The sequence below is a fragment of the Cryptomeria japonica genome, chromosome 6, assembly GCF_030272615.1.
Source record: "Cryptomeria japonica chromosome 6, Sugi_1.0, whole genome shotgun sequence".
In the NCBI taxonomy this organism is placed as follows: domain Eukaryota; kingdom Viridiplantae; phylum Streptophyta; class Pinopsida; order Cupressales; family Cupressaceae; genus Cryptomeria; species Cryptomeria japonica.
In genome coordinates this window covers 39754242-39898420 of record NC_081410.1, presented here as the reverse complement: position 1 = coordinate 39898420, position 144179 = coordinate 39754242, and the positions used below count along the sequence as shown (strand labels likewise).

The 144179-nt window shown below is 38.7% G+C and overlaps 1 protein-coding gene across 2 annotated transcripts; it reads left to right on the top strand.

Moving 5' to 3' along the window:
* The first annotated feature begins 33209 nt into the window (after positions 1 to 33209).
* Positions 33210 to 122561, top strand: LOC131072126 (uncharacterized). 2 transcript variants are annotated; one of them, XM_058008188.2, is made up of 8 exons: positions 33229 to 33368; positions 34358 to 34482; positions 118853 to 119281; positions 119447 to 119635; positions 119725 to 119955; positions 120173 to 120431; positions 121176 to 121359; positions 121467 to 122561. In XM_058008188.2, the coding sequence occupies exons 2-8, from the start codon at positions 34438 to 34440 to the stop codon at positions 121930 to 121932; spliced, it is 1803 nt and encodes a 600-aa protein (XP_057864171.1). In that variant the 5' UTR covers positions 33229 to 33368; positions 34358 to 34437; the 3' UTR covers positions 121933 to 122561. The 2 variants fall into 2 exon arrangements, with proteins under 2 accessions (XP_057864170.1, XP_057864171.1); XM_058008187.2 differs by lacking the exon at positions 34358 to 34482 and having other exon boundaries at positions 33210 to 33368.
* Positions 122562 to 144179: the final 21618 nt, after the last annotated feature.

Below are 144179 nucleotides of genomic sequence, written 5' to 3'. Positions count from 1 at the left end.
CACAACTAATCTAAAGCATCAACTAGGCATGTCAAATAGTGCATCATTTTTTATCTAGATGTTTACAATACCCTTTTGTAGCACATTCTATTTGATCCAATATTTTTTAGCACTGTTAGTAAGCTTGCACTAGGATATTACATCGTAAATAGTTGGTTAACAACTAATAATCTGCTACTGAATTTTTTTTGTGCATTCATATTGTGCTTTACATGCTTAAGTAGTAAATCAAATTTCTATCAAAATTTGTGACTTTCTAGATTTTTAATTCAAAAATTCTCTCAAAGATTTAATGGTTTTTTTCTTTTGCATTCATATTGTGCTTTGTCTTAACCAATAAATAATTTTTTTATCAAAATTTATCTTTCTAGATTTTTAATTCAAAATTTTGCTCAAAGATTTAATGTTTGTTTATGGTTAGTAAATGTGTGATTTTGGTTGTGTTTAATATGTAACTCTAGTTTGACTTCAAGTCTCATCTAATCTTAGAACATAGAATAGAAAAACCCCAAAGACAGTTCATTGGTATTAGAGCCACCTTTATTACCAGTTTATGGGATTGTATGTGATGTAGATTCATGCAAAAGAATTGAGTGAGAAATCACGTACCAACAAAGGGAAAATAAAAAGGAAGAATCCATTGTGATAGAAATGAGGAAATTAACATCCAAGAGGTTAATAGGAATGAAAACGAGTTGACCAAGAATTTTTAGTCCATCGTGAGAGAGTATATGGCAGAAAGTGTATGAACCTTCCAAGGACTAAATCAATAATGGAGTGTTAGAAGGTCTAATCCAAATGGCATGGAAGGAATTTACTCATCTCATGATGGAGTTTCAGTCAATCTCCCTACCATGACATTCAAAGCCAAGTTTTTGCAAAGAGAAGAAGAAGATCCATTTGGAAAGGAGCAACAAGTACCATCAATACCTAAGGATGAGATGGCAAGGTATCATACAAAGTATAGCGCTCCAAACCCCACCATCCATCATGGCACATCCTTCATGGAATATTATGATATAAAAACAAGGAATGAGCATAAGAGGGGAAGAAGATATCAAGATCAACCATACAGATTTATGGAATAGTAGTTGGGAGAGATCACTATAATCCACCTATGATGGATCCCATATTTGTATAGCTAGAGCATGGTTGCAAAAATTGGATACCTAATTGTTCAGTATGAGGATGAAGCGATCAAGCTTAGAACCCTTCACTTAGAGGGTGTGGCTCATGACTGGTGGCATCATGGCATGGTGACCAAAGGACATCACTACTTTAGACAAGTTAGCTTGAGTTTGATAGAGTGGTTTGACAAAAAGGATCCCAAGATTCCTTTTAAGGAGTTAGTACAAGTGAGGCAAGGAGGCACAATTGAGCATTTTGTGGCAGAACTTCTTAGGATATTAGTGATAGTTCTAGATGTGATAGAGATGAGTCTTGAAGTGCTATTTGTAGAGGGTTTAATTGAACCACTAAAGAGTTTGGTAAGGGCACTTGATCCAAGTTCTTTGCAAGAGGCCATTAGGAGAGCTTCAAATTTGTAGGATTCAATGACCAAAAATAAATTTTAGTATAGGAATGTACCACCAATTCAATATAAGAAGCTTCCTCATAAGAGTTTCCCTCAACCTAAGGCACTACACCCAAAATCAAACAGGTTTGAAGAATCCAAGAATGAACTTTGAAGGAAAAAACTATGCTTCACTTGTAGAGAGTCATGGCAGTTAGCTAATAGGTGCTTGGCAAATGAGTAGGTACACTATATAGAAGTGCTTTCTGATGAGGATTTTGAGGTAAGAGAGTCTGAACCCAAGGTTGTTGCAAATGAGGTTGAGCATGAGGATGAGGGAGAACATTCAGGTGGTACACTAGCAACACCTTCAGGAGCACCTAGGTATCACATTCTTCAAGAGGAGTCTTATAGAGACGTAGGGTGATAGTGGGGCCACTTGCAACTTCATTGATAAGGATTTGATGGCTAGGTTGCACTTACTTGGCGAGTAATCGCAAAACTATCAATTTTTGGAGTTGAATTTCAAATCTGATGGGAAGGGGGTTGTCCTTCAAGGCCTATCCAATTGGGATCCCAACATTGGTCCATATATGAGGATGGAATGGGTTTTTTGTAGCGATCAACTAGCTTGGGCAATATAGTATTTGATTACAAATATAGGTCCATCCAAACATGGAGATTTTGTCGTGTTGATATCCAATCCTTCTTGGATAGACATAATAATGTGTTCAATAAAATTTCTCTCAATTTACCATTGGATAGGGTTTTTCAACATATGATTGAACTAGGGGCAAGGGAAAATCTAATTATCAATATACCTTATCATAATCCTAGGAGGCACAAAGAGGAGATTGAGAAGGTAATTAAGGAGTTGTTGGACATGGGACATATACAACCTAGCTTTAGCCCATTTTCTTCTTCCATGATGTTGGTCAAGAAAAAAGGGTATTATGATGGCATGCATTTATTATAGAGACCTCAATAAGAAGATAATTGAGAATTGCTACCACATACCCATGAAAAATGACTTGATAGATGAGCTTCATGGTGCAATGTTCTTCTCCAAGGTTAATCTATGGTTAGGGTATCATCAATTAAGAGTCACATATGAGAATGTGCATAAAATGACTTTTAGGTGTAATTCTAGGTGTTATGATTTCTTAGCCATGCCATTTGGGTTGATTAATACACTTGCTACATTTCAATCATGCACGAATCGGATATTTATTTTACAATTGAGGAAATTTGTGTTATTTTTCTTTGACGAAATATTGATTAATAGTAATACATGAGAGGATCACTTGAGGCACATAGATGAGGTGCTTGGTATATTAGAGCAACATTCATTCTATTCCAAAGCATCCAAGTGTGATTTTTCTTTGACCAAGATATTATTTTTGGGGCATGAATTAGCACTCAAGGGGTTAGTGTGGATGAGGAGAAGATCAAGGCAATAAGGGATTGGCCTAGACCCAAGAATTTTTCATTTAAGAGGGTTTGTAGGACTTTGCAACTATTATATGATCTTTGTTATAAAAAAATCACTTGCAGCCCCATCGACCACAGAAGGGGGCCTTCTCTTGGAAAATTTTATAACAAAGAGCTTTTGACAAGCTCAAGGAGGTAATGAGTTCATGTCCTATCTTGACTCTTCCAAAATTTTCACTTCCTTTTGTTTTAGAGTGTGATGCTTTAGGAGAGGGTGACATAATTTTGATGGAAAATAGACACCCCATATAATTTGAGAGTAGGAAGATCAAGGATTCAGATATGAGATTATCTATTTATGATAAGGAGATGTTAGTCGTCATGCATGCATTGGTCAAGTTCAACCAATATTTAGTTTGTGGATGAAAAGATGATGGGTCCTAACAAACAAGGTCATATTAGATACCCATGTACAAGGAGTCCCCCCCAAAAAAAAAAAATAGAGAGAGAACCCCCATCTACTCCCCTCCAAAAGAGTGAGACTAAAGAGGACTATGAAGCTACCCCAAAAGTGGACACTTGTCGCACCCCTAACAAAGCTTGTAAATGAAGGAACTTGTTCTCAGTTAAGGGTTTGGTAAAGATAACTAGAATTTGATTTGATATTAGATAGTACTTGAGATCAATGATCTACTCATGAATCAACTCCTAAATGTAGTGCACATGGATCTCAAAGTATTTGGTCCTCTAATGATGGATTTGATTGTGAGAGTTATGTATGACACTTTGATTGTCACAAAATATGATTGTAGGCTTCCAAAAAGCAATATCAAATTCAATAAAAATGTTCGGAAGCTAAATAGACTTAGTAGCAACATTAACTTCTCAATAATTAGCCTCTATAGATGAAAGAGAAATTCTAGATTACTTCTTGCTCGACCAAAAAACTAGACTGGAACCAAGAGAGAAGCAATATCTTGGAGTAGATTTGCAATTCTAAGAATTGTCTGCCTAATCTGAATTTGTGTATTCCACCAATTCAAAATCCACTCTTTCTACATGGTGAATCCCATAACTATGAGTACCCTAAATGTAGTGAAGAATCCTCTTAGTTGCTTTCTAGTGCAACTCATGGGACTCATACATTAAATGAGAGACCATGCTTACAACATATGAAATGTCAGGTCTCGTAAGAGTCAAGTATATGAGACTACCAACAAGCTATCGATATAAAGTGCCATCCACCAGAGGCGAAGAACACTTAGCCTCAAGTTTCACCTTGGGCAAAATTGGATTCATTGCAGGCTTATATTCAACCATGCAAAATCCAGAGAGAATATTAAGAGCATACTTAGGTTATGCAAGGAATATCCCTAAATAAGACTAATTGATCTCAATCCCTAAAAAGTAATACAAAAGCCTAATTTTGACATCAAGAAACAATCATGAAGAGTAGTTTTTATTGATTGAATAGTAGATGAGTGACTCCCTGTGATCAATAAGTCATCAACATAAAGAACCAAAAAGGTGAGAGTATCAACCTGCTATAGAATGTAGACATTTGGATTAGAATAGAAATGAGTGAAACCAATTGTCTAGAAAAAGGAGTCCATCTTGGCATACCAAGCCCGAGGGTATGTTTGAGGCCATAAATAAACTTTTGAAGATGACAAACAAGTGAAGGATCCTAATTGAATTCTTATGTATGCTCCATGTGTATCTCCTCTCGAAGGTCACCATGAAGAAATGAACTCTTCACATATGTCTGATGATCTTCTAATCCAAGTTGTAGCAATATCAAAGACAAGTTGGATGGAATTCATTTTGGCGACTGGTGCAAAAGTCTTAAAGTAGTCAATCCTAGGAACCTGAGAGAATCTTTTGGCAATTAAGCAAGCCTTATGTTTATCAATTAACCCATCTAAAGAAAATTTTTCTGATAGATCCACTTGCATAGAACAAGTGTTCTTCCCTTAGTAAGTGAGACAAGATCCCAGGTGTGGTTCCTCCCAAGGAACTTAACTCTTCCTACATAGTTGCATCTCACTTGAGGATGCTTGCAGCTTTCCAAAAGGAATTTGGATAACAAGTTGGACCAATGAAGAGATGTGAAGCCTCCTAAAATTATGACCTTGTTCTTATAGCATTTGAAGGATCACCAACCCAATCACTTGCTGACTCTAGTGTCTAATGAGCCCAAAGAGGTCCTGAGATTGAATAATTTGAAGGAGAATCAACATCCTCTGAATGATGACTATGAGAGGAATGTGAATCCTTATCATCACTATAACCATCTAAAGTGGATAACAAGGACTACATCAAAAGTAAGAGGACGAAGATCCTTTGAAGAACTATCATCAGGATGTAATGTCTCCAATGTGATAGTGAATAGAGAAGTGCTAGAAGAAGAGTTTGCATGACTCCCCTCAAAACAAACACTCCTCTCAATGAAAAACTCGTGTGTGGTAAGATCAAGAAGCCTATAGCATTTGACATTGTTTGGGTATCCAACAAATTTGCAAGGCTTACTTTGTTGATCCATGGCCTTATATTTCTTTGCTAGAATATGGGCCCATGTATAAGAACCAAACACTTGAAAGTGCTTAACTGATGGTTTTGGACTAGCCGAAGATTCAAAGGGAGTTACTCCATTTACAACTTTGTGAGGGACTCGATTTTGGATATAACACACACATTGTTTTTGTGTGCGGGAAAAGTGGTGCAAGGAAACGGAAAATTCGGTTTCAAAAAGGTCCACACACCAATGGGACTCTTGGTGCAAGTTATGGAGCTATATTGAATAGCTCAACTCCCCGAGGAACGTTCCATTGTTCTCTATCTCACATGATCCCTCAAGTCAATGTCTTTGCTCTCAAATCATTGAGCAAAGCGACTTCAGGAATGACAACTCCAAGAATGAGGGATGCTTGATCAACTTAATATGAATGCATTCCTAGTTATGCATGATATTAAATCTAATATGATTTAAACCAGCATGGATATGATGATAAGATAAAAGATTAGTAAATCCTATCCTAACATGATATGTTAGTCTAATATGAGAGTGCTATGGTAATGGAAATGCTTCTTAAAATGCTTATTAAGATGATTTCTATTCAAAGAGAGGCTAAATGCTTGATTTAAAAATGATTATGGATTAGATGCATGAAACTTAGTTATACTTAGTAAAATGTCTATAAGTTTGATACTAAATACTTGGATATCAAAATGAGAGAATGAGAGCTCTATTTATAGGAAAAATAGGGCAATGGATGGTCAAGATTGGATAATCTTAACAAGGGCCAGGATTGAAAGTTATCAATCCATTTTTACAATTCTCACCAATGAAATGGTGACAATTGTCAACAAGAGACTGCTTGAGAGGAGATGTAAGAAGCATTAAATGCTCGAGAAGACATGATGGTTACCTTAGGAGGTAAAGGTTAAGGTTAGGTTAAGGTTATCCATTGGATAAAGCTTTTACCCAAAGGATAAACTCTTGTGCAAGGGTTAAAGGAATAACCATGGTCAAAGCAATAAATGCTTGATGAGACCCTTGGGTTAGATGAAGGTTGAGTTAGAGAGAAAGTCTCTAATCATGCAAGAAGGTTGAGTTAACCATTAATGGTTAGGAAGACTTTAAAGGTTAACTTGTTGAAGACATAAAGCCTTTAATGGTTTTCAAAGACTTTGAGGGTTTGAGAAGTGGCTTCCCTTTGCTTAGGGATGTGACAATATTTAGGAGATGGATTAGGCTAAATTAGAAGTGATTAGAAGAATCTAGAAGGGGGTTTAGAGAGGTAAGTGGGAGATGTAGGATTTTGCAAGTGGATGGAGGGGAATTTTAATTAAAATAAATTACTTTATTTCAACAAAAATAGATGCAACTTGCATAAATGCAAGTGGGGGATCTAAATAAATAAATTAGATTTATTTACTTGCAAGGATCAATTTAATTAAATGTAAATTTAATTAAAAGGGGAGAAAGGAGAATTAATTAAATAAAGTGATTTATTTAATTAAAGGCTATGAAAGGCTTAGGTGAACTTAATTAAATAAATTGAGTAATTCATTTAATCAAATAGATGAATATGAATAATTTAATTAAATAGAGGAATGAGGTTTAAATTAATATTAAATATTCACTTAGGAAAGTGGTCATTTTTATATGTCTACATTTTGCCCCTCTTTGAAGTGACGTGTGTGCACATGTTGATTCAAAGAAAATTTTGTCGGATATGATGTTTGTGTCAAAATGTCGGTATGATGCCCCAGATTTGATGAACAATATTGATGATGCCCCCTCGGGAGATGAATCAAAGATTTTGAAAATTTTGTTGATTTGATGAGCGTTTTTGAATTAATGGCATTTTGAAATTTGGACTGTGTTGAATACAGTATAATTGATTCATCTCTTGAAAAATGATGTTTGATAAGGTTATAAGCGAGAAAATGAACAAAATACATGCCTCACCTACTAACCCTTTTTGACTTTTACCCTATAAAAAGGTAAAAAGTGATTCTATTCTTGTCATTTGCACATTTGTCTCCTTGTGATTGTGACACCTTAGCGCTGACAAAAATGTTGGTTCCTTATGCTTCTCACTGATTCAAGCACATTCGACGATACTGGAGGCCCGCCGCGTATGGTCCACCTGTAAGTCACCTAAATTTTGCCGCATTTTTGATTAATTTTGTCGATTTTGATCACATTTTTCTTTTTTTGCTTTCAATTTCATCATTTTAGCGCATAGGAAGTCTAGAATAGCGCACACGATAAGCATCATAGTGCGTAGGGTAACCTAGCTAGGCTAGCGTCTTAGGTGTATTTTGCAGTGCGTCGCGGGTTTAGGATAGCGCATTTAGTCTTTTAGCGCACAGGGTTGACAGTTTAGCGCGTAGAAGGTATAGGATAGCGCGTAGTATGAACTAGCGCATAGGGTAAGCAGGTTAGCGTTATGGCGACCCCAATTAGTGCATAGGTTAGTTTAGCACATAGGTGAGGAAAGATAGTGCATAGTTAGTAGCTTAGCGCATGGAAGGGATGTTGTGGCGCGTGGGTAAGAAAAATGGGTAGAGAAGACTTGGAAGAATGCGTCGCGAGGGGAATAGATGAGGTGGATGACTTAGAAGTGGATAAGTGCCTGCTGAGTGCTTTGGGATGGGTTTTGAGCCAATATTTTGCCTATTGTGATGATGTCTGAGTCTTGATATGATGATTGAGAGTATGTTGAAATTGCTTTTGTTTATGAAGTGCCAAGCTAATTGATTGTTTGAATGGGGATCTTGATTTTCTGTTGATATGGATCTTTGATTTTTGCCTTGCAATGAATTTGATGTCCGATATGAGTTATGATTCTTGTTTTTCGATATGGTTCCTGATATGATGTTAGCGTTATGGATTTTGAGTTGCTTGTGTTATGGGTCTTTGATGTGATTTCTCGATATGATGCTTGCATTATGGATTTTGATTTTCGATATGGGTGTTTGATTTGATTTCTTGATATGATGCTTGCGTTATGGGTCTTTGATTTTAGATATGGGTCTTTAATTTGATTTCTTGATATGATGCTTGCATTATGGATTTTGAGTTGCTTGTGTTATGGGTCTTTGATGTGATTTCTCGATATGATGCTTGCATTATGGATTTGGATTTTCGATATGGGTCTTTGATTTGATTTCTCGATATGATGCTTGTGTTATGGGTCTTTGATTTGATTTCTCGATATGATTCTTGTGTTATGGATTTTGAGTTGCTTGCGTTATGGGTCTTTGATATGATTTCTCGATATGATGCTTGTGATTTTGAGTTGCTTGCGTTATGGGTCTTTGATGTGATTTCTCGATATGATGCTTGTGTTATGGATTTTGAGTTGCTTATGTTATGGGTCTTTGATGTGATTTCTCGATATGATGCTTGCATTATGGGTTTTGAGTTGCTTGCATTATGGCTTTTGATTTTCAATATGGGTCTTTGATATGATTCCTCGATATGATGCTTGGATTTTCGATATGGATTTTTTTATTGTCGATATGGTGCTTGATTTGGTGTTTCGTTGTTTCAAGTTGATTTTGTTTTGATTGGATATATCAAATAGATGTAGGAATTGATGATGGACATTTGTTGTTTTGCAAGCACAGCTTGGTGTACTTCAGTCACGAGAGCGATTTTCGTGACCGTGGTCATTGATTTCACGATTGTCACAGGCGGATAGAGATGTGATTGAGAGATGCGATTTGACTTCATTATTAGACACGCCTCAGTATATCATTAACCAGGGTTTTTTGACAGCTTTGGCAGAGAGGTGGCATAGTGATAGGAACACATTCCATTTGGCTACTAGCGAGATAGCAATCACACCTGTGGACTGTTATCGCATTCTGCAAATTCTGATTGTGGGGCCCTTGTTATCGTATGAGCAGACTAAGGAGGGTGGGATAGAGGCTCTGCGTCGCATCTTCCAAGATGATCATATTTGTGGATATGAGATCCCATGGCAGGAGTTTGTGGATCTGGATTATGCTCCTTTACCCTCTGTTCTAGGAGGTTTCATTGGTGGATTCTTGTGTCCCAACTGTAGGTCGAAGGGACTAGCTGTGGGATGGGGATTGGTGTTGGAGGACATGGATACACAGGGACGCGGGTTTGCATGGGGGTCTTGCATGTTAGCCCACCTTTACAGAGAGCTTCGCCAGGTGGTATATCTAGGATACAACAGTTTGTCAGCGAGGATGACATTATTACAGGTGTGTGCCTGGAGCACATTCTTGTGGTGAGACCACTTGCAGATAGGGATAGGCTAGTTGGGCGGGCATATGCGTATCGATATACAAGTATAGTTGTCCAGCGCAAGCTAGGCAAACTAGAGCACTGGCGGAGAGCATTGGATGATATTGATACGGTCATCTGGAGACCTATATGGATTGCAAGGTGTGGGCTGAGGACGAGCTAGAAATGCCATATGTTTATATGTCTAGATATTTGATCGAGCGAACGCCCTTTATTATCGACCGATTTTTGCATAGCCGTGTGCAGCGACGGTATGGGAGACAACAGGAGATGCCACAGGGAGCGTGTTTATGTGCTCGTCGGAGATAGGATGTGCCCGAGTGGGGGCCCATAGTGGATAGTGTAGCGATAGTAGATGATTACATGACATTAGCATGCCATATCTGGGATTATGGAACTGGGGTTGTTGATGCGAGGATGACAGAGGAGTTCTCGACCTACTTCGTGTCACATGCAATGGCACAGATATCGGATCCAGCAGAGATGTTACCTGCTTTTGATGATGAGGAGGATGAGAAGCCAGAGAAGTGAGGGGGAGTTAGACAGAGAGATGAGGAGGGAGAGGAGGTCAAAGAGGGAGGTGGGGATGATGGAGGAGGTGATGGAGGAGGAGGTGATAGAGGAGGTTTGGGGAGAGATAGAGGATGAGGAGGGGATGGAGGGAGAGATAGAGGACAAGATAGAGGATGAGGAGGGGATGGAGGGAGAGGAGGAGGACTTCTCCTTGGTGTTGGTGGTACTGATAGGGTAGGTGCAGTGTTAGCAGTTGTGGGGGGTATAGAGGATGATAGGCGACCCGCCCAAAGGAGGAGATCAGATGTTCTACCTCCATCGGCGCCTCAAACAAGGATAGGTATGGGTGAGACCACGACACAAGTACCCGTTTATATTAGGGTACCTATCCATCGATAGGACTCACAGATTAGATCCCTACAGGTCACAATGCAACGACTACAGGCACAGGTGCTAGCACAACAACGCCAGATTACACAGATTACGGCAGAGCGGGATACAAAGAGAGAGCGTCAGGGTCGGACAGAGGAGCTTACAGAGAGCGACAGGTGGTGTCGCGATGCGGGACACACTAAGGGAGATATGGTACACTACTATGGCGATCAAGTACTACGGGTGGTTATATGAGGATATAGCCCCTAGAGAGAAGAGAGCTCCTAGTTTTGCAACCAGTCGATCAACTCAGAGTCAGACGAGGATAGAGAGCAGAGGTGTTACGAGGCCTTCTCGACGTGATCCACCTGGGGGAGATCCAAGAGCTGGGACATCTGCTACGAGATCGTCAGCCTCAGGAGATAGTCATGCCTAAGAGTCTTGTCTTTGTTGTATTTTGACGGACATGATACCTCATTGTACATTTTGACCATTTTGAGATATATATATATATATATATATATATATATATATATATATATATAGCATTGATTTCTCTGATTCACATGTGATGTGTTATGGATGACGATTTATGATATGCATTGATATGATGTTGCGATGATGATGATGATGTAATGATTAGATAGTAATGCTTTTGATTTTGATTATGATGTATGAGTGATAATGATGAAAATATGATGATGCTTTGTTTATCTTGATTTCGTTGATGGATGATGTGAGATGTATCTTGAAAATGAGATGTATGATAATGGTAATGATGTGATGTGTATCTTGAAAACGAGATGTATGATAATGATGTGATATGAGATGTATCTTGAAAATGAGATGTATGATAATGATAATGATGAAATACCTGCAAGATTAAAATGTTATATGCAACTAAATGCAAGTGTAAAATGATATGCAACTAAATGATCACCCTCATTTTCTCGTTGTCATTCCTGTGTAGTCACATCTTTTTGCTTTGGTTTTGTTTGTCATCATTGAGCTTTCGATATGTTGGAAGTTTATACAAGCATAATGGTATAATTGAACCATAATAACCTGAGTAAAACGTACATGGATTTTGATATTGCAAGACGGCACAAGTGTCGAGGTATAATTAAACCAAGATGACCTAAGGGTTGTTTGCGTAAAACAGACAAGAATTAACTATTTGTATGTGTAAAGTGGAACAATGTCTTCAATGATATGTTTCCAATCATGTCTCAAGACAAATTTGCACCATACAAGTGATCGCCTCACAGACAAAAAATAAAAAAAATATCAGACTCCCCTGCTACTTTCTCTAGCTCGATGCATCGTTGAGAATTTTAGGAGATCCAATAATTCAAAAAAGTTGAAGTGCAAAATAGTCAAAACTTCATGCGAGATGTAAACAAATTATAATTTAGAAAATCATCCATCATGTGTGTTGAGGTTTGTTAATGGAATCAGTATCTTGTTTTCTCGGTTGCTGAGCTTTTGTTGACAAGGTTTCCTTAGCGTGTTGTGATTCTTATTTGCTTGTTGCTGGAATGCTTGAAGTCAGAGGAATGATGCCCCTAGTTCTATATACCTATCGATGTGGATATTCACAGTGATTACCAAGCCATGGTGGTATATGATGAACTGATCTTCAGATAAGCAAGGATAGTGACTGCGCTAAGTATGTCTAGGATAATGTTGCATAGAAAGTGTTGGGCGATGGCCATTAACTTTAACTTTGGATGTAAAAGATATGAGTAATGATAGATAGAGGAGTTGTTCCCTCACAAATAGTCCCTGTTGCCAATTTTTCACCATTTGTTTTTATTTCACCTTTTTGTTGTTTTTTCTGATTTTTTTGTATTTTTTTGTATTTTTTGTATTTTTCACTTTTTCTGTGCATTAGACCACTCAAGTGTAGAATTTCTTCAAATGGATGTTGTTGTTGGTTCGTCGAGCACATTGCCTTCTAAAGTTCTTAGTTGATAGGTGCTTGATCCATAGACTGATATGATGACATAGGGACCTAACTAGTTAGGTTCAAACTTCCCCTTCTTTTCTCGATCCTATTGAGTTTTGGGATTTTCTTTGAGTACAATATCACTGACTTTAAAAATCCTAGGGATGACTCTGTGGTTGTAGCTTCTGCACATGCACTATTGGTATGCTTTGAGATGATCATAGGCATGTTGTCGTTTTTCATCCAAAAGCTCTAGTTCTTGTAATTTGTTGACCCAATACTCTTCATCTGGTATGAGGCCTTTTAAAGATACTTTGAGTGATGGAATTTCTACTTCAAGGGGTAAAATTGCTTCTGATCCATACACCAATGAATATGGCGTAGCCCCTGTAGGTGTCCTGATGCTAGTCTTGTATGCCCAGAGTACCGGATTGAGTTGTAAATGCCAATCCTTTCCTGCATCATTTACTGTCTTCTTTAGGATTTTCAAGATTGTTTTATTTGATGTCTTTGCTTGACTATTCCCCTATGGAAAGTAAGGTGTAGAGAAACGATGTTGGATTTTGAATTGCTCACATAGTTTGCGCACATCCTGATTTTTGAAGGGACGCCCATTGTTTGTGATGATGGAACTGGGAATGTCGTATCTGCAAATTAGATAATTGAGAATAAATGAGGCAATCTGCTTTCTAGCTACTGTGGTCATTGGGACTGCTTCAATCCATTTTGTGAAATACTCTTTTGCAGTGATAATGAACTTGTGTCCATTTGAAGAGGAAGGATGTATTTTCCCTACTAAATCAAGTCCCCACTGACAAAAAGGCCAAGATGTCATAAATGGTTGCAACTCCTGTGCTGGTGCATGGATAAGATTGCCATGAATTTGGCATTTAGGACATTTCTTTGCAAATTGATAAGAGTCTTTTTCCATTGTCGGCCAGTAATATCCCATTCTCAGAAGATTTTTAGCGAGAGTAGGACCACTTGAATGCATGCCACACATACCCTCGTGAAGCTTGTGTAAAGAAGAGTCAGATTCATTACGATCAAGACAACGAAGAAGAGTACCATCTAGACCTCGACGATAAAGTGTATCAGCGGTTAAGGTATAATGGGTGGCTTGCTGGATAAAGTTGTATTTTTTTATTATGAGATAGGTCAATGGGTAGGGTATTGGTTTTAATATATTCATAGATTATCGCATATAAAGGAGAGTCTGAACCGGTTAAGGCATAAATGACGTGGGAAGCAGAATTGTCATAGGCTAGGGAAAACAATTACTCTACTAGGAACTCATAGTGACTCTGTTGCTCTGGAATTTGTAGAGTGGCCATTGCATCGACTGCTCTATTGTCCAACCTTGGTATTTGCTCGAAGGTGATGTGTACAAAGTATTGTTTGAATTCGTCTACCATTCTTTTGTATGGCAGCAACTTGTCATCCTTTGTTTGATATTCATTGTTGATATGATTTATAACCAGTTGGGAATCTCCATAGACTTTCAATTCTGTGATTCTCCATTCCACAATCATTTTGATTCCTGTGACCAAGGCTTCATACTCAGCGATGTTATTGGTGCATGGAAACACGAGTCTATACGATCTTGGAATGGTGTGTCCTTCAGGGGTGACGAACAAGATGCAGACACCTGAGCCATGTTTGGTGTAGGAACCGTCAAAGTATAGGGTCCATTGCTTGAGTGTAATAGTAAGGACATCCATGTCTGGAAATTCCACCTACATTGGTTGCTTATCTGGTAGTGGTGCTTCAGCTAATTGATTTGCAATTACTTGTCCCTTGATAGCCCGACGTTTTGTGTATGGGATATCAAACTCACTGAGAATCATGACCCATTTAGCTAGTCGGCCTGTAAGAGTTGTTTTGCTAAGTAAATACTTGAGAGGATCAATTTTTGCTACTAGCTTGATTGTGTGAGCTAGCATGTAATGGCAGAACTTTTGAGAGGCGTATACCACAGCGAAACAAGTCTTCTCAATGAATGTGTAATTGAGCTCATATCCGTTTAATGTTTGGTTGATGTAATATATAGCTCGTTCCTTGCCTTCTTGATCTTCTTGTGCTAACAGTGCCCCCAATGATACGTCTGTTGTTGATATGTAGAGAATGAGCGGCTTTCCTGGTATTGGTGGTACCAGAACTGGTGGATTCATTAGATATTGCTTGATTTGATAGAATGATTTCGCACACTTGGCTTCCCATATGAATAGTATGTTCTTATGTAGCAGATGATTGAATGGTAGACTTTTATCTGCTAGTTGGGATATGAATCCCTTGATTGAATGCAGTCGTCCCTGTAGAGATCTGAGTTGACTAATGTTCATGGGAGGTGGCATGTCCATGATTGCTTTAAAATTTGTCGGATCTACTTCAATGCCCTTTACTGACACAATGTAGCCTAATAATTTACCTCATGTCACCCCGAAGACACACTTCTTAGGGTTTAGCTTGACTTGGAATTTCTCCAATCTTTGAAAGATTTTATCTAATATGCCCAGATGTTCTGCCCAGGTGATTGACTTAGCCAGTAAATCATCCACATAGTCTTCCATGAAGGTATGCATCATATCATGAAAGATTGTCATCATTGCTCTTTGATAAGTTGCCCCAACATTCTTCAAACCAAAAGGCATGACATTTCAACAATATGCTCCCCAAGGATAGGTGAACGTTGTTTTATCTTGATCTTTTGGAGCTATCTTGTTTTGATTATAGCCAGAGAAACCATCCATTAATGATAACATTGCATGGCCCGCTGTGAGGTCTACAATTATGTCGATGTTGGGCAAAGGAAAGTCATCCTTTGGACAGGCTTTGTTGACATCTCTAAAATCTGTGCATATTCTGATGCTTCCATTTGGTTTTGAAACTGGTACAATGTTTGAAATCCATTCAGCATAGTCTATAGGATGAATGAATACGACGTCTAATAACTTCTTTAGTTCAGCTTTGACCATTAATGCTACATGCAGATTCATCTTTCTTAACTTTTGTTTGACTGACTTGGCTCCTAGAGCAATAGATAAATGATGCATGATTAAGTTTGGATCTATTCCGAGCATATCAACATAGGACCAAGCAAAATTGATTTTCTTTTCTATGAAGAATTTGATAAACTCTCACTTTTCTTCTTTGGTCAGTGATTCTGCTAGGTGTATGTTTTTAGCTATTGCTTATGTACTGATGTTTATTGATTGAGTTGGCAATCAATATGGGTGATCGCTCCTGATAGTGTTCAGGAAGAGTGTCAAGTCTCCCATCCGTAGGTGCCTTAAAAAGGTTTTCACCCTCAGATGCGTCCTTTATTTTGACTTTTTTGTGATCTAGTGCTACCATTGACTGGTTTTCAGCATCAGATCCTTTGTTTCTTTCATTTTTGTGACTGAGAGACTTGGCACCCTCCCGATTGCAAATATTGTTATTTTGTTCACTGGTAGAGCATGTTTCTGGGTTGAGTGTACATAGATAATGGATAATGGATTCATCATCTAGAAAAATAGGTATGTCATGGTGTTCAGGTTCGTCCTAGTCTATCAAATCAGGAAATACGAGCGATAGAGAGTCATGCGGTGGGTCGAGGTCGGTTGCGGTAAGTCTCATGATAGAGGTATCATTAAGGTTGTCTAGGATGTTGGTTAAGTTAATGATATTGTCAAGGTCTTCGATGGTATCATCTTCCATGTAGACTTGTTCATAGTGCCACTGCTCGCTTTGCTTAGCATCGTAGATATGTTGTGGACCAAATTCAAGTAATCGAGACTCTATGCCTTATCCCTTCTGAGAAAGGGGTGTGTGTGAATGTATAGCACCTTCAGGAACATCCTCAATAATATTTGAACAACTACCCCATTTGTAGTCATTAGAATCAGTTTCAGAAGTACTATCCCAGAGTCTTTCAGTGCTGCTGCTAGGTATGTTGTAGGGTGAGAAGAGATCTTTGATAATTGATACCAGTCTTGTAGGTTTTTTCGGATTCTGAATCAGAGCTTGCTTGTACCCTTTGCACTTGTTCATACATTGTTCCTCCTTGGGGAGTAGTGATTTCTTCAGGAGGTGACTTTGCCTTGTTTTGAATAGGTTCCTGAACATGATGCACTTTCTCATAAGATGCTTCTTCCCTTTGAATGATTAGTTCCTTTTGTCGTTTCTCTTTTTCCTGGTGTGCTTGCTCTTTCCTTGTTGTTTCTATTTCTTGGTGTAGTGCCTCTTGCCATGAGTCCTTGTTGTATTCCTTTTTTGCTTTCCACTGAGGTTTTTGATATTTAATTTGTTTTTGCCTTGGGGGTATGTTGTGTCCATATCCCAATCCTGTTTTGTCTTGAGAAAATTGTGAAGGAGGGTCTAGTAGTTATGTAATTCCTTCTTGATGCTTGTCTATAGGTCCTTTGCCGTTGCATCCCATCCATTGCACGATTAGGAATCCTTTTCCATACTGTTGTGTTGATATGGCTACCTCTAGAGTAGCAGCTCTGACTTCTCCATCATCCTTGTATATCCAACTAAGGATGTCTTTCTCTTTTGATTCATGTGCTAGTGTGCCCAATTGGATAAATTTGCCATCAAACTTGGTGATGGGTTGTGTTGTTGATGTGTCGATGCAGAAGGTTGCCCATGAGATTTTGGTGATGTTGGCAATTTGGATAGACACATGGGTTCGAAAGAGTATTCTCCCATGCCTTGCTCTTTGATTTTCATCCTTTGTTTGAAATCCATGGATAAAGATTTGAGCTTTTCTTGATGATGATCTAGTGTTGAGGAAGCTGGAGCTTCCCTGTTGTGTGGAACTAGGCTGTCTTGAGCTGCCCCCATAGCATTGCAATGTTGAAAGGGATTATTGTCAGCAGAGATGGAAATCTCTTATCCATTATATGGGAATTTGACACACTGATGGTAGGTTGACGTCACTGCTTGCATTTCATGTATCCAAGGATGACCCAATAAAATATTGTATGTTAAGTCTATGTCTAAGACTTGGCACATAGTGTCCCTTTGTATCCGTCCCGAATAGGTAGTATCACTGTTCCTTTGGATGATCTTTCTTCATCGTCATATGCCTCGATGGTGATCTTTTTGTGTGGATCAATAGACTGTTCAGAGAATCCTAATGCATGGATAAGTTTTAAGGTACAGATATTGAGACCAACTCCTCCATCTATTAATACTCTTTTTAACTCGATGTTTGTAGACTAGGACTTCAATATGAAGGGGAGTATTATGTGGATGGCTCAAAGAGATATTATGATGTTCAGAAAAGGTGAGATTATGAGCCCTATCATATGAGCCACCATGGCTTGAAATTTATCAATGTCCAGATCTTGAGGCACATTGGTTTCAACCAGTGCTTGTTCTAAGATGTCCTTATGTTTCAGGAAAAGTTTGAGTAACTCGAGTATGGATATCTGAATAGGAGTTCTCCGTAGTTGATTTACCAAATCATATTGAGTCTTGGGGATAGTGGTCAATGTTGATGTATGCCCTTTCAAGACATATTTTTGAGCTCTGGTTGTTACATTGATTGATGTGTGGTCTTGCTTGTCCTTGATCTTTACGACACTTATTTGGTTGTCATCTGTTGATATGTGATTGATGGTGTTGTTGTACAAATGATTTATGTGAGCTCCCGTGTATAGTTTGATGATGAAGCTCCTTCCTTGTTGTAATTTGGAAGTGGATTTTTAAAGGCATCATGATCACCATTTGTTTTGAGACCATCAACCGTTAAATCACCTCTATCGATCATATCTTGAACAATATTCTTAAGCCTCATGAAATAGTTTTGTGATGTCCTTTGTTTCGATGAAAATCACAAAAATGTGAGTCATTCCACCAAGGTGGTTTGATCTAAGGTTCAAAGTTGTTTATGGCTGGCAATGTGATAATCTTGTTTGCCAGGAGTACTCAAAATGTTGATTCTAAGGATTTCCCCAATGGTGTGTAGATGCGTCTATTTGGGAAAGTGTTGGTGTTACTTCTTTGATTTTTATTATTCCCTCGGTTAGTGTTGTTGCCTTGGGTATTATTGTTGGTTTGGGTATTGTTGTTGGTGTTTGAATTTGAAGGTCCCTGATTTGTATTTTATGGATAAGTGTTAGTGCCTTGGTTAACACTTTTTTGACTTTTGTTAGATTGTGGATTACTTGATAAAGCCAATACTGGTTGTTTGGACTTCATATCATTAGCATCAGTTCCTCCCTCATTAACAACATTTTTGTTTCTGGTCCAGAATCTGGATTTGTCTAAATTGTTGTTGTTGTTGTTTTGGTTGTTGAAGGAGTCAGTGTTGGATGAATTAGTTCCTTCCTTAAATAACTTCAATGTTCCTTTCTTGATGGAGGCTTCTTCTACTTGGATTCTGTTTTTGATCAACTTAGCAAAAGATGGTATGTGCTGGAGTTTGAGTTGATAACTCATCTCACTATTTAGATTGTCGATGAAGATCTCCATCTTTTCCTTTTCAGGCACATCTTGACGATATCTTGAAACCATACGTCTCCAATGCTGAAGAAACACCATGAATGTTTCATTGTTTTTCTGTTTGGTATTGCATACATCCAACATGGTGATTGTGTGTTGAATATTATAAGAGTATTGTGTGATAAATTTGTTTACCAACTCATCAAAGGATCTGATGGGAGGTGTAAGTTTAGACAACCACTCCATTGTTTGCCATCCCAAACTTCTTGGGAATAGCCTCATTAAGTAAGTGTCATCATGAGCAAATTCTAGGCTTATGGTACAAAATTCCCGAACATGATCGCGGGGATCACTTTTACCATCGTATTTGTCATATTTTGGTATATCTGAATTCAGGGGAAAAGGTATCATGTTTAATCTCTTGTCAAAGGGGTAAGGACAAATTTCATCCAAGGAGTATCACACTGTAGTCCCCTGTTGCATGTCATGTATTTGTCTTTGCAACATTTGAATTTGTTGTGTAAGAGCGACCATGGGTGCATTTGTTCGTCGAGGGAAAGCTTCTTCCCTTTCATTATCCCTAGTTCGGGCATGATTGTGTTCAGGTATGTTATGTTGTTCAGGTATGTTATGTTGTTTAGGTTCATGTGTTTCTTCCTCTCTTTGTTGTTCTTGATAGGCATAATTTTGAGCCCTTGTCCTAAAAATTTGTTCGTCAACCTTCCTTAAATTTTTAGTATCGAAGTCTTCAGGAAGTCTAACTCCTTTTCTAGTTAGCATGAGCATATATTTTTCTTTGTCAGCTTCAATGAGTCTTTCCATGAGCTTTTGGAATGAGGGGTTTTCTTGACATTCTTGGAGAAGTTCCTCAGTGATCTCTGTATCTCCTAGATTAGTATAATCGAAAGTGTTGGATAATCTACGACCCATACTTGACTCTAGTTGTGGTTTGCTTTGCTTGTTTCTTTGAGAGCGAGTGACAATGGGCATCTAGTAAAAGCTTTATGTGACAAAGGGGATAAAATATTCTTCTTCTTGTTCAGGGTTGGTGGTTCGGGTCGAGCAACGTTATAAGTGATGTAGAATTGTGGGAATAAAGCGGGATTAATCTTTCCTCCACGATTTAAGCGTTGGTTGAATGCCTCTTTCTGAATGTAAGCTCTGCTTCTTAAGGGTTCTTTATCAAACTCGTTTGATTTACCTTGAAGATACAATCGCATATGACGCAAGAATGTGCAATGTGATTTAAAAAGTTGGCAATTGATATAGAGAAACTTATTCCGTTTTGCAAGTTTTTTAGAACTAGGTTGTCTCTTCTTCAACTTAGTTTTGTGATGAAGACTTGTTCTTCTCAAAATATGAGGAGTGGTCATACACGAATGATTAATGGTTTCCTTTGATGTTGGATTGAGATACTTCGTTTGAAAAACTCAAGCTTACTTCATCAAGTAGAGATTTAGATTCGCCCCCATGACAAAGTGTGTCAAATGATATGGATAAGAGTCTCCAGATATGGAAACTCATTTTGACAACTCAAGGTTTTAAACTCGGTATTTTTTATTTTTTTTTATAGAATCCGTTAGATGGCGGACCTTTTGATCAATGTGATGGTACTACCCGATTTTGATTGGATGAAGTTTTTATCTCTAACTAGTTTAAGATTCGACAAATTTGTTCTAAGAATGCCTTGTTGATTTGGAATTGTTTTCTCTGATGATCTGGTTCAGATTCTGACTGATGACTTTGATAAAAGGCCCAAAAGGGTGTTTAGGACTAGTGATAAAATTTTCCAAAAATGTCTGGTTTACTCTCTGTTTTTCTGTGTTTTTACCATGCGCTAAAATAGAGATTGGATGCGCTAGCTGATGATCTAGATGCGCCACAAGAAATTCCCGATGCGCTAAGCTGCCTATGTTACGCACTAACTCAGAGTTTGAAAATTGTTTCTGATTGGGAAGATTATGCGCTAATATGTCCTTATTAAGCGTTGTTGTTTGGATTGAAGGCGCTAAGTTAAGCCTCCTACACGCTATGCTGATGCTGAAAAGCACTAATATGGTCACACAAAGCGCTACTGAAATGTTTACTAGTTTGACAATTGCTTATGCGTTATTTTGATTGATGAAAGCGCTAAGTTTTGGTTTGTATGCGCTATAAAATGGTCGAGACACGCTAAGATGTTGCTCCCACGCACTAAACTGCCTTGATTGCTTTGTTGTTGGCTATTTTTAGAAATCTTTAACACTTGTTTGTTTTTTATGGATGATTTTCTGAAAGTAACTTGAAAACACGACATAAAAGAAATAACCAATTTTGCCTATGCTAAACAGATAGTGTATGTTCTACGAGGATGTGTTCAAATCCCCAATGTTTTCATAGGTTTGGATACAAGAAAGACAAATTATATAGACTCTTTATTCAAGGGTCATCAACAATACCATAGCCCACTAGTCTCAATACTCCGTTAGCTCAAACAGTCGTGTCACCCCCTAGGGGGCGCCCTTTTTTTGCCTTTTGCCAGAAATTAACTCAAAGTGAATTGCTTCACACTTGAGTAGTTATCTTGGGAGATATATGGTGAGTAATCTTGGGGGCATATTCTTCCCCACCCTTGCACTATGATATTGAAGATGTTTGGATATTGACTCGGCTCAAAGTTTCTATTTCTAAAGTTTTTAATCAGGCTTATGGTTCGGTCTTCAGTGATAAACTCCCTCGGGAGGCTTCCCAACTTTTAGAACAAAGGCTTTATGTATCGTAAAGATATTAGGGGAAGGCTAATCGCTGAGCGAAACCATTGAAGGGACTTTCGTCAACCTCCACTTTTGATTATAGTGGGTTGGAACACTTGGTGATAAAGTAGTTTCCCACTTAGGTCATTCCCCTCTCACCGACCATTTAAATGGCGCTCTAAGAGCAACTCGAGAGGGCAGGCCCACTAAAGGATGTAAATGCTTGAAATGAAGAAAGCATAAGAGTGGTTTGACATTTTGATCACCTAGTTAAGGGGAGAGCATATACCTTTCACTTTCGAGACAAGACAAACAATGGTTCTTTTTAACCTTTAAGTCAATGATTTGCTAATATCTATTTGGATATTTTGCTCCAAAAAACCATGGTGTTCTTTTTAACCTTTCATAGCAAATGTGTATTTCCAAAAACCTTTGAATAAATCTGGTCAACAAAGTAAATCATGATTTGGTCAACAAAATTTAAAGTCGATAGGGGAAAAATTTCCCTCTTTGCTTTGCATAAAATGAAGATGAGGTTCTTTTACCTTTGCACTAAAATGAAGTTGATCCTTTTAGACACCAAAGGAAGGTGAAGTTCATTTCAACCTTGCTGAAAGTAAATTTGTTTTGTTCTTTTTAGAGCCCCAAAATGAAGTGTTTTTCCTTTTCTAACTTGCAAGAAAACAAAAGTGAATTTTGTTGTTCTTTTTACCTTGCAATAAAGAAAGATGAATTTTCGTTTTAAACACCAAAAAGAAGTCCGAGGTTCATTTTAAGCATCCAAAATGAAAATATGAGGTTTATTTTAAGCTTGAACAAAAAGGGAGAGTGAATTCTTTTTAACTAACTTCTTTTGAAAGAAAGTAAGAAAAAAAGATAAAAACTTCTAAACTAACTCCTTCCCATGCACAAAAAGATTAGAACCTGCATGAAATCCGTCAGCAATCAAATGTTACTGTGGGCTTACACAAGCCTAAAATGTTTTTCCTCGGTAACAAATTTGTCTTCTCTGCAATCTCTATGCACTACACTATTGCACCAATGCACTACAGAAATGCACAAACGCGTTACAGAATAAGCCCTATGTGCAGGACTGATTACCAGATGTGCTAGACCGATTTCTTTAATGCGTTGTGATTTTACAGTTGACAATCAGAGTGTTATGCGCTAATGGTAGGGTCTAATGCGCTAAACAATGAGCGAGATGCGCTAGCAAACGGTTTCTAAGCACTAAAAGAAGGCTCCAACGCGCTAACTCAGCCTTTTCACGTACCTACAATATCACTCCTGCACAAAAAATGATATGTTTTACGAGGTTGAGCCCCACGGTGGGCGCTAGAAATGTGTGCGGGAAAAGTGGTGCAAGGAAACGTAAATTTTGGTTTCAAAACGATCCACACACCAATGGGACTCTTGGTGCAAGTTGTGGAGCTATATTGAATAGCTCAACTCCCCAAGGAACGTTCCATTGTTCTCTATCTCACAAGATCCCTCAAGTCAATGCCTTTGCTCTCAGATCACTGAGAAAAGTGACTTCAGGAATGACAACTCCAAGAATGAGGGATGCTTGATCAACTTAATATGAATGCATTCCTAGTTATGCATGATATTAAATCTAATATGATTTAAACTAGCATGGATACGATGACAAGATAAAAAATTAGTAAAACCTATCCTAACATGATATACTAGTCTAATATGAGAGTGCTATGATAATGGAAATGCTTCTTAAAATGCTTATTAAGATGATTTCTATTCAAAGAGAGGCTAAATGCTTGATTTAAAAATGATTATGGATTAGATGCATGAAACTTAGTTATACTTAGTAAAATGTCTATAAGTTTGATACTAAAGACTTGGATATCAAAATGAGAGAATGAAAGCTCTATTTATAGGAAAAATAGGGCAATGGATGGTCAAGATTGGATAATCTTAACAAGGGCCAGGATTGAAAGTTATCAATCCATGTTTAAAATTCTCACCAATGAAATGGTGACAATTGTCAACTAGAGACTGCTTGAGAGGAGATGTAAGAAGCATTAAATGCTCAAGAAGACATGATGGTTACCTTAGGAGGTAAAGGTTAAGGTTAGGTTAAGGTTATCCATTGGATAAAGCTTTTACCCAAAAAATAAACTCTTGTGCAAGGGTTAAAGGAATAACCATGGTCAAAGCAATGAATGCTTGATGAGACCCTTGGGTTAGATGAAGGTTGAGTTAGAGAGAAAGTCTCTAATCATGCAAGAAGGTTGAGTTAACCATTAATGGTTAGGAAGACTTTAAAGGTTAACTTGTTGAAGACATAAAGCCTTTAATGGTTTTCAAAGACTTTGAGGGTTTGAGAAGTGGCTTCCCTTTGCTTAGGGATGTGACAATATTTAGGAGATGGATTAGGCTAAATTAGAAGTGATTAGAAGAATCTAGAAGGGGGTTTAGAGAGGTAAGTGGGAGATGTAGGATTTTGCAAGTGGATGGAGGGGAATTTTAATTAAAATAAATTACTTTATTTCAACAAAAATAGATGCAACTTGCATAAATGCAAGTGGGGGATCTAAATAAATAAATTAGATTTATTTACTTGCAAGGATCAATTTAATTAAATGTAAATTTAATTAAAAGGGGAGAAAGGAGAATTAATTAAACAAAGTGATTTATTTAATTAAAGGCCATGAAAGGCTTAGGTGAACTTAATTAAATAAATTGAGTAATTCATTTAATCAAACAAATGAATATGAATAATTTAATTAAATAGAGGAATGGGGTTAAAATGAATATTAAATATTCACTTAGGAAAGTGGTCTTTTTATACGTCTATAGTTTTAACTTTGAATTTTAAAGTTCACTTGTAATTCATTTAAAAAATTTCACTTAAGTGATTTTAAGTTATGGTAGGGTTTTTTCGCCTCCATTACATGTTTTATAAAGTCACTTTAAGTTGCAATAGGAATTTTATTTCCCTATTACAAGTTTTATTTTTAAGTTATTTTTGTGACTTGTAAAATAAATTTTATTTTCCCTTTACTAGTTTTTTGTTGAGTTGTTTAAAACTTGTAAAGGGAGTTTTATTTCCCTTGTACATGTAATTTAAACTTGTAGTTTGCTCTCACAAACCTGATTTTGCCTTAATGAATGAAAAGTGACATTTTTAAACTTGCAAATGGGTTTTAGAAACCTGATTTCATATGTTCTTTGCAATTTTGAACTTGTTGCCCTTCCCCAAGAACCCGACCAACTATAGAAGTTAGATTTGTTGAAAGGTTCCATCAATTTTTGTGGAGAAATTCAAGGAGGAGGAAGGCGTTTTGATTTCATGCCTATTTTCATGCATCTTCAAATTCCTTTCATGCCATTTGGAGGACGTTTTGCTGGTTCAAAAGCATTCTAAAAACAAACATGTGTTTCATGAAATGCCACGATTCTCTTCTTGAAGTTCCATGAATCTTCTAGTTCTCCTAAGTCATTTTGGTTTCTTGCATCTAGATGTGGAGATTGAATGCATTATTTGACCGATTCTTCATGCATTTAGAAGGCGTTTTGCTCCATATGGTGTTTTTTGTAAAAATGTGGCTAGGGTTTGGTTTTTAGTTTGTTGTCTATTTAAGAGATTCCTCCTCTTCTTTCAAGGATTGATTCTTGTTCTTGGGAGGTTGTTTTGTTGATCAACGTATGCTTTATTTCCTTGTTCTTGTTTTCTTTTCTTATTTTAGTTTGTTTTGGTTTCCTTCATCAATTTGTATATATGTTAGTTTTGTTTTGTTCTTGCCTAAAATCGGTTTTGTGATAGATTTTCCCCTTTGTTCCAAGTTTGGAAAGCAATTCGTGAATTGCATTGTCTTTCCCCTTTTTCCCTATTTACTTGCATTCGGGATTTAAAAAACCGACTGCAAGTGAGATGCAAATAGTTGATCTACTCCTTTGGTTGAAAAACCTTAACCATCTTTTGTTGAAATCCCAAGTTTCGAAGTTGGAAAAATGCTCATCCTTTCAAAATCTTGTTTTTAAAACTCGATTACAAGTTGAAAGTTCTTCCCATTTTCATAAAGATGATCTTCCCCAAATCTTTTCATTTTCACTCATATTCATTTCCATCATCTGTACATACCATTCCCAACATTTCATCCACTCATTTCACACCTTCATTCATTTTTCCCATTTAAAGTCTACTTGTAGTCAGCCTTCCAAAACCCGAAATTGGTCCAAAATGCACTCAAAAAACACTTGAAAATGAGTCTTAAAGGTCCAATTACAAGTGAAAACTTGTGTTTTACCCATTACACATATGAAGATGAATGTTTGTTCTCCACAATTGCGAGTTAATGCTCTTGGTTTTCCCACACATGTAATGCAGCTTCTAGAACCCGAAATTCACTTGTGGGCCCATTTTTGCATCAGTTTATCCCTTCTCTTGTCACTTCGGTTTGCACACACGATCTATCAAATCAATGGATTAAGGCATGGGTCTTATTTTGCAAGCATATTTCAAGATTGGAGGATGATACAAAGAAGAGATACAACAACAATTCATGGTTGAAAGCATATAATGCTTTCAAGACATAGATGGTCATGACATTAAAAGAGGAAGGCAACCCTTTCCTTCCTGAAAAGCCAGTACTACCCCAAGAAAGAAAATAAGGTTGAAGTTCATTGGCCAAGGACACAAAGATCATTAAAGATGCAAATTCCCATTCTGGTTCAAGATGTCTTCACTGATCTAGAATACTTCAAGTTCTAGTATTTTGAAGCGACATGAAGATCATCATAGACAAAGGATGATGCAGTTAGAGTCGTGTCTTTGGACACATAGAATAGCTTTAATTGTGCATTTATGATTTTGTTTCGACAAGTTACATGTAAAAATAAAATAACTTTGTAATTGCAAGTTAAGTCATTACTTGCACTTTTGTAATTACATGTAAAACAACTACAAGTTGAGTTCAATTAGGACTATAGTTGGAATAATTCATGGTGGTTGAGAGAATTTCTCAAGTTAGTTGGGATCCTCCCACCTTTTTCTCAAGCCTCCTCTCCTATAAATACTTGAGGGGATCTATTATAATTGATATCTTTAGGCAATGCAACAAAATTCTGCCAGTTTGTATGTACACTGTAAGACTTTGAGCTTAGATGTAAATAAGATTGCTTTCAATTAAAGAGGAAAGTTGTGTTGATACTTTGTGCCAATTCAATTTGTAACGTGACGACATTTTCTAGGGTTGATAGTGATTTTTGTTCTATTGTTCAAGAGAGATTTTAATTCAATCTTGTAGACTTTGAGCTGCTAATTGTATTTAGAGTTATATGTTTGGTTTTCAGATTTGGTCTTGCAGACTTTGAGCTGCTTATCGTATTTGAAGCTAGTGTGGAAAGCTCAAGTGGGAAGATAACTTGTAGACTTTGTGCTGCTTCTATTTTTAAGACTTGTGCATGTAAGGTGCAGTGCATCATGTAGTTAGACTTTGAGCTGCTACATATTGTGCTTAGTTAGCAGAAAATCATCTAAACAGGTTGATAGGAGAATAGATAGTTGAAGACTTTGAGCTTTCTTTCCATTTTCCCGTCCCGGGGAAGTGATTGAGGTCTTTGTGCCTTCATGGAAACTTTTCTTCCCTTTATGTTCCAAAAATTCTACAAAAGGTTTCATTTTTGTATTTGTTGTTATTTATTTTCAATTGTTGTTGCTTTTTTGTGAAGAGAAAAGAGTATAGTTTTTCTTGAAATAAGAAGAAAGACTGTTGTCCCACCCATATTAGATTAGTTTCGTTTGTAGATAGCGGGAGCCTTCCCTAAAATAGGAGAGTATCATACTCACACATTATGGTTGAAACCACAATTTTGTATATTTGTCCAAGTGTACAAAATTTTCAACCAGCACACATTTAATGGTTTCTGCCCAATATGGTGATGTCAAAGATTTGGAGTGTGCCATACAATTGACCATTTAAGGGACCTATTTTTCATTCTACAACTCCATTCTGCCAAGGACTGTATGGAAATGTATGTTGCAAGTCAATGCCCTTAGAGACACAAAAATGCTCAAACCTATTGTTGGCACATCCCCCCATTATTTGTATGTCGAACTTTGATAGATTTCTCATATTCTCTACAAATGCTTTGAATTCCAAGAATGAATCAAAGAATTTAGACTTTTCTTTGAGAAAATATACAAAAGGTGTACTTGGAAAAATCATCAATAAATGTCAAAACATATTAGGCTCTACTAAAAGTTGGATGAGAAATGGTCCAACCAAATCATTATGTACCAACTCCAAGAGACACGAAGCTCTTCAAGCTTTGCCTTTGTCAAATTTCTCCTCTGGATGCTTGTTAAGAATACATCCTTGACAAATACCATTAAAAAAGAGAACCGAAGGAAATCTTGTAACCATGTCATGCTAATTGAGTTGTTGCAAGTAGCGGTTGTTTAAGCGGCCAAACAATTGATGCCAAAAGTTGCTCCATTAGAATGAGTGAGAAAAATGGATGAAGGAGGATCAAGAACAAAATGAGAAAATAGATAAAGTTGTGATTGATGATCTACTCTCCCAACTGGAACAATAGAATCATTATGAAACTCACGAATTACCATTGAATTAGGACAAAATTCAACTCACTTGTCTGAACCTGTGTGAGTGATCTAATATATTGATAAGAGATTAGTTGATGGTGAGGTCACACAAAGAACATCATGGAATGTGTCATCCGCCCACATCAACAAACCCTCTCCCACACACCTCAACAAGAGTGTCATCACTATCAAAATGGAAGGCATAAAACATGCCTCCAAAGATACAATTTCATCCTTTGATGAAGCCATGTGGTGCGAGGCACCTAAATCAAGAACCCAAATGGATGGTGGTGAAGCAAATGCTATAAGGGCCTTGCCCTTTCCTCCCCCCCCCCCCTTTTAGCCTTGTTGGTCCCCCCTCACTTGAACTCTATTTTACTGATTCACGGATACTAATATTATTCTTTTCAAGAATGTCTCTCAAGTAATCAATTTGTTTCTTCAAACATTTATGCTCATCATGACTAGCTCTTCTACAATAGGCACATTTGAACTTCTCTTTCTTAGGCTTGTCGTCATTGGAAGATTGGGTCTCATTAGCTACTTTCAAGGCAGCTTGTTTCTGATCCTTCTTCTCATTTCCATTCTTTTGTTTTTTATCCTTATTGTTACTACTTTGTCCTTCTGCTATTTTTTTTGCCTTGGCTAGAAACTAGATCATGTGACTTAGAGGATTTAAGAGTGACCATCTGGATTAGCTTATCTTGCTCCTATGCGAGAGAAATAGCAAAACCATCCAAGGATGGCATGATAAATTGAGTGCCAAGTGCACCCTTAGTAGCATATAAGGTAGAAACAAATATTGAATATTCACAACTTAACTTAGAGAGAATACTAAGAATTAATTGGTCATCTTTCTTTTCAATTCTACATTGATTTAATTGTAGCGTTATTGATTTCAATTTTGCGAAGAAATCTTGGATTGTGTTAAAATCGCCTGGACTTAAACTTATGAGTTCTTTTTTTAACATATGAACCCTCATTGAGTCTTAAGTTCAAAATAAAGTTTCTAATTTTTTCCAAATTTCATTAAGAGTATTCAATGATTCAGTATGAAAGAGTGAATTAGGAGAAACATACAAACACAAAGTTTAATATGCTTTATCTCATCTATTAAACCACTTATGCTTGTCTACATCTATATTAGGTTCAATTTTCAATCCCATTGGTATCCTATGCAAACCAAATTTACTTAAGAAGATTTTCATGTGTGATTTCCACTCAAAATAGTTGTAAGGAGTTAGAATGAGAACTATTATTTGATCCATGATGCATAAATGTTGAAAGAAGTGTTGAAAGAAACATAACACAAGAACACCAATGGACCCCCAACCTTTTCACGAGTATTAGAAAACATCCCCCCAAATATTACAACGTTGGCACTTTATAGTATAGTGTGATTACAAAGCTTTTTCCAAATTACAATAGAGTCAAGGCCCACAGTGACCAAAAGTATAACACAAAATCTAGAAAAGAATGAAAAAAAATTGATTAAGCCCAACATGGATATAAAACACTTATCTTTACCTTTCCAATGATATCTTGTTCATTGAAATCTGACACCCGAGGTAAAATTTATGAATTTTTGAAAATTTGATTTGTCCTATAGGAACGACTTTCTCATAAAAAGGTTTTACTTTTGATTTGATTTATGTAAAATCTTTCCATTGAATGAAAAAGATAACATACACCCAAAATATTTTTGAGCTACAAACAAAACCCCTTTTTTTTTTCAACTTCTAGCAAGCAAAATATAAAAAATGAATTAAATTCAACCTTCAGCTAGTCGAAAAATGATCATGCAATGCTTTTTGGACAACAATTTTTGCTAGATCTAAATGTTTATAAAATTTGACAAATACTAAAATAGTTTTTTTGGGGTGAGAATAAAACCCATCAACCGTTTTTTTGATTTGACAAGTAGAAAACACAAATTTGATGCAAAAATAAAAAATGTCTCCAATCTCTCTAATTTTTTGTGCTCTAATTTTAGTGAAATGAAAGCCAAATTTGACTTTCTTGAGCCTCTGGGATGCTATGAAACAATTGAAAAAACCATTAGGATTACATGCTATAAACACACATATTTTACATAATATTACATAAAAAACCATAAAGATTAAAATTTTTCCTCAAACTTTTTTGATTCTCAAGTGCATATGAAAATGCAAGAGAAGAGCATACTGGATTATTAGGTAACCTGCAAAAAACTTATTAGCCTCCCTGAACCTGTCAAAAAAGGAAAATAAAAACTATTCTTACACTAGAACAACTTTGATACCATATTATAATTTGAAAAATATGAATAACCCAAAATACCTTAGTGTAAATGAATATAAATAAAACTGTGAATGTAAATGATACAAGATCAAAATAACAACATAGAGTTAGTCTCTAAGAGATAAATGCAAATGATACAAAGGCAAAATATCATTAGGAGAATGCAAGGGTAAATAGCTGCAAAATGCAATTACAATGAAATAGAATGCAATACACAGACTAGCTAGGAGTGAGTATCTATAGAAAATGAGAGAGGGGAGAGGTGGCGAATACGACAAATGGGAAGTACCACCTCAGTAGCCTAAAAATAGCCAAGTGTAACTCCCATGGAAGATGTCGATACGTTGCACCCACTCACACTTATTCTCACTTTATTAATCCTATAGGAAAAATAAATAACCAACTAGGAAATAAAAACCTACACAAAGAATTTGGGTGTTGATTTTCTAACTAAGTATTTGGGTACCACATTTTTTGTTGGTTTTAGCTTATACTATATAATTACCATTTTGATGGTTTTGTGTATTATTTATATTTATTGGGTGCTTGCGATGAAAGTTTTGGTAGTAAGTTTTGTAAGTACTAAACTATGTTGTTAGAATCGCTTTAGATCTCTGATTGGTGATACTCTTGTAAGGCTTGTTCTTAAAATGTTTGTAATTGTGTTTAGATTACTGAATAATACATTGGATTGGTTAAGGTTTTCCTCATGTATACTTGTATTGTGGCATGATTTTTGTTCATGTTCTATATGTGTTTCACCTTTATGTAGTTGTAAAAATCTAAAATTTGCGCGATCCCCTCCTCCAAGATTAGTTTAGGAAGCATTTCCATGTACCTCACTTCCTTTCATTAATAAGAACAAATCTTCAAATGTAATGCTATGGGGAGGGGGGGGGGGAGGGGCTATCACATCTTTATTTATGAACATAATTAGGCAGGATCACACTTCATCCTAGTTAAGTTGGGCTAAATAATCAAACTAACCAATTAATGAAAATATAATTGCTAAGTGTGTTATAAGTTGACCAACACATGTCCAATATGTGCTTTAGGTTAGGAGTAACATTAATTGCAATTCTCTAATATGCCTTTTGTATAAAATCATGGGCTTATTAGGCCATATGCTCACTAAACCATGGCCACCACTATTATATACATTTTCAATGTCACACACAACAACCACCTAAATAAAATATTGTACCCTTAAAGTGCGACACCCCATTCTGAGATGGATCACAACATTAAAAACTATTAAATATTGTTACTATTCAATATTCTTAAAGGCGTAGTAAAGTGTAGAACACCTTTCTAATAATTTGCATGCTTGTAAATGTTGTCTTCGATCTTTCTTATTTCATTTATTTGACCACCAAGGGGTTTGATGTAGGATAACTCATTCACTTATTGAGATGACAAGTTTCTCAAAGGTGTTTGTAGAAACAACCTCTACGCATTCAAAAATCTTGAAGATGAAGACAAATAGATTCTGGAGGAGCATTTTTTGTCAGATCATTCCCACATGATTTAGATAGATTTTGTATGTTAGATTAGATTAGTTATAATTAAAATCAATCTTATAAAAAATGTAATCAATTTACAAATTTTTAATACTAATTCAAATTCTTTAAAATCTAAAATATTCGTTGAATAAAAATAATTAATTTATTGACACAGTGAACGAACATTCCCCTCATTAATTCTAAAGTTAGTATACATAAAACACTTACAATTCTTGCACTAAAGACGCATAACACTTACATATGGATGCAAAAAACTTCGTCAATAAAAACTACAAACATTTAATTTGACGTGTTTATCACACTTAAATGCATGAAAAACAAAAAAAAATCATTTTATTATTATTTTTATTACAAGATTAGTACATTAATATTCTTAATAAATATATTTAAAAAACAAAAAAATATTTCTACATTGTTATAAATATAGCCAAAAGTGTATTATATTCAAATATGGATGCAAAAATGTCTAGAATAAAAACTCGAAGCATTTAATCTGTCACTTAAATCCATAGAAAATAAAAATTCAATGTATTATTTTTTTATTTTCACTTCCACTCACTTTGAGTTTAACTAATCAACCAATTACGTGTATCTCCATCATACAATTAGTTAACTTCATAATTATCTCGATTAATTCATTTCAATGAATCTTCTTATTAGATCTCCACCATTGATTGAAAGTGTCCTACATAAAATCTATAATAGATTAGAAATAATATTATTAATTATGAGGGATTGAAACTATCATACATAAAATCTAATCTAATTTTTTCTTAATGATAAAGATAAGTATATAAATAAAAATAAAATGATATGATTATCTTTTTATCCTCACCATTTTTTTCCCTTTGTATTGTGGAAAAATTGAATCAAATGTTTTTTATATGATCTTTACTAATTGTGTTCAACCAATTAAACTATAATCCTTTAATAATACATATTTTAATCTTTCTTGATTTTCTTTTTTAAATAGCCAAGTGGCAAACAAGAATAATGCTTAAAATTTTAAAACAATAAAAAATCAAACCACAATCTTCTCGCCTGGATTTTAACCATAGTTCAGGAGTAATTTAACTAGAGTTTTTAAAATTTAAAGACAGACGTGGAACCAATAATTCTTTCATCTCGAAGCGCTTCACTGAAAATCTTAACCTCGTCTGTCTACATAAAATAAAGTTTACAGTTGAGAAAGTCTGCTAAAAGATTTTAGTAGATATGAGTACAGGTAAAGAGCAGTCCGAGATCAATCAAGATCCACAATCCAATCAGGTATTTTGCAAAATTACTATTTTATCTGTAAGTCGAGCAAGCGCGTTAATAGTTTAGCTAGCGTTTAGATTCTTCAAGATCCATAGGATTGGAATTCAGTTAAAAATTGAAGATGCCCGCTGTGATGATGACTTCGTGTTGTCGTAAATCCCATGCCTAGCAATTGTGGGCGGCACTCATTTCTGTAATCTAGATCCCTTTTCCTTGCTGGTTAGTTTTTGTATTTTAGGACTTTGGATGGATGCGTTATTGAATAGGGTTCCGGCTTTACAATGTTAAGCCATTTTGTGAATTATGATTTTTGGGTTATACTTTAGGTTTACTTGTAAAGTAAGCGATTGCTGCTGTTTTCCTGATTAGTGATTCATACCCACATGCTTAATCTTTACGCTCTCCGACTTTGGATGGATGCGTTATTGAATAGGGTTCCGGCTTTACAATGTTAAGCCATTTTGTGAATTATGATTTTTGGTTTATACTTTAGGTTTACTTGTAAAGTAAGCGATTGCTGCTGTTTTCCTGATTAGAGATTCATACCCACATGCTTAATCTTTACGCTCTCCGACTTTGGATGGATGCGTTATTGAATAGGGTTCCGGCTTTACAATGTTAAGCCATTTTGTGAATTATGATTTTTGGGTTATACTTTAGGTTTACTTGTAAAGTAAGCGATTGCTGCTGTTTTCCTGATTAGAGATTCATACCCACATGCTTAATCTTTACGCTCTCCGACTTTGGATGGATGCGTTATTGAATAGGGTTCCGGCTTTACAATGTTAAGCCATTTTGTGAATTATGATTTTTGGGTTATACTTGAGGTTTACTTGTAAAGTAAGCGATTGCTGCTGTTTTCCTGATTAGAGATTCTTACCCACATGCTTAATCTTTACGCTCTCCTACTGTGTACAATAAATTGTCTATTTTTTGGACTAGCTAGGACGTTCCATTATGTAGTATGCTGGGGCATCATAACACTGATTTCCACACAGGTGTGAGGGTAAAACGGCAAAAAATAGTAAGAGCAAAACCCAGGTTCAATTTCTTCCACTGCAATAAGTTTCCAGAGGACATGGATTGCTTCCGGGCACAACTCATGTTTACGAGTTTGCAGAAGGTTATCCAAGCTTATTCCATCCTTAATATTGATTAACTATAAAAAAAATCTCACACAAGAATTCTCAAGTTGAAGTGCAGGATTTTATATAAAGCTAGAATTTTGTTGAAAAGAACATTAACGTTTCCACAAGGCTTGAAATTTTGCCAAGAAAAAGAAAATTCAACTCTAGAAATTTAAGAGAATATTTATTCTTTAAAGTGAGTCAATTCTTCAGCAGTTCTCTGTGCTATGGTAAGTTTTGTGAATGTTACTGCATAACGAGTTAAGAGTCTCAGCTTCTTCAAACATCGTGTAGATTTAAGAAACAAGGAAGGAACTGATATATGACTCTTGTTTTTTTTCCTTATAGTATTCAAGGCTTTATGGGAGACGAATCACAGCAGAAATATAGTAGCTAAGGAACCCATTTATTCTGCGTCAATCCTTCATTGAACCCAGCAGAATGCTTGTCACGGAGACTTATTACTAAATTTGTTGAGCATATTTCTAATTTTCATAATATGTAAATCAAAATTAGAGTTTAATGCATATCATAGACCAAAAAAAAAGTTCAACTCTAAATGAGTTACAATGCTACTTGCATTAGCCATGTTATATGTAGAAGTTGCCCTATCTAATGATATTTTTGGCAAGTTGTGTAATAATAATGTCTAAGTAAGTGCATACTCAAGAGTTATATCCCAATTCCTCCTCACCCCCTCATTGTAATCAAGTTTCTTATTTGATAGATCCAATAACTAATGGGGATTTGGGAATGGAGAGCCCCAATGGGTTGAGGGGTAGTGGTCATGATGGGGGTTTGGGGCAATGCCCCCATTAGGGTCAAGGGGCAGCGCCCCTTGTGGGGGTTTGAGGGCAACGCCCCCAACAGGGTTGAGGGGCAGAACCCGTAGTGGGCTCCCTGTTGCGATACAGGGTGGGGTCGAGGGGCTCTGCCCCTACCACCAAGCCCAAATTAAGGCCTTTGAACCTTCATCACCAATGGAAATCTTTTTTTTTAACTACAAGCAAGAAAAACTACATTATATGAATTTGGTCAAGTTTTTGAAGGAAAAATTGTGAGTTTTTGCATTTACTTGCGAGTTTTTCAAGCAAAAATCGCTTCAAGTTTTACAAAAACTTGTTGGTGAGTTATTATTCCAATGACTCGCCTAGCAAATTGGCTCACGAGTACTTGGTGAGTTTTACAAGCTTGGTAGAATTTATATAGAAACTTGCAGTCTTTTCAAAAGAAATTAGGCACCTTAGTGTAAAATAGTTGGAGGATCCACTCAGGCACCCATAACTCAATTCCCCATAGCCCAACTAAATAATATATATTATTAATTTTGGCAAGGTCCTTCTCAAATGGCTTGCAGATTGTCTTAAAATCAATTTGTAACTTTTCATAAATGACCACTCCTTTATGGAAAAACCCCAACCCCTTATGCTGGGATTAAATATTATTTCATTATAATTTAGTGACTGTGGCATCTGACGTCCTGGATCATGGCCTCCATTAACATTTTCCTTTATTTTTCTCTATCCCTATCAGGGAAAATAAGGATTGGGCCCACACATGCCAATTTAACTAAATGGGGACATTAGTGTTACAATACAATCCTTATTGCCCTTTACATTCATTGAATGAAGCATAATGGTTTTATTCTTCCCAAGAACAGGATACCTTTTACAAAACTTGGCTGTGGGTGGCCTTGAGAGCTCTTATATTTGGTAATATCTGTATAAAATTTAAACCCATTTGGCCTTGAGTATTTCTTTGAGGCCCCTTTTTTCACTATAGAAGGTTAAACTCCAAGGAAGCTTGTTGCATAGAATTGGGAAAAGTAGGAGTGCACTGGGAACTGAATCTGAGCAACAATCATTAACTCCTATTGGTGTACTTTCGGCTCTTAGTCCAACTGACATTTGACTTTATGGAAAGATATCCTGTTGCCGAATCACCTTAATTTTCGTGTTTTTGGTGATAAGTTTAGGCCTTGGTATTTTTCAAGGTAGGTCCTATCTGTGTTGTTTTTTCTTTTAAATTTTTTCAGTTCATTGGCTGTGAGGCCTAATGTGGTCTGTAGTTGTATCTTAAGTCTTTATCATAAAGCAGATGATTATCCCAGATATACAGTCAGGGAATTTTTTTTGTTCGTAATCTTATAGATGCACTAACTGTTATAATCCCCCACTTAAATGGGGATAACTAGATAGAATGTCAACTAATGAAGCATAATATATATACAGCTCAACAGATGATTCGAATTATCCATATGCATGCTTAGAACATAAATTATCTAAACGTAAGACATAGCTGAAATGAATTGCAACTAATACTTATCATAACCATTCCGAAACACTGCTCCTACAAATACAAAAAAACATGCAGAATGAGACTTACAGATTGTACAGGGGGGGGTATCCTAGAAGATTGACAGAGGGTTTAAGTCATACTCCATCTTTGAATGACTCTGAAAAATGTATCAAGAAACATGCTGCTGTGGATAAGTGGGATCGACGGGTCCATGAGGCATTTCTTTATCATAATACCAAGATTACTTTGGATGATTACAATTGTGGTTTGGTTGATTCTAAGGAAAGGAATAAGGAAGCTGTTTATGCTCAAGAATACCTTAAGAAACTCATAATGTAGCTTTGTTGAAATGTCTTCTGGAACTTTGCTATAGTTTGTTATATATGTTTCTGATGTAAATGTTTTGCATTGTTTCAGTGCTCCCAGGTTTTGATCCTTGTTGGATTCTGGGATGATACTGTTATAACTTATGGTGTTAATGCTTTAATTTTTATCTGTTGGCTCATAAACTCTAGATTTTTGTTAACTATCTACAACATGAAAAAATATTAAAAACCCATGTAGAGGAGAAAAAATCCTTCAAAAAAAGGATCCATCAGAGAGTTAAGCTCAAAATTGGTGCTTGACTTGCAGATTATAGTCATCACTGGGATGAAGAAGAGCCATCACTGTCAATCACCTCGAAAGGCTAGTACAATATTTAATGAACTCAACAGGATACATTAAGGGGACTAGGTTATCTCATCTTAGATAGAGGTAGGTTACTTCTCGTAGAGCCTCTGCTAACATCCACGTTTGACAAGTTAATCAAAGTATAGAGGAAATTAGTTATGCAACGCATCCTTGATGCACATGCAATGGGTCAGAAGATTTAGAAGATCTTGTTTTTAAATCAAAGAGGGCATGACAATTGGTGTATGAGAGAGAGGATGATCAAACCCTGTTGCTGAATGCAGAGAAGGACTTGTCACCAATATGACCTTAACAAAGTGTTGATCTGTAGTATCCAAAGGACACTAGCACCTTGAATTTATAACGTATGTTAAATTTGGGAGTTAATCAACTTTGTATCTTGAGAACCTCTCTGCAATGCTCTTTGCTTGAAAGTAACAACTTGATGCGGGCAAAGGGTCATGTACCTCTAGTTGGGCTACTAAAAGAAAGGTGAAGCTCTTGAATATCTAGACAAGCAGTATTACCTTCCTCAGATCCCATAATAGATAATCCACTTATATATGAAATATTCAGTTCTACCTCTTGGAGGAAACAAAAATAGAATATTTTGCTCATGAAGAATATGGTGGTCAAATTCCAAACATAATTGATGGGAAGAAGCCTTTATTTTTCTCAAAGCGGAATTGCCACACATGCAACTTGATGGGAAGAAGTTCTCATCTAAACTGGATCAAAGGTCTTCTAACAAAACAATCAAATACTTTGAAACTTTTAAACTACAAGCTTCCTTAATAATAGTCCTGAAAGTAAAAATGTGATCAGTGGTCTATAGCACTCTCTTGAAACCAGCTTGTCTCTGTGTGCTGATATTGCCTCACTCCAAGGGCCCCAAGGGCCCCATAATACTTTGTGTTTACTATCATGGTATAAATCGTGGCAAATGAATGCCCACCCATCATGTTATTTTAATTTTTTGGATCTAAACTTTTCCTTGAGTTGGGAATGGGATGGATGATGTGTTAAGAACCAGAGAAGAATCTTAGGAAAAGTAGGTGAATGCACCCCATATTAGAGAGATTGGCTTGAAGTCCCTCACAATCCACTAACCTGCTAGTACAATCCAATGCTTCTTGAGCAAAACAAAATATAGGGGAAATGGGGAATGGGATATTTGGATCATCATTTTTATGTTGTTGCAGCAGAAACCCAAGTCAAGGATCTGTTAGTGTGAGAACAGGTTTTGTCTAACTAGTTAGCTTTTAGCCTACATAGTTGAGTCCTATTCACACTACACTTTAGCTCACTTGGAGGTTAGCTTAATTTTTGTCTCACCTCATGTAGACTCACCTTATTTTAATTTCTTGGATCTAAACTTTTGCTTGAGTTGGGAATGTGTTAAGAATAGAGAAGAATATTAGGAAAAGTAGGTGAATGCACCCCATAGTAAAGAGATTGGCTTGAAGTCCCTCACAATCCACTACCCTGCTAGTACAATTCAGTGCTTCTTGAGCAAAACAAAATATAGGGGAAATGGGGAATGGGATATTGGATCATCTTTAGTATGTTGTTACAGTAGAAACCCAAGTCAAGGATCTGTTAGTGTGAAAACAGATTTTGTATAACTAGTTAGCATTTTGCCTACATAGCTGAGTCCTATTCACACTACACTTGAGCTCACTTGGAGGTTTGCTATACTTTTGTCTCACCTCATGTAGACTTGACACTTGTCCATAGAGTCCTACACTTGTTTCATGCTTGGAGGGGTAGTTAGAGTTTCACTCCTACCTTATCACCTCTTTTTGCTTGCCTTTATAAAGAAGGCTCATTCGTACATTTTCAACTAGATGCTTATGATATTTCTCATTTTGCATATTTCTTGTTTGTGGAGAGTTTCATTTTTGGAAGTTGATCTTGGTTGTTCCAACATGGTATCGGAGTGGTTATTTAATTCTAGACAATAGTACAAATCAAAGTATTGTAGCTGTGACAGGTTGCCAATGGTATCAGGGAAGTTATTTAAGTGTTGATACACATTCATGTCACAGTTGCAGCACTTCAAAAGGTGTAAAAGGTTAAATAACCTCCAGGTACCATTGGCAATCTGTCATAGCTATAACATTTGGACTGGTACCATTGTCCATAATTAAGTAACCTTCTTGATGCCATTGGCAACCTATCACAGTTTCACCACTTGTATTTGGGATGCTGGAAAAGGTTAGATAACCTCTTGATACCATTGGCCATCTGTCATAGCTACAACTTTTGGACTGGTACTATTGTCTAGAATTAAATTACCTTCTTGATACCATTGGCAACCTGTCACGACTTCAACACTTGCAGCCAAGATCAACTTGCAAACATGAAACTCTCCACGAACAAGAAACATGCAAAATGAGAAATATAATAAGCATCTAGTTGAAAATGTACAAATCAGCCTTCTTTCTAAAGGCAAGCAAGAAGAGTTGAGAAGGTAGGAGTGAAACTCTTACCACCCCTCCAAGCATGAAACAAGTGTAGCACTCTATGAACAAGACTTGGGACACTTGGTGAGTCTACATGAGGTGAGACAAAAGTCTAGCTAACCTCCAAGTGAGCTTAAGTGTAATGTGAGTAGGACTCAACTATGTAGGCTAAAATCTAACTAGTTAGACAAAACTTGTTTTCTTTTTAAGTGATACTTAGTGTGATAAACCTCCCATACAAACACCTAGACCCGATCAGAGATGTGCCAACTATAAGACAAGAAGAATCTGATAACGTTAGTACCATGAGCATGATTAAGGAAGTAAACCAATTCATTAAGAATCACACCTAACATAATTGGTTAATATCTTTAGTGTGGTTATGACTAATAGTTGAACATGTCTCTATCCACCAATAGACACATCCAATCGATTGTGTAAATATATATTTGCAATCATTTCATTGAAGGAAGGATATCGATTATTTTTATATCTCATTTCTTATTCCAATTTGGAAGAGCTTGAGGAGAGCCAGGCCGAAGGCCCAATAATTGGGTGCACACACCAACCAAACGTATATCAGAGACGTCCCCATCATTATTGCAAGTACTCACTGCCAAAATCAGGAACATCATATCATATAACTGTTGCAGGCATATAACTTAACACCAGGAATAGCAACGTATCACAGCAAGGTGGTACCAGTATTTACATCTGTACATTCTCATTGGAATATCTGAGACAGCAGTTTATATAGCTTTACGACTATCTTCATAAGACGGATCATTGCATACACATCATCGAACATATCAGGAAAAGCAAAGATAACCCATCTATAGAAAACATAAGTGGCATTATACTTAGTGTACACATATATTGATCAAGATCATTTGCATACATCTAATTGTTAATCTAGAAATAGCAGTGAGATTGACTTCATATCAAGTGGAAATCATTGTGTATCAAGTCATTCTTATATTTATTATTATTATTTATTTTATTTAATAGTGAATTTGAGGAAAAAAGTCTCTTGCAATTGATTTTTATAAGTTGAATGTTCCTACTTCATAAATAATAACATAAGGGGACATTACAAGTGGTATCAGAGCAAGCATTCCTGTCAGCTTGTGTAAAGATTAAATGGGAGAACTCAATAAGAAAATAGATCATTTTGTGGAAGAACAGCATAGCACACAACAGCAACTGACACAATTAGTACAGAAATTAAATCAGACTAAGTTTGATACCAAGAATGAAGAAAGAGGAAATGGTGAGGAGAATTCAAACCTTCATCTCAGACCCACGATTCTTATTTTCACCATAGAAAAGGATCAGCAAAGGAATAATGAACCAGATCTAGTGCAATTACAAGAACAATTCCGCCAAGATTGGGTCAGTGGAGGTCTTCAAGCTGAAATAATGCTAAAAGACTACTTGGATCTAAGGATGACATACTTACCCAAGAAGGATTGACAGTCAAACCTAAAGAAGAAGATAGGGAAGATTAACTTACCATATTTCAATGGCTCAAACGAAATCTCAACTTATGCATGGGTGCAAAAGCTGGATACCCTCTTCCAACTTAACCCCATGAGGGAAGAAGAAGCAATTAAGTTCGCAGCCTTACAGTTGGATGGAATAGCACAAGAATGGTGGTACCATGCCATGACTACCATGAGACATGCAGAAATTACAACCTATATTTATAGAAAGATTGATTGAAAGATTTGACAAGAGGGACCCTAAACTACATTTTAAAGAGCTAGCATTATTAAGGCAAGAAGGGTCAATTGAAGAGTACATCACAAACTTTAAAAAACTCACAGTTTTGGTCACTGACCTTTCCATCAAGAGATTATGCGTACTATTCATTGATGGTCTGAAGGATCCCCTCAAAGGTTGGGTTAAGGCTTTTAGCCCAAACACCCTATAAGAAGCCACTAAAAAGGCTCGAAATATGGAAGCAAGTATACCTAAGAGTGAAGGAAGAACACAAACACTACATCAAAAAGAGACAACTAGAGGAAGTACAAAAAAGATAAGTAGGACAAACAAAGATAGGATTTGTTTTACGTGCAAGGCCCCATGGGAATCAAAACATAATTGCCAAGGGAAAGGAAAGACTTACTATATAGAGGTTAGACCCTATATCAAAGAAAAAGACCAAATTTTGAAATTTCTGATCAAATAAAGGAGGAATTGAGAAAAGAACGCCCTCAAAAGGACGAAAAGGAGGTAACAATAGTTGTCATATCCGGAACTCCCAAGTTCAATTCTTTCAAAGTACGGGGTATACTACAAGGGAAAAAATTACATTACAACGGTGCAACACATAACTTCATCGATTCATCATTAGTTAAAAAAGAAAGGCTACAAACAGAGGAACACAAAGGATTCAAAGTAATGGTGGCAGATGGCTACCAAATTATGTGTTAGAGACCACAATTGAAGACCATACAATCACCAATGACTTCTTCGTGGTGGGCTTAGGAGACGCTAATGCCATTCTAGGCATCCAATGGATGACCTCAATTGGAAAACACTCAAACTTTCAAACTATGAAGTTCAAATTTAATGACAATGGCAAGAAGATTGTATTTAATGGGCTAGCAAATGGGGGGCTCCGAGAGTAGTATAGATGGAAAGTATAAGAAGGCAAGGTGATGTTTCATGGGCAACACAATGCCTAATCTCTCCCAAGATAACCAACAACCAAAACAAGTACTACCTTGATGATAACTTACAAAACGTTTTGAACAAGCATAGCCTATTTTTTGTAGACATACCACCAAGGAAACCTCCATACGGAGGATTTGAACACACGATTGAGCTAGAAGAATGGACTAGGCCTGTCATTAACACTCCATATAGACATTTAAAGAAGTTTAAGGACGAAATTGAGAAGACAATCAAATAAATACTTGATAGGGGATGTATAAGGCCAAGTTCAAGCTCATTTGCCTCATTCGTAGTCTTGGTTAAAAAAAAGGACGAAACATTATGAATGTGCATTGATTATTGTCCTCTCAACAAAAAGGCCATTAAAAATAGATACCCTATACTCAAGATCGATGAATTATTGTACGAACTACATGGCACAGTTTATTTCTCCAATGTTGATCTTAGGTCCGGTTACCATCAAATAAGGGTAAGAGAAGAGGACATCCATAAGACTGCTTTTTGATGCCACTTTGGTCATTATGAATTTCTGGTTATGTCCTTCAAACTTACGAATGCACTAACAACCTTCCAATCTTGCATGAACCACATATTCAATAAACAATTGAGAAAGTTCTTATTAGTCTTTTTCGATGACATCGTCATATATAGAAAGACATGGGAAGATCACCTAAGACACATGGATGAAGTTTTGGGAATAATGGAAGCACAATCTTTGTATGCCAAAGAATCCAAATGCGAGTTTGGCATGACATAAATATTGTATTTAGGCCATGTTATTAGCAAAGGAGTAAAGGTACATCAAGAAAAGATACTAGCCATCCTGGATTGCCCCCCACCAAGAAATCTCACTGATCTATGAGGATTCTAGGGATTGTGTAGCTATTATCAACGATTCTTCAAGGGATTTGCACAACTTGGAGCACCCTTGACAGACCCAACAAAGAAAGAAGCCTTCAATTGATCAAACAAAGCACAAGAAGAATTCAACAGGTTCAAAGAAACCATGAGCAATTGTCCTATTTTGGCACTTCTTGATTTTAATCAACCTTTCATTTTGGAATGTGATGTCGTTGGAGAAGGGATTAGAGCCATTCTAATGCAAAGTGGACACCCCATAGCATTTGAAAGTACGAAGCTAAATGAGAACGAACGGTTATACTCTACATATGACAAAGAAATGTTGGCAATAATTCATGCATTGACCAAATTTCGGCAATACTTAGTCAACGCAAAATTTGTGGTAAGAACTGACCATAACAACCTCAAATACTTTTTGGAACAAAAGGATCTAAGTGAAAGACAACAAAAGTGGGTTAGTAAGGTTCAAGCCTATGACTTTGACATAGGATATGTCAAGGGAAAAAACAATGTAGCTGCGGATGCATTATCTAGAAAACCACCCATTTGTGCCCTATCTGTAATATCTAACGATTGGAAGGCCCACTTGCTAGCAGAATACTCAAACAATGCTTTCACCAACAATCTAATTGAAGGAATCACTCAAGAAGACCAATACACGGTAATCGATGTTATCATCTTCTATAATGAAAGAATCTACTTGATACCTGACTCCAAGCTTAAGGAAAAGATCCTGAAGGCCCTTCATGAAACACCCATCACAAGACTCCAAGAATATTTCAAAACATACAAACAAGAGAAAGGTTCTCATGGAAGGGATTGAAAGATGACGTTCTTAAATTTGTAAACGAATGCCCCACATGTCAACAAAATAAAGCCTAACACACTTTCCCATCGAGCTATTAGAACCTCTACCCATTCTAGAACAAAAATGGGAAAGTATATCAATGGACTTATCACCGGGTTACCTAGAGTTCAAGGCAAGGACTGCATTTTTGTGGTAGTTGATAGATTAACCAAATACACACATTTTTTTGCCGTCTCTTCAGAAATCAATTCGCCACAATTAGCAAAATTGTTCTTCAAAGAAGTATTTAGACTCCATGGCTTACCTAAGAACATAGTAAGCGATTGAGATAGTTGGTTCCTTAGCATAATTTGGATGGAATTATTCAAGTTAGCGAGTACCAATTTGACTCCAAGCACTAGCCATCACCCACAAACCAACAAACAAACCAAAATAGTAAACAAATAGATCGAAGGCTACCTACGCAATTATGTAGCAGGACAATAGAGAAAAAGATCAAATGGCTCCACTTGGAAGAATACCAATACAATACAATATATCACATGTCCATTGGGATGACACCTTTTAAAGCTTTGTATGGCTACGAGGCCTTATCATTTATAGAACTAGCATTTGGTGACAATTGAGCACCTATGTCAAAGGAATGGGTCCAAGAATGTCAAGACCTCCTCAAAGTGCTTAAAGATAATTTGCAAGCCCAAAACCAACAAAAGATATATGCAGATAAACATAGAACTAGAAGAAGTTTTGAAACATGGGATTTGGTATATCTACGATTGCAACCATACAGACAAACAACTCTAAAGAAAAGTGGTACAAAAAAATTGATGACGTGTTTCTACAGACCATATAAAGTAATTAGGCGCATAGGGGAGGTAGCATACGAGTTAGAATTACCAAAAGGTTGCAAGATCCACAATATATTGCATGTATCTTGCCTAAAGAAAGCTTTGGGAAAACAAGCCATAGTATCCAATAAACTACCACCCTTGAATGAGGATGGAAAGGTAGAACCGATTCCTAAGAAAATCATAGATACAAAGGAGAAAAGGTTATGAAACGGGGTTCTCAAGGAGTATCTCACTAAGTGGAAAAATCTTCCTATTGAAGATGCAACCTGGGAGAACGAGCAAATTCTCCAACATCCTAACATTAGATTGCATGAGGATAGGCAAACTTAAGAGGGGGCGACTATGAGAAATCTCCCATGCGAACACCTAGACTCGATCATAGATGTCCCAACTATAAGACAAGGAGAATCCGATAACATTAGTACCATCGAACTAGTGATCTCTTTACAATATCGATACACTAAAGATATTGAGCATGATTAAGGAAGTAAACCAATTCATTAAGAATCACATTAACTAACATAATCGTTTAATACCTTGAGGTAGTGCAATTATGACTAACAAATGAACATGTCTCTACCCACCAATAGACACAACCAAATGGCTGTGTAAATATATAGTTGCAATCATTTCATGGAAGGAAGGATATCGATTGTTTTTATATCTCGTTTCTTATTCCAGTTTGGAAGAGCTCGAGGAGAGCCAGGCCGAAAGCCCAATAATTGGGTGCATATACCAACCAGATGTATATCAGAGACAGCCCCATCATTATTGCAAGTATTCACTACCAAAATCAGGAACAACATATCATATAACTGTTCCAAGCATATAACTTGACACTAGGAACAGCAACGTATCACAGCAAGGTGGTACCAGTGTTTACATCTGTTCTCATTGGAATATCTAAGACAGCATTTTATATAGCTTTATGGCTATCTTCATAAGACGGATCATTGCATACACATCATCAATCATATCAGGAAAAACAGAGATAATCCATCTATAGATAACATAAGTGGCATTATGCTTAGTGCACACGTATATTGATCAAGATCATTTGCATACATCTAATTGTTAATCCAGAAATAGCAGTGAGATTGACTTCATATCAAGTGGAAATCATTGTGTATCAAGTCATTCTTGTATTTATTATTATTATTTATTTTATTTAATAGTGAAATTGAGGAAAGAAATCTCTTGCAATTGATTCTTATAAGTTGAATGTTCCTATTTCATAAATAATAACATAAGGGGACATTACACTTATGCAGTAAGCTAATCACTGAAAATATGAGTTTTAGATAGCATGGCTTGATAAGGTACTCATGTACAAATGAAGATCTTTCATAAACACAGAAAAGGAGAAGACCCTATGGGAACAAAACTCCCCTCTAAAAGAGAGAGAGAAGGATAAGATTTCTTGCAAAAATGCCCATATGTAGATGAACATGATGATGGACCTTTGAAGCATGTCAAAAACTACAAACTTTTCCGAAAGATGAACTGTTGTATGCTAGAATCAGTGAATCTCCAAAGATGTAGATCAAGAGATAGAACTATGATCAAAGAACATGATCAACACAGATCGAGTGACCTGTTTTACACTATTAAAAGTACTCGATGTTCTACATAGGTACTAGAATCTCACAAGTATGAACTGCTTAAATAACCCCCCATATGAGAGCGAAGAAGAGTAAAGCTATGTGACCTCCCTACAAATTTGTGAAGTCCATAAGGCTCCCCTAAGTTTCTTCCACTGCTCCATTGAAACAAGGAAGCATTAGCATAACCATGTCATCATTTACCCCTTAATGCTAATGAGGAAGTGACGATGGCAAACAAACTAAAATTGGGCACATAGATGTGAACAAGAATGAGACCCAACATTAGGTCAATATTCCCTCCCTAAGGAACACACATTTAGTTTTGTTGCGCTTTGTATGAGTGCATTTATAGAATTATTTGCTATGAACCGAGTTCTTACATGTTTTATGTCATGAGGTGGACTATTAAGACGTATATCAAGTTGTCTTTCAAACCTCAACAAGCTAACGAAAACGGAAAATCAAACCCCCATTATTCAAAACATGTAATGTCCCCTTCTCCTTAATGAATATAGCTGAGGATTAGCCTATCATGTGACCCTCGTAGGCTAAGGAGGATGGTTAGGGGGTCTTTTGAGGGTTGTGACTTCTCCAGTGCTCAGAGTATTGTGGATTTGGCCTTTGTTCGACTTCATTTGGACTCCATTTGCCATACTTACTAATAATAGTAAGTCAGAAGTAATAGAGATGGACCCTTTCTATTTTTAGAAAGTGTGTATGGTCACATGGGAAATTATGAGGAGAGACTCCTGCTTCAGACGACACGTTAATATATGGTGTATTTAAGGAGATATTAATATTTATGTGACCAAATTAATATTAATCCATTAAATGGCTAATTGTAAAGTTATAAATAACTCTATAATAAATCACTTAAGTTGAGGGTCTAAGCATCATGGAGAGGGGGCCAAATATTAATTAATTTCTAGAGCTCATTTCCCTAAGTATGGCGACATAGTTATTAATTGCAAATTATATCATTTAATGTTATTAAATGCTTTATTGGGAGAGTTCGAACTTGATGAAGAGGATATAAAAGGGCTTCATGGAGAGAAATTGATTATTATTGACTTGATATTATATGAAACTGATTGAAGTTTTTGAGCTCTGGGAAAAGGCGAGGGTTCTTGCAGATTTTCAGAGGTTTGGCATTGGAGAGCGAGGCGGCGTCATTGCAACAGTGATCTGAAGGTGTGAGATATTCATCTGAGGACACTTACTGGTTGGCTTCAAATAGAAGTCAAATTGTGGACTGATTGTGGCTCATATATCTTGGGGTTTCTTCAAAATTAGTTCAGATTTCCTTGATGAAAAATAAGACAGCAATAAGAAGTCATTGGCAGCCAAATAGAGATTGTATGGCCTGCATATAGGCAGCCATATCTGCAGGAAGAAGAGGGTTTATCAGCTAAGTTCGATTTCCTTGGAGAAGGCTTCAAAAACTCTTAAAATATTGTGGAAGAGGGCGGCTAGCTGCAGGGAAGACATCTTAATCTCATGCATTAATGAATCTCATATATACTTGAGGATTTCAGTTCATTCCACAATTGCTTTTTGGTTGGGAAGTCTTAGAGACAACATTAGATTTCAAAAATCGGGTATGTTTGTGACTATAAAGTTTAAGAGTTAAATGCAATGGAGATTTAATACTGTTTCTTCTCTATAGCCTCGAAAATCAGATTAGTTTTTTGCATTTCAGAATCTATTTGAAGCTTTTGTGCATTGCTTTTTATTATCTCATATATTCACAAAACACAAAAAAATTACAAAACTCCAAAAACAAACAAAAACAATCAGCATTACCTTCAGCATTCATTAAAAATCAGTGTTTTGGAAGATAAGGTGTCTTTACAAAACATGAACCCTTGTGAAAATATACACTGACATCACTTTATTTGAGCGGATTTACAAATTTGAAGTGATGTATAAGTCTTCAAAAGAGGCATATTCAAAGTCTGATATTCTGTATTACTCTCATGAAAGACTCACCATTGCGTACAACTCGAAAAATCATGCAAGTTCAAAAAACAACACCCAAAAAGGTGTTCATATGAGCCCAAATGAGCCTCACAAAGTTCTAGAAATTGGGATTATACCGTGTGTCCTCTGAGAAACATTAAATTAAAAAAAATGTACATTCTATAATACAAATTACACTGCTAGATAGAGGATGAAAAATATACACAATGAAAAAAAATTCACTCAAAAAGCCCTCTGTATAAGCAAGAAATGTCCTCTTGAAGTTGAGGCAAATAACGAAATGTGTCAATGGTGAAGGGGGAAGAAATTGGGGGAGCTAGATGTTGACATCCGCATGACGTCAACTGGCATAGGGGAACATTTTGAGGGCGCTAAGTTGATTGTTGCTAACATCATCATACAATTTTTTTTTCCATGTAAACTGAGGCAAAGGTACGATGATGTAGTAGGTATAGTGACTGTACAGATTTGTATGACTGTATGGAGTTTTGTACGACCCTTACATGGTTGGGCCCAAAACCACCCAAAATTCACTAGTTGCCAAAATATGGAGTGTTATATATGAAAATTCAATTCTTGTCCCTCTAGAGCGCAACCGTGACTTCTGTTTCACTCTACGATGCACCATTTGAAGCTTAATGACCATGACCTTTACAAAATCAAAAGAGAAAGGGAGAGTTTTTGCAAGAAAGTTGTGGTATTGTAACATACACCCCTTTTTTTTCTGGTTGTTGTTTTTGATTTGCAATTGTTTATAGAAGAGAGAATTGTGCAAAATATTTGTTTGATAATAGAAATACTTGGAGCAATCAAATAACTTAGAAAATGACAATATTCAAGAAACCCACAAAGCTGAAATAACTCTGATCTAATTTCAAAATTGTAGGTACAATATATCTAGAAACTATGAATAGCTCAATTCATGAAATGATATAACAAATATATTTCAAGCATACCAATTAACTCCAACAGTATGAAAGTCTAATTTGATATTGAAATCTGCAAACTAGTAATGGCAAACCTAGACGTCACTCTCGAATATAACCCACCAAAGCCATAAAATGAACAAATTGTTGATGCAGGTCCATGTGTGCCCCCTAACAATAGTAAACAGCTCAAAAACCCCAATTGAACTCCTCTAGAAACCCTCACACCACTGCTGCATGTCTACAACTAGCCTAGGAGGATGTACAACCAACCAAGGTAGAAGTATGACCGGCAATAACAACAAACAATCTCCTAAACTCCCTTCAATCGACTTTCTTCAATCTAATATATAATAAATTGAAGTAGTGTCTGAATATAAAACTCACAAATAAGCTCAATCTGTGGTTCTTGTATATAAAACCACCAAGAAATCATCTAGATTGGAAATCATCCGGATTGGGTCTCTCACCAATGTGGAAGATGTTGCTTGTAAGAGATTTTGTCTTCACAAACCTTTAGGAAGAACAAGTTCATCTAACAAGAAGAATACCAAAATATCAAGTCAAGCATATGAAATGATCTCCTTAAATTTACTTTTATATCTCCAAGAAAGTCTCTGCCCCTCTTGGCTATGCTTAAAATTTTTAATTTTAAATTATTTCCCCAATATGGCGTCCAAGTCCCAAAAAGGCCCATTTTGTTAAATTAAAATATTTCCACTTTAATATTGGGCGCCCTTACAGCCCCTTTATTAAATAAATTAAATAACGATAAATTTAAATCTTCAATTTAATTAAAAACCATTGAACTATATCAAATATCAAGATATCACCAACAATTGCATCCATTGACTTTTTTAAAAATATCAATACTGACAGTTGGCTTAGTTGATGCTGAAAACTTACTAAAAGTAAATGGGAAAAATCATTTAAAATTACTCCAAAAAAAGGCATTACACACATCTTACCACTAGTGCTCAAATAAACACCTGACAGTACCAATCTGTTGGATAAATAATCACCATGAGTTCTCTAACCCTAACTCATTAGCCTACAGGAACCCACTGAATAGGCCAACAAGCCACCATATGCTAATTAGGAAGGGGATATTACAGTCCACCTGTAGACGGCAAATATGCCGCGTTAAATAATAATTTTTTATGTTCAGTTTTAAATGAATGGCAATGTAATGTTCCCATAGGGGTTAATGGTGTTAGGGTTTCAAGCAGATCCGAAGCAAATATGAACTAACAATTATATGCAGATTTAAATACAAAAGATAAAGAAATAAAATAGGACACAGATAACACAGAGATTTAACGTGGTTCACTCAAAATGGGTTACGTCCACCATACATAGCCGTCCAATCTTTCTTATTATCCAACAAAAATAGTACATCAACATTCCAATGCCTTAAGCATCCCAGCCGCTTATAACATGCATTTTTAGGGCAACAAACAAAGTCGGCTTTTTTAGGGTTTTATTACAATGTCGGTTTTCATCAACAAAAAACGGCAAAATTTTTTTTCTCGGGGGCTACCGCCCCCGAACCCCTGTAGCGGGCTTCGCCCACTTTGGGTGCTACCGCCCCCAAACCCCCACAGTGGGCTGGGGGCTGTCGCCCCCAAACCCCCGCCTGGGGCCCAGCCCGACCCGCCCCTGGACCCCAGCAAGGATACGTGCTGAGTGTACAGTACTTTGCTAATTAGTCGCCACATTTCAACAATCTCCCACTTGGAGACTAATCAGGCTCCACACCAAACAATCTCCCACTGGGAGACTGAAACTACACGACACCACTGTACATGCAACATCCGTTGGAAAAAACACTAGGACTCAACTGGTATAAATTCCACAATTATCAATCAAGAAGACCAACAGAAACTGATGAAGAAATCAGCTTCTCCTGTGGAACTGCCTTCGTGAACATATCGGCAGGATTCTCACTTGTGTGAATCTTCTCTTCTCAAGCCATAACTAACCCTCCTCCAAAACAGTCCGGATGAAGTGGTACTTGAGCTGAATGTGCTTTGTCCTTGAATGAAAAGCAGAGTTCTTCGCAAGATGAATGGCACTCTGGCTATCAGTATACAATGGGCGATCCTCCTGTGTTTGACCCAATTCCTCCAGAAAACATCGTAACCAAATCATCTCCTTGCTGGCTTTTGTAGCAGCAACATACTCAGCTTCAGTGGTTGAAAGTGCAACAACCTTTTGCAGCCTAGAAATCCAACTGACTGCAGTTCCCCCTATAGTAAAAACATACCCTGTAGTAATCCTCCGTGAATCAATATCACCCGCTAGATCAGAGTCAACAAATCCACTCAGAGCAGCATTAGATCTTTTGAAACATAATGCCTTCGTAGTAGTTCCTTTCAAATACCGAAGAATCCATTTCACAGCATTCCAATGTTCCATACCCGGATTACTCATAAACCTGCTCACAACTCCCACTGCATGTGCTATATCTGGCCTTGTGCATACCATTGCATACATCAGACTGCCAACAACTGATGAATACAGGATGTTAGACATTTTATTAACCTCTTCCTGTGCCTTTGGGCACATCTCCTTAGTCAATTTGAAATGACTAGCCAAAGGTGTACTAATTGCTTTTGCATCCTGCATGTTAAATCTTTTCAACACCTTCTTTATATACTCACTTTGGGACAAATTCAAGGTTCTATTTTTCCTGTCTCGTGTAATCCTCATACCCAGAATTTGCTTAGCTACACCCAAATCCTTCATAGCAAATGACCTAGCTAATTTCTGTTTAAGATTATTTATATGATGCATGTTAGACCCAACAACAAGCATGTCATCAACATAAAGCAACAGGGTAATATAATTGCCATTATCAAATCTCTTAAAATATACACAATGATCAGAATGACATCTATGATAACCGTGTCCAACCATGAAACTATCAAATTTTAAATACCATTGTCGGGGTGCTTGCTTTAGGCCATACAGACTTTTTTTCAACCTGCACACCAAGTTCTCCTTACCTTTGACCTCATATCCCTGTGGTTGCAACATGTAAATTTCCTCCTGCAAATCTCCATAGAGAAAAGCTGTTTTCACATCTAATTGTTCAAGATGTAAATTATTTGCAGCCACAAGACTAAGTACAGTTCTAATTGAAGTCATTTTTACAACTGGAGAAAATATTGCATTATAATCTATACCCTTTTTCTGTGCAAAACCTTTTACCACAAGTCTGGCCTTATATCTTTTCTGACCTCCTTCCTCCTCCTTCAGCCGATAAACCCATTTGTTAGGCAAGGCTCTTTTTTCTGCAGGTAAAGGGACTAAGTCCCAAGTCTTATTTTTCATCAAGGAGTCCATCTCCACCTTCATGCCTAGCTCCCAAAATTTTTGGTATCCACCTGCATTGCTTCTTCATATTCTTCTGGTTCACCAGAATCAGTTAATAATATAGAATACAAAGAAGGAGAAAATCTTTTAGGGGGTCTACTTGACCTCGTAGAACGTCTAACACTTGCAGGAGCTTGTGGGACATTCTGTTGTTGCTGAGCATCAGGTACCTGTGGCATTTCATTTTCAGGAATCTCATCCAACACCACATATTTTTGTTTGTCCTGTTCATACTTTTTTTCCTGCATCTGTTCTTTATACATAACCTTCTCATTGAATATAACATCTCTACTTCTAGTTATTTTCTTATTTTCAAAATCCTATAATCGATAGCCATATTCATCTATCCCATATCCAATGAAGGTACATTTATGAGATTTAGCATCAAGCTTGGTTCTGTTTTCTTTATCAACATGGACAAAAGCTTCACAACCAAAGGTTTTCAAAAAAGAATAATTTACTTTTTTACCAGTCCATGCCTCCTCTAGAATACCACCATCCAAAGGGGTTGAAGGTCCTCTATTTATCAAATAGATAGCAGTATGTACAGCATCTGCCCAAAAATGTAAGGGCAATCCATCATGCAATCTAATGCTCCTCGCACGTTCCATGATAGTCGTAGTCATTCTCTCTGACACACCATTTTCCTGTGGAGTTCCTGGAACTGTCTTCTGCTTTCTAATCCCATTTAAGAAACAGTAATCTTCAAATGCCTTGCTGCAATACTCACCTCCATTATCCGATCTAAGACACTTCAACCTTTTTCCTGTTTCATTCTCAATCAAAGCTTTCCATTTCTTAAAAGTTTCAAAAACATCTGATTTTTGCTTTAGGAAATATACCCATGTTTTTCTGGTTGAGTCATCAATAAAAATAACATAATAACAAGAGCCACCAAGAGATGATACTTGAGCCGGTCCCCATACATCTGAATGCACAAGCTTTAACTTCTCACTCTTCTTCTCTTTCCCAACCTTGAGAAATCTGACTCTTTTCTGTCTGCCATAAACACAGTTTTCACAGAACTTTAAATCAATCTTCTTTAGTCCTGGCAATAGATTTTTGGAGTGAAGGATTTTCATCCCTTTCTCACTCATGTGCCCAAGCCTATGGTGCCACATTATCGAATCTGTTCTTGCAACATCTATTGTTGCTGTCCCTACAGTAACTTTATCTGTAGCAGCTAAGGTAGAGTAAGTGTTACCAGTACACAAATATAATGTGCCTACCTTCGCACCTTTAGCTACTACTAATGATCCTTTACTGACCTTCCAGATACTGTCTGAGAAGGTAACTATGCAACCTTCACTACCTAGTTGCCCTGCAGAAATTAAATTTCTTCTTAAGTTAGGAACATGTCTTACCTCCTGCAGAAACCAGTCATTACCATTCTGCAACTTGATCTTTATCTTTCCTTTTCCAACAATTTGACAGGGTTCATCATCACCCAAATATACCTATCCAAAATCACCTTGAACATAATCTAGAAAATATTTTCTATGGGGTGTAGCATGAAATGAAGCCCCATAATCTATTACCTAGGAATCATTAACATTATCCAAACATAAGATTAAAGCATCTTGTAAAGTATTACTTGCAATATTAGCTTCCTTACTGTCATTTTCATTTTTGTCTCTTTCTTTGTTTTTCTGAGACCAACAGTCTTTCTTTAGATGACCAGGCTTTCCGCAGTACCAGCAATCTTTCTTTCCTATAGATTGAGAGCGTCCTTTCTTTGACTTCCCTCGTGACTTCTCATTCCAAGGGCCTTTTCCTCTTTCCCTTGATCTTCCTCTGTTCTCAACATTCAAAACACTACCCGATGGTGTTGGAGTCTCACCTGTGCTTTTCCTTCGCATTTCCTCGCTTAGGATAACACCAACAATATCATCAAATACCAAAGTATTTTTACCAAAGACAGAGTTACTTACAGCCATAACCAAGCTATTCCAGCTTTCTGGCAAAGAACAGAAAATCAAGAGAGCCCTAACCTCTTCTGCAAAGGTAATTTTTACCGAAGACAATTGACTGGTAATTGTATTAAATTCATTTAAGTGCTCCGCTACAGAGCCTCCCTCACTTATTTTCAAATTAAACAAACGCTTCATAAGAAATACCTTATTCGAAGCCGAGGGTTTCTCATACAGCTTAGCCAATGTTGCCATCAAATCTACAGTCGTTTTTGCTTCTGTTATATTGAAAGCTACAGACGGTGCAAGGCACAATCGAATGGATCCCAGTGCCTTTCTATCTAAAATGTCCCATTCTTCATCTGACATTGTGGTCGCTTTCTTTGCCTTTCCTTCTAATGGCCGCCACAAATCCTTTTGATACAGGTAATCCTTCATCTGCATTTTCCATAACTGATAATTCTGGCCGTTAAACTTTTCGACCTTGAATTTGGAATCCTCCATTGCTCCCACTCAAATCTGAAAATCCTGCCAATTTACAGAAAAACCTCGCTCTGATACCAATTGTTAGGGTTTCAAGCAGATCCAAAGCAAATATGAACTAACAATTATATGTAGATTTAAATACAAAAGATAAAGAAATAAAATAGGACACAGATAACACAGAGATTTAACGTGGTTCACCCAAAATGGGTTACGTCCACCATACACAACCGTCCAATCTTTCTTATTATCCAGCAAAAATAGTACATCAACATTTCAATGCCTTAAGCATTCCAGCCGCTTATAACATGCATTTTTAGGGCAACAAACAAAGTCGGCTTTTTTAGGGTTTTATTACAAGGTCGGTTTTCATCAACAAAAAATGGCAAAATTTTTTTTCTCGGGGGCAACCGCCCTTGAACCCCTGTAGCGGGCTTCGCCTGCTTTGGGTGCTGCTGCCCCCAAACCCCCGCAGCGGGCTTTGCCCACTTTGGGGGCTGCCGCCTCCAAACCCCCGCTCGGAGCCTGGCCCGGCCCCGGACCTCGGCAAGGATACGTGCTGAGTGTACAGTACTTTGCTAATCAATCGCCACATTTCAACAAATGGGTAGTTGCGAACAATTGGTATCTCAACCGACCACCAGGGGGTATATGTATGTCATATTGTATCGGGGATAGGATCACTGTTGTATCCATTACATGCTGGAAATAAAGATATATCATTTTGCCATGTGTTGTTACAAGTTCTATATGCTATGTTGTTCATGTGTTGTACATTTCTTGTTTACTTCTGGTAGTTAAAGAACATACCCCATAGGGAGTAAACACCACCCTTCCCAAAGTTACTTGTCCTCAAGCAATCTTGACTTTGGATGCTGCAAAATTTGTTTATTCTCCCATGTTGCATCCTCTATTGGCAAGCTCTTCCATTTGACCAAGTGTTTCTTAATGACTCTTCCAAAGAGTATGCTCTCTGGAATCTATGATGGCCTCTGGAATCAGAATCAATTTCCCTTCCTAATACAATGGTGGCAACTTTGATGAGGGAAACACATAATGCCTGAGTGCTTTCTTGAGTCTAGACACATGAAACACATAGTGCACTTTGCTAGTAGCTAGTAACTCAAGCTCATATGCAACCTCTCCAATATTCCTGGAAACTCTAAAAGGACCATAGAACCTAGGCTTAAGCTTCTCTACTCCACTCTTCTTGAGAGTAGACTACTTGTATGGCTAGTCTCAAATACACCATGCCACCAAGAAGAGTAGACTGTCTATATGGCTGGCATCTCAAATACACCATGTCACCCACCTCAAAACTGCGCTCTATCCAATGTTGATCTACATATAACTTCTATTTATTTTGTACCTGTTGCAAGTTCTCCTTCAAAGGTTTCATGATATCTTGGCTCTCTTGAAACGAATCCCTTGCCTTAGACACTCTGCTATCCCCAAACAACAAATCCATGAAGTTGGGCGCTTCATATCCATACAATGCCTTAATGGTGACACCCTGATGGACATGTGGTAGGTAGTGTTGTAGTATTGTAGCAATACTCACCAAGGTGTGGCCATTTAATCCAAGCTCGTTATTGTTGGAAACACAGTTTCTGAGATACTCTTCCACCCATGTATTCACTATTTATGTCTGTCCATCTGTTTGTGGGTGGTAGCCATGCTAGGAGTGAGCTCAATCTACTCGATTTGAAAAGCTCTTGCTAAAAAAGGCTTAGGAAATTGCTGTCTCTATCACTCACTATGCTCCTAGGCATCCCATCTAATCTGAAAATCTCCCTAAAGAATAAATCAACTACCTATGCTACAACAAAGAAATGTGCAAATATGGTTAACCTATCAACCACAACATATATGCAATCCTTGCCCTGTACCTTAGGGAGCCTACTAATGAAGTCCATGGAAATACATTCCCATTTCTGATTAGGAATGGGTAAGAGTTGAAGTAGACCGGCTAGATTAGTGTGCTCATTCTTATTTTGGTAGCAAGTGGGACACTGATAACATATTTAGGGACTTTATTTTTAAGTCCTTTCCAAGTGAATCTCTTCCAAATTTCCTTGTAGGTCTTGAAGAAACTTGGGTGATCGGCCATAGCTGCATCATGAAAGGTTTTCAATATCTTCAACTTAAGTTGTGAAGTAGGCACCAAATAAATTCTCTTCTTATAAATGATCAACTCATTAATTGCAGTGTATTTGTCATCACAGATAGTACTTTCTATATTCCCGCTGCCTTAGAATCCTTAGCATATTTTGCTAAAATTAACTCTCTCCAATCAACAATAATCTCAACCAAAGAACATAAGTGAGGCCTCCCGTAAAGTGCATCAACAACTACATTCTTTTTCCACATGACATATACAATGTCAAAATCATATGCATGTAGTCTACTAACCCACTTTTGCTTCCTGTCATTAAGATACTTCTAATGCATTTAGTAGTTGATGCTAGTGTGGTCTGTTTTGATAATGAATTTACCTCCTACTAGGTATGGACTGAATTTGGCCAAGACACGCACGATGGCCAACATCTCTTTGTCATAGATAGAATAACTCTTCTCCACACCTCTCAGTTTCTTGCTCTTAAATGCTATGGAGTGCTTCTCCTACATTAAAATAGCTCCAATTCCCTTGCCTTAAGCGAGTTAATAATGTGACCAAGGTAGAGAAACTTTGTCATACCAAAATCACATTTGGATTCCTTAGCATATAGAGATTCATGCTCCAATATACTTAAGACCTCCTCAATATGCCTCGTGTGCTCTTCCCATGTTTTACTACAAATTAGGATATCATGAAAAAATATCATCACAAATCTCCTCAACTGTTTTTTGAATACCTAATTCATGCAATTTTGGAAAGAAGCTAGTGCATTTGTGGTACAGGAGCACCTAGAACTTAGGCAAATTAGCTTTCACAATTTTGGCTTGTACTGACCCTAGCCAAGTCAGAAGTGAATAAGGACTCTAGGAGGGTCCAAGAGTTAGTATTTTGTGTCAATGTAGGCCTAGGTTGAGTTCATTTTCCTTAGGTTTGCATTTTTGTATCAATAGTGAGTTTGAGTAGCCAATTGACCTTTTTGATGGTCAAAAGTGTCAAAACTTGGTACAGACACTAGGGAGGGCTAAATAGGTCTTAGACAAGTTTTAAAAGTCATTTGTGATGACTTGGAATAGGTCTTGTAGGTTGGAAAGACCAAAAGTGCAAAAATTGCAAAGTTGTAAAAAGTTGTCATGACAACTTTTGTCCTGAATTGGTTAGCGTTGGAGTTAGGGATTGTTTAACGCCCTAGGAGGACTCCACACGTGGGAAACCTATATATACCCTCTCTTGCATGTTTACCAAGGTTGGAGAAGTGTGTGATGTAAGTTCAACAACTGAAACTACTCATTTTTAGTCTTGTTGGCAGCATTTTGGCTTGATTTTACTCATTTGGCAATTGAATATGGATTGAATCCATTGATCCAACAATGGATTGAGTTACTCCTGTGCGTTATTGAGTTGTTGGTTCATTTTAGAGTCTTGTAAATACTGTTCATTAGTGTTTTCTTGTCCAAGTTTGCAAACAGCCAGTTTTGGCTTATAAATAGCAATTTTCTTGTAAATATGGTTGCCCCATGAGTTCCACACATGCTGCCATCACGGCTTGTTGGGACATGATGGGCAACCCTTTGTATAGTGTACGTATGCAGGTTCAAGTGTTGGAGAGAAGTTTAAGTATGATTGTCACCTTATTCTAGGCGAGTCCAGGAGCAACCCGGCTAGAGGAAATAAGGTGAAAATGAAGTGTTAAGTGCAGGGGTGTGTGCCAAATCACCATTTCAGAGTTTGGAGGGGTTCATGGAGTTAGGGCAGACTTGTCCATGCAGGGAGAAGCTTTGACAAAGCCATTTGATACCAAAACCCCAATTTGTTCATTCACTGCCGGTTAAAGGCCTTGTAAACCCTTCAAAATCCTCATTTTGGGGTTCATACATTGTACGGTGAAACCAGGGGCCAAAACCACAAAAATCCTTTAGGGATAGGTGTATCTTTGAAGAAAATGCAAACTTATTTGGGGGTCTTTTGAATCGTTTTCACGCAAGCCCTAGGAAACTGGATTTGGAGGCCTAATTAGGGCTAATTCCTTGTAGCCCTTTTCTAGGCGAAATTTTGAAATTGGTAAGAAACCTAATGGTTGCTAGCCACTAATGGACTCCAAATGCATACAAAACATGTTAGTAGATACCTCCACACCTTTGCAACATCTTACAATGATAGGAGGTCATTTTGACAACTTGAAGCCAAGAAGCCATAATTGAGCACCTGAGAAGCACTGTGAATTGGTTGGGTTCCTAGCCAAAACACTTGAAGCAAACACCTTAGAAAGAACAAGAATCAAGCCCTAGAAGAGATTGAGAAGGACTTGAAGGTCTAGAGAGCATCTAGGTCTGGTGAGTTGGTGCAATTGAGCAACACCAGCTAGGTGAAGTGTTGAGCAACTAGGTGAACCCCATCAATTTGTCAAACTAAAGGGCATCATCAACAACTCAAAGTAGCAAGCTCCATGCAAATCCTCAATTCTAGGATTGGGATACCTATTTTTTATTGTTTTTTTATTAAGTGCCTTGTAAATCAATGCATATTTGTATTGTCCCATCCTTCTTCTTCACTAGAACTACTATTGATGCAAACAGACTTTTATTGGGTTTGATGTGCCCCATCTCTAGTAACTCCTTAATGGCTTTCTCTATCTCATCCTTATGTCTCTTAGGATGTCTATATGGCATAGTAATCATTGGTTTGGCACCCTCCTCCAACTCTATGACATGCTCTATTCCTTTTTGGTGGAATTCCACGAGGAATACTCCCAAACACCTTGCTATGCTTCGATAGCAACTTTTGAATATCAGGATGGTAGTTGTATTTTATGTCTCTTAGGATGTCTATATGGAATAGTAATCATTGGTTTGGCACCTCCTCCAACTCTATGACATGCTCTATTCCTTTTTGGTGGAACAACACGAGGAGTACACCCAAACACCTTGCTATGCTTCAATAGCAACTTTTGAATATTAGGATGGTAGTTGTATTTTTGCTGATTTGCTACTATAGGCATGATAAGACATTCTACTGCCCACTCTACCTGATCATGTCAAATAAATCACTCCATCCACTCGAAGGATACAACTCTAGGACCCCCATCTGATAGTCCTCTGAGCACTATCTTCTTCCCATTGGATTCAAACTTTCCATTTTTTGCAAGTTGAAAGAGAACTCTACAAGAGATAGAATACAATGCATCGCTAAGACCACATCAGTGTCCCTAATATTAACCACATAGAATTCACCCTTCAATTCATTACCACCCAACTGTATGGTCAGATTGGAAATCTTACGAGTACACGAGAGTTTGTTCCCATCAGCTACCATGACTTTAAATCCATCATGCTCCTCTGTCTATAAGCCTCACCTAGCCACAAAGCCTTCATCATTGAAGTTATGAGTGGCACCTGTATCAATAAGAGTCCTGATTTTATGCCCCTATAACACTCCTCTCACCTTAAGAGTGGCTATCTTCTGTACACTAGAGAGTTGGACAATGGTACCATCACTCTTTTGCTCTTCTTCCGATGATCTTTCCCCATCATTGCTCTCTAAATCTGATTGTTGTTCTAATTTTTTTTATTCTGATTCTTCAGCAGAAAAGTACTCCAACTGCTTAGCTTTTTCCTTCACACTGCACTTGTGAGATGGGTTTGAAGGTTCTTTATAACAGAAGCACAATTTCTTCCTCCTAAAGTCATGAAGTTGTTTCTTGCCCTTATCCTTCTTTTGAGAGAATCCCTTTGATTGAAATTTGCTTCTAGAAGTAGAAGCCTCATTGTCTCTAGCCTTCTTGATGGCTTCTTGCAAGATAGGTTGATTGAGGACTTTTTCAACCTCTCAAGGGATCTGTCAAGCCATCCATGAAAAGTACCATGAGTCTCCTCTCTGAAATGCCTGTGACCAACACTCCAAGTCTTTGGAAATCAGCTATATTTATGCCTACAAAATCCCACTGCTTCAGCGACGCCAACTCCTTAAATTGCAACTCTAGAGCTTTCTTCTCAAACCGGTCAATCAATCTCTCTGTGAACTCTGCATAAGTGGTAATCTAATCATGACCCATGGTGCCACCACTCATGTGCTATGCCATTCAAATGTTTCGCTGCATATTTAGTGGCTTCTTCCTCTGTCATAAGATTGAGCTAGAAATAAGTATCTACTTTATGAACCCAAGCTTTAGATGAAGACTTCCCTGAGCCATAATGTAAAGGAAGAGCTAACTAGTCATAGTTTTGTGTTCTACCACCAACATGAGGTCTATGCTTCATTCTAACATCAATATAATCTCTGAATGAAGAAACTTTGGACCTCCTAAGCTGATCTTGTAAATCGATTATTTGTGGCTCATTATCAACTTGTGGTTGTACCCTAGCTGGAAAGGTAGGCATAAGAGGTCTAGAAGTTATTGTTTTAGTTCGTTGATTTGCATTCCCATCGTGAGCTAAATTCAATCCTTGACCATTATTGGCATTATTTGTATTATTTGCATTGTTCGCATCAATATTCATTCCCAACTGCCGAGCCATTAATTCTTTCAAATGTCCTAAATGTTCATTTTGTTATTGTGCTCTATGTTCTGCAACTTGTTGCCCTCTAACTAGAGGAATCAACAAGTTCAAAAAGTGTTCTTTTCCTTGATCTCTTGGATTTCTATCACCCATATTGCCTATATTTTGCCCTTCTATTGCCTTGTGTTCCTCTGCAAATAAGTTTGGATTAGACTTTTTCCTATTAGTGTTATAGTGATGTGCAAAAGGTTGTTTATCCAATCTTCACATATCACTGTTCTATCATACTGAGCCCTTTTGGATGGTAGGATACACTACTTTGATATTACTGTAACATACACCCTTTTCAAGCATATGGAATGAGCTTCTCAAATTTACTTTTATATCTCCCCAAAAGGCTACACCCCTCTTGCCTATGTTTTTTAATTTTAATTTTAAATCATTTTATTTCCCCAATGTGGCATCCAAATGTTGGTCGTAAAATGGGCTTTGTACTACTTGTTAAGCTACGTTGGTTAAGTATGTTAGTGTCGTCGAGGGTAGTTGTTTGTTGCACGACGGTTCCCCACGGGTGGTAACTGCAACCCTCGACCGTGTCTTTATATATGCTCTTGTACTTGTTGTTGGATACGCGGATACAGAGAATGATTATTGTACTAGACATTTTGGCATTAATGAAAGCATTGCTTTGAGTTTCTGGTTACTATTCTATCCTATGGTTATCATCTGATTGTTGATATGCAATATTAATAACACACCCCACGGGGTAAACATCTAGCGCTGTTGCCGTCTGAATCTGGGTAGCCACGGAGCGTGAATGGACTATGGAGGATAATGGGCCAGCCCATTGGCAATAGCATCGAGGGGGATGATAGCCGACTGAGAGAGCTTTACGAAGGGGAGAATGCATTGACAGGCGACTTCGTGATCCGGTTCCAGGCGGCTATAGAGACTTTCGTACGAGGGGAGGCTACACAGGAAGAGGTACTCGAGGGTGTAGTCTGGGATGCTCTCAACGTTAGTTCGGCGGCAAATAGGTTGTTGCACCAACTCCCGCGTCTCCTAGCCCAAGCAACCCTTGCCCACCAGCACTGAAGGGAGGAAACCCAATGTGAGGAGCGACGCCAATAGGTCCTCCAAGAGTACGAAGAAAACAACCGTCGCTGGGAAGAGGAGCGTAATGGCAAGTGACGACGGGAAACTTGAACCTTGAGCCTCAGGGGCAGAATAAAGAACACTCGTACATTATGTACGGGAATTAATGCCCAACTTATTAAATAAGGATAGAAATAAGAAGGCACAAAGTGAGGAGTGGGAGGCCGCATAGAGAGCTTTGATTCTGAAACAACAAGTAGAACGTAGACGGAGGCTGAGGCAATTTGCTGAAAGACGACCTGCCAAAGGGTTGCCTGAAGGGAACCAAGGAGGTGTCACAAAGGGTGCTGGAGCAGAAGCCGAAGGAGATTTCTACGTGTCACCAGAACACCGTAGGATGAGAAGCTACAAAGAATTTTTGGAGGAAACAAGGCTATGAAGAAATCTGGTCGAAGAGACCTGGGATCAGTTTAGGAATTTATCCCTTACACCGCGCACGAAGGACCACCGAAGGGAGCGAACAGACGACGAGGGTGAGAACGGAGGGGAGGGCAACCATATGACCGTAAGTGCGGAGGAGGCACAAGCACATGGCAAGTAGGACCCCCTCTTGGGACCCATCACACCAAGCACGTGGGTACAAACCACCGCACCCCTAGTCACTCAAACATCACACACCACAAATGTAGGTGGGAGTGGTGCAGATGCACGACAGGCGACATGACCCCCATCAATTGCGAGTAAACAGAAGCTGCCGAAGTTCAACGGCGACGGGAAGGAAGATCCCGTCCGCCATTGCCGCACTTGCGAAACCATATGGTCAATGAGCGGTGTTACCGACCACGACGAATGGGTAACACAATTTCCAGCAACCTTAAGGGGAGTGGCCATCGACTGGTACTCCGATATGGATAAGGCCAAAGTCGACACATGGCCCAACCTGAAGGAGTTCGGGATAGAGTTCCGCCTCCTCAGAGACGACAATGAAATAGTAGCCAAAATCTATGGCACAAAGCAAAACAAGAACGAGACGGTCCGAGCCTATAGTTGGCGGCTCAAGGAATTGTTGGGGAAAATGGAGAGTCAACCAACAGATGGGTTGAAAAAGAGATGGTTTGTGGAGGGATTGAAACACTCCCTTCGGAAGAAGATGAAAATTGTTCCACCAACCTCGTACGGAGATGCATATAATAGAGCGATGGATCTCGAGAGCGAGACCAAGACATCCAAGAAGAAAAAGAAGAAGGATAGCTTGTCCGAGGATGATGACTCTTTCGAGGGAAGCAACAATGATGGCGAGTCCGGCAAAAAGGTGCAAGCCCTGCAGAAGGACATGCTGAGGATGATGAAAGCGCTGAATGTTATGAAGGGAGGTCCGAGCAAGACCGACGAAAGGGAGCTTTGGTGCACGAAATGTAAGACGGAAGGCCACACAAAAGGCTCCTGCCCAAAGAAGGCCTATTGTGATATATGCTAGTTGATGGGGCATCCCACCAGGGAATGCCCCTACAACACGAAAACACGAAACCAACAAGTATTGCTTACGTAGGAACAACCAACTACATCGGGCGGTACCGACAGCTCCCAGGTGAACAACAATGCAACATCGGGAGGCTACTGAGATAATCGGTGGGGAGGACGAAACAACAATAACAACAATAACAATACAAGGAGCCGGATCCAATACGACTCCAAAGGCCGATCGATGATACAATGCAGAGCGTGCAGCTAGTGGGGGCACTTCGCTCGAGACTGCCCGAAGGGAGAGGCCACACAATATTTGTGCAAATGGTGCGGATCGGGAGACCACGAAGACGCCACCTGCCTGAAGTCCGGCATCAACTTGCTCAATATCGAGGAAACCAAAGAAGAGGAAGTGCTGGCCGTAACCCGTGCCCAAGTCAGACAAGAAACGTGCCCAGACCCGAAGATGGAGAAGCGAAGAGTATGGGAAGCACGGGAAGAAATTGAGAAAGAGATACGACAGAGGGCGAAGGTGAAGGGTACGACGGGTACTTCCAACCGATCGGAGGCGGAGGAGGCTATACTAAATCAAATTTTAAAACTAGAGGTGCTTGTGAAGGTGCACGATCTTCCTCCAGATGATGCCTCAATTACGAACGGTGTTGTTGAATAATCTCTCCCAACCACGCACCAATACCAACCATCGCACGGATGTTCTTGGGGGGTCTGCAATAGACCCTAGGCTGCTGGCAGTTAACACTGGAAGGAACCCGACCATTGTGGAGATGGGTATCCTTGGCTCCATTCTAATCGATACCATCGTCAATGGTGGATCGGGAGTGAATGTTCTTCCAGAAGAAACCTGGCGGAAGCCGACGCTGTGGCCATCTACATTCAATCTGCTGGGAGCAGATCAACATGGAATCAAACCCATCGGGACACTGATGGGCCAACAAGTTACCATCGGGACGCAACCCTTCATATTGGACTTCGTGGTAATCCCACTAAAGAAAAAAGGGTATGATGCGATCTTATGGAGAGGGTGGCTGGTGGCAGCCAAGGCCACCCACAACTGGAAGAAGAACACTCTGTCTATGGAGAATGGAGGAAGGAAGTTTATCATAGACCTTGGGACGCAGTTGGTTAGTGAGGAATTGGCATCATCTTCGGAATCGGAGGGTGAAGGAGAAGGCGACGTGAGGGACGAAGGACGGGGCTGCATGGAGCCCAACGACGAAGGGATTCTCAAACTAGGAGAGTGCTTCGAGGATGAGACGGGGTCATTGAACGGGCTCTTCCACTGGCAGATGGAGGATTACGAAATGTTCTAGAGCTACAGGCTCGAAGTAGAGGAATCGGAGCAAGTAATAGAGGAGGTGTACCTGTCGGAATACAGAGAATATTGGAAGGGAGACGCCCGTGTGAGTGACATCACCGCACACCAGTTCCCAAAGGAAGAACCCATCAAGTATCAAGAGGTAAAATTGAAGGAGACAAACCTCGGTGACGTAGATAATCCCAAGATCATTCGTGTCGGCAACGATTGGAACCCTGTGTGGAAGGCCGTAGCCTTCAAAATCTTTATTCTTCTTCTTCTTCTTATGTACGGGAAGGAGACTGTGGTCCCTATAGAATTTATGGTTCCAGGTCTTCGGATGGTCATTGAAAATAGACTTGTCATCAACGGGTCCAAATTGAAACCCTACCATGAGAAGCGCACAAGGGACCTGAGAGGTCGGAAGGACACCCAAGAGTTTGGAGGGGGACCCGAGAGTCTTGTCCGGCGACTCGAGAGGCACGGGACCAAAGCGGGAGACTCTCGGGCGAGGCAATCCGAGAAGGATGAAGGGCGATCCCAAAGGCACGAGACCCAAGCTGAACTCTCTGGATAATTAGATTAGAAAATTAAATAATTTTTTTTTTTTTGAAAAAAATAAAAAATAGAAATTGGTGGCCATGGTGGAACCGCTGTGCGGTGGGACCATCGTCGGGGGGGCACCATGCGGTGGAACCACCGTCGGGGGGCCACCGTACGGTGGAACCATCACGGTGAGACCACTATCGACGGAGGTCACCGGCGGTGGAATACCACCGTAGGCTTAAAGGAGCATGGCGACGACGACGGCGGTTTAAAAAGTGTGAAAGGAAAAATACCATGGCACGACAGGGATAAACGGTGGTAGGATAAACAAGCATGCATTTAATTTAAAAAAAAAACGACGACGAGATTGAAAAATCATTCGATGGAGTCTGGAGCCAGGACACTGAAAAAATTAGAGTGGAGAAGAAGGTTTTTGGCATCTTAAAATATCACAAAAATGATGTGCGCCATGGACTTTCGTGTGGTTTTGAAGGTTGTAAATTGGTGTTGGCGGCGGGGGCGTTGTCCCTCGACCCCACTGGGGCGCTGCCCTCAACCCCGCTGGGGGCATTGGCCCCAGACCCCTAGTTTATTTTTGAGCTACAATACACTTTTGAGTTGGGCGAAAGGGCATCAGAGAAGTCACGGTAAGTGTTGGGGTTGTTTCGTACTGTGAGAAAGAAGCTTGAAACTAAGCATTGGCAGAGAAGCCATAAGCCGTAGAGGGAGATGGATTTGGAGGTTGTGAACAAACAGAGTTTGAGGGAAGGCATTGCAAGAACGCGAAGTCGTACGGCACCAGGGAGTTATTTAGTTCAGTTATCATCCTTTGGGGAGTGTGATGGAGGATTTGAGGCGTCTCCTAGCCTTTGTGCCAGAGGGTTGTGGCCACTTCCAGGCATGAATGGTACGCTTTGAGGAACTTGGAGTATGTCTTGGCTGGACGTGAGGTTGCCTTGGTGGATGCATAGAGGGCTCAGGAGGAGTTGACCACTAGGTTGGAGGCAGTAGTAGCGTGAGACTTAGCTTAGTGTACCCAGGAGTTGGATGCCGAGAGGGTAGCACGGGTGGCTATCGAGGACAAATTGGCTAGGGAGACAGTATCATTTGAGTATTAGTTGGTGGAGGCTGAGACTGAAAAGCGTGCTTTGCAAACAAGTTTGGTTTAGGCACAGGAGGACTGTGATGTCAAGGAAAAAAAAGAACTCCTTGCGGAAGCAATAATGGTGAAATCCGCACTTGAGCATCAGATGGTAGTGGAAAAGGGTTTTCAGGCGAGGACGCAGCAGGTGTATGAGTTCCGGGTTCAATTGGCGTCAACAGTTCCTGCATCTTCTTCATCGGCGGTGCAACTACCTCCTTCAGGGATGCCCCCTCAGCCCCTTCTTCTCAGTGATTTTCTTATTGTATACAGTGTACTTCATCCCCATTTTGTTGTGTTAGTCCCGAATTTTTGTCCTTGTCGTCCGGAGACTACTTTTCTTTGGGGGGGAATGATGTTGGCTGTAAAATGGGCTTTGCACTACTTGTTAAGCTACGTTGGTTAAGTATGTTAGTGTCGTCGAGGGTAGTTGTCCGTTGCACGACGGTTCCCCACAGGTGGTAATCGCAACCCTCGTCTGTGTCTTTATAAATGCTCTTGTACTTGTTGTTGGATACACGGATGCAGAGAATGATTATTGTACTAGACATTTTGGCATTAATGAAAGCATTGCTTTGAGTTTCTGGTTACTATTCTATCCTATGGTTATCATCTGACTGTTGATATGCAATATTAATAACACACCCCACAGGGTATCTCCCCAAAAGGCTACACCCCTCTTGCCTATGCTTTTTAATTTGAATTTTAAATCACTTTATTTCCCCAATGTGGCATCCAAGTCCCCAAAGAGGCCCATTTCATTGAATTCAAACATTTCCACTTTAATATTGGGCACTCATATAGTCCCTTTGTTAAATAAATTAAAATACGATAATTTTAAATCTTTAGTTTAACTTTATAAATTAATAACTTATTGGTATTTAATTAAAAACCATTGGACTACATCAAATATCAAGATATTAGATGCAGCCAAAATTCAGAACTTAAAAAATTTATGTATTATTGAAATAAAACATAGAAAATCTCAGAGAATTTTGTTAATTTTGCTTCATTCTTCATTCTATTCTACCGGCAAAAGTGAAAGCAAACTTTCTTTAAAGTACAAATCTGAAAATTATATTTTTTTGGCAATTTTTAGCAAAATCTGAAAATTACTCTTTTTTTTGCAAAATATGAAAATTGCCTTTTTAGCAATTTTTAGTAACTGTTTTAACTTGCCTTTTTTGGGTAATTTTGCATGCTTATCTACATGACCTATAGAATTTGCCAATTAATAAAAAGTAACGAAAGAAACATTAATTTTCAACTTACTAATTTAATTACATGCATGGGTTTAAAATTAATTTAAAAATTCAATTTGGAAAAATCCCAAGTTTGCTCCAATTGTAGGTAAAAAATATGGCCTCTAAAATTTCCAACATCATTCTCCTCTAGTTGAAAAAACTCGATCCTGCGAGTTATTCTCCTAGAATTGGTGCCACCTATCACAATCTAGATTCTTAAATTCAATTCTATAATCTATGGTTAAGCCTTCCTCTCTGTACCAAATATTTATTATAATGACCTTGTGTGTACATTGTCTTCTTATCCGAAACGTGTGTAATTTTTTCCTTTTTTCTATTGGGTACTTCTTGTTGCCAATCCACTACTTCTTCACACTTATCATCATGTACCACTACCTTTCCTTCCATGTCTTCTTCTATATATATTTCATCTTTAATAAAATTAGAAAAAAATAATATTTACCTCTTTCTCTATTGCTACAACATCCTCATCTTCATTCTCAACTGCATTTTATTTTTGAAAACTATAACATTTTCCAAAGGAAACTCAATTGTTTCATTTGAAACTGAATTTTCTTCACTTTCTTCTTTTTGCACCACTAGTGCATAACAAAAACTTGTTACCGTCATTTCAACTTTCCGTTCATCCGTAAGAGGTAATAAGATCACTTTACGGCCATCCATCCAAAAAGTGTATGCGTTCTTCTCTCCATCATGTATTACCTTCCTGTCATATTGCCATGGCCTTACCAATAACACGTGGCATGCATCCATTAGAATGGCATCACTCCATAATTCATCTTTATAATTCTTTCCTACGAAAAACTTGATTAAGCATCTCTTTTTTAATAATGACTTCATTCCCCTTTTGTAACTGTTGACGTGTATTTTGTACACAATCATACACAGAATAAAATACCCAAGGGTACCTTATCCTCTCTTGAATAAAATCTCTAACTGCTGAAGATATCGCAAGAAGGATCAGTTAGGGTGACTTCAATGTTCTTTTAAGTAGGGTCTCTACGTGTGGATAAGCACCAGTGGCCGTTGTGATTGCTGTTTCATCAAGGGGTCTTACGCCAAATCCGAACTGCAGGAATAGGGTTTCCTAATATTAACAAGCTCTCAAAAAAAAGATCAAAAGAGTAGGGCTTGCGAGAGATCTAGTCTAATCTAACCCTAAGAATGACTTAATGTGGACGAGACTTGGCAAGATTCTACCAACTTCAATATTGCCATAAAGTAACAACTCAATTGAAATTGATGCGATCTTCTAAGGTAACAAATGATTTTTCAATTCATCAAGGATCATAAACACTACCACAAAGGCACATGTCCAAGATACAACAATGATTGAAAGTTTAAGTGATTCAAGTCGATCCAGTTGACCACGCAAGGCGTTCCTACAATCAGCAAAAAGCTAGTGGTTTGGAAAGCGAACCTCATCGACGATCAAGTCCAACACTTTGTCCTTCAAATTAAAACACTAGTTTGATTGAGAATGATTCAAGAAAACGAACAACCATGAAGATAACCACAAGAATTGCAATAAAACACCATAACTTCAATATTTTATTGATCTCAAAGCCATCATGAACAACAATTGTTTGAAATTCCTTCTTCAAAGCTCAATCTTGCTACAAAATACTTGCTTATATCAAATTGCTAATCTCTAATCACTAATGCTGATATCTAATCTCTAGTTTCTAGTTACAAAATGAAAAGAAATGAGGGTATATATAGCATCCTCAATTACAATGAACGGTCCAGATCAAAATAAGATCAATGGCCAAGATTATGCCACCCAAACCCTAATTAGGGTTTATTACAAATAGCCCCCTTTTTACTGAACAATATTAAATGCATAGCCAAATATTAAATTTGGCACGAAAATCTAGGAGACGTAGACCAATGACAATTAAGGTGCCACCTCATCTATAACAACCTCTCATCTAGAATCTTATTCCCTTTCCAATGCTCCTTTTTAGCATATGCAATGAATTTAGACACGATTCCTTCGATCTCAGCAATTGGAATCTCGGGAAGATTCTTCATTCGTTCTTCTAAGTGGATGACCTGATCGAAAGCCTTGAGAAGGTCAGCGTCCCATTCAGGTTCAAGCTCTTTGATCTTCTCAATCAGGAGCATGGTAGCAAACATCTGGTCCCGTTGCTCATCTGAAATAATATTCTCATCTTTGCAAAAGATGACCTTGACTCTATCTTCTAATTCTTGCAAATCCACATCTGTCTCAACTTCGATCCTCCTGCCAAGAATAGTACGTAGTACCTCAAACACTCTGTCCTGGATCGGGTGGATAACCTCCTCAACATGATTGCATCTAGTACTGATGTCCTCGAAGAGAACTTCCTTCATCTGGAGTAAAGTCGACCACTGAAGTAAACCATGAGGTCCTCCATCCATTATCTTTTCTTTCACTAGGACCTTCCTTGATGTTTGTCTGATTACTTGCAGGACAGGAATGATAACATCTTTAGTATGAGCAAAGGCAGCTACCGTTATCATCAAGTTGTGGATGACCTCAAGAACTTGAATAGCTTGATGAATGGTTTGCATCATCCTTGTTGCAAATTCAATAGCAACTGTATGGGATTTGTCAATCCATGAGCCCATAAGTTGAACCAAACTCCTGACTCTCTCTGCCTCGCCAACTGATTCGAGGGGAAGTGCCTGCGCAGGAGATACTGCTGGATCCTGACGCCTCAAAGGCTGATTGAGATGGCTAAAGTAGCCTCTCCAAGCACTGACCTCTCGCTCAAGCTTCCTATTCTTTTCCATTTCTTCTCTAAGCTTGTCCTTAAGTGCCTCAAATGAATCAGTGGCATCATCCAACGTCTACTCGGCTGTGAGTGGACCAAGCTCAAATGTCTCTACATCATATTCCTCTGCGAGGATCTCTCCTTCATACTTGTCCACCGCTGGTGTAGCTATCTGTAATTTCCTGGATCCTGTCTCATCTCTGATCATCTTGGACATCCTAGTGGCTTTCCTCTTTTCTGTCACTTCCTGAGAATTTCCAACAAGGCTCTCTAAATCAATCACATTATCTTCGTCCTCGATCACAATCACCCTTGTTAGTCTCTCCTTTAACCAATCTGGAATGGCAGATCTTGTTTCTCTAACCTGTATCTCATTAGGCAATGTTTCTTCTTTTCTGAGAGGAGATGTTACTTCATTATCTTCCTTATCTTCATGTAACTCATTAGCTTGGAGAGACCCACTTGGTGACCTTCGAGGTGCCTGCCCTTCTTTATCGTTTTGTACCATTGATTCCATAGACTCCTCCATCTCAAGTGTCCTCTTCTCAGGTCGAGAAGATGTGCCGGATGAACGATCTCGGTTGGCCTCTGGCTTCTTCTTGGAGGATTCTCTTTTCTCAGGTCTCTCTTTCCTCTTTGAGCCTCTTGGAGGGGGATTGCCCTCACTTACACTTCGAAGGTTGCCTTCGCTTGCATTTCTGGGATTAGGATTACCCTCACTTACACTTGCTCCTCCTTCAACTGGTCTCTCTTCCAAAGTGAAAGTCATAGATATGCCTTGCTCTCTCAACTTCTGATGCTGCACATCAACCCATCTGCGAGTACAAGACAAGACTGGAGCCATCAAAGCATCTAGATCCACAACCTCGGGTTCATTCCAATCTATCCTCACTGATTTGCTTTCGATCATAAGATGATTGGAGATGTCTGCCACTGTTCTGAGCTTGGTCGGCCACTCTGTAAATTTTGCATTTTCTGATAAAGTCTAAAGGTAATCTAGAATGCATCTTTCTTTTCACTTCAAGGTCATCCAAGAGATTCATCACAAAGTCTTCTATCTGAAACTCATGCTTATATTTTCTTCCGACTGTCTCCTCTATATACCCATATGGATCAAAGTTCTCTCTTAAGGCAAAGAATGAAAATGAATATAAAGCTAACTCTTTCTCTGCATCATCCATGGCTAGAGCATTAGGACATACCTCAACTGAATTCCCTAATATGATAGGCACAGGAACTCCATTTCCATGTCTGTGTCTGAATGCTTTCACATAAGCGGCCAACTGTCTTGTTACCTCAAGTAACACAATTCTGTCTGTCGGATATCTCGGCAACATATAGGGAGGTGAAGGACATCCATGAACTCTAATATATGTAAACTTCTGAAATTGGATGAACCAAGCACCGTACCTCTTTACAAGCTCTTGTGCATCCTGAGATAGCCGATTGTGAATCCCGCCTTGCAATATCCTGGTGATGTTCATTGTGAAGGTATCATTGACTAACTTGTAGTTACTTCCTGGCGGATGATGCAAGTGAACATAGGAATCACAGACTCTGACCTCGCCGGGTCCTCTTCCAATTACCCCTCTGTGGGGTAGTCCTGCATACTCAAAGCTCCTGATCAAGGCATATATGATATATGAACTCATGTGGAAAGACTTGGTAGCCTTCAGTCTTCTTAACTGTACGTCCAAGCAATGGCTAATCATTCTAGCCCAATGGATTGTTCCTTTTCCTTGAACTATCACTTGGATGAAGTAGAACATCCACTTCTCAAAATAGAAGGCTTGAGGAGCCCCTGTAACTCGGTTGAGTAATGTTATCAAATCTCTGTACTCCTCCTGGAAGTCGATCCTATGTGGTGTGTTCGGGATCTTGCTCAGGCGAGGACGACTCTTGAGTAACCAGTTCTTATTGATGATGCTTAGGCAAGTGTCTGGATCATCTTCGTACATGGACCTGGCTCCTTCTAAGCTTTTATAAATCATATCTTTATGTTCTGGCAAGTGAAGAGCTTCACTGATAGCTTCCTCTGAAAGATAAGCAAAAGTGTCTCCTTCCTTGGACACTATCGATCTGGACTGTGGATCATAATGGCGAGCACACTCGATCATCAACTCATGGCACTGGATTGCTGGAGGGAAGCCGGCTGCCTTGATAATGCCACTTTCAATTATTCTCCTTGCGATAGGTGATGGCTTGCCAATGTAAGGGACCTCTCGAAACTTCTTCACACTGAAGTTCCCCAAGTTAGTATCTCCAATGTTGCTCCACTTAGACATGATCTTGGTCTCCAATTCTTCGTTCTTTTGATCTTCCTTCATGAGAGCTGGACGACTGGTGGATGCTCCCGCCTTTGGGGTCGCCATTGTAACACCTACACAACATTTCATAATAAGAAATAGATTTTGCAATGCATAACTATAGATTAAAGATTAAATTTAGGAAACTTCATGATAAGTCTTTGAGTTATCATTTCCTAAATACGATTGAGCTTACTAAAATTTCAAAATTTCAAAATTCAAAATTTAAGGCTATGACGATCAAAATTCAAAATTCAAGACAAAGGAAGACTTCGCCATACCTCACTTGAGAGCTAACTCTAACAAAATGCAAAATAAGGAAACCGCCTAGGCAAAAATCGAAATTTGAAGTATCAATGCGGTCCTCCTCTAGCAAAGGCGCCTTCCTTGTTAACTTCGCCAACTTGTGGGGTCTTCAACGTCTTGGTGGCAAATTCACTCTACTTGAACACAAACCAAGTTCGCACTCCCCTTTGAATGGAAATTCGCACCTCCTTGATGAAATTCGCACTTCTTCCTTGTCTTCTCCAAATCGCATGCAAAGGAATGTTTAAATGATGATTTGAAAATGCAATAATTCACCTCCTTATATAAGCGCTTACCCTCTTAATCTCCCCTAGGCCGACTTTTGGAAAATAAAGCAATTAAAAACAGATTTTAATAAAAATAGGGGCCGACTTTATAAAATATAAAAAATAAAACCCAAGCGCTCACCCTTTTATTTAATTAATTAATTAATTAATTTAAATGCCTTCGTAAATAATTATTTCGATTTTTTAAAAGGCAAAATTAATTAATTAAATGCCTTGTGCGCACCCATTAAATGCCAATTTTAATTAAATATATCAAGGTTTATCGAAATTTAGCATTTAATGCGATTTGAAAATGATGTTAGCGCCTAGTCATGGGAAGAAAAATGAACATTAACTTCATCGCTCTGGTCCCTGGGAGAGGGACAGGAGCGATTATGCATTTAGGTCCTCCATCTTTCATTTTTCACGTTTGAAACTTCATCCCCTACGTCCAAAATGAGGTTCTCGCTATGTATTTTGATTGTGACTTATTTCATCTTTGGAAAGAATGCTTTTAGACCATCTTCGCCCTGGTCCCTTGGTGAGGGACAGGAGCGATTTTTGCTTTTACTCCTTGTTCCTTGTTTTCCAAGTTGCCAAATCGATTCGTGAGGTAGGCAATGATCACCTTGTTTGCTTCACACATGCTAAACTCCTTCTTTGCAAAGCAAACTTGACATTCAAGTGATTTTCGCCCTGGTCCTTGACTGAAGGACAGGAGCGAACTTTGTATTTTAGCTCAAATTTGTCAACTTTTATCATTAACTCCTTGTTCATCACCTTTCTAATGACATTTCGGACCTTGTGTAACCTTGCTTTGATGTGATCTAGGAAGAAAAATGATTGACTTTATGAATATCGCCCTGGTCCTTGACTGAAGGACAGGAGCAATTTTGCTTCTTTGCTCAAGTTAGTCGCTTTTTGACGTTTGGTTCCTTGCTTATCATCTTTCCAAAGACATTTTTGACCTTGTGCGATCTCGCCTTGACGTGGTTTTTGAAAGAAATGACCAGTCTAGTGAATATCGCCCTGGTCCTTGACTGAAGGACAGGAGCGAATTTTAGTTTATGGTGCAAATCCTTCATCATATTAATATCAAATTGTCTTCAAGGCGTAAAATGATGTCCTTTATTCCTTCTTGAACACTTGAAACGAACGTGGCCTTCAAAATTTAAGCATACTTAGAGATTTCGCTCTGGTCCCTAGGAGAGGGACAGGAGCGAACTTAGGTGATTTCATCACATTAGGCGGTCTTTGCAACTTCATTCTTCGTCGAGGCGTTCCAAACATCATTGCCTCCTTGTACCTTGACTTGGAGTGACTTAAACTTGGAGGGAAATGTTAGATAACCTTGATTTCGCCCTGGTCCCTGGCTGAGGGACAGGAGCGAACTTGTACTTGTAGGCTCAATCACTTTCTGCTAATGCTTAAAACTATCTTCAACGGACTCGTCATGCTCCCTTTCATTTACCTTTGACATGGACTTCGTTTCATCTTGGCGAGAAATTTGTCTAAGGAAGAAATCGCTCTGGTCCCTTGGAGAGGGACAGGAGCGCCTAGGATAACATGGACTTCACTTGGGGTTTTTGTAATCTTCAAATTATCTTCAATGGGTTCGTTACGCCTCCTTTGCTTGCCTCAAACTTAAAACTTACTTGATCTTTGCCCAAAACTTGCCTTATAAGAAAAATCGCTCTGGTCCCTGGGAGAGGGACGGGAGCTATCACTAAAATTCGTCCTGGTCCCTGGGAGAGGGACACGAGCGATTTTGCTTCTATGGTCAATTTCCCTTATGATGGCAGTTTCAAGTTATATTCAACTGATAAACTGTATTTCCTTTGTTCTTCTCAAATCGCGAAATCGTTCAAATCTTGCAAGGGCAAGGGAATTTTGGATTTTAAGCTCCGGTCCTTCAGTGAGGGACAGGAGCGAACTTGCTTCCTGGCACATTTCTTTGTTTGCGAATTTCTTCAAATTATATTCAATGGAAAGAACATGCCTCCCTTTATCTCTTCCAATCCAAAATTCGTCTTGATCCTGCAAGGACAGTAAAATTTTGAGAAACAAGCTCCGGTCCTTCAGTGAGGGACAGGAGCGATCTTTGTCCTTGAGGGCAAACGTTCAACTTTTCTTCGCAAACGACTAAGTCTGGACGCTCCGTCATGTTGATTTCACCTTTCATTATGCCCTTAACACTTTAGTTTGATCAAAATGAGGTCAAAATGGCCTAGGCAAGACATTTCGCCTTGGTCCTTGACTGAGGGACAGGAGCGATTTGACCTCACACTCCAAAAATTTGCCATTTTCGAATCTCAAAATCTTCAAAGCTTCCAATTTACGTTCATCTGTATCTCCTGGCGACCCTGCATAAGACAAATGAAACAAATTAATAACCAGGATGCATAAAATATCATTTTCGCCCTGGTCCCTGGCTGAGGGACAGGAGCGAACTTGCTTCCTTAGGCCAAAATATCATGATTTTAAGGCTTTAACCACTTGACAAGGCAAAAAATAAGACTTTTCCAATGCCCGGAATCAATTGTCAAAATTTCCAAAGTTTGGCCAAAATCACTCAAACAAAATTTCAAAATTCCATCATCAACACTTAGGCAAAAATTCAGACTTGCATTCAAAATTCCGACTGAACCTAGACAGACTTACTTGACCCCTTGACAACTCACCTTACTTCAAAATTGCATCCTACGAGAGGAAGCCCAACAATCTTTCAAAATTGGACTGGACTCTGGCTTAAAATCATCAAAACGGAAACCCTAAGGCCTAACCCTAATCCAGACGACTCAAAAACCCAAAACCCTAAAAGCAGAGAGAGAAACAGGCAAAACCGAGCAAAAAAAAGAGGGGGTCCCCATTTTAATGGGGCGATGTGTGAAATGGTCACAACAGTAACCAAGCAATACGATATGGATGGGGGTGTTTTTCACATTGCAATACCATTTCTTCAAAAACCATGTTTTCACAACTGCCACCAATAATAACCTGACATTCCTTTCCTCTTGAAGCACATGTGGTTCAAAAAATACTTGTTCGAAGCCAAGAATCATCACAAACTTTGTTGTGCACTTTCTCTTCTTGTGGAATCACCATTGTCCTCATCATGAGACATTTTTCCACATTTGGTGGAACTTCTAGATCTTCCCCTTCATCATTTTTAGCTTGAACCAAGTTTAATCTTGGTTGTTCTTGCATGTGATAGTTTGGACATTCAAATGCCCTATGACCCTCTTCACCGCAACTAAAATAAATGAAAGTTCTTCGTTGGTTTTCCCATCCTTTACTACCACCATAGTCTCTGGTCTTTTGAAACCCTCTTCCTCTTTGTTGATTTTGAAAGTCTTGCTGGGTATCATCTAATTTTTCTATTCCTTGAGATGATTCCTCCTTGCCATAATTTAAATCACCTTGTAGCGAATATTCTACACCTCTTCTCTGTCCTCTATTTCTCTGAAAATAATGTATATTATGTTTTTCTTCTGCCTTTAAAGCTAATTGGTATGCCTCTTCCATACTATAATTTCTATACATACTTAGTTCATCTTGAATAAAATTTTTAAACCATTTACATACCTTGCAGCCATTTGTTGATTGTTTTCTTGATGCTCTACATGGATGGACAATTTATGAAATTCATTTGTATAGTCTTGCACAATAAATAGTTTCGCTTCAAATTTTGAAATTGTTGAAAAAAAGTTTGTTCATAGTCCACGAGGAGGATTTTCTCTCTTAATTTCTTCCCCATTTTACTCCATGTTCTGATTTTATCTTTTGCCTTTTCTAATCCTATCCTTTTGTAGATGATTCCGCCAAACTATTTCATGACCCTTCAATTTAGTGCATACAAATTTTACCGTCTTTTCTTTTATTTTAATCTTCCATTCAAAAAAATTCTCCATAGTATGCAACCAAATCTATCAGCTCCTCTAGTTTGAGACTACCTACATAATCAGAAACTTTAATTTTAATTCCATCATTTTCATTTCTTTCTTCTAATGCTTTGAGTATCCTTTCTTCAAAGGTTAGGCACTCTACTTGTCCTTTCTTGTCATATTCTGCATGCTGCTTTTTACCTCCTTGTCTTCTTTCTTCATCAAAATTATTTCTCCTTATTTTCTGATTTGCTATCATATTGGCAAGATTTGCTACTTGTCTCTGTCGATTTTGCATATTTCTATGTATCTGGGCAAGTCCTCCTCTTCCTCTTCCTGTCCCAACCATCTTCTTGCTTTGATACCAAATGATGCAACCAAAATTCACAACATAAAAAAAATCTGTATTATTGAAATAAAACAGAGAAAAATTTAGAGAAATTCGTTAATTTTTCTTCATTCCTCATTTCATTCTACCCCCAAAACTGAAAGAAAACTTTCTTCTAAGTACAAATCTGAAAATTGCCTTTTTTACAATTTTTAGCAAAATCCGAAAATTACCTTTTTTGGTAGTTTTTGTCAAAATCCCAAAATTGACAATTTTTAGTAACTTTCTTAACTTGTCTTTTTTTGGGTAATTTTGTATGCTTTAACTACATGGCCTATAGAAGCTGCCTATTAATTAAAACTTACTAAAGCAACATTAATTTTCAACTTACTAATCTAATTACATGCATGAGTTTAAAATAAATTTAAAAATTCAATTTGGAAAAATCCCAAGTTTGCTCCAACTGCTGGTAAAAAAAATGGCCTTTGAAAGTTCCTGCATCAATATCAACAATAATTGCATCCATTGACTATTCGAAAAATAGCAATACTGAATTGATTGAGTTGATGCTCAAAACTAACTTACTAAAAATAACAAGTATAAGAAAAATCAACCAAAACCACTCCAGAAAAGGGTGTTATGCACATCTTAACCATTAGAGCTCAAATAAACACCTGACACTGCCAACTTGCTGGATAAACTGTCACCATGAGTTTCCCAACTCTAACTCATTAGCCTATGGGAACCCACTAAATATAGGCTAATGATCCACGATACTGAACTGGTTAGGAAGGGGACATTACAAATACCATGTTGGAGAAGCAAGCAATGAATGCAAAATTCAGAACTTCTACGAATTAATCAACAATACAATAGCTACTAATCTATCAAAAAACGTGTAAATGTACAATGAACTTTCCTTGCATATATAGACCAAGGAGGAAGTAGGAAGGTGAAACAAAATGATTGACTAACCCAACAAGAGGTGTGACATGTAGAACACTTGGGACAAATGTAAACAAGTGTGAAGGCATGTGTCAAGTGTCTATGAAGTGAGACAACTAAACAACTAAGTGAACTTAAGCTAGTGTGAATAAGACTACTAGGTGTAGGAACTAGATAAAAGATAACTAGATGGATAAAGAAACTTTTCACACTAATAGGGTCAACATTTGAAGATAAAGATTCCCTTACAAAGAGGGTATGCCAAAAAGAGATAGGTGAAAAGGGAGGAAGAGACAACAAATGGGCTGATCCAGAACACCATAAAGAGAACTTGAATGGGAAACCCATGTTGGGGATCATAGTCTTAAGAGGGAGATTTTTCTTGAGAGAATGGTGTGCCAAAAGGACACAAGGAGGATTATAGAGGGCATTATGGAACTCATGTTGCTTACTTACAATATCTTCCATCTTGTAAAATGATGATAATCTCTATATCTGGAGAATATAGTAGTATGGTAAGAGAACGAGTATAATAGTCACTGATGTAGGGATTTACTTTCCTTGTATCAGTGATTCACAGGGCAATGCCATGAAGGTAGGATCAGTTATGATGGTGGATAGCATGTAGAGATAAATCTATGGCACTCTTAGAGGGGCATGGGATAGAAATTTGTATTTACTTGTAATGATCAAGAGAAATTGTCAAACTTGAGATAGGAGAGAAATACAATATAATCACTAGCTTACCAATTGGCAAAATTGATTATAGTATGTTGAATGAGGGAAGTTCTTGAGGGAGGAAGAGGGGGCTTAGAGATTGTATAGTGTGAAATTCAGAACAATGTGATCAAAAGAGGGAGATATGTAAATCTTGAATGTTGGGTGTTCAAAATCTTGCTAGCAATGAGATTGCTCGTGACACTTGTTCTATCACTATGAGAGAGGCAAGTAAGCATATTGGAGTTAGAGAAACAAGGACCCGTATTAAGAATATGAAGAGTGTGCGATTCAACTGATTGGTTTTTACACTCTATAAGGGACTGCACCCATTTGCTTTTGTTGCATCCATCTTTTGGAAATATTGTCATTGATGTCATAAGTGTAAAGACAAATGTTTGTCATTGATGTCAAAGGTGAGAAGACAAGGATATTGTCATTGATGTCTAAATCCAGGGAGAGATTGCTAATGTCTAATAAAGTAAAGTTTAGACAAGGTCGACTCTTATTTATAGTGGTGTCTCCATTCAAGCATTTTTTGTGAAGGATAAAAACAATGCTATGATGTAATGTCCCTAGTAGGAGCCTTTGAAATATAGTTACTAAAATTGAATAAAATGTGCTGATGAGTAGGCAATCTTAGATGAATAGTAAGAGATAGATAAGGATTGGTATAACTCTCTGTAACTGAAATTCTTAAATAAAGTCTGTTTTGCATGCATAATGAATATGATATTGATCCTAGTACAAATCTGATTGTTGTTCCTGATTTATTGTCCTTATATCCATGCATTAACTTGCATATAGATCTGTCTGTATGAGATACTGCTGTTCCTGATTTATGACTCTAAAACCATGCATCTAATTGTGTATAAGTCTGCCTATATAAGATAGATTTATAGGCCTTGAAACTTGAATGCTTTTCCTGATTGATATCCTTATAACCCTGCATTTGGAATAGTAATGGTCTGCAGGTACATATATCTTTGCATATGAATTAATGGATCTGTATACATGAAATAGCAGAGACAAAGTGTGATTGCTGTCTCTGAATTATCTTGTTAACATCATGTGTTTGAATAGGTCTGATCTTGTTTGCATATGAAAGAGACAAGATGCCTCTGTCTGATCACTCTTCCTGAATGCAAACCTTACAATCATGCGATGATTTCTTGATGCCTTTCCTGATTATAATCTTTATGCTTGTGCGTTCTTAGCCTTGCAATTGGTGAACACCACCCTTACTTGGCTGATTGAGGGCTCCCAAGAGCACTTCCTAATTTGAGTTTAATATTCAAATTACTAATTCTTCCTTGCCCTTCTTTCAACTCTCCCACGGCCATCTTATATCCCCCCAAAGGGACAATTCTTTTAGAGATGCCTCCTTTCATTAATAGTTATAACCCAAGGGAAGCTCGCACCTCTCTTAGAATAAATAGTCTTTTACTAACCGTTCCTTACTACCATTAAGCGCTTTGTATTATGACAATTGCTTATGTATACAAGCCCTGTCCTTATATTTTATTAATGGATCGCTGCCCTCCTCTCAACCGGGCATAATTTAATTGAATCATTTCTTAATAAGGTCGCCATCCATAATAAGATAATCGCTTCTTATCAAACTGGTCATTGTATTGATAATATAATGTAGTTTAATATAAAGGTCTTCTTAAAAAAATCGCTGCTCTTTTGTCGTTGTTTCTATGACTTTAGTTGCTTCTCTCCTTGATATGGGTCTTCGCGATGGGTTCCTTTAATAGTACCTTCTTCATCACTTATTCTTTGTGACTTGTCCTATGATTTAGTTGCCTTTGGCCTTTATGCTTCTTTGTTAAGTGATAGGATTATTACATATGACAATGATCTGATTATAGAAAGGCATACATGGACGGCAATCATGCATGAACAACTACAAAAAACGATTCAAGGGTCATAGTGCTAATACAATGGCAAATTGATGATACAAATGAAGACAAGAAAGATTTTGAGCTTGGACCACCAAATTGTGAACCACCAGTATATAAACAAGCAGTTTGTGAGGACATGAAAGTAGTACTGGAACACACATCACCAGTCTGGAAGATATGAGTTTTGTTTTTAAAGAAGATAATTGAAATTATCTATATGGTGCATTCCTAACGTGTCACAATTAACAAACAAATATCATAATATTGTTGAATTCGATCCTCTATGAAGAATAATGGCAGCGATTAAGAGTATAAGATGGGAGCAATATTAAAGACAAAGTCATATAAGCCAAAGTTAAAAGGCACATGGGAATAAGACAGAAATAGAAAAGACAAAAATGAATAAAACAGAAAATGAACAAAACTATTCTATATAAGACAAAGAAAGTAATCTTAAGTTTTGACATAAGGCATAAATTAATCATCTCATGGCAGTGATTACTTTAGACAATGATTAATATTTAAGCAAACAGCAACAGGTGCGATTTGTTGAGATAAGTCAGCAAATTGTTGACAGGTAAAAAGGTGCGATCCCTTAAAGATACAGTTTTGTTAATTAAGAACTTAGTTCTCAAAAGAGGTGCGATTTATGAAAGGAAACAATTCAAGGAGATGTGACCGGTTTGTTAAAAAGGCATGACTTTTTGGAATAAGCATGTCTTAGAAGATATATATGGAGATTAGAAATAAAGGAGAAAGGTGTGGTGTGAATAAAAAAAGAAAATATATATGATAAAGAGAGCTGGAGATTAAAGACGTAAGCCCTGCAATGAAAGACTAGCAGATCATAGAGTAACTGTTGTAAAGAACCAAATAAGAGTATATGCAGATCATAGAGCAACTGTTGTGAAGGACAAAATAAGAGTATATGCAGATTTCTGTGAAGACTTTTTGAGGTAGATTGATCAGAATTATAAGGCATATTTGTGAGCAAAATTATAACATACTTCTGAAGAAAGTTAGAGCAGATTTATGACAGAATCTAAAGCAAAGTTGTGAAGGAGAATATGCAGATTTAAAAGAAAGTATGTGAAAGTTAGGCAATAATATTCAAGATAGTTGAGCATACTTAAGCAGGATATTTGAAAGAAGATATTGGCTAAAATGCTTTATAATCAATAGGCTAATTTGTGGAGGAAGGAATATATGGTGCATCACTCAAGAACAGTCTGTGAGAGAAAAGATAAGTGCAACCAGATTTGATGAAGACTTTGGCATCCATTGAAGAGAACCATTGTAAGTCGTAAGAAGACAATGAAATAAGTAAAATCTATATGAAGATCATTCAAAATTTCAAATAGATGTGGAGCAATAAGCAAGATATATAAATGACCGTCATCCATTGTAGAAGCAAAATTCAAGGTGGAAAATTGAACGAGGGGTTGGTACCTCTAGTAAGTTGAGCATATGAGATTTGTAAGATATTATTATATAAGCAAGTAATTTGCCGTGATTTTCTCCCATAAGGGTTTCCACGTAAATATTGTGTTATTGTGTTCTTCTCATGTGCATGATTATTGAAATTGAGTAAATGATGCTATTGTGATTGATAAAAGTTTTTTACTAATTCATGCCTTCCCTCTCAGTATAACTGTGTGGTCATCAGTTCCTTTGAAAAATTCTAACCACTTGAAGGTAGATCGAGAGAGCACATATGGCAAAGAGAAAAGGAAATGAGGGAAAAAGAAATACCAAGCATTGTATTGATGACAAAGCACCAAATGCAAGTAATAAAGTGATAAATAGAACACTCTTGGCAATAGAAGAGGAATTCTTCGAAAGAGAACTATTCTGTGAGTAATGAAGAGTTGAGCTTAGAAGAGGAGTCAAAACAATATGATGGAATGATGATGAGGAGAGTTTTGTAGAAGAAATCTATTGAACCATAGATGAGATTGAAAAACTTAGAAAGAAGAACTAGAAATTAGAGCTACATGTCCAAGAGAATCTTGAATCTAAAAAGGTGTTAGTATGAAGCCTTGACAAATCTGAAAAGATAATCATATTTCTAAAAGCTCAAATTGAAGAAAGGAAAATAATTGAAGAAGAAATGAGAACCCACTTCAAAGTCAAGGAAGAAAATTGTGAAAGGTTAGAAGTTGAGATTGCTTCTCCAAAGAAGGATTTAGAGAAAACTATTGCTGAATTAAACACTAGTCTCAAGTTTGAAAAGAGCTTCGAAATCCTAGAAGATATCATCAATGGGCAAAGATCACCATCAAATAAAATAGGACTTGGCTATAAAGAAAATCAGACATTCAAGGAAGATTCCAAAGAGACTCCTAAGAAGACAAATGAGGGAAAGACAAAAATCCCTAAAGACACTTTCAAAAGCCCTATCAAGAATGAAGGGAGCAAGAAGACAGACTTTTCCTAAATTTAACATGGACAATTTCAAGAAGACCATTCCTTCAAGGCAAGCACATGCATACAAGTTCAAGAATACCTTTTATTGCCATTGATACTCATGCAATCATTTTGGACATAAGACAAGAGAGTGTAAAACAAATGTAAGATATAATAATGGATGGTGTTGATGAAATAGCTTCGGTCGATAATCCTTCAAGACTAACGACATAACTAATTTGCCTAATTGGCCTATCGGCCGTAGACAAATTAAATCGTTGAATATAAAATGATTAAGAAAGCAAACACGATTTGCGTATGTCTAAATGTAATCATTCATTAATATGTCGAGTTATCTAAATCCCGTCAACCTTCAGGAGTCGTGATTAATGAACCGGTGGGTAATTAACATAACCAATGCAAAATTATATCGTATGATTGGAAGCCGACTTTTGGAGGAGTTGCGATGGTTGAAGGCTCATTCGATCGGGTATACATATGAAGGTTTGTATCCTTCTCCAAAGATGAACACACAGCAGATAGTCCGTGGATATCGTATAGCAGACATTCAGTGGACATCGTATAGCAGACATTCCGTGGATATTGCACAGCAGATCGAAGACTCATATAATAGTTCGTTGATAGTGTATGGCAGATAGAAGACTATCTACAGCAGGTTGAGCATCAACAAAGGAATTACTATTCCTTATTGCAGATCAGATATTCTACATATTGAATTATTATTATATATAGCTTCAAGAGTGAAGCAATTTTCTTAGTAAAAATCTCGACATATTTGAGATAATAAAGTCATATTTAATTGCTGGGTTTTTCACCTTCAAGAGGAAGGTTTTTCCCAGGGTAATAGTTGTGCATTTGTGTGAATTACTGTGTCACCTAACCTGATCATAAAATTTAACAGATGGAACAAAAATAGAAGTTCGTATGGGTGGACAAGTAGAAATTATAACTCATATGTTCCTTTAGTGAATTATAATGTTACATGCTACAAATGTAATAACTATGGACATATAGCACCACATTGTAGAAGTGGTTTTGTCAAACCTCCTAAAGAGTACAAAATGAAGGATACCATGAACAAACAAAAAGGAAAGCCTACTAAGGTGCGGAGAAGGAAACAAGAGCAAGATAATGAGAATTATAAAAAGGATGAATCTATGATCATGCATTACACACTTCATACATAAATTCGAGGAGAAACGTGAATTTAGGGGGAGCTTATCATCGCACTATCATTCAGCTCTATGGAAAAGACAACGCAAATGATGAAGTCTCATAGAATATTAGAGAAAGAGAAGTCAGGGATGGAGAAGGATGAGAATTCTATAATGGTAGTAGCAAACTACATATTAAAAGGTTACCATATAACAAAGTGAAGGAAAATCAATGCCAAGATGATAAAGAGCCTAGAAGACTTAAGACAATAAGAAAGTTTTTCAAAAGTTTGATAAGAGGATGAGAACAATCCAAAGAAGTGTGCTTGTATATTTGCATTTGACAAGTGTGTATTGGCAAAAGAATAAGAATTTGATAGAGGAAAGTTGGATGGTTGTGCTTATGTTTCAAATTAAAGGTATTCCTGTTGATGAAATGATGCCATAGAAGAAAAGGATGGAAGTATTATGAAGCATCCCTTCACTATTAGTGTTAGAGGAGGAGAGTTACAACAAAGAGAATGATGGCATTGGTTTCAAAAGGAAGAATTATGAAAGGAAACTTCAAAAGAAACCTAAGCATGAAAAGGAGCAAATTGCATCAAGGATCAAGAGAGTTAAGGTGTCATATGAGCAATCCAAATCTATTGTGAATAATAGCAATAAAGAGGAAAGATTTAATGAGAATAACACTTGGAAATAGATAGATCATGTATAGGTCTTGAAGCAAGTAAAAAAGTTAGCATACAAGAGGATAGCACAAAGATGAAAGACAATTATTTTGTTACAGCAATAAAAAAACTAGAGGAAGAGAAGGAGGGTGAGAAGACTTTCACAAGGAGATCAAAAGGATGATCTTCATGTAGTCACCCAAGAAAGAGTAGTCTTAGAGCAAGGGGGAGAAGTAGAGAATTTCCGACAAGGGGAGAAGTATATTCTTGTTGCATTGGATGTCGGTATATGAATGAATGTTTCCCATAACCTATTTGTGGATATAAGTTTAATGAACATCCCTTTGCCATTGATGTCAAAAGGGGAGAGATATAGAATGGGGGAGAGTTAGAGAAGTGAGAATTATGTTGCCATCAATGACAAAGGGGGAGATTGTTGGAAATATTGTCATTGATGTCAAAGGTAAGAAGGCAAGGATATTGTCATTGATGTCTAAATCCAGGGAGAGATTGCTAATGTCAAATAAAGCTTAGACAAGGTCGACTTTTCCTTATAGTGGTGACTCCATTCAAACATTTTTTATGAAGGATAGAAACAAAGCTATGATACTGATATGATTATAGAAAGGCATACATGGACAACAATCATGCATGAACATCTACACAAAACAATTTAAGGGTCATAGTGCTAATACAATGGCAAATTGATGATACAGATGAAGACAAGAAGGATTTTGAGCTTAGATCACCGAATTGTAGAGCACCAATGTATAAATAAACAGTTTGTGAGGACATGAAAGTAGTACTGGAACACGCATCACCCGATTATGTAAGAGATGAGTTTTGTTTTTAAAGAAAATAATTAAAATTCCCTATATGGGAAAAAACTGCTCCCTAAAAGAGAGAATGAAATAAATGCATTAGTGAAAGAAGGATAGGAGGAGAACTCAACGTGACCCCCAAGGACTGCTTTTGTTACACAAGTACAACAAATGCCCCCCTATAGGAGATAGAAAATGAGGATGTTAATCCACCTATAAAGAAGTAGCTCTTAGGCCAAGAATGAAAGCCTAAAGAAGAACATGATTTATTGCCTACAAACAACATTTCTCCCCTTAGAAAGAAACAAATCCATTGGTGATTGGAGAAGCCATTCCTGTAAACAAGAATAACTAGAAATCCAAATCCAAATGATGTGTGCCTCTAAAAATTGCTCAAATATCCTTATGTTTGAATGAGATAATGCCAATCAAGAAACCTATGATGGTTGATGTAGAACAAGCTCTAAAGATGATGTGGTTGTCAACAAAGAGGAGATGAATGTCCTCAAGATATTCCTCCAAATCTACAATTTGAGACTCCATAAACAAGGATGATGTCTGTAAGATATGAGTCCCAAGTAGCTATATTTGAAAGAAGATGGATGTCTTGCTGCATTGAATCAATAGGGGTCATGGATGTGGCGATACCAAGCTGATCAAGAACAACAGAAGATGGAGATTGGATCTCAATGTGAGGAGTATGAATTGGGAGACAAGCCTCTGATCCATCGGAACATGCATGACTTGTGATATACTCAAGCTCCTCCAAAGTGTCATTATCAAAGGCTATGTAATCTGCATCTGCTAGGGAAATGAGACAATCTCCAACAAGATCCTCTAAGAATGGAGAGATATGAGGGTCTCCATGGATCTCCCAAAGTTGAGTCCAAAGTGTGTGGGAAAAATTAATGTTCAATACAACACAGTGTCAAAATCAACACCGAAACAAATCACTCCTACAACATGATCATTGATACTACCTCAAGCTAATCCACCCCCTAGTGTGGCTAGTGTAGGTATGTAATGTACCCGTCGACACACTAGCCGTACGACACCTCCCCCAAAGACTCTCACTCCTGTATGGTGGCTAAGAACTCAATGTACCGTGCTACACCTTACTGTATGACAAACCCTTGCTGTGCTACTCCTTACGAAAACTGTTCGCACAGTAAATACACTCAACATACAAGCCCGTACGATGGCTACATTCCACCCGTATGGTGGTGTTATGCTGCCTGTACAACAAGAATGTGACCGTACGATCACTTCCTTCTACCCAACGTATGGTCTAGAGGCCGTACGACATCAATTCCCTTCCCTTTGTGCAATGGATATGGTTGTCGATTCACCGCCAACTACTTTCCTTCGCGTACGAACAACTCCAGTATTGAGATGCGAAGGGATACACAAACTATTATGCCGTGAAGTGCAAGGTAGACAATATAATTAGATCAACACAATTTGGCACAGGATTGAACACACCAAACATGCAAGTAGAAATTCAAATTTAATAATGTTAGCACTTCAGATTACAATAATCTCGGATTGAGAGCAGAGCAGAGTAGGGTGAGGAGTTACTCCCATCAAAACTGCGGATGCCAAGTAGGGAGGATCTTCCACCTCCGAAATGGCTGACAACTGAACTCCAATAGGAATTCGCACATACAGAGAAAATACCAAATTCACATACCTACAAGTAAGCCAAACTCGATCATATAAATGGGCTCCGGGAAACTTCCCAAAGGGTTACAAACGAGCCGACAGGTCAAGGAAAAAAACTTAACTAATAAAAGGGCCCAAAAGATTTTATTATTAAATTTGGGGCCATACAATAGTTAATTAAATTATTTAATTATATCGGGGACATTACAGTCCTCCCGGCCCAAGAATTGCTTGCCCTCAAGCAATTGCAGACTTGGGTGCTTCAAGATCTGTTTGCCTTCCTAGGTGGCGTCTTCAATCGGTAGATCCTTCCAACGAACTAGATACTCCTTGATGATACGCGACGTCATCTTTTTCTCTCTAACTTTGATGATCTCTAGAGGGTCCAGAATAAGTTTTCCTTCTTCGTCCATGGGCGGAAGTTCCTCAGAAATCGTGACACATTGTCCGACTGCCTTTTTAAGGCACGAGACATGAAAGACATTGTGAATCTGACTTACCTCGGGAAGCTCCAACTCGTAGGCAACTTCACCCACCCTCTGAATCACTTTGTAGGGTCCATAGAAGTATGGTCGCAACTTCTTGGCACCACTTTTCTTCAGGGACGATTGTCTGTACGACTGTAGCTGGAGGTAAGCTAAATCTCCTACCTCAAAGCTCTGCTCAACCTTGTGTTGGTCGACATACATCTTTTGTTGGTTCTGAGCCCTCTGTAGGTTGTCCTTGAGAGATGTTAGGATATCCAAACTTTATTGCAACCAATCCTTGGCTCTTGGTGCACAACTGTCGCCTATTGCCAGATCCACAAAAGACGACGGCTCATACCCATAAAGTGCCTTGAAAGGCGACATACCTATCAACATGTGATGGGTAGTGTTGTAACAGTGTTCTCCCAAGTGCAACCAACGGACCCACACCTTTTGCTGTGCTGAAACGTAGTTCCTAAGGTAATCCTCCAACCATTTGTTCACAATCTCCATCTGACCATCCATCCGTGGGTGGTAGCTCATGCTCGGTGACAACTCCGTTCCTAACAACCAAAATAACTCTATCCAAAAGGTTCTGAGGAAATGGCTATCCCTGTCACTGACTATGTTCTGCGGAAGACCATGCAAGCGGAACACCTCTCGGAAAAACAACTCGGCCACTTGTGCTGCTTGGCATCCTGTGGGAATGGCAAAGAAATGGGCATATTTAGTCAAAAGGTCCACCATGACATAACTGCAATCTCTCCCTTGCACTTTCGGAAGCCTAGTGATGAAATCCATCAAAATGCTCTCCCATTTTTGTTTAGGTATTGGCAAGGGCTGAAGTAACCCTGCGGGAAGGGTATGCTCGGATTTATTCTGTTGGCAAGTGGAACACTCCTGTACGTACTGTAGGACATCATCTTTTAGTCCCTTCCAGGAGAACATCTCCTAAACTTGCCTGTATGTCTTGAGGTACCCTGGGTGACCTACGAGAGGCGAATCATGAATTTCCCTCAGAATCTTCTCCATCTTCGATTCAGGTACCAAATAGAGTCTATCCTTGTAGTAGATGATGTCGTCAACCACCTTGTACCTGTCATCCTGTATCTGTCCATCCATCACCTTGCACGCAAAAGAATTCTTGGAGTACACTAACAACACATGTGCCTTCCAATCTGCCGAGATCTGTGACAACGAACATATAGTCGGTCTTCTTGACAAGGCGTTGACGACCATATTATTCTTGCCCTTCACGTAATCAATATCAAAATCATATGCTTGGATTTTGGTCACCCATTTCTGGTGCCGTTCATTCAAATCCTTCTGTTCTGAGAAATATCTCAGACTGTTGTGATCTGTCCGCACAACAAATTTTGCTCCAAGGAGGTATTGCCAAAACTTGGCGAGGGCATGCATGATGGCGAGCATCTCGTTGTCATAAATGGAGTATAGTCGTTCCGTTCCTGAGAGCTTTCTGACTCTTGAACGTGATGGGGACAGTCTTGCATCAACATCGCTCCAATGCCTTCACCCGAAGCATCGCACTCCAGGATGAAAGGGCGAGTGAAGTCTGGCAGTGCCAAAATCGAACACGTACTCATAACTTCTTTCAACTTGTCGAAAGTGTGTTGCGCCTGCACATCCCAATGGAAGGATCCTTTCTTCGTCAGATCTGTCAGTGGTGCACCAAGTTGTGAAAATCCCTTCACAAGCCTTCTATAATAACTGCACAATCCATAAAATCCACGCAGCTCCGAGAGAGTCTTGGGTGGAGGCCAATCCTGAATTGCTTGAATCTTCTCCTGGTGAACCTTTACCCCCCAAGCACTGATGACGTGACCCAAGTACAAGACCTCGTTCATTCCAAACTCACATTTGGACCTCTTGGCATACAATGATTGCAATTCCATGATCCCAAATACTTCGTCCAAATGTCGCAAATGTTCCTCCCAGGTCTTTCTGTAGATGAGTATGTCATCGAAGAATACCAATAGGAACTTATGCAATTGCTTGTTGAAGATGTGGTTCATGCAGGACTGGAAAGTGGCCGGAGCATTGGTTAACCCAAACGACATGACCAAGAACTCATAGTGTTTGTAATGGCAACGAAAGACTGTCTTCTCCACATCTTGCTCCCTCATACGGATCTGATGGTAGTTGGAGCAGAGATAAATTTTGGAGAAAGAGACTGCGCCATGTAGTTCTTCCAGCAGCTCATCGATCCTGGGGATGGGGTATCTATTCTTGATAGTCTTCTTGTTCAGTGCACGGTAGTCGACACACATTTTGAGAGTTTTGTCCTCCTTCACCAGTACCACCAAGGACACAAAGGGGCTAGAGCTGGGCCGGATCCATCCTTTATCGAGGAGTTCCTGGATTGTTTTCTCTATCTCTTCTTTGAACTTGTTTAGGTGGCGATAGGGTTTGGTGATAACAGGTTTTGCTCCTTCCTCCAACTCGATGGTGTGCTCAAAGCCTCAATGTGGGGGTATGCCAGGTGGAATATCAACGAAGACCAAACTGCGCTTATCCAAAATCGCTTGAAGTTCCTCATCTTGGTAGTAAGTTGGTTGCCCTTTCACAGGTTCTGTTGAGATCAAGCAATGTGCTGCCCAGACGACTTCATCATGTCTGAAATTGGCTTCCATTCGTTTGGCCGAAATCTCCCCCGGGCCGCCATTCGATATTCCCCTCAAAACCACCTTCTTGCCATCCACCTTGAATGAGAACTCCATCCTTTTGAAGCTCTGCATGTACTGGTCGAGGGTTTCCATACATTGAATGCCCAATATGACACTCATGTCATACAAATCTACCACAAAGAAATCATCTGTCACTGTGTTTCCCATGGTGATGCTCAATTGCAGAACCAGGTGAGTGCATGATAGGAGATTTCCTCCCGCCACCTTGACTTCGAACCCTTCATGCTCTTCAATATGCAAACCCCTTCGGGTGACGAGTGATGAGTTTATGAAGCTGAGTGAGGCCCCACTGTCGAGCATGACTAAGAGTCGTTGCCCTTGAAGCGTACCACGTACCCTAAACACACTGCACCTTGGGGTACCCGCCGGTGTGGCAATGACGCCTCCCCTTCGTACCAGTGTGGAAATTCTCTTCGCCTGGCTTGTTTCTTGTATAGGCTCTTCTTTTGGTGGCTCATTGTCCTCATTCTCCTCCTCGCCATCGAACATTACCTCAATATAATGAATCTTTCCTTTGCCCAAGCATCGGTGTCTCGACTCCCATGGCTCCTTGCAGGTGAAACAAAGCTTCTTCCTTCTGAGCTGCTGTTTTGTGGCATCATCCAATGATGACTTCTTCGGAAAGGTTTTGTTATCCTTCTCCTTTGGGGCAGAGGGTGGTTTGGCATAAGGAATATTTTTGGAGGAAGATGATGTCACCATGTCACACGCTGCCTTAATCGCTTCCGTCAGTGTGTTGGGATTGAACCCTTTCACCCAACCCTTCAGTGGTTCCATCAATCCGTCCATGAATAAAACCACCAATCTCTTTGAGATATTTGTCACTAACATAGACAGTCTCTGGAATTTTGTAATGTAATTGTCCATAGGCCCAGATTGCTTCAATTGAGCCAGTTCCTTGAAGTTGAGTTCTGGATCCTTTCCGTCAAAACGGCCTCTCCGTGAATTTGGCATATGAAGTTATTTGATTATGGTCGAGGGTGACCATTCCATGATGCCACCATTTGTGAGCGACTCCTTACAGGTGAAGTGCTGAAAATTTGATAGCTTCATCTTCAGGCATCGGGTTGAGCTGGAAGTAGGTGTCTGCTTTTTGTACCCAAGCTCGTGTCGAGGTTACTTTGGTCCCATCAAAGGATGACAAATTAATCTTACCAACCTTCCGTTTGATATCATTGTTGTAGTAGCCACGACTTCTACCGCTCGAGTATTTCATTCGGATTTCAACATAATCCATGAAGGATATGTCTCCCTCGAGATTTGCATCCCTCCAATCTTGATTCAACTTCTCTTGCAACTCTTGGAAAGTGGGTCTTGCTCCCGCGAGGTGCTTCTGTTCTTTGGGGAAATGTCGGCATCAGTGTTCGGGAATGGGAGTGTTGTGGGTTTGACATTCCAGTGACCGAATTATCGCCTTGATCTCCGTTTGTTTTACCCATATGGCCAATTGTCGCAATGTATCCTCCATGAGTTTTTGTCGTTGTTCCCCTCTGATCATTGTTTCGTTGAGTTGAGCTTGGCTTCTGGTTAGCTCCCTTAACAGTGTCAACTTCCTTGGCAGGATCCTGTGGTTCCCCCATTCTGTCAATAGAACAATACCTCCTTCTGGTGTACACCTGCATCCACTACCTGACAGGCTGGCAAGATTACTAGCTCTGATACCACTATAATGTACCCGTCGACACCCCAACCGTATGACACCTCCCCCGAAGACTCTCACTTCCGTACGGTGGCTAAGAACTCGATGTACGGTGCTACTCCGTATTGTATGACAAACCCCCGTTGTGCTACTCTGTACGAAAACAGTCTGTACAGTAACTACACTCAGCAGACAAGCCCGTACGGTGGCTACACTCCACCCGTACGGTGGTGTTATGCTGCCTGTACGACAAGAATGTGACCGTACGGTCACTTCCTTCTACCCAGCGTATGGTCTAGAGGTTGTATGGCATCAATTCCCTTCCCTTCGTGAAATGGATACGATTGCCGATTCACCACCAACTACTTTCCTTCGCGTTCGGACAACTCTAGTATTGAGATGCGAAGGGAAACACAAAATATGATGCTGTGCAGTGCGAGGTAGACAATATAATTAGATTAACACAATTTGGCACATGAATGAACACACCAGACATGCAAGTAGAAATTCAGATGTAATAATGTTAGCACTTCAGATTACAATAATCTCGGACTGAGAGCAGAGCAGAGTAGGGTGAGGAGTTACTCCCACCAAAACCGCGGATGCCAAGTAGGGAGGATCTTCCACCTCCGAAATGGCTGACAACTGAATCCAATAGGAATTCGCACATACAGAGAAAATACCAAATTCACATACCTACAATTAAGCCAAACTCGGCCATATTAGTGGGCTCCGAGAAACTTCCCGAAGGCCTACAAATGAGCGACAGGTCAAGGAAAAAAACTTAACTAATAAAAGGGCCCAAAAGATTTTATTATTAAATTCGGGGCCATACAATAGTTAACTAAATTATTTAATTATACTGGGTACATTATAAGGTATGTGTAATGTCCCCAATTTGAAATATAATTTAATAATAAATAAATAATAATAAAATTAATATACAAATAATGAAAATGAAAACTAAATTAAATATAGCCAATGATAAAAAAAAAAGGATGATTAAGAATAAAGACTTGCAAGCATCTAGGCTCGCATACTGTCATTCTCCTACCATTATTGAGGTAGTAACCACTGTATGGAGTTTGGGACATTACAATCCGAAGGGTATAAGTACACAAAAACAATAAACTATCCATTATTAAGACAAGTGTCTCCCAGTCAATGGGTAAGATGAAATAACATTATTGGCTAAGACGAATAAAGGAAATGAATTATCAAAAAGGGCATCAAACTATTATAAGGAGGAGAATCGGATCTAAAGAGAATGACGGAATAGACAACGATAAAGAAGGATTAAATATTTATACAACAATGGAGACCATGCAAACAATTGTTGATGAAAAATATTATGACAAGGCAACAAAAATAAAGACACAATAGAAATAGTGAGAATTGAATGATGCCAACTGACTTATTAAAGGTAAATAATTGATTCATGGGCAACGGCCAAGGACACGTATGATACTTGAAGTGGAACGTGTTTACTATAAGCACCGCTTGTTAGAATAGAGGAAGATATCGATCGGTAGGAAGACAGTCAGTAATATTCCATGTTGATGGATTATTACTTAATAATTTATCCAATTATAATATGGAACGATGCGATTAACACAGGAAAAGATGGTTGGTGATAAGAGGTGTCTCCTTGGCATTGTGGATTACCATTCCACAAATAAGGTATAAGACGGCATACAAATTCATTCTAAAGGGGAGGAGATTTATCAGAGTTCTAATATGTGTATTCATAGTGGGATCTGCTTGATGGAGTAATTGCCTTTGGCATCAATCAGGTTGTACAGTTCGTAGGATGTGAATTGAAGTAGGAAACAATTTCAAAAGCATCGCTTCATCTCATCAACAAGGCCCATCGAATCGGCCTCTACCAATCATCCATTGGACAAGTCTTGTGAATATTAAATAAGGAACCAGTATCATAGCACCCTACAGATAATATCTATTTCACTGTACTAACTTCATAATAATATAATCTCTGATTTGACGTGGTCATTCTATTGGTGACTCCCACGAATTAGAACAGGCCATAATTGATATTAAGTTACAGGTGGTAACACCCTTGCTCTTGGTGGTATGCATAGGAGTGTACTTAGTATGAATGCTTAATATAAGAGGCATGATAATGTTCTTATGTAGAACTTAGTAATAATATATATATATATATATATAAAGGATAATATAATGATTATAATTAGTATAATATATAATATGATACTATATGAGAATAAATTTTATATATATATATAAAATTGAGGTTATCAATCAGATTAAGTTATCAATTCGATATAAGGGAAAGATTATGATCGGATTCATGTTATGAAGCTTTGTCTCCTAATCAATGCAGTTTAAGAGTGTTGTGAAGGATTAATTATGGTTAAAACAGTCCTAAACTAGTAGGGGACATTACAAATGGTATTAGAGCTATGATCCTGCCATCCTGCAGGGAGTTAGTTAATGCTTAGAAAAGGAAACAAAATGAGTAAATAGCTGGTCAATGAATTGCCATGCAAGGGTATCTGAGGTACACTTCAGCAGCAAGTCCAACTTTAATAAATAGTAATTTATGAATAAATAACGAGATAAATAAATAATTGATAAACAAAATATCTTTAAATTGTCCTAAAACTATAATCTGTTCCGTATTTCTCCACATCCCCAAGGGAGATGGGGGCTGCTAGGGAGGGGTAGAGTAATTCCATCCGATAGGATGCCCCAAGGGTGAAAGACTCCTCCTGAAATCTGGGTTGTATGCCCCAAGGGTGAATGGACTGAGTTCAGTAATCTGGGCTAACTTGAGAGTTGGTTTCAAGCGCCCTAGACAGCCAAACGATCTTCTGGGAAAGGGGACGGATTGGTTTAAGTTTAGGCATGGCTTTAATGGCATCACAAGCTATTTTATGATATTTGCATATGAAAATGTTGATTTATGATTATGAGTACTATATGCCTAATGTGTCTTCAACTTGATTGGTCCATTATATATGTATGTTTTGTATGAATGCTTAGGGGATTGCTTAATGTTGTCATGTTTTCGGTATAATTACATCATGCACCTTCCTAATGTATGCTTCATGTATTCTTTGTATATATACTACATGTATTCATGTGATTGCTTCATGTCTAATATGTTTTTCAGCATGTATGCCTTGTGTTTTTATGTGTTGCTTCATGACTGATGTGTCTTCAGCATGTCCATTCCATGAGTGCCTTTCTTAAATGTGCTTCATACCTGTTGTGACGTATTCACACATCGCCCCATTGCAAATGGGGACCCTTGCTTTTTGCTTTCTAGGGTTTGTTTTCTAGGTCTTTTAGGGTTTTGTCTGTTAGCCTTTGCAGGATGAGTGCTGTCGAGGGGATCGTTGGATTACAGGCTTTGCTTGAGCCAGGGTGAGTCCACAGGGCCCCAGAATTAGGGTTTCTTTGAGAGTCTTCCTTAGGGCTTGGTTTTGCTCTCGTTGCTAATTGTGTCTTGCTTTGTGAGTGGGTATCATTCTTGAAGGTCCGAGCTAGGTCGAGTTGGTGAGTGATGAAGTCTGAAATGTTATCCTGATCTTCAAATGCCCTGAAATTTGGCTAATTCAGGATAGGTCCTGACCTTGGCTAGGTTGTGTTGACGTGTATTTTGTACACAATCAAACACAGAATAAAATACCTAAAGGTACCTTATCCTCTCTTGAGTAAAGCCTCCGAATGCTGAAGATGTCGCGAAAAGGATCAATCGGGATGACTTCAAGGTTCTTGTATGTAGGGTCTCTACGTGTGGATAAGCTCTCTGTGGTATGATGTGATTTGCTGGAATCACAAGGGGACTTACATTTGAACGTCTGATCTGCTTTGAATATTGCTGGAACACAGGCTCTTACTAGCTTTGACTTGAAAAAAAGGAAAAAAAGATGAGGGCGAGGAAAAGATCTAATCCTAACACTAAGAATGTAAGAGCAATGAATGATCTTTGATGAAATTCTAACTAAGTCTTGTTTTGACATCACAAGAACATCTCCACAAGGTTAGTGCGATCTTCGAAGGAAAGCTTTATGATGTTCAAATCATCACTGCAGGCATAGACACCATCAGGTTGATGCATATCAATGAAGAAGCGATAATTGAAGTTAGGCTTAAGCTGAACGATTCCAGTTGACTACACAAGGCAAGTCTGCAATCAACAAACTGCTAGTAGTATGGATATACGAATTTCACCATCAATCAAGCACATTTCTTCCACTCATCTAATAACACGAAATCAAATATGAGAAGTATAGAGACCATGCAAATTGTCGAATCGACCCATAAATTTCACCATTTCTTCAATGAAGTTACAAGTCTTTTACAACAACATCTTGGCAACAATCTTTGCCTTCTCTCTCTACTCTACTCTGTTTACCTCACTGGGTAAACAGGAAGAATACAGAAACTGAACAGTAATGCACAATGCAAATACAAGAGAAGTACCAGAATAAGCTTGCCATTAATGTCAAAGGATGTTCATATTATAATCTGTCGTCAATGTTACATGTTCTCCAACACCCGGAGGTGATACAATATATGACTGCCGAAGGGGCGCGACACAACCGTCGCGACTCCAACTACCTACCCGTCGGCTAACTAACTATTGATAATTAACATTACTAACTATACACTTTTTCCTGATAACATCATCCCCCCCAAAAAAGAAGTCATCTCCGATGACTAACAACAAAATGGAGACAATGTAATATAAATATACAACCAAGATAAAGTCAAGGAGGGGGCTGAGGAAGCGTCCCTGAAGTCGAAGGGTGAGATGCGGGTGTCTGGGCCGCCAGGCGGGCGCGGAGCTCATAGACCTGCTGGGTGCGTGCTGCCACATCCCGCTCTGCCACCAACACCTTCTCTAAGGCCGTCTTCACCATAAGTGCAGCCTCCAGTAGCTCCTTCTCCTTGGTATCGGCGGACTCTGTCATGCGAACCAACTGAGCCTGAACAACATCTAACTCCTGCTGGACGAGACTCCGCGCACTCTGCTCCTCCGAAAGACGGGTGTCTACCGCAACCTTCTCTGTGCGGGCTGTCTCAAGCTGTGCGACCAACTCTGATCTCTCGGCTGCCCACGAGGCTTGTTGTCTGGCCATGTCCTACTCTAACTCAACTCGAGCAGCCTCGCGAACCGCAGACTCATGTTGTGTCTGGCGTAAGGCATAGTAGGCCTCCCTGTAAACCTGCTCAATCTCCCGGACGAGAGTCGTCACCCTACTCTCCACGACGAGCTGAGGCACACGCCAAGCCTCCAACATCGCCTCCGTCTTGGTGAGTGGCCACCCTCGTGTCTCAAAACATGAAGTGAAAACTGCGGGACAGCCTTCTCGCATAAACTGGAGGACCTGCTCTAATTCCTCCACAACCTGTTGTAGAGCTCGTGTCTGAGCCGCGGCCACCACTCGGCGACCCCTCGTCACCATATCTGCTAGATAAACCTCAATATCCTCTCCATCTAGCCTCGATGTAGGTACAGGAAGCCCACGTGGTAACTCAAAAGTCTCCTCAACCACACCTGCTGCATCCTGCTGGCACAATGGTGTCTCCCCCGCCCCCTCAAGTGTAGCAGTCGCTTGCTCTGGGCCGGTAGGAACACCCTCTTCAGTGACCTGTCCTTCTGCTGGTGCCTGCGTCTCTGCCGAGGAATCCTCCAGATCCACCACCTCAGTGGGAGGCTCTCGCCGAGGTGAAAGTACAGCTGCTCCTACGGGTGGCATCACTGTCATCTGAAATCTCCGGGTCAGCCAACTCCCCATAGCCGCCACCGATGGAGCTGCACTCAACACCTCCGACCCTCTCTCCCCCTCAGAAACATGTGCCGCGATGGGTTCCTCCAACAAGGAGGCAGCAACCGTCACCATTGCGTCGGATCCCACGACGTCCAGTCGTACCTGAGGCTCCGTCTCAACCATCTCCTCTGCCATGCTGTCAGTACATGCCTCTGCGGGAGTCGGTCCTACGGCTGGTGCACAAGCCTGCTGCGGTGGTATGGCGGAAGGTGCCGCGGCCGGCTGCATGGGCCCGAGTGTAACGGGCGTGTGGCTCTGCCCAAATGCCGGAATCGAAGTACTGCCCGTCGACGACCCCACAAGGGTGCCAAGTGGGAGTGTGGGTGGTGCAAACAACACTCGCTCTCCGGCGGGCTCCATCCTCCCCTCGTCTGTGGCCCGACTGCTACTGTCATCCTCATCCTCCAAATCCTCGGAATCCTCTGCACTGCTGGAAGTTTCTCGCCCGCTATCCGGTTCTGCTGCGGTGGTCTCTAATACCCGTTTCCGCTTCGCGGAAGAGTGTCCAATATCCAGATGTCGCCAATGCATGATAGGAGGCTCACCCTCCGCCAAGGGTCCCTGTGGCCGAACTTCCAACTCAGCCTCTGGCACTGCTTCCCGCGTAGCCTCCAAAAACAGTCCAATGGCATAGTGGGGCATGTAAAAGGTGCGCTGCTCCATCATCAAGAATGCGCACATCCGCTCTGATAACAAGGTAGCCCAATCATACACCACCGTTCAGTAACCCGTTCATCAATATGATCTGTGGCAGAGCGATGTTGGATGCCCTACCCGACCCTGTCAACCTGCTTTTGATGACGTCCATAATGCATCGCCAATGACCCTCTGCGACAAAGGACCTACGCATCCCACGACCCTTCGTGGCGTCTATGATGCTCGCCAACTCTGCTGGGGTCAAGTCTCGCGACACTCGCTTAATCCAATGTTCCTTTTCCTCCCGTGTCATCTTCTTCGCCTTCAAGTCCACTTTCTTGCCATGTATGCCTGGGATGCCAAATACTCTCATGAAATCTGCAGGTTTGAAGGATATGGTGATATCCTTCCCAAGATACTCAAATGTGCTCGTCCGTGAGTGGCTATCAAAGGTATCAACCATATATCGCAATGCTCCCTCGTACTCGCGAATGGCGAACACAGGCATCCGGATAGCCCATTCTACCCCTGCTCTGCGAAGACTTGTCTTCACCAAATTATCATCCGGCGTGTCTTGCCACCATTTCTGACATTCCACCCCATTCAATCCCTCAAAGGTGATATTCTGTGAAGTGGAGGTGTTCTTCCCTCGTGCAGTGGGCTGCTGTGATGTCTTTTTCTTCTGCCTGGCTTCCATTGTGCCACCTGCTATTCGAACACCTGAAGGAAGAATACGTGCATCCGGCTTCCGATGGCTGCTATCCTGCAACTGTTTTTTCCAATTTCTTTTTCCCGCAGACTCTATTGACCACTTCTTGATTTTCCCTTGTGGGACGGAAAGCACCTAACTACCTCCTGAAAGGTAGGCCGTACGGCAGTAATTCCAACTACAGCCGGTAAGTAAAAACTGAGCAAAAGTCCTCTTGTCCACCTCCCGCACTATATATCTTCGCCTATATAAGTCTCGTCAATCAAATATAGAAGGCCCTAATTGGGGACTACCCACGTAGCCTGGTGTGTGTTGATCGGATGAAAATCAAGGCTGTCGACTTGTTCAAGGAAGGCCGACTCGGGCTTCAACAACTGGCCATGGTGGACGGACTCTGCGACACCTTGTATCCCGCCAGACCAGCAGTTTGCCATGTGAACCTTTCAATCTTCACCTCCATCCCGGATTACTGGGCGATTGGTTAGCTCTTTCCCGTTATGCCAATTCACAAGCTCACGGAGAAGGCCACGGATGTGAAGCCGCGTGCCGAGTTCAAAACCCTGCGTGAGAAGATGGAAGTGCGGTGTTTTCCTTTCTCCCGCGGTGTCTTCCTTCTAATCGTGCGGTGTTTTTTTCCGTTGCTCTTCTTGTTTCCTTCGTGCGGTGACGTGCGGTGTAATTTGTTCTTCCCTTCGGCTGCTTGTGCGGTGATTGTTTTCCCTTCGGTAGGCGTGGTGGTGCGGGGTTCTTCTTCCTTCCCTGCGTGTCCTGTTTCTCCTTTGCGCTGCGTTGTAATGACCCCTTTTTCTTTTATTTATGCGACTTTGCGGCTCCACCGCACGGTGGCTTCCACCGTCGGTGGTTTCCACCGCATGGTGGGTTCCACCTTCGGTGGTGCCACCGCACGGTGGCTTCCACCGTTGGTGGTGCCACCACACGGTGGTATCCACTACGTGGCCACCGTATGGTGGTTTTTCCTTCGTTTTTTTTTTTTTTTTTTTCAATTTCTTCTTTTTTTTTTTTCCTTTTTTTTTTTCAATTTTTCTTTTATATATACTTTTTTCAAATTTTTATATATATATTGTTTTCAAATTTTCTATATATTTTTTTTCTTTTCTTTTCATTTTCTTTCTGATTGTGACTGCGTGCCTCCTGTCGGGCTGCTCCTGCGTGCCTCCAGCCTCTGGTGATACACTTTCAGTTTTGACCCGTTCACGCCCTCTGGAATTTCCTGTCCGTCGAGGGTCGAGAGCTTGACAGATCCATTCGCTGCGACCTCTCGGATCCTGTAAGGACCTAGCCACTTCACTCTGAACTTGCCGGGCTTAATCTCGTTCCGTCCGTTATACTTTAGGACTAATTGGCCCGGCGTGAACCTCGCCCGCCGAATGTGTTGGTCATGCCAGTATTTTCTGCGTTGCTGGGCCACGTCTGTCACCCATTGTGCCATCGTCCGTCTTTCATCCAACTTATTTAAGGCGTATAGTCTCTCTCGAAGGCTTTCCATGTCGCCTAGCTTGTTGTCAATAGCGATTCTGAGACTTGGCACCATGAATTCCACCGGTACCACAGCCTCCTGGCCGTACATCAATTGGAAAGGTGTCTGCCTGGTGGTTACTTTGTAAGTTGTGCGGTACGCCCAAAGTACCGAAGGCAGACGCTCCTCCCAGTCTTCTTTTTCCACCCCACAGGACTTATAAATTACCGACATGATGATTTTGTTGGTTGCCTCAGCCTGACCGTTTGCCCTGGGATAGTACGGACTTGATAGAGAATGAAAAATTTTGAACTCGGTTGTCAGTAGTCGAACAATATGATTTACAAAGTGCCCCCCTCTATCACTTGTCAGTTGAATAGGTATTCCGTACCGGGTGATAATCTGTTCATAAATGAATTTCGCCGTACTGACGGCGGAGTTGTCTGCCAAAGCCCTCGCTTTGACCCATTTGGTCAAATATTCTGTCGCCACGACAATGTATCTACATCGTCGAGCGCGACTTGGTTTCAATGGACCAACGAAGTCTAACCCCCATCTTTCGAACAACTCTTGAGCATGCGACGGGTTAAGTGGCATGAAATCTCTCTTTAACGGTCGCCCAGCACGCTGACATGTATCACAACTTGTCACCCATTCTCTGGCGTCATTATGCAGTGTCGGCCACCACAAGCCAGCTAGGAGGACCTTCCTTGCTGTCGTATCCGGTCCCATGTGTCCTCCAGCGGCCCCTTCATGGGCTTCTCTCAATACTCTTGGGATTTCCTCTTCCAAGACGCATCGTCGTAGGATCTGGTCAGGTCCCATTTTGTAGAGAAGGCCATTTATAAGTTGGAATGTTCGGCTTCTTAATACAAGTTTCCGTCTTTCGCCTGCTGACATTTCCTTAGGAAATTTTGACGTTGACAGGTATTCACCCACACTCGTGTACCAATGAGGAAGGATGGCAATGCGGAAAAGATGGGCGTCCGGAAAATCCTCGCTAACGCCTTCGGCCGGCTCTCCAGACTTGATCCGTGATAGTTGGTCGGCTATGACATGGCTCCTGCCAGGTCTGACAATGATGTTGAACGTAAATTCTTGTAACAGCAACAACCATCGACTAATCCGCCCCTGGATGATTGGCTTGTTCACCAAATACATCAACGCCTGGTGATCCACATAAAATGTGAATGGTGTCGCCAATAGGTAATGTCGGAATTTTTGGACGGAGTATACCATGCCGAGGGCTTCTCTCTCCGTCGTGCTGTAGTTCCTCTCTACGTTTGACAAGAGTCGACTTGCAAAATACACTGGGTGGTCCAGCCCGTGGTTGCCAACCTGTGCCAGGGTGGCCCCTATGGCGAAGTTGGATGCGTCGACATGTACATGGAACTCCTTGTCCCAGTCCGGGTATGTCAAGATTGACGCACCCACCAACCGTGACTTTAACTCTTGAAAAGCCTCTTCTTGGGCCGTCCCCCAGGCGTACGGCTCCCCCCTTCGTGTCAGCCTATCAAGTGGGTATGATACTTGGGCAAAGTTCTTAATAAACCGCCTATAATACCCGATGTGTCCAAGAAATGACTTGACGCCAGTGACATCGTCGGGCGCCTCCATCTCCACAATGACCCGTATTTTGTCAGGGTCCGTCTTCAGTCCAGCCTTGCAGATGATGTGCCCTAGTAACTTGCCCTGAGGCACCATGAATCTACATTTCTTGGGATTTAGGGCGAGGCGGGCTCGTCGGCATCTCTCCATGCATTCGCCAAGTGCGGCCAGATGTGCCTCCTCCGTGCTGGAAATGGACCAATCATCCAAGAATGCTTTGAAGTTTCCCACGGACATTTTATCGAAGATATGGAGGATTATCCGTTGAAAGGTAGCTGGCGCGTTGCACAACCCGAATGGCATCCGGTTGTATGCATAGACGCCATCTTCTACGATAAAGGTGGTCTTCAATTTGTCCTCCTCTGCAATGGAAATTTGATTATATTCGGAGAATCCATCCATAAATGAATAAATTTCGTGACCCGCGACTTCCTCGAGGATGGTTTCTGTGAATGGTATGGGAAATGGATCTTTAATTTTGACAGCATTCAAACACCTGAAGTCTACACAGATTCTTATCTGATCGGCCTCCTTTTTCAAGGATATCACAATGGGTGATACCCATTCACTCGTCTGGACCTTGAAGATAATCCCTGCTTCAAGCATGCGGTCAATTTCGTTATTTACCCTGGCCGCATAATTTTTGTTCATCCTGTATGGCCTCTTCCGTACGGGCATGGCTCCGGGAACCAGAGGGATCCGATGTACACAAAGTTCTTGTGGTACCCCCTTGAGGTCCTTATACGTCCAAGCGAACACATCTTTGTATTCTGTGAAGATTTTGAACGCCGCCGTCTTTAAGACCGGATTCCAGTCGTTGCCGACCAGAATATTTTTCTGTTTTGAAGTTTCTCCAAGGTTTGTAACTTGAAGTGCGGATTCCTGGTATCTTATGGGCTTACTTTTGTCAAACTGGTGCGCTGGTGCATCATCCATAGGGGCATCCCCTTCCTTGTATTGTTCGTATTCTGGCGGAAACTCGTTCATGTCAGGTCCTTCAATCCCCAACATATTGCACCCGTACAATAATTCATAGTCTTCCATTTGCCAATGGAAGAGCCCTCTCAAGGAATCCGTCTCATCCTCAGAACAAGCTTGAATTCCTAAGATGCCTTCATCATCTGGTTCCCTGCCATCTTTTCCTTCGTCGGTATCGTTGTCTCCGTCGGACTCTGACTCTGACGCCAACTCTTCACTGACCAGTTGAGTTTTGAGGTCAATGGTATACCTTCTGCCAGCCTTTTCCATGGACAAGGTGTTCTTCTTCCAATTGTGGTTTGCTTTGGCCGCCACCAACCAGCCTCTGCCGACGATGGCATCATACCCCTTCTTCTTCAAGGGGATGACCACAAAATTCAAGACGAACGGCTGTGTTCCGATCGTCACTGGTTGCGTCATGAGTGTGCCAAGCGGCTTGATGCTGTGTTGGTCTGCTCCCAATAAATTAAAGGTGGACGGCCAGAGAGTAGGTTTACCCAATTTTTTCCATGTTTCCTCTGGCAAGACATTTACTCTCGACCCGCCGTCGACAATTGTGTCGGTCAGGATGGTGCCCAATATACCCATTTCCACCACTGTTGGGTGTCTACCATTGTTGATCGTCAGGGTTAATGGGTCTGCCGCTGTCTCGCCAAGATTGTCCTTGCCATGTATTGGTTGGCCTACTGGGGTTATTATTGCGGATTGCAACAACGTCGCTCGCAAGTGCGGCATACTTTCCAGGAGGTCCTTCATTTTGACGGGTATCTCGACCTGTAACAGTTGGTTTATAATGTTTGTTTCTCCTTCAGAGCGAGAAGTACCCGCAAGCCCCTGTGCATCCTTGCTCCTTGACATCTCCTTCTCCAGTTCCGCTCGTGCCTCCAGTGCCTTTCGTTTTTCCGTGCGGGGGTCTGGATAAGTGGCTGTTTTCGTCTTGGACCTTGTTATGGTGAGTGCATCCTTCGTTTCTACATTCAATAGGTTCACGCTAGATTTGGGACAATTGCCATCATCATGGTCCCCCGGACCGCACCACTTGCAAAGTTTTTGTGGTGCTTCCTCCACTATACAGTCTCTGGCGAAATGCCCCCAGTGATTGCAAGCTCGGCATTGTATCATCGGCCGCCCTTTAGCGTCGTATTGGATTCGGCTTCTATTATTCGTATTGTTATTATTACCTCTTCCTCGCCTGTTGTTTCGATAGCCGCCAGATGAGGCGTCGTTGCTCGCAGGCTGGGACGTGCCGGTTGACGCGGATGGTTCTATAAAGAGAACCTGTTGGTTACGTGTCCTCATATTGTACGGACACTCCTTGGTAAGGTGCCCGGCAATCTGGCAAATATCGCAAAATGCTTTTTTCGGACAAGACCCCTTGGTGTGTCCGTCGGTACGGCAGTCCGTGCACCATAACTCCCCTTCGTCGCCCTTGCTTGTGCTTCCTTTGGTTGCTTTTATCTCTCTCATCATTCGCTCCATATCTTTCTGGAGAGCCCCTACCTTCCGATTAGAGTCGTCATCACTGCTATCACTTTTGTCAGAAGAGGAATCATCCTCCGACGAGGATTTATTTTTCTTCTTCTTGGACGTCTTCTGTTCACTTTCTAAATCCATGGCCCTGTTATAGGCGTCAGAATATGAAGAAGGAGGTACTATCTTCATTTTTCGTCTAAGGGATTTCTTTAGACCTTCCACGAACCACCGTTTTTTCAGTCCGTCTGCCGGCTGGTTCTCCATCTTTCCTAGCAGCTCTTTGAGCCGCCGGCTGTAGGTTCGAACAGTCTCGTCCTTTCTCTGTTTCGTGCTGTAGATTTCGGCTACGATCTCATTATCGTCTCTTAGGAGACGAAACTCTGCTTGAAATTCCTTCTTCAAGTCTGCCCATGTGCTAATCTTAGCCTTATCCGTATCCGAAAACCAGTCGATGGCTATGCCCCTCAGGGTTGCGGGAAACTGTGTTACCCACTCGTCCTCATCGGTAACACCATTCGCTCCCCAAATTGTTTCACAAGTGCGACAGTGGCGGACAGGGTCTTCTTTCCCATCCCCATGGAACTTTGGAAGTTTTTGTTTTTGTGCCATGCCTTGTCTTTTTACTACTGGTGGCTGTTGTCCTACTCCGGATGGGTCAGATCCTATAAGGGGTGCTTGACCGCCGTGCCCCGGTGTCCCTCCGACACTCCTGGCAGCCCCGGTGTCTTCTCCCTCTCCTGCCTCCTCCCCACTCCTTGGAGTTTTCCTAGCCTCTGGTGTGTGTGGCAAGTCCCTCAAATCCCTCAACTGAGTTTTGGTACACTCTATCCTACGGCGGGTTTCCGCAAGTAACTCCTCCCGACTCCGTGGGTGGCCGCTGGCCTCACCGTCCCCTTTGGAGCGTTCCTCCTCTCTTCGCTTATACCTCTGTCGCCTTTCCGCTTGCTGTTCAAGGATCAAGGCACGTTGGGCTACTGCACGTTCATCTATATATTGTGGCTTGTTTTTGTCTTTATTCAGTGTATTGGGCATTAATTCCCAGACAACTTTCTATATACTTAATGACATAAAAAGTAGAACACTTTTATTCATTCATAATGTGGAAGACAAGTTTATGCCAACAATATGACATAATCATTACAATAAGTGTTCTTTATTCCGCCCCGTATGGCTCACGGTTCAAATGCCCCTGACCTGGCGCCATCTCGTTCTGCTTCCCGTTCCTCGTACTGCTGCAAAATTTGTTGGCGTCACTCGTCCTGGGCAATCTCCTCCAGGCGAGCTTGTTGTGCCAACGATGCCTGTGCTAGCAATCGGGGGAGATGGTTCATCAACCGATTTACCTCCGGACTCACTTCTAACGCTGTCCACACGGCACTTGGTGGGACTTCCGCCTCCGCCGCCTCTCGTCGCACGTAGGTCTGAATGGCTACTTGGAGTAGAATCGAAAATTCTCTCGTCGCAGTGTCTTCTCCTACGTAGAGTTCTGTTTGGGCATTGTCGACCTCCAGGTTCACCTCACCAACGGGTAGGCCCATTGTGTTTGTGCGCCATCCGTGTCTCCGTGTCTCCTGTTCCCGAGTTCGTGTCGGCAACGGCGCCAAATGTTTACCTCACTGGGTAAACAGGAAGAATACAGAAACTGAACAGTAATGCACAATGCAAATACAAGAGAAGTACCAGAATAAGCTTGCCATTAATGTCAAAGGATGTTCATATTATAATCTGTCGTCAATGTTACATGTTCTCCAACACCCGGAGGTGATACAATATATGACTGCCGAAGGGGTGCGACACAACTGTCGCGCCTCCAACTACCTACCCATCGGCTAACTAACTATTGATAATTAACATTACTAACTATACACTTTTTCCCGATAACATACTCTAATTGCTATTCTATCAACTAGCTAATCACCTTCTAACTACTCTCTATCTGTCTTCTAACTGCTTCCAACTATATTCTAACTATTTCTAAATTGCCTTTACAAAATGAAATGCCAGGGCTTATATAGTGCCCTCAATACAATTCGATGGCTTAGATCAATTCGAGATCAACGGCCAAGATTCAACAATGAAAACCCTAATTAGGGTTTGTTACAACCATTACATAACATTTAATGCTTGACCAATGATAAAATTGTATTGCTTGGACACATGTCCTCTCTAGAAAATTCCACCAATGGATAGCCGGGGTAGGTACATCGGAGTTTGTGCCACCTTCCATGAGTTAGGTACATTGAATCTGGACATGCCGAGGTGGACCACACTGACTGGAGGAGTGATGACTGGGATGCCACCTCATCTGACACTTGTAACTTGGTAGATATTCAACTTCTTGTTGTTGAGAAGCTATCTTTAATTAACTCTTTTGAAATTATCTGCTTCTTCAACGAACCCTTTGCTCTGACTTCTTGTGTCCTTGATTTGCAGGATGATGATGTACCTCGCCTTGGAATGCTAGATTGGAAGAGGTCGCCCTTATCTTGATGATGCTGGATCGAAGAAGGTCGTCCTTGTCCATGCTAGGCTGGAGGAGGTCGCCCTTGTCCTGGCTTGATCGTCTTGGAGGAGACTGTCCTTGATCTGGCTTGATTTTCCAACTCCGGGATCTCCATTTGATGCCTACACCACATTTCAAAATTAGTAATATATCTTGAAATCTAAAAATTAAACTTTAAAAGGAAGATTCAAGATTTTAATTAGGAAATTTCATGATAAATCTTGAGTTATCATTTCCTAATTAAACATGTAATACTTAGATTTTTCCAAAAAATGTCTAAAAAATCAAACCTTGAATAAGGGTGTCAAGATGATTTTGCCATACCTCCTCTTGAGAATTAACTCTAAGAAATGATGTAAAAATAGATGAATTTTGCTAGGCAAAGTGTAGATCAAAGCTCTCCCTTGGATAAAATGCACCTCCTTTAGCTTGGAAAAGAACTCCACCTTCCTCTTCAAAAATCTGGAAATTCGCCTTCAAATACCTTCAAAACATCTGGAATTTATCCTCCAATCTAGCAAGAAATACGCCTCTCCAATAGCCTTCACAAGCATCAACTCCACCACCTTTAGTCTTCAACACTTGAGGAAAATTCGCTCCAAATAGGCCAGCCTTCGCACTTCTTCTTTGCCCTCCAAATCGCACTTGAAATAATGAGTGAATGATTTGAATAATGAACAAACACACCCAAATATATAGAGCACTCACCATTTTACCTCCCCATAGGCCGACTTGATAAAATAGACAAAAAATAAATAAATAAAATTGCAAAAGGAGGGGCCGACTTGATAAAGTGAATGAAAATAAACCTCAAGCTCTCCATTTTCAATTTTAAATTTAATAATAATTAATTTCGAAATGCCTCAATTAATAATTAAAAAAAATGATTTTCCAAGGCTCAAAATTAATTATTAAATGCTATGCGCTTTTCATTAAATGCCAATTTAATTAAATTTTTTAAAAATATTTCGAAGTTTTGGGCGAACTTGGCATCTAGTGCGATTTGCTAAAATAAGGCAAAAAAATAATGAATTTTAATAACTTCGCTCTGGTCCCTTGGAGAGGGACAGGAGCGTTTTGCCTTGGTCCCTTGGAGAGGGACAGGAGCGATTTTGCAAATCCAAGCTTATCTGTCCTTTGTTAGCCTTCCAAATTATATTCAATGGATAAATCATGTTTTCCTTGGTCTCTTCAAATCATAAAATTGTCTTGATCCTGCAAGAACAGTGCAAATTTGAAATTCAAGCTCCGGTCCTTCAGTGAGGGACAGGAGCGAATTTTGTCTTCTAGGCCAAAATGTTTCACTTTTCACCATGAAATGTCTTGGCTAAGGAAGATATCATCTTGTTTCATGCTATGAATAAAAGTTAATGTCTAAGAAAGGTCTAAAAATTGTGCATATAAAGAAAAGCGCTCTGGTCCTTCAGTGAGGGACAGGAGTGAATTTGACCTTCTAGGCAAAAACTTCATCATTTCATTGTCTTGTCTGGATGCTCTATCATGCTCATTTCGTCCTTCACCATGCCTTTGATGTTCCAATTTGACCAAACAAGGTCAGGAATGACTCAAATAAGCCTTTTCGCCCTGGACCCTTGGTGAGGGACGGGAGCGCTTTGCCTTGGTCCCTTGGTGAGGGACAGGAGCGAAATTCGCTCTGGATCCTCAGTGAAGGACGGGAGCGAAATTTGACTTTTTGAACTCTCTATCAGGATAATTTTTATGGAATATAACATTTAAGTATAATTATACTTTAAGTTATATTCCATATATACTTTCAGGATGTTTGAGAGTGGTTTCAGACCTCCAGGAGTTATATTGCAAAATCTAGTTTTTTGAGGTTTTTCAGTTTCCAGACTTAGTCAAATTTCAGGATCAGGACATTCTAGACTTAGCCAAATTTCAGGATCAGGACTTTCAGACTTAGCCAAATTTTCAGGATTAGGACTTCACTCCAGCAGGACCTGCTATCCTATTGATCTCCCCGACAGCACTCAAAAAATGCAAAAGCCAACTGACAAAACCCTAAAAGACCTAAAATACAAACCCTAAAAAGCAAAAAAAAACATGGGTCCCCATTTGCAATGGGGCGATGTGTGAAAACGTCACAACAGGTTGTTGAACAAAATTGACCTTTTTCGCCTTGTGAAGATCAAATCAATGATAGCAAGTTGAGAAGTGGATTCACTGAGCAAGTTTTGATGAATTGAAGTGAAGGAGACTAGAAAATTGACCTGAGAAGTGAATTTCGCTCCTGACCCTTCCAAAGGGTCCAGAGCGAAATTCCCAAAAGGGTGGTATTTCCTTCAAAATATTGATGAGTCAACTCAGTAGGTGAGATGAATAGATCCTGGAAATTGTCTTGGAGGAGGTCAATGATCAAACTAAGGTGAATTTTGACCTAAAAAGAGAAAATTGCTCTTGACCCTTCCAAAGGCTCCAGGGCGAAATTCACATTTTTCACCTAATTTACTCATGTGAAATGCTAAAATTTGAAATGCAAGACTTTGATTAGGTCAAAACAAACATGAGCTCGCCTTCCAGAAGATTTTGGAGTCAAGAAAACAAGGTACTCAAGTCCTAATTAGAAAAATCGCTCCTGACCCTTCCAAAGGGTCCAGGGCGAAATCATGAAAAAGCCTATCATTCAACCTTGTTAGATTGAGTCAAAGGCAAGTTAAAAGATTGTGAAGACAAGGACATCGGAATTTGCAAATCTAGGTTGTGAAGATTTTTGATTTATGAAATGAGCAAGTCGAGATAAGGGGTTCAAACCATCACTTTGGATATTTTGATGCCTAAGGAGGAAAGAAGCTTTATTAAGCCTTGATCAAACCTTGACATTCCTAAGCTAGCCCATAATTTTCATTAAATTTGCCAATTTCAAGACATTTGGGAAGCTAAATCAAGTTCACATGAATTAAGGCATTTGCAATTTAATTAATTAATTTTTAAGCCTTAAAATAAATAAAAAATTCACCTTTCAAACCTTGAAATTAATTTTAAAATCTAAAAAATTAAGGTGAGTGCTCAAGCCTATTATTTTGTTTTTTTTAAGCAAGTCGGCCATCCTTTGAAAGGGATTTTGATTTATTTTATTGCTAATTTGCTAAGTCGGCCTCATGGAGAATTAGGGTGAGCGCCCTATATAAGGGAGATGTATTGTAGCAAATGTAAATCATTCATTCAATTCTTCTCATGTGAATTTGAAGAGCAGATTAGAGGAGCGAATTCTACCTGATTTGGAGGCGAATTTCTTGCTAAGTTGGAGGATAATTTCCAGAATTTGCTAAGTGTTTGGAGGTTAGTGGAAGGCAAAGTTTTTTGAAGGCTGATTGAAGCATAGTTCATCCAAAGGAAGACCAGAAATTCAGTCCTTATCCAGCAAATTCTGATCTCCTTTTATTCATTTTCCAAGGTTGATAGTTAAGCATTCAAAGAGGAGGTATGAAGAATCAGATTTTTGAAGTTTTTATTCAAGGTTTATTTTGATTTCCATAGCAATCTTTAAAAATCTAAGTCTTGTAAAATCTGATTTCCATTCATAATTAATTTGAAAATTCACAATTCTTGGATTTATCATGTCATTTTCAAATTAATATCTAAATTATTCCCTTGAAAGGTCTTGAATCCTATACCTTAAGATATTATGCTCAAACCCTAACTTTAAACTTTTGTGTAGGAATCCAATAACGACCTCCACAGGACCAGATCATCAAGGACGACCTTCTCCAATCTAGCATCAACAAGTACGACCTCTTCCAGTCTAGCATTCGAAGGAAAGGTACACCATCCATCCTGCACATCGAAGACAAAGGAAGTTAAAGCAAGGGTTCGTTGAAGAAGCAGACAGTTTCAGAAGAGTTAATTAAAGCTAGCTTCTAAATATCATCAAATTGAACATCAACCAAGTGTCGGACAAGGTGGCATCCCAGTCATCACTCCTCCAGTCGGATTGGTCCACCTCGGCATGTCCAGATTCAATGTACCTGACTCACCGAGATGGCACAAACTTCGATGTACCTACCTCGGTTCTCCATTGGTCAAATATTCCAAAGAAGACATGTGTCCAAATAATGCAATTATTTCATTGGCCAGAATTGAGTTTGTTGTAACAAACCCTAATTAGGGTTTTCATTGTAAAATCTTGGCCATTGATCTCAAATTGATCTGAGCCATTGAATTGTATTGAGGGCGCTATATAAGCCGTGGATCCTCATTTGTAAAGGCTAATAGCTAGTGAATAATAGCTAATAGTTAATAGTTAGTAATAGAGGCCAAAATAGTAGAATAGCAATTAGAGTAGATTAAGAAGAGAAGGCAAGACATTGTTGCCTTAATTGTAAAGACTTCTTTTCATTGAAGATATGGTGGAATATGTTGTTTCTTTGCAATGTGCATGGTCTCTTGTTGAATCTTCATTTTTGATGATAGATGATTAAATTGAGTGAAGAAAATTGTTGAATGCACCTGTGTGGAATCTGTTTGGTCCATACCACTAGCCTCTTACTGATGGTAAGTGCGCCTTGCGTGCTCAACTGGCATAAAATGAGCTTAATCTTAAGTCGTTACATGTCTATCGTTCATACATTATCTTGAATGGTGATCATTGTCAGATGGTGTACGATTTGATCATGTTGGAAGCATCCCTTAGAAGATCGCACTGAGTTGGTGTTGAATTGTTCAACCTGATGGTGAGACCCAGCCCCTTAGGACTCCACCTAGTCATTTATCCATTTTCTCGCATTCTAGGTAGTAGAGTAGACGTCCTAAACCCTGCATCTTTTGTTATTTATTTGTCTTCCAGTTAGTTAATAGGACTTGTGATTCCAGCACAACAAATCAGACGTTTAGGTCATTGAGTGTAAGTCCCCTTGTGATTCCAGCAAAATCACATCATACCGCGAAGAGCTTATCCACGAGTAGAGATCCTACAAAGCAGAACCTTGGAGTTGCCTCGACTGATCCTTCGGCGAGATCTTCAGCAGTCGGGAACTTTATTCAAGAGAGGGTAAGATACCTCTGGGTATTTTATTCTGTGTTTGGTCGTGTACAAAATACACATCAACAATACCCTACATATATTTGTGTATTGCTTCAGGCCCTACTTGTATTCTGTGCATACCTTGTGCATTGGTATATTACTTTGTATTTTACATGAAGGATGCATCTATGCTCCATGTCTTATGTATATTAATTCATGTTTACATGTGTGCTATTTCATACTTCATGTATATACTTATGGATTTATGCTACATGTCTGATATGTATTTAAGTGAATTGCTTCATGCTTTAAGTGTATTCACATGCCTTATGTATGTTTCTCTTAAATGTATATACACTTCATAATTTGCAGATAATTATGTGCTTATTTGTGTCTTCAATATGTCGCTCCATTGTATGTACATGCATACTTGTATTCTATAATTATGTGATTGCTCCATGTTTATCATGTTTTCAGCATGACTGTGTCACACACACCTTCTTAGCGTATGCTTTACCTCTTGAATATGCTTTGCATCATGATTGATGTGTTTTCAATGTGTTATTCTATGTGCATTTATATGCCTTCTTCAAATGTTTTGTATCTTAAACATAGCTACTTCAGGTTTGATTTGTTTTCAGAATACTTACCCCATGTGCATTCCCTAAGTGTATCTATCAGGTATGCTTTACATGTGATTGGTTCCTATCTAGCGTATGTTGTTCTACATAAGTGCCTCTCTCATAACCACATACACTCCATATATATGCTTTGTGATTTAGAGAATTTATGTGCATGCTTCATACTTATGTGAACTCCTGCCTATGCACTACATGATTCATGTGTTACATGTATTTCACCTGTATGTTGCATGCCTTAATTGTATTCACTGTGCTTCACACCTTGTGTATATTCATGTGTATACTCCATGTTTATGTAGATGCTTCTTGCCTTATATGCTTTGTATTTACACCTTATGTGTATTCGTATGCATGACTAAGGTCTTATGTATTCATGTGTATGCTTGATCTATCGGGTTTGTACATGGAGTGTTTATACATGCTTTGCACCTCCATGTGATGAGTATGCTTCATATCCTATGTGTATTTGTGAATATTGCTACAGGTGTTACTTTTGTCTATGCTTCAAGACTTCCATGTATACTTCAAGCTTTGCATTGTTTAAATGACTTCATGTGTATTACTTCATGCCATCAATGCCTTACGTACTTTTAATGCTTCATGCTTCATTCCTTATATGTATTCATGTGTATTGCATGTATTCAGATTTCATGCCTCATTACCTTATGTGTATTGTGTGTATACTTCATGCATGCTTCGTGTTTACTTGCACTCTTCTGTGTCAGGCCTATATATGTGAATGCTTACATGGTATCTTGCTTGTATTTATGTGCCCTACGAGTATGATATAGAAAGGAGATTTTTAGATCGTGTGCAGTCTGTGAATGAAAAAAACAAAACAAAAAAACATACACCAATTTGGAAGGGAGAAGGTTGTAAGAAGATAATTGCAGACTTGAGAAGAGGTAGATAAGGAGTTTATTGCAGATTTTCGAAAGGGGAGGTAATGGTCATCTAGTGATAAATTCATGGTCGGATTGTGAAGAACATTATAGCAATTTGTGAAGATTATTAAGACATACTTGTGAAAGGTTGACTATAACAAATTCCATGTTCATTGCTTGAGGTCAAGCAATCTTGAGTGGGTCGGACTGTAATGTCCCCTATTTGAAATATAATTTAATAATAAATAAATAATAATAAAATTAATATACAAATAATGAAAATGAAAACTAAATTAAATATAGCCAATGATGAAAAAAAAAGGATGATTAAGATTAAAGACTTGCAAGCATCCAGGCTCGCATACTGTCATTCTCCTACCATTATTGAGATAGTAACCACTGTATGGAGTTTGGGACATTACACTTCAAAGGGTATAACTACACAAAAACAAGAAACTATCCAGTATTAAGACAAGTGTCTCCCAGTCAGCGGGTAAGGTGAAATAACATTATTGGCTAAGACAAATAAAGGAAATGAATTATCAAAAAGGGGCATCAAACTATTATAAGAAGGAGAATCGGATCTGAAGAGAATGACGGAATAGACAAAGATAAAGAAGAATTAAATATTTATACAATGATGGAGACCATGCTACCAATTGTTGATGAAAAATAATATGACAAGGCAACAAAAATAAAGACTCAATAGAAATAGTGAGAATTGAATGATGCCAACTGATTCATGGGCAATGGTCAAGAAGGACATGTATGATACTTGCAGTGGAACGTGTTTACTATACCGCTTGTTAGAATAGAGGAAGATATCGATCGGTATGAAGACAGTGAGTGATACTCCATGCTGACGGATTATTACTTAATAAGTTATCCAATTATAATATGGAATGATGCGATTAACACAATGAAAAGATGGTTGGTGATAAGACTTGTCTACTTGGCATCGCGGATTACCATTCCACAAACAAGGTAAGATGGCATACAAATTCATTTTAAAGGGGAGGAGATTTATCAGAGTTCTAATATATGTATTCATAGTGGGATCCGCTTGATGGAGTAATTGCCTTTGGCATCAATCAGGTTGTACAGTTCGTAGGATGTGAATAGAAGTAGGAAACAATTTCAAAAGCATCACTCCATCTCATCAACAAGGCCCATCGAATTGGCCTATACCAATCATCCATCGGACAAGTCTTGTGAATATTAAATAAGGAACCAGTATCATAGCACCCTACAGATAATATCTATTTCACTGTACTAACTTCATAATAATATAATCTCTAATTTGATGTGATCATTCTATTGGTGACTCCCACGAATCAGAACAGGTCATAACTGATATTAAGTTACAGGTGGTAACACCCTTGCTCTTGGTGGTATGCATAGGAGTGTACTTAGTATGAATGCTTAATATAAGAGGCATGATAATGTTCTTATGTAGAACTTAGTAATAATATATATATATAAAAAATTATAAAGGATAATGTAATGATTATAATTACTATAATATATAATGTAATACTATATGAGAATAAATTAATTATATATATATATATATATAATAGTAAAATTGAGGTTATCAATCAGATTAAATTATCAATTCGATATAAGGGAAAGATTATGATCGGATTCATGTTATGAAGCTTCGTCTCCTAATCAATGTAGTTTAAGAGTTTTGTGAAGGATTAATTATGATTAAAACAGTCCTAAACTAGTAGGGGACATTACAGTATGAGTCCATACAAATAAGGCAAAAGATCAAGCCATTTGAGATGTGTTAAGAATCTAAGATGTTATTTTTCCAAGACTCATAATTACCCTTTTCTAAGAGGACAACAAAAGGATGAACAAAAAAACCCATGATACCTCCTCAAATGAGAAAAAAAAATGACCCCAATAACCTCAATGCATGTAAAGTAGATCAAATGAAATCATCTCATGCAAACAAATCCTTTCCAAGTGCCAAAGTGTCCAAGTAATTAACCAAAATGTGGAAAACACATAAAACGAAATGAATAGTACCTGGAGTAGATTCTAGAAAAAGTGCATGAATGAATGTGAAGAGTTCTGAAATACCTTTCTTACATTGCAAGAATCGTTAAAATTGGAGATATTGGCAATAAGTTGTGAGCTCGGAAGCCAAATTTGATGAGTTGACTCTGACTAAGAATAAAATGAACTAGCAGCAAATTTTGATTATGAGACTCGCACCATTGAAAGTGCTCAAAAGTAGGTTTCCAACAATATCTTGTTTGCTCAATTTTGACACTGTATGCCTAAGTTAATATTTTTTGAAAAAAGTAACTAAATTGAGCTAGCAAATAGCTAGCAGTCATGACCCTTATAATCTATTTTTTGCGGAATCTACTCATTGTATGTAAAAATTAACAAATATCCACAAATTTATTTAATGCTACCAACAAAACCCAGCAAGCATTTTTAATTCCAAGAAGCAAAACATTTGATTTGGTAAAAAAATAATCTTCAAACTTAAGGAAAATAGTTGTGTCGTGCTATTTTGATAACATTTTCTGCAAGATCTGCTCACCATTTGCAAAATCTAATAGATACCCAGAAGTTTTTTGTGGTTGTGGACAAAACCCAAAAATGTTTTTCTCCAAAACACACCTAGCAAAAGCTTCTGGTCAAATTTTTCTCAAGTCTCAATCTTATATTATATTATTGTTTCTGGACAAAACAATAAATACAGGTTTATAGGTGGAGTGCATATTATATTGAATGGAGGTTCACAAAGGCTCTGAATTATCTCTTTCTCAACAAGGCTATAACCAAACCTTATGGGATGACATGCATAAGGAATTGACTGGCCAGATTGGATATTCAACATTTTTTACATACATGAAACTTTTTCTACTGTAGTTAATTTGTCAATTACTAGAATATTGTTAATCCAGGGACAATTAGCCTCCCAAACAGCATATTAATTTAATTCTTGGTTTAGTTCTTGTCATGACAACCTCCATTTATGACCATCATTGGGTTTCTGATATGGATGTACAATTTGTTATCATATTTACAGTTGGTATCATATTATATGTTTAGCTTGTGCTTTTATTATCTTATAAAAAAAAGTTAGTCAAATAAAGTGAAATGCAATGATGCTGAGTATTTATATAATGTGAATAGAAAATTCTAGTTTGACAAGATCATACCAAATGAAAAATGAAGGGGTTATATGTTATATAAGCAACTTTTAGGATTCAAGTATTGAGATCAGAGGCACTCTTTTTCTTAAACTTTCAAATAACAGTGTTCTGTAAATTTCTCTAACTTATAATGTTATTTGCTTATTTTCTGTCAGGTTCTTGATGAAGAATTGCTCCAGAATGCAATTCCGTTTGTGAATGATAATGTTGAGACAAAAAGGACAGGAGATACTCCTGGTAATAATCAGTTCCAAGATACAATAACCAGGGAGATTTCCAGCCCTCAGCCATCATCCAAGGGATCAATGAATACTTCAGTTTCATCCTTGTCTGAAAAGCCTTCAAAAGTTGCACGCTTACTGCCTGCTAGAGGACCAGAGGTAGGAATGTCCTCAAATGCATCAGTCAACACCGAGGTTAGACATAAACATAAAGAGATCCAAGCAGCAGAGACAATGAATGATGATGACAAAGTATTTCTCAATGAAAGGATTGTCAATGAACTGCTTCATGATACAAGTGGGACATTTCCTGAGACTCTTGTTTCCAGGAACACAACTTCTGGCAAGCTAACTGAAATTCAGGTAAGGAATTTTGGGAGAATTTTTGAAAATTAAGATGTAGAGCTCACCCTTTGTGAGTTGATTGTCATAGTTGTCTACTTAAAATCAATGGGAAGTTCCTATTTCATAATACACAAGAATGAACATCCATAATGTCATTTAAAACTTACAGGTTGTTCCATGCAGGCTCAAATCAAATCTACAATGGAGAAAGCATTTTGGGATGGAGTTGTTGAAGGACTTGCAAGGAATCCACCAGATTACACTCGGGTAGTAGGACTTGTAAAAGAAGTTAGGGATGAACTGGATGCTTTGGTTCCTCAAAGTTGGAAGCAAGAACTTCATGAAAGTATTGATGTGGAACTCTTTTCTCAGGTGAGATTATCCTTCAGAAAGAACCTAATCAATAATGTGGCTGTGCACTTCATGCCTTTTGTGTTCAAGGACTGCTGTCAGTGCTTCAGGTTATGGAGTCCGGAGTCCAAGATGTTGAATATCTTGCAAAGCTGTTGGATTATGCATTGTCTCTTGTACTAAGTCTTGGGGCACCAGCACGTGATAGTGATACAAAAGCGGCTCATGAGAAATTGCTCCAAGAATTGTCTGGAATAGTGGCCGGAATGGACCAGAAGTCAAACCTCTCCTTTGCGTCTGCATTGGTTAAGGGCCTTCGCTTCATTTTAGAACAAATACAGGTGTGTGAGATGTTTTAGGTTTCCCATGTGTATTTTGATATAATATTGCATTATTCACTTGGTAATTTTCAATTAAAACCATCCTCTTTTTATGCTTTATATATCAGTGGATTAACTGTGTTTCTATATTTCCATCATTCAGAAGATTCAAGAAAATGGAAAGTTTATTTCTTCATGAGCTGTCATTTAACTGACAATCTTTTTCCAAATGGCTCAGGTCCTGAAGCAGGATATAAGCATTTCTCGAATTCGAACAATAGCTCCACTGATCCAGGGGCCTGCAGGTGTTGAGTACATACAAAAGCTATTCACTGATCACTATGGTCCATCCTCCACAGCTACAAGCATGTTGCCCCGAACTGTAAAATGGCTTTCTGAAGTACGGGAATGTATTGAGAAGGAAAGGAATGATTTTAATGATTTAGTTGAAGTCTTCAAGTGTAGCCAATCGAATGTACCAAGTGCTCAAATGGCAGGTTTGTCTGTTGTCTCCACATTAAAAACTGGAATCAGTTTGGGATTAGCCAAAGAATTATCTAGCACATTCTCCAATGAGACAAGCATGACTTCTGCACCTTCCTTGAAAAGCGTCATTCCCTCAATCTGTGATTAGATGCTGATTGGTTGAGATGAAAACTAGTTAAAATTTTTTATGTGAAGGCAAAATATATCATATTTGCTTAGTGTAGCAGTAGCAGATGGGCCACGTCACTACTATTTTTCCTCTGTCAGCAGATTTTCACCCACCTTTGATACTAGGAAAGGTTAGAGCCTGTAGGGGAATCACCTGAGTTCTTCCAAAGATTGTCCATCGTAGATCCCTCAACCTGGAACATTCCCATATGAGCAATCTTAGTTTCCACATTAGCTTTTTCTCAGTCATAGGGGATGATGCTATTGGATCTTCTTGTCTGAGCCTTACTATAGACACGTGACCATGCTAGGGTATGTTTCCTGCTTTGTTCTTCTTCAACTACTGCATCATTGAGGGGCCCTTCCCTCACAGATTTATTTTTTATTTGTACTTAGTTCTATGTTTTGAAGTTTAACCATTTTCAATGTACACTCTTATTAGTTTCTCCTTATAACCTCATACATTTTTTACCCTAGTACATTTCTTATGTACTGGGATGTTCTTTTGGAGTTCATTTGGGAAAACTAAGATGTTTTCTTTCTTTCCATTAGCTTCATGTTTTGGCATCCTTTTATTGCATTTGCAGGTGAGTTTCAGACAGAGTTTGAGTGGACATCCATGGGAACTATGGTACGCCTAGGTTTGTTGCAAATGGCAAGCAGGCCTGTTGCAGCAAATGAAGACAACACACCAGAGACTTTAAAATTAAATGTGGGGAGGCTGAGGAGCACACAGAATGATTTTCAGCGGGTAATTGTGATTGCAACAGGGTAATAAACTTGGGCTTTTATTCACATATATGGCTACAGTTATATGCTGGATAAGTCCACAAGTGTGTTGTTTAGTTATCTTATATCATTTTTTTCCATTTGTAAAGCTTGCTATTGGTAAGACAGACCCTTGCAGAGAAGGAAGTGCCCGCTGCAGAGATTGATGATGTACTCAAGGTTGCAAGCAAGCAATTGAATGACATCCTGAGCGATCCCTTGATTACAAGCCATCAGATTGGTGAATTGTTGGCTCAGCTATGTTCTTCTGCTATTAAAGCGGATCAAACTGATATTGATGGACAATTTATGACCCGGGTTTTGAGTAGAAGCCTATCTGCTGGTGATGCTGTTTTTGCAAGAGTTGCTGCTGCTGTACGGTCTAGTGTTCGAGCTGTTCTCCTTTTGGGACAGGGATGTGATAGTTGTTTATTGGCAGAAGTGGCATTGAAACGCATTGGGGCCAGTTCTCTAATGGATCTTGTTGTGGGTGTAGTGAATTCTCTGGAAGTCATGGCTTCAGTAAGTTGTCAGGTGCATGGACCATGGTATATGCAAATCCTCAGCACAGCATAATGACTGCATTTCTTGACAAATTATGCTAATATACATTGTATTGCTTGTGTGTAAATGAAGCAGCCAGATTTTGTGTTTGAGAAAGAGTAGATACCTGTCTTCACTTTTTCAAGATGGAGATTATGGAAATACATCTGGTTTGGACTTAATATATTTGGATGTTGTTGATGAAGGCAATGAGGATCATGAACCAGCAGTGGAATTGCAATTAAATGTAGTGTCCATGACACAGAATACTGTCATGTTGTTGTTTCTCCTAGGTAAAATGCATTTATTGTAATGTAACTTCTAGAGCATGTAAGAGTGTACATTAGCACCCTTTTTCTGGCCATCCAGATCAGAGATTATTTATGCCTCTGAAATGAAAGGTTTTTCAGTAAATAATGTCACATGGAGATATTGATAATGCGGATCACAGATGGGCACAATTTAAAATATTTGACCAGTGAACCGATACCAGGCAGAACCTAATTATCTGTTGCAAAGGTTTGAGCACAATGGCAACAGAGGAGAATCCAACATTAATATTGTAATTTATACATTTTTTTAACTTGTGCATTGCAAAATATGTGTTTTACAAAATGATGATTACTGATCAGAATAACAAAAAGACTTGACCCTTAATTGAAGTTTGATATTTTTCAAATATTTTTCAACTCTGTTGATGATATACCCAAGGAGGCTTTTTATTTTGGTAATAAAGAAAATGGGGCTTAAAGGTTTTAAAATTATCATAAACATAGATATCTGTGACCAGTGTGTAGAATGTTAGACCATGGGTATATTCCTCAGAAGAAATATTAACTGTGTCTACATCCATTAGTATTGTAGAAGCAATTTCAGTGTGCAGCCATTTATGCCTAAAAGAGTCAATATCTTGCTTTTGGTACAGACTACAGCCATATTGAGTTTTGCCTAAAAGAGTCAGTATACTGCTTTAAGTAACAAAACTGGAGATATTAATTGAAAATGTCTCAACTCTTGTCTTATGTAATATTTTTAATGTCATAACAGAGGTTTGAAAGGGCGCCTGGTCAGATATGGTATTGTGATGGTTAGCTCAAATTTTGATTTACTAGCAGATGACTGCAGGATTATTTTGGAATAGATAACATGGAAATGTTATATTTTGTAGGATGAAATGTGTAACCGTTTCGTCAATAATCACTTAAAAATTTACATATTTTTATGGATTTTATCCCGAATAATCCTGTGGTCAAACACATTGTTATGACTTCAATACTAAACAAATGGAGGATAATAACAATTCAATTATTAAAAGGAAATTCATCAGCAGAATCGAAAAAGAAACAAAGAAGTCATCTGAAATATTGTTACTTAAATTATGAATGCCCAAAGACGATGGATGATACGAGGATTTTGGTTGCTCTGCATTTTCATGCTATTTTGTGAATTTTGCTCATACTAGTTGCAGGTGACTAGCCACGTTCCTCAGCCAATTATAAGGCTACTCTTACTTCCAATCTGAGATCAAGAACATGTACTAGATAAGCTCTACTTGTCAAAGTTTAAATTCGACAAATTATTTGCATTTATTATTGTTATAAGTTTCTTCATTATACTCTTATTTATGTGTATATGTCAAACGAAAAGCAGTCAACAACGTGGCTCTAAATGAAGTATTTCTTGCATGCTGAGGAAGCCACCAAATAATGTAGCCTGCAATTTCCTAACTGCTTCCACAGGCAGCCCTTGCATAGATGCTGGTATCTGTAAACGCCAGTTATAGAAGAATTAAAGTTCTCTGATGCAGGGGTTAGTAAAATGATCACCTGCACTGTTGGGATGTGAAGCCCGACTCTTCATTTCATCTTCCCACCTCTGCCCTTTCATCTTCTGTTGAAGACTATCGTATAAATATGAGGGTAAAATCCCTATGATGTAAGCTGCAATAATGATAAATATCTGTCTTGCTTTCCTGTGGATGTAGTCAAATTGGTGAACCACGTTAAATACTAGTGTTTGTGTATAATTTCTGAGTTCCCAATTTGTCTAATTATTTAACAATTAGTATTAGAGCTTGTGAGATCCAGGAAGAGCGGAGTGAATAGTGAAAGGGGAATGTAGAGTTTCCAGAACTGGATGCTCCGTTCAGGTTCCTGCTAAGATTGCCAAATATGTGGTGGCTGAGAAATTGTCCCCAATAACCAGGTGGGCTGTCTCGTGGGGTAGAATGTTATGATTCCTGCAGTCTGATTGATTGATTTGAGGGCTCCTGAAGGTTTCTTGGTTGTCTGTATTTATTTTACTATTTTCTTTTCCAACGGGTATGGCCTTGTGATTCAACCTGTCATTATGTTTGCAATTTGGGTGGGTATTATTGGATGTTTTGGAGATAGTGTTAAGCTAAGAAGGCAGAGTGATAAAAAAATAAAATAAAAGATTATGAGGAGTTGCATGAGGAATTAGAGAGTAGTTTGCAAGCATGTGGAGATGAGACCAGATGAGGGAAGATGGGGAAATTCAATGAAATGAAAGGAATGCACAGTGAAAGAAGAAACAAATTTGATAGAAAATTAAAAAAATTGAATAAGAGAAAAGAGAGATGATAGGGTGCAGAGGATAATAAGCAAAGAAATGATACATACGAATGTTAGCATAGTGGTGAGAATGAAAGATGGAGATACGGAAAAACTGTGTGAATAAATAAGGAGGGTGCGCAAGAATTGTGAAAAGCATAGTAAATGGACAGAACTAATCTTCCCAAGATAATTGAGGCATAGCACAAGAATAAATAAATCATTAAAGGCAAGCTAAGTGGTGCACATAACAAAGAAAGATAGGGCAAAGGAATGTTGATATTGAACCCAGAAAGAGGCCGTGAGAAAGAAATGAGGGCTGCAGGGAAAGAAATATATAGTGAAGAAAGGATGCCAAAGTTGCGTAGTGGAGTTCCCCAACCTCGACCAAATTGAAACAGGTTCAGAATTCGGTTTATTTGCCAGAATCCAATATTGATCAGCCCTTAGTGAAGCTACAGGAAGAGGAAGGGGTTCGAATGTGCCTGCTGCTGTAAAAGTTGCCATAGTGAAGCTTGCTATTGGTGGTGAAAGACGAAGGATTGCTGGTAGGGGCAGATTGTAATAAAATATATAGAGAAGAAATAAAGAGAAGGGTCGTACCCTTTGGTGGTTATGGAGTTCCTCAAAGTCTATAGGGAGATGTTGGGTTTGGCCCTAATTCTGGAGGGCATGGAGCAATTGCAGCTATAAGTTGTAACCGCTAAGTGTGAGTTTTGGTATCATTTTACAGATTTTGTTTATGATGTCTATGAACTTAACTACTCGTAGATTGGTGAATCAGATGTAAGGTGGATCTGGTGTTTGAGTCTTTAAGTCTACAAATTATCAATGGATAATTAGGGTGTCTCTGGACTGTAGTGTGCTTATCATGATACCATGACTAGTTCGGTGTCAAATTGCAGTGGGAGTTTTTATTTATTTATTTTGGTAGTGAGATATCTGTTGTGAAGAGGTGGTCATCTTCATGTGATTGGAGATGTTTTTCTTAGATGCCATGGTAGGCTCTTGATTCTAAATTAGAGCTTTGGCATGATAAAGGTTCTCTTCACAAGTTATGCTCTTTGGAGCATTTGGTATTCCTTTGTGGAGATGTAGATCATGTTGTCATGTTGTGTTCCTGGATTATGCAGACGTGCAATGAGAGTTTTGACATTGGTCTTATTAGTGCTCTTAGTATTGAGTACATTGGTCATTTGCTTGGAGAGCTTCTTGATGTTGCAGTGTTGATTTGAAGCTTAGGAATGGTTTGATCATGGAGATGCTCTTGAATACTAAGAGACTTGGGTGAGGTTGGAGTTCTCTTGGGGTTTTAGAACATTTGTTGAAACGGTTTCTCCTTGGAGGTTTCAGCAAGAAGATTGAGGAATCTACACTTGGTGGATGTGAGTTCATTACGGACCTATAGGAGATTGCTCTTGGAGAGAGTCGTTGTAACTTAGTATATCTCGAGGAGCATTCTCACTCCTCACTCTTGGTCTACTCAACAGATTTATCTCCTTGTAAATTATTATCATCGATTTTCGTGTTGTGAAAATCCGAGGATAACCCACAATTTTTTGCTTATTTGTGGTCTTAATGTTGTACACGTTTTACAAGACATAATTGTCGCTGTAAGTGCGTTTTTCCCTTTTGTTTGTCCCTTTTTCACCAAGTGTGAAATTTAGGTGTAAATTGGGTTTATAAACCCAACTTACACCAAGTATGGTTGGCAAGTGCAAATTGGGTTTATAAACCCGATTTAGTTCTTTACCTTTGTTTTGCCCCTTCAGGTACAAATCGGGTTTATATACCCGACTTACACCTTGTAAGTGCATATCAACTTTATAAACCCAATTTGCACCTATTAATGACTCTTCTTGTTATTAATTGCCAAATTGTGCAATTTGAATAGGAGTCTTTTTCCTTTGATTTTTAAGTCCCTTTTCATTATTCTCAGTTTGCATTCTTCTTATTTGAGCTTGCTTAAGATCGAGGGAGGAGGACTTGTTCGATTTTCATTCAAAGTTTTTCATCCTTTTCGGGTATGTATTCCTATTTCTTTAGGTTTTGAAACCCTTTTAGTTTGAATGCATATTGTTTTATTGTTCGATTTGAATGAAGTTTTGCCTCGCATTTGTAGTGTCATGTAGGATCATTGGCTCGAACGACACCACATTTGTGATGTCGTCTAGGTCAATGGTCCCAAGCGATGTTTTCTTATGGCACCGGTTATTGTTATCACACGGTTAACAGTGGTGTTGGGTGAGGCCGTAGGCCTACCCCACACCACCATTCACGAGGGTGCGTGGCGGGTCTGTGACCTCACCTCTCATCGAGTATACGTCTCATCTTGTTAGCATTGTTACTACCTCATTGGCGTGAGGGGGAGTTGTAGGCCCGCCACACATCACACTGCAATGGTGTGTGGCAGATCTGCAACCCCGTCACGCACCATGTTTTCACACCTTTCCTATGCACTATTTTGTGGTGTAAGGTGGGGCCATAGGCCCGCCATACATCGTGTACCCTTGGTGTGTGTTGGGTCTGCAACCCCACCTTACACCACGTTTGTTCTTCCCCAAGTGTTAGTGGTGCGCATGGATATAAACCCACACATCACTTATCATATATATATATATATAGTTGGTGTAAGGTGGCGTCTATAAACCCGCCCTACACCAAGCATGTTGAGTTTTTCCTTTGTGGTGTATGGCGGGTTTATAACCCCGCCTTACACTTTGAGCCTTTTTGCATTGTGATCTTCATATTCAGGAGTGTATGTCGGGCCTATGAGCCCACCATGCATCTTTTCCCTTCCTCTTGAGTGTAATTCGGGTTTATGAACCCAAATTACACTTGTTTTCCATACTTTTTCATAAGTGAGTTTTTGAGCTCATAAACTTGAATTTCACTTATTACACACCTAAATTGGGATTTTAAGCCCTATTTACCTTGGAGATATCAAGTTACAATGAGGGATTTTGAAAACCCTAAATGGCTTCAAATGCACCATTTTTAAGCGATTGTTCAATTCAAAATGAACAAAATGGTTGATCAGTTGCACTTCTACTTTACTGATGATTTTCCTATCACAATGTTGTCATTATACAAATGACAGAAGCTTCTCCAAGCAAGAAGGCAATGAATTTCAAGAAGCAAGACCCTCATCTGGTCTTCCCACCTTCTTCGGTCACATCAAATAGAGATCACATAAGAGATACAAAAATAGGTCATGTTGCCCTATTTGAGTTTATAAAGAGGGTTGAACAACCTTCTTCCTACAACAAAATAGAATCCATCATAAATAGTAGCATCCATTCGGTGGTGACCTTCCCTATGCCTGCGTAGGACCTCGAGTTCATGATGGCAGTTGCAAACCACTTCGGTCCAATTAGTAAAAGTGTAAAGGATGAAACTGGAAAGAAATTGATCATGCTGGATGAGGAATTCTTTGACACTATCTTCAAGTGCCCCAACATCGAGAAACACTGAGACATTACTATGCAATCAACTCTAGTCTACTATGATAGAAATTCTAATAAGTGTAGGCAGAACATGAATGATAATTGGTTGAAGACCTTGAGGCCTACCATTGCCAGATGGCCAAAAATTCTTCTGAGATGTGACTTCATTGAAGTTAATGATTTGATAAATCCCCTAAGTAGGGTGAAAGGTCTTCCCACCTCCAACACCTACTATAAATGGATGTATTAGTACATCCATGTTATTAGACATAATAAGGAGATATTTTGGGGGTAAAAAATCAGTGATGCCATTTGTGAGCAACTCTCTAAGGTGCACAACACTCTCAAGTTTTACATGACCTCCTACTTGGTGTACATTGCAACCTCAATGAGACATTTTTTCAGGTCTATCTACATCAAGTGATAGAAGGCAAGTTGTAGTGCATGAATACTACTCCCAGTTGATACTAAAGAATAGTCATAATCATTTTTGAAGGGTGAATGACGCTTTCTTTGGATACTACATGTGTATGCCGAATAAAAATTTGTACAATAGAAGGGTATTTGATCATGCTAGAGAGGTGGTGAACCAATATGGATGCATCTTCTTGCGATTTCCAACATTTACATATCTTAGGGTTGGATGTTTCAATGGCGAACCTTTCATGCTCCCTAGATATCCCTTTGACAAAATTGTGTTGATGGAGCTAGCTCGTCAAATGGTGGCAGTTTATGAAGCCCAATCTGGTTCTCATAAGACAATTTTGAAATTCTCTCTTACCATTAGCAGATATTCTATCAACTCGATCTTCAAAGCCAAAGCAATGGAAGAGGAGATGGAAAGAGTTACTATGAAGTTCTTTAAAGATAGAAAGGATTTTGATTATAGAGGTATGAGAAATAAGCTGAAAAAGACATATTTTCATGTGCATCGTATTGAAGATGTTTGGGTTGATTGTAGGTTTGAGCATGATACTAGAAAGCTTGACTATTGTTGGTCGACAATTGATCAAATCAGGAAGTTCAATCTTGCTGACATTTCAGATGACTTAGAGGAAGATGGTAATGTCTTAGACTTTACCTATGTTGATAAGAAAGTCTCCTCTACCCCTTTACCTCTCATCCAATGGTCACAAAAAGAGTGCACTTCAATCAGAGAATGGTTTCAAAGTATTCTTATGAATACAAACATATGGCTTTCAAGCAAAGGTATTCCACTGAAACCCTTCTCCTTTGGTTCTGATGATGACACTATTGGCCCAATGGGAAGAAGATAAAAAATTAGAACCAAGAATAAGTAGGATCCTTCTACTCCGACAAAGGCTCCAAAATTGAAATTCACAGTTGGAACCAAGAAAGAGAAAGCTCAAGGAGAGCCATCAACCTCTAATGTTCATGAGACACATGAGTCTGAAGTACCAAATGAACAATTGGAAGATGAGCATCTTGATGTAGAACCAATTAATATTGACCAAGTGGAAGAGGGTGAGAAAGGTAATCAAGAAAAAGGTGAATTTGGTGAAGAAAAATTACCAAGTAGACGTGTCCTTACCTCGAGTACCTCTTTCATCTGTAATACAGGTTCTTGTTTCTACTTTAGAGTCAGAGCCTCCAGTGGTCACTTGTATTTCTCCCACCAATGTTATTCATGTATCTACCAATGGTAGTGAATCCACCCTAGATACTACTCATGACAACATAGAGAATGTTTTCTATTTTTTTCCCATGTTGTCTGAAGTGTTTGCCACCATGCTTGATGATTTTGACAAGTTTATGACGAAGTCTTCTCCTAGGTCAAATGAATCATCCCTTGAAAACCCTATCAATGTTGTCAAAATGACATCTCCTATTATAACCACCATTGTTTAGGATTCTATCAATCCCTCTCAAGATTGGGTAGTAGGTGAGGATGATGATTCAACTTTGCCACCATGGTTATCTTCCAATACACCAAAGAGAAAGAAGTAGACAATTTTGCCTAAAGATTTTGGTTTTGGTCAATTTGTTCCTGTCAAACCTAAGACTACCAGGAAGGCTAAAATCCTATCAGGGGTAAAGGTTGACAAAACAAAGAACAAGTATGCTGTAATATCCCCAGTTTTAATAGTGACTTAATTAAGTTAATTAATTAAGTGGTCCTAAATTTTAAATAATATCATAAGGACTTATTTAATTTATTTAATTTAATTATTAAATAAAGGGGCCCAAATTAATAAAATAATAAACTATTGTCAGCTTGATTGTAACCCTTCGGGAAACTTCTCAGAGCTCTTTATAAGGCCGAGTTTGACATAGTTGTATGGCATGGTGCATTTTATATTTTCTTTGTCTCTGCGAATTCTAGTTGGAGTTTGGCACTGTTGCAGTTTCAGAGGTGCAAGATCCTCCCTATTCTGTAATCGTAGTTTCAGTGGTTAGTAGACCTTAGTCTGTCGTTGGAGATATCATTTCTGACATTTCACTTTGTACTTCATTGTCGGATCTATCCCTACCATGTGGAAATATAATTACAAATATCTTGTTCTTGGCCATTCAATGTTGTTGGTGTATACTCTGTGTTGATAATTCATTCATATATTTGCAATAAACTTATCGACGAAGGAATTATCGATGATTGGATCCTTCAGTGGAAGTAACATTGTCATACAGAGTATTTGGAAGTGTGCGGCCTGCTTTTCTATATGAGTGGAACTTTACATCCAGAGCCGAAGGGTGCCGAGTGTCGTTGATTGAGGGCCGAAGGTGTTGAAGGTACTTTGCCCCCGAGTTCTTCCCTTGGGTATTTTCTCTTGGGTACTTCCCACAGGTACTTTGCCCTTGGGTATACTTCCCTCGGGTATTTTTCCTTCGGGTACTTCCCTCGGTAATTGCCCTTGGGTACTTTCCCCTCGGGTACTGTGTCAGAAGAGAGCGCCAGTACATCACAGTGGTACATGACGTGTGGTGGAAATTTGGGTATTGTACGGTTGGTACATTACATATGCTGAGGTTGTTGTGCCTCCCCCAGACATGGATATTGATAAGATCCAAGAGTCAGATTATGTGATCCATAGGATTGAACTAGGGAAGCAGACTCATCATTCTATTGCAGAGGATGCTCAATCAGCTTTGGAGGCCCTAGTATCTAGATATGATGAAGATAAAGCAAAAAAGGATCAACTCAAGGCACAAATTGAGCAACTCACCTCAATTATTATCAAAGTAACTAAGTCCTTGGAAGCTATTGAATCGATAGCCTCATCTTTGGATGAACTAGTTGTGAATAGAGCTAAGTAGGCAGCATCACAAAGCAGAGTTGTAGGAGAATGGATGGATAGAATGTTGAGTCAAGGTACATGGCTCATAAGCTCAACTTGAACCATTGTTAGTAATATTGCCACTGTGAGAACATACGTGGATAGCACCATAGAAGCCTCCTACCGAGAACTTGAAACACGAGAGAAATATTTTGAAGCTTGGTTGAAATTTGAAGATTATGATCCGGATGATCTCATTCAAAATAGTGTTATCCCTTCGTGATAAATGTATATTGAGTAGCGAGAGGCATTGGAGCATCAGATGAATATCCTGGAACGATTGGTCAAGGATATGAGGCAAGCCCAAAGAGAATGTGCAAATAAGGACATTGTTGCTAAAATCTCTGAAATTCCATGTTCTTTCCTCGACGAGAATGAAAAAGTCTTGTTGTGGATGAAATCATTCGGGAATTTATCTTGCTTGTAATTGTCGAGGTCGATAGGGAAGACTTCTCTTTGTCCTCAATTGATAAATACTTGATTTATAGTTCATCTTGGATTTCCTGGATTCACTTTTAAAGAAACACACAAAGTGTTGCATTGACTTAGAAGATTCTATCACTAGGGTCAAGGTCATCACTGACAATACCCAGGGACCCGATGGAGTTCAAATGAAAATTGCTTTGCAAAAGTTCAAAGAATCCTAGATGCGAGATTCAACTTGAGGAAAATGACAGGTTATTTTCATGTTTTTCCCAGTGGCATTTTGATATGTCAATTGATACCTCAGGGGTCATTTTGTATTTACTCATGTGCACGTGTTGAATGCACAAGTCCTAAGTCAAACTGAATTCTTCTTTTGACTTAGTCTTAGATTAGTTATAATTTCCTATTTTCATGTTGTACCCCTCTTCTATATATATGGGGGTTATTATTGTAATAAGGATCTTTTTTCCATCATTGTTTATGCAACAAAACTCTACCAAAGTGAAGAAAAAATTGAGACTTGGTGTTCATTTTGTAAAATTTGCAATTTAATAAAAAAGGAGATAAACTTGGCATTCAAACTTTGTTTTCTGAACAAACGTATGTATGGTATGAATATTCTTATTTCATTGGTATCATATTTTCTTGTATGATTAAAATTGAGTATAGTTTTTGGTGTTAGATATTGAATTTTTTTTTGAGTATTTACAAGTAATCTTTGAGTTACTTTGAAAATTCAAGAATTGAGAATTGGTTGAGAGAAGGTTGCTTTAAGCCTTTGAGATTTTACAAGTTGTCTAAGGAATTGGTATTGGAAAGATAAAAATTAAAGTCTTTGTGTTGTACTGATTATCTGGTTAGAGTAGAAGATCTTTTAAATATATTTGTAAGTCTTTGAGATGACAATATATTTGGGTTATAACGGTTAATAGGAGTTGAGTACTCAAAAGAATCTTTGAGTTCTTAGTGTGCATAATTCTTGTCCCCAGGTCATTTTTCAGAAAAAGGGAAGTAACAAAAGATTTTGTTCTTTCACAGATACTTTACTTCTTAGTTAACATAGTTTTTAATATTACTGCAAAATTAGAGTTTTTCTTAGTTAAGAGAATATGTTCTTAAAAGAGAATTAGATATAACGGGTTCTGAAAAAAGAGAACTAAGTTGATGTTTCATCCTGGAATAGTGTAAAGGTAGCAGGTAGATAGAATAGAAAGTAATTGCGGTAGAAAGGGGGAGCCTTCCCTTACAATTAGGAGAGATTATATCATCTCAAGTGTTGTCGTAAAATACACATTTTGTAAACCTTCATCAATTTACAAAATTTTCACCCAACATGCATTTAAGTTTTGGAGATGTTTAATATGGTTCCTAGTTTTGGAATGATATTGAGTTTGATCTTCCTTTGTTTTACAAGAGCTTCCATCCATGTTGGTTGGGTATTGTTAATTCTTTCATTTGGGGAGGTGAAGGAGATCATATTTGGCACAACTGAGCACTTGGTAGAAGGATGAGATATGATTTGCATGGATGTTTCTTCCTAGAGTTTTTTGAGGTCATCTATTAGTGTTGTACTTTATTATTTTTTAACAATAGTATGTGGTCTTGTCATGCCGACTTGGAGGATGTCAGATTTTGCAACAGGTTGGTTGCAGGTTGTAGATCATTGTGATTTGATTATTGCCACACACTTTATGTTAATGTTGATTAGTAGATTTGAGTTGTTCTGGTTGACATTACTCATGCAACATGTGGACTACTCTATAAGGGTCTTCTAGTTTTTTTGTATATCAATGGTTTTTGGTATGTTTTGTTGGAAGATGGTACTCTTTGAGTAGGATAGTGGATTATACAGTGATAAGAGTTGTTGTATGGGCTAGATATGTTGGAATTAATTTACTAATGTTGTATGGTTAGTTGGATATGATTAGAAATTAGCTGCAGTTGCTATTCCAACTATGGTCATTGATTCTTGGCCTATTTATTACCATGATATTTGGTGATTGCATTTGGATATTGATTGAGAATGGAAAGTATGAGATAGGCCATGGAAAGCATATTTCAAGTGGGAGGTTGTTCATATGTGAAGTTATAGCATCGGTCAAATTTCAAGTGGAAGATTGTCAGGATATGAAGTTTGACTCTTCATTTCATCTTTCCATCTCTATCCTTTCGTCTTCTGTTGAAGACTATTGTATAAATGTGGGTAAATCCCTATGTATGTAAGCTGCAATAATAATAAATATCTCCACTTTACTTTCTTGTAGATGTAACCAAATTAGTGAACCATGTTAAATACACGTGTTTGTGTATAATTTCTGAGTTCCCAATTTGTCCAATTATTTAACATGTACAACTACATAACCGACACCTTGCTTAAAAGCGACAGTTTTACCCTAAGTTGACTAAAGACAAAATGGTGTCATCTCATGGTTTTTAGATCTTTGGGATTACTTTAGCAAACTACAACGAATTGAATATGAGTGTAACATCAATGAGATGAGCATGTGCAAGGTGACCAAGAACAAAAATCGATTATAGAAGGAACAGAAAATTACTAAGGGGGGCTCTATGAGAAAATAATGATGTTTTTGCATTTTTTTCTAATTTAAATTTTGTATTAAATCTTGGGCCATAGGAATAAATAAGGAAAGTGGAAGTGGTTGTGGCATCTCCACTTTCAGCTAGTTTTGCAAATGATTTTGAAGGACAAATTGTGTGTCGATCTTCTTGTGCTTGTTTCGACTTGTTGCTTAAGATGTTGCAACTATTATTAAAGTTTTGTTAAAAACACCAATTCTAGTTTCTAAGCATTCTATAACTGTCATTTGAAGTAAATTGAAGTAGCTAAGTAGTATGTGATTTGCAAATTCTACGAGTTTACAATATGCCAAATACATCTTGTTTAAACCTACTAACTTCCCCTTCCTAACCTATATCATTGTTGTTTTGGAATGCATACTCATTCCACCCTTTCTCAAACATTCATTCATTTACAAAATATTTGTTCTTCAAATGAGGACATTTATGTATGAATTTGCTCCATTATGTCCCTTTCATCTAGTGGCAAAGCCATATCATTAATTCCTCTATTTAATAATATTATACATGATTAAATCCTCTGTGACATACATAATAAAATTGATGACATTTATTATATTCTTAGATAATCTAGGATGCTTAGGAGATGAACTCAATTGATGAAGACTTGATCAATGAGAGAGTACCCAATCACTATATGAAGGAGATTGTAGTTGTCACTTAGCCAATGAAGAGGGCATTTAGGTACTCAAACAATGAAAAGGGGTTGAGTTGCTCATAAGACAAATACTTTTTAGAATTGCCATAGCCATGTATGGAGGTCCAATGAAGGATTGTCAATCCATGCAACTAGTTAAACATTCACTTGAATTACACAACAAAATTGAAATCAACATAGAACAAAAATAGAATTATCAAGAATAGATTTATTTTCATTCACAATCTTGATTTACACCAAGGACTTATAATTAGATCTAAAATTAGATTTTAATTGTAAGAAATCTTACATAAAGTGAGTGTATTGCTTCCAATTCACTCTTCTATTCAAACTATTGATCTATGGATTGTTCAAAGACTGTTAGAGAATCCTTAATTTTTCACACCTCTCTTTGTTATTGATGATAATCATGACACCACTCTGATACCTCTAATAACCTTTGACCACAACAAAACCCTAGTCAACAAACCGTTCTCCAATAAGGGTATTGCAAAGACTTTGGACAATTCCAATGTACCATTGTGAAACATTATCAACATGCATCTCATTTCAATATGCAATTCTTGAAAACTCTATTCAATCATTCACCCTCAACTCATGCACCTCTTACTACAAATATAACATAGAAGCATCAATCTCAACAATTGAAGGCTATCACCATATTTTACTTGCCACATGCCTCTAATTTCTAGAGAATGAGCCTCCTTCCCTTGCCTTGTCTAAATGTGACTAGAAACTCTATGATACAAGTCCTCACTTATTTATTCACCATTGCCTTTGTAATATTCTCATTAAAATTAACAAGAATCATCACATGAGAATGAAAGCACCCAATATCAACCACAACATTCTCCCAAAGGATTGCTTTGATGAATTGCAAATTGACCAAATCATTATTGGCATTTTGTATTCCGGTGATGCTCTAATGAAGATTGATGGTTCCCTATGCTTGTAGATTCTTAGGAGTTATCATTGATGGCAACTTAGTCTACTGACTTGATCCAGTATGAAGTTTTGGTTAACCAAATGTCTTATACTTCTGGACTAAGACTGCCAGTGTAGCTCAGTATACAGTTTTATGATTTTCGGTGAAGCAGTTTTGATTTCGGTGATTGGTGATTAATTGGTTAGGTATATGAAGCAGATTATCACATCAATCCACCCTCCGGTATTGATTCCTACACCTATTTGAAGGTACGGTATCGGTAGAATAGTAAAACAAAGTACTCTTCATTTTTTATGGTGTAACGTGTGACCGGATTCTTTATGTTAATCTCGGTGATTGAAAATGTGTTTCGAGATATGTGAGTCCTATAGGAAGTGTGTGATAATGTATTTTGGGTCCATTATATGATTTGACAACAGATCTAAGATGACTTGCAGCTACACATTTCATTTTTTATATTTGGTGAAGCCGACTTATAGGTGATTAATTTTTAGTGTTTGGATATATGACTGTTTGGGTTAATGGATTAGGTATCGAATATAATATATGTGGTGTGTTTGGAGTGATTAAGAATAGTTTCACATGTGCACTCAAAATTATGTTGATCCGGTAAAGCAGAACATAGTAGAACAAAGCAGTTTATCAGAGCAGTGCAACAGATTATTTTGTGCCTAACCGAAATTGATATTTGGCATAGTCAGATTGTATTTTCTAATTCTTTACTTAATTAGTTTGTAATCTCTTGTAAGGCAGTGAGCCTTCCTTTGGGGTTGTAGCCCTATTTTTGTAACTTGAGTAGTGAACTCTAAGCAGTGTTCCTGAATGCAAGTGCATTCCCCTTATGTAATATTGTTTTGCTATTGGCCATAGTGGAATAATATTATGGGTTCAAATCCCACCATGGTTTTTCCCATTTGGGTTTCCATGTGTAATGGTGAAAAAGAGTGAATGATAGAGAGATCAAGAGGAAAGCTTTTCTTCCTTTCAAGGAGAGATGAAAGTTTCACTGCAGATTTCCCTTCAAACACCTTATTCACATTACATTTAAAAGAGGGGGGGAATTCACTAGATCCAATTTCTTAGGGCAGAGATTGAATACTAAATGAATCGATAATGGTGTGAAGATGACAAGCTAACCCCTCTTTTAGAATTAGTAATGGCTGAATTATGTGTTGTAAGACTAAGTGTAAAAGTAGCAAAGAACTAATTATAACTTGAGATATAATATGTCAAGACGAAGCTGCCCTGCGAATATGTCAAGACGAAGCTGCCCTGCAAATTTGAGGAAAAGTTGTCGGGACTGTGCTAAAAGTGTCCACGGTCCTCCAAAAAATCCGAAAAACAAAAAGGGTTTTTCCGCCTCTGCAAATGGAGTCCAAACCTATAAACAAAACTGTGCATCTGCAACCTACACACAAAAAAGAGAGGAAAAGGGGTTGGGATTGGGGGTTTGCCTTAAGGTCAAACCCCAATTTTGGAATTAACCAAATGATGAAAGAAAGTACTTGCAAGTAAATGTAAGTGAAAGACTGAAAGACAAGTCACCTCAAGGGAGGTTGTAGATAGAATGCAGGTACATTTTCTTATATTGAATTGAATGTTCAAAGAGATCTCCTATTCAATGGTTGAATCCTTGACTTGAATGCAACACCCAGCCTTGAAGGGAGACTTGAGAATGCTGAATGCTGGAAAGGAATGCTTGAATGCGTGATCTCATGTATTCCCACTTATCCAACTTCTAACTTATGCAAATGGGAAGGACAAATGCGACTTCTATACTCGTCAATTAGGGTTAATTGACTGAGTTTTTGTCACAAGCTGACACAGGGAAACTTTTCCCGCTTTATGCAATCCCCAATGCAAAGATAGGACATAGGGGGCCCCAAAATAGGGCAAGGATAGGGGCGCCACACCCCTATCCTGCCCTTATCTCAAGACAGGAAGTAGGTTCAAGCAGTGTGGAGGGTAGAACAAGACAGTTTCCAGGGGTTGAGCAAGTCTCAGGTCTCTGACCAGGCTTAGGGATTCGAATTGCCAACGTGAAGACCCTAATGTGGTCGCAAATTGCAAGGGTCACAATTTTATGACACTACATTTAGCCCCCACTTTAGTGGGAGTATAAGCGTGCGCCAATACTGTCGATAAAGTACAAGGAAACACTAACGAAAGACTTCTACCACATTAAGGAGACAAGATGCACCAAGCCCCCAGTGGACTTAGGATCTCACGACATCGATTGACAAAGTAAAAGGAAAAATAAAGAAGGGAAAACCATGACTACAAGTAGCAAGGTTTCCCTCACTATTAGTGATGAAAAGCAAAGATACCAAAATTATAAAGCAAAGCTGAGTTCACTAAATAATTCTAAGTATCGAAAAGGAAAATATGAGCGGAGTGTATGCCCCCACGTTAAAGCAATCGGGCACGCCTCATCAGGAGTGATTTGTTTAAGGTAGGATACACCCAAGAGAGAGAAGAGAGGGAGCACATTAGCGCAATGATTTAGTCCCCAATCAAGGAAAAACCCAAGGATAATGAACACAAAAAATGAGGTAGTTTCACTTTCCTCAGTGTCAGTATGTTGTATGATAATTCATGTGTATCATATATGTATATGTGCATATAATAATAGTCATTCCCCAAGGAAAGGACACTACCTTGGAAGAAAGGGAATAGAGGATGTCTTTTGAGTCAACTTGAAAGAGACCAAAAAGAGATCTCAATGCTTTGCATCGTCCTCAAGTAGACATTGAGGGAAAAATAGAAGAATGGGGATACACGTAGAAGAATGGTCACAAAAGAGCAAGAAAGGAGAGATAGAGAAGATCTACAGTGCTAATATTGCTAATCTAGCATGACATTCGCCTCCCGATCTTGTTGATCACTATTTTGGGAAGGCGAGAAACATGCCAGAGGAGCGACATCGAGCACAATAGATGAAGATATCACAAGATCCAAACAAGGACTATGCTCATTTGGTAAGTCACTTTGTTCGATTCTAGGAGCTAGGATTAGGGTTTTTGAAAATTCAGTTGATAAATGCTTGTCCATATCAACATATTCATAGTCACTATTAGAAGCATTAGGAGTGGTATTGCCATCATGAATAACATTTTCTCATTTATTCATCTAGATTTATAGAAAGAGGAGCACGAACATGAATAGGAGTAAAACCATCACATGTTTTGTGCAACTTATGATCTAGAGATGTAAGTGCAACATCTTGCTGAGGAGAAAAGGGAATCATATCAACTTGTGGAATCTTGGGAGATTGACTGGGTTGAGGAGAAACTTCACGAGCTCGAGCACAACGCCTTCATCGAGTCTTAGCAAAAGACTGAGAATGAGGAGGAATATTTATGAAAGGAGGAATGGTCTAATCTTTGATAGTTGAAGGTTTCGGTTGAGGTATCTTAGGCTAGACAAGAGGAGAGGTGGGCCTCTTATCTCTATAAGAGTGAGGAGGTCTAACTGTGCCATATAAAGGAGGAATATTAGGTGTAGGAAGGAGACCGGGTCCATCATGGGGAGGTGGTACAAGTCTAACCTTAGGAGGAATATTGTTCTTCTTCTTAGGAGAAGGCATAGTCACATCCATACACTAATACATTTGGCCTAAAATTCCGATGAAGGTTTCTGACGGAGAAGACATATTGTGACCAAATTTGATTTTTTTTTGAAAAAATACCCGCATTCGTCGGAATTCCGATGATCATTCAACATTTTTTTTGACGGAGAAGGAATTGGCAATGAGATTTGTGTTTTTTTGAAAAAGTGCCCGCGTTCATCGAAATTCTGACGACCGTGGGCATTACTTAAAAAAAAACCAAAAAAAACCAAGTCATTTGATAAACATTAATCCTGCCTCTTCGTCTCGTCGACCTCTGCGATATTCACCAAAAAATTGGACATTACAAGGAGGGAAACAGTTTTGGAATGCGGTGGTGCCAAGATCTAGTTGAAGAAAAAAGGTAGGGTAATCAACGAATTCATTCAAGCAATGTTTTCTTGAAGAAAAAATCTTTAAGTTTGTGACAATGTGTCGAATTTTCTTTATGTAGTGATGAAATTGTTTGAATTATACATAGGAGGTTGCATTTGTGTTGGTTGATGATCAAGTTTTATCTTTATTATAATGAATTTTCCTGCTCATAATTTTTTTTTCCCTAGCTCATATTCAGTCCGGTAGAAAAAGAGAAAATTAAGATTGATTTGGATGGTTGATCAAATGAAATGATCAATTATCCTCTTTATAGGCATAACCTCTCAGGGAAGACCCTAATTAAGGACCAGGATGACCTAAACCTCTGTGATCAAATAGGGAAGAACACAGATTGTGCCACTCTTGTATCTGACATCCGTTGGAAGTGGCCTGAACGTAGGCACTAGCTGGTGAGCTTACCTTGGGTATGGATGCTGGTATATATGGCTGTGATAGAAACTCCCTGCTGCAGGACCGTCAGATCACTGTGTAGTGATCGAGTGCCATTTAGGATAATAGTAATTAGGATTTTCTAATTATGGTGGGGCCTAGCCAACATAGGGTTATATGAGGCAGGGGTAAGTTCAATAGTGATGTGTATTAAGATTTATACCTATAGTGATATGTGTTATTGTGCCCTAGATAATATAGAGTCAAATGATATTGGGTTCTAAGGCTGTTTTTGCTTATGGTGGCATTGCACAACATAATTTGTTGTGGATTAGTGTTCAAAATGAAGCTGGTTAATTAATCAGAATTAAGAGAATAGGCCCTAAAAATGGACTCTAAGGTGATGAGGATCATTATTATTTATAGGAACTGTAGTTATATTCATTTGTCTGATTTAGAATTCGGGCAAGTTTGTGTAGTAGCCGAATTATGACTTGAAATATGAATGGAGCCATTGACTGGGAAGACCCACCATATGAACATAACCATTGACCAAGTAGGGTCCAACTTGTGGTGAGAACATTGATGCATGCATGCAAAGAAACACTTGTCAAATTGGTTGTAGTCCTAGAGGAGCTTTGATGTTCATATCATTAATTGCTTCCGGTTTCCTGCCATGATATACCTAATGTTTGAGTAGAATGCATTGCATTCTAACTATAGAACAATTATTTTCTGTCTGATGAAGCAACCTGTAACACAATTTACTTTTGCACCAGTCCATTGTTTCCCTTGGAAGACTTGATATGCACGGAGTTTAACATGGCTTGCCATGCCAAAATAAAGCTCCCCTTCTCATCGTGATTAGGTGGGTCATGTGGTTACTGATATCAATGACTTCTTTGAGTGTTTTCTTGAAGTAGTTATTTTCTTTCACTAGGATTTACTAGAATTAGCTTATTTGAGTTTTCTTTTGTTTTCAAGAGATACCTAGTTTGATATGCAAATATACATGTTTTTTTGCTATTGATTTTTTTGAGAATTATAAGTTCCTATTTTCTTAGACTCGTTTTTTCTTTGGGAGGAAGCCAAAACCAAAACTTACAGCTACACAACGAAACAAAATAATTCTTAAGGAAACCTGAATGAATTTATAAAGAAATCGGATATCATTTAAGATCCAAGTTGAAAGTATCCTCAAGATTTACCCTAGTTCTATTGGACACGTTGCTTGAACAGTAGCAAGCCTGAGGCAACCTTAACTAAATGTCATGCCCCTAGCCAGATTTCTAATCACTGTTGGTAACACAAAATCATGTTTACAATGTACATCTCTTCTGTAGTGTGGCATTTCTCTTGATTGTTGCTCTCTGATGAGCATTGAGGCCAAAACTTAAAGAGTTGCACTTTGTAGTGATGACATGGAGTTTTGATTGTCTATTGATTTCAGTATTAGTATATACATTATAAACTCATCTGAATCAGAAACCTAAGCAGACATCTCAGTAACTTCTGATGGTTGCCTATTGCTCTAAACATGATTAGGCTTTTTCACTATGTTGACTACCACCTTTAATGGATTTCCATCATGAAGACTTATTACTATTGCCGTCTTTGACTGTCACAAGATGACTAAAATGTTTGCATAGATCTAGGACTAGTAAGATCCTTATATAGTTACTAGGAGTCATGTCAGAGACACATAAAAGCATGATACCCAAGTTAGTAAGATCCTCTAATACTTAGTCATAGATCACATTCTAACAACAAATAGAAGGTCATATCTTGGTAACCTAACTAGTCCATGAGTAGTAGCTCAAAATGTTATCAAAGCTAGGTTAGGTTAGGAGCCCCAAGAACCTATAATGTGTCTTATAATGGGTGTTGAAAATAATCTACATTCAAGCCAACAATGGAATGGTAAGAAAGGGGGCAGTAGCTAACAAGCTCTAGTCACCTTCATGTACCAAAGCCACTAGTGCCACACCTTTAGTATGAAAAATCCTTCACTTATCATCCACCATATGGCCTAGTTATCAAATTTATTTCTTCTACATGTAAAATCCATATGCACAAGATGGGATGACAATCAGTAGATTTAAAAGCCATATTCCACAACCTTTGCTAAAATCCTTTCTGCCAGTGCCAAAATGTGAGGTTTGTAACAGGATGCGACATCCATCAAAGCATAATAAAGATGAGATTTCATAGTGTTTTAAAGAAGATATCATAGTTTTTCCAAAAAATGTCAAAACCCTGCCTAATGTTTACCGAGAGGAGTAAATAATGTATAGTTTGGTTTCCCATGCATATAAATTCACCCAAATGTGTGGGAAGGCCTTTGTTCATGCTATGTATTATATTATGTTGTGTGCAGGGCTCCAAATTAGATTTGGTATGTGTTTGGGCATGAGGACAGTCTGATATCTCTTATGTATCAGACAATAAAAGATAGTAAGAGTGAAGAATTTGGTGGGAAGACCAAGCGATTGGTATTTTGAAGTGGTTGATGATAGGGAGAGGGGTGAGGTGGACCTATGAAACCTTCAGAAGGGTTTGTGGATCAAAACCAAATGAAATAGATTAAATTTCTATGACTGTCCTAAGGGTATTGATTGTCACAATCGTAGTTTTACTAGTGATATTGTTTTTGTTTTGACAGAGTTGTGTTTGAAAACCCAAGTGTGGACATGTAATGGAGTCATGAGATGTCTTAAGACTACATCAACACTTAACAACACCATAGTGTGTAGGCACCTAAAATGTGAAAGGACTACATATTGGAAGGCATGTGTGATGATGCCATGAAAGGTTTGATATCCCTTTGTATCGGACTGAGAAAACCAGTGAAAGACAAAAAAAAAATGCATTGAGAAGGCAAAAGGTTGAATTGCCTAATGTTTGTTGTTGAAGTGATGTGTGGGGACCCTGCCAAGTCAAATACCTTGTTGTAGTTTCAAAGGGTGGAAAAATAATAAGCATTTATGTAATCTACCTTATTTGATAATGATTGATTTTTATGTGTTAGTGAATGAATTATGTGCTAATTAATGGTTATGGATGATATGTGTTAATTAATATTGATGAATGTTGCATGTTAATTAATGTTGATCAATGTTATGTGTTAATGAACGTTATGTGATATTAATGAATGAATGTTATATTTTATTAATGGTAGAAATAATTAATGAATGAATGTTATAAGATGTTAATGAGGAATTTAGAGTGATGTTAGGGGGGGGGGGGAGGGGCCAAATGAGCTTCCACCTTCACGTGGTTGGCCCCGTTAAGTAGATAATATTAAACTATTCTTGAAACCAAGCGAAGCTCAACAAGATAACACACTTTTCAATATTTCATTATGTTGCACAGTTAATCTTATTGAATAATGTATATTGAATCTTAATTGCAGGGTCCAACAGAGCCAACACGAACAACACCACCACAAGTTGCTGGGTATAATGAACTCCCATATTGTCTTGTATGTACACAAACAATATGAGTTTCTTCTAGTGTTGATATCCAAGGCGGAACTGCAAAAGTTATGAATATGCCTCATCCTTGTAAGTTTTTTTTATTACTTGTCATTTTCTTTAGCATTTTGTTACTTCATGAATGAGATGTTTTCAGATGTCTATTCCATGAATACCTCTCTATTGTATGCTTCATGATCTCGCTTCTGATTCAACTCTTTATATGCCCTAAAATTGTACGAGCCTAATAGCTTTTACTCTTGTTGATAGTTTGGTGGCTCTGAACAATGGCTCCTTCGAAGAAGCGTGATCCTTGTAATTTTGGCCTTCCATGATGTGAAAAAGAGGTTATGTTATGAATAATGGTCCAGATGATTTAGTTATTTCTTATTATGTTGAGAATGAGTAAATTTGGGCTTCCTTGGCTATGGTCTTTATTTTGTACTAACTATTGTCATTTAGTGTGATTTGAGCATGGACTTCAAGTAATCA

Bases quoted from the DNA above. Each gene is read 5' to 3' on its own strand.
- LOC131072126 (XM_058008187.2), top strand. From the start codon at position 33,315: ATGAGTACAGGTAAAGAGCAGTCCGAGATCAATCAAGATCCACAATCC. The intron at 119,282-119,446 runs GTAAGGAATTTT...TGTTCCATGCAG, and splicing joins GCAAGCTAACTGAAATTCAG to GCTCAAATCAAATCTACAAT. The intron at 121,360-121,466 runs GTAATAAACTTG...CCATTTGTAAAG, and splicing joins GTAATTGTGATTGCAACAGG to CTTGCTATTGGTAAGACAGA.